The sequence below is a fragment of the Pelobates fuscus genome, chromosome 3 (assembly GCF_036172605.1).
Source record: "Pelobates fuscus isolate aPelFus1 chromosome 3, aPelFus1.pri, whole genome shotgun sequence".
NCBI classification, from domain to species: domain Eukaryota; kingdom Metazoa; phylum Chordata; class Amphibia; order Anura; family Pelobatidae; genus Pelobates; species Pelobates fuscus.
Genome location: NC_086319.1, coordinates 81,897,992 through 82,006,570, shown reverse-complemented (window position 1 = coordinate 82,006,570; position 108,579 = coordinate 81,897,992). Strand labels below are relative to the sequence as shown.

The window sequence follows — 108,579 nt, the reverse complement described above, 5'->3', positions numbered from 1 at the left end:
GGCCAGAGTAGCTGAATGGAAAGCATAAGCGAACTCAGAATTTTTCCAGTTTGGCTATTTTCATCATACACTTTAAATTCACACAATTGTATTCCTGGCACTAGGAATGCTATTCCTACCTCCCCTCGCTCGCACAATTATTAGGACAAACCCATGGGAAAGCATTGAATCATTAGGTGGCCAAAAGTTGCCTAATATACAAAGTTGCTTTAATTCCTAAGGAGCTCGCTAAAGTAGTAAGTAGCTTTAAATTTGACATCAGGGCCTGTCGCGTGAGGTCCATTCAGAGGCTTCTGATAAAGAAGCCTCTGATTTGACCTTTTTACCGTCTCAGAGCGCAGGGGAGTGGGAGGGATGATTGGGAAAACAATAATCAGAGGGTATAGGGAGGCGGAAGGGACTTAAAGAGGGAGGGGCTACACAAGCTTCACCCTGGCAGGCTCTGTTTGCAGGGGTCAAGCTAATTACATCAGTTGCCAGTGTGCAGTGCATACTGAAGATGGACGTTAATTATGTACAGATCAGCCTAATGCACTTATATTTTAAAGGTACTTTTTAAATCAATTCAGTTTAAGTTTAAACTAGCAGTTTTGGGTGGCACTGTGTGTAGAATATCTATGTTTCTTTTTTATAAGTAAATAATAATAAAGTTATTTTTAAGTTAGTCACTTTCCTTTTTTAATCTATAGCTGAGGCATAATCCTCTTTCAGTGACTTTACAATGTCAGCAGTTTGGAAATATTTCAAAGTTTCTGACAAAGACATCAAATTTGCAGTCTGCAGTCTTTGTTCAGCTGAAATTTTAAGAGGAGGTACAGTGCAAAGGCACTTTTCCACAACAGGCTTGATACACCACCTAAAAACACAACATCCAAATCAGCATGAAGAGTACAGAAAAGCGAAAAGCAATGTTCGTAGAGGGGCCGGACGGCTAAGGGGGATCACTGTTCTCTACCAACCGCTGCTCACCTCCACCCTGCGCACACACCCAAAATACATGTCCCGATGGGAACCAGCCACAGGATGCACGCTAACGGATCCACAATGGGACAAAATACACATCCTAGCGCACCAAGGCACCATTAGCAACAAAGTACAGGAGCTCAACTATAAACTTATTGTTGATTGGTACCGGACCCCTGTCCGACTGCATCACATGAACAGTGAACACTCCGAGGCATGCTGGAGATGCGGTACGGAGCTGCATATCTGGTGGTCAGGCTCAAAAATAGGGCCTTACTGGTAACTCCAAGATAACCGAAATACTGGACTTGGACCTGCCCTCTTCTTCTCTTACTCCCTTCCATTCTTGCTCTCTCTCCCGCTCCTTGCCCCTCCCCCCACGTGCCCGGGACTGTGCCTGAGCCTCTTCGACTGGACTAAAACGATAACCGGCGACCGCGTCGCTTGACCAGCCCACACAACCACGACAAACAGCGTGACAGAAGAAAGACCCACGTACAAACAACCTGACACACCCTAAGACTGACCCGCTCACTGGACGTTCCTGCTCTACACATGACACCCCGAGTGACTTAAGCTAAGGCATCGAGGCGGGAGGTCGGGCCCTCATACACGCCACGGTTTTCCCCGTGGCTATGTTATCCTATTCCGCACCCAAAATCGGGACAGTGCCTCTGGAGTAGACTCACGAGTAGATTTAGCGGGCAAGGCCACCGAGACATCACCGTCCAATAGCGGTCTTTCCACCGTAACCCCCATGTGGGGAGACTCACCGTACTCTAAGCTAGCTGGCACAGTATGTGGCCTTAACTGGCCCAGGGGGGTGGAGGGATGGGGCGGGATGCGGATCACACCTGACTCCCCCAACATACCTGTAACTATGAATTTCCGGGAGTTCCCTAACCAACTACATGACGAGACAGGAACTACCTACCATGGTGATATGTCACCGACAAATCAATTTGCAACATCAAGAGTATCTCTGCACACTGTAACAAACCTTAGGCTAAATAGTGGGCCCACTACATGGCTGTTAATTATAAACATGTTACCGTTGAAATACTGTTGCGAATCTACTTATTGTGAGCTTTTTTCATACTCAACTGTTAAAAACAAAAATAAAGATTGTCTATAAAAATAAAAATAAAAAAACGGTACAGAAAAGCAACAATGCTTAAAAGTACCCCAACTACTAGCACACCAACATCTGTCACCACAGTCTTTGAAAAGACAAAAAAAAAAATGCAAACTATAGTGCCAAAGCACAAGGCATTACAGAGGAAATAATGGAGTTTCTTGCCTTAGATGGCCAGCCATTCTCTGTTGTAGAAGACATTGGATTTCGTAAGCTTATACAACACATTGAGCCTCATTACACACTGCCAAGCAGATGTTATTTTGCAGAAACCGGTCTACCTGAAAAGTTTAACCGGGTTTTAAAACACATTCATGAGCTCATGACCACAGACATCCCAGCTCTAAGTTTTACCACTGACATTTGGAGCTCAGACGTAAGTCCAACTAGCATGCTCAGCTTAACAGACGCGGATTTTAAATTGCAAACAATTTTGCTTCAGGCACAAGAGTTTGTTGGGTCACATACTGCAGCAGCGATATCTGATGCTTTAGTTACCATGCTTGAAACTTGGCACATTGACAAAAGTGCATCCGATTGTCCGAGATAATGCATGGAACATGGTAAAGGCTATGGAGCACAGAGACCTAAATAGCATACCGTGCATGGCACACACGCTGCACTTGGCTGTGAATGAAGGAGTGCTGAGGCAGCAGAGCATATCGTATATGACTGCATCAGGGAGAAAAATTGTGGGTCACTTTAAGCATTCTCCGCTTGCTTAATCCCGATTACAAGCTTTGCAAGTACAGTTTGGAATGCCACCCAAACGAATGCAGTAAGATATAGCCACTCGCTGGAACAGCACGTACTATATGTTGGAAAGACTACTTGAACAAAAGCGAGTTTTAGCTGGGTACATGGCAGATTACGAACTGACAGCAATGTTCAGTGCACATCAGTGGATGCTAATTGAAAAGATTGTGTCTCTTCTTGCTCCATTTGAACAGTTAACCAAGGAAATAAACTCAACTGCCTTGATTGCAGCACTGAAGCGTCTACTAGGAAAAGAGGTGCAAACAGACCATGGCGTCAAAATAGCTAAAAGCACTCTATTGGAGGCTGTTAAACGCTTTCAAGACACCGAGTCCAACCCCCTGTACAGCAATGCAACAGTACTAGATCCTCGATTTAAAGAACATTACTTTAACGTGGAGAAAAAGCAGCGTGCATGGGAAATGATACAGGCACAGTTGAAAGTGATGGAAGCATCTGGTGAAGGAGACTTGATGAACAGCACAGAACAAAGTGTGCCAGAGAAACGGTCACGACGTACAAGTGATGAGGAGCACACTCCCTCGCTTTCTGACATGTTTGACGAGATTCAACAGGAAAGCAGCACCCCAATCCACAAGTGCAGCTACAAAACAGAGATTTATCTTGCTGAACTACCCATCGCCAGAAGCGACAATCCCCTTGACTACTGGCGCATGAACAAAGTTCACCTTCCATTGCTTGCACGCAGATAGTGAGAGACTATTCAGTGCAGCATCTCATGTTCTTGATGAGAAGAGGAACTGTCTCTCCTGTGAGAAAGCAGAGCAACTTTTGTTCTTGAAAAGAAACCTGCCACTTTTACTTAAATAGAAAGCAGTCCAAGTTGTCATGTATGTAGTTATTTTATTTACATTAAAATTGTGTAGCCCTGCAAACATTTATTCTTGACTTGAGGCTATGTCCGTTTACAGTTTGAGGTTGGTTTTACAGACGTTTCTTGCACTGTTTTGTACAACAGTTTTCAAATAAACTGGAAATACGTTTATTGATATTAAATTAGTATCAACAATATATTATTCTTCAGTTCAGATTTTTTTAAAAATAAATAAATAATAATAAAAAAAAGTTATTTTCTGTCCAATTTTGGTGTTACTTTCAATAAAAGTGTGGTTATTTTATTGGCTTGTAGTTTCTCAGATTAGAATTATTAAATTCATTAAAAAGATTTATTAAATTCTATAATAAAATTATAGAAAAAAAAACTATTTTAAAAGTATTTGGGCAATAAAGTCATCTTTGGTTTCCGGCCAAGGGCATCCAGAATTTTCGGTTCCGGACCAGAATTTTTTCTTCGGTGCATCCCTACACCTTGATTTTTATGTCTCTTACTTATCCATTGTTTGAAGGTTTGAAAGAAGCTGATCTGCTGCTGACTCTTAAATGTCTCCTTTTGACTGCAGTGACTTTAGGACTGCAATTCCAAAACCCGCTTTCCTGGTCTACAGAGGGACCTTATACAGTCTTCTAACCAATCAGGATAGATCTAGTAATGGTCTTGGATTTTAGACCATTCGGTTATTTTATCCTTCCACCAATCAAGAAATCATCTTGCCTAACATTTATCAATCCTGTCTTCTCTAGACAAACATTGGCAGACCTTGGATGTAGCCAGATTTTTGTTTAATTATCTCAAACTAAGGCATGGAAAATCTATGAGAGACTTCCCAAATATATATATATATATATATATATATATATATATATATATATATATATATATATATTTTTTTTTTATATCCATGGCAGTATAAACACATTTTTCCCTCCGTAATATACAACTTGATCCTGTCTCTAAAACAGAAGGGTATAGGATGGGGTTGTCCTAATTATATTTACTGTTCTAAGTGGGAGGGGCTTCACCCAGTAGTGATGTTGCCAAGGATATATCCAGGAAAAGAAAATAAGGCATCTATGAGTACATTTTCGTATTTTTAGGCGATTCGCTCATCACATCCTGCGCAAACTACCATCTCAATTTGGGCAAGATCATGGCCGGGTCATAAACTGAGAAAAATCTAAACTATAGCTAGTTTCTGGTCTTCATACATACAGAATCAATGCATTGGTTTCTTCCAGTAGAAAAATTTAGGGTTAGGAAAAGTAATGCGGTTTTAGGGATAGTATTGGGTTAAGGTAGGTATACAGTTAGTGTAAGCATAGGTTTATGGTTAGTATAATGTTAGGGTAAATGGGGAGGAAGTATAGAGTGTTATCTACAAAAAAAAAAAGGAATTTATAACTCAAACTCTTTATAATTTTTACATATCCAGTGAAACCAACTATAATTGTGAAAAAGTCCCCCCATATTTTAACAGGTTAATCACAATTAATGTTGTGTTAGGTATAAATATAGGATATTAGAAGAAAGCCCTTTAAAAAACAATATATAGTATATTTAGGATAAGAGAAACCCTTAAATTACAGTTGAATTACAATTGAAATTACACAAATTCTAGCTATTTTTCACCCCAAGAACGTGGAAAATTGCCTCCATCCAAGAGGTTAATAAACAAGCAGAGTGGTGTTACATTTTAAAACCCATGGCTGATAAAATGAGTAACTCACAAATGAGTTAAGCACATACACACCATCATGTGTAACATTGCAACATTGTAGTTGGACATTTTTAAATTTGTAAACACGGTAGTGGGTAGCATGTAAACCTGTGCATCTCCTCTGAAGGGTAGGCAACTTAATCAATGATGTCATAACTTTTTGTTTTGTTTACATAGCTTTTACCCCAAAGGCAAAACCGCTAGCATATTCTCCACATTCTTATGAATTTTAACCCCTTAAGGACCAAACTTCTGGAATAAAAGGGAATTATGACGTGTCAGACATGTCATGTGTCCTTAAGGGGTTAAAGGAATTCTAGACACACCAAAGCAACTTTAGCTTAATTATGCGGTTTTGATGCATGGATCACGTCCCTGCAGTCTCACTGGTCACTTCTGTCATTTAGGCGCTAAACCACTGTGTGTATGCAGCCCTAGTCACATCTCCCTGCATGTAAATCACACAGCCTTCCTAAACACTTCCTGTAAAGAGAGTTCTAATGTTTGAACTTTTTTATGGTACATTCTGTTTAATTTAGAATGTATCTCCTCTTATGTGTTAATAGCCTGCTCCACACTGCAGAGGTGATTGAAAATGAAACCATTTGTTTATGCAGTCTTTGTGAGTCACACCCAGGGGAGGTGTGGCTAGGGTTGCATAAGCACAAACAAAAATGATTTCCTAAATAGCAAATAACTGAACAGTAAGACTGCAGAGAAGTGACCTATACACCAAAATGGCTTAATTAAGCTAAAGTTGTATTGATGCATACAGTATCTCTTTAAGCTTTGCTAATAGAGTAATTGAGACACTTATATACACTTGAAATATTAGTATATCACTAATCATGAAAATACTTTCATGGGGTATATTATGTCACCTTACAGCAAGTGTTACATCATTATACAGTCTTCTATAAAAAAAAAAAAAAAAAAAAAAAATTCCTGGTGTTTAATGATTTCCACAGAAGGTAGGTTGAAGGTCCACATGTCTGAAAGTTCTGCCTTTTTTGTGCAATCTGGGGTTTATTTTAGTGATTAATGGTAATATTACTGACATTATATACAGTATTCTTACATAAAAATGTATGTGGAGAGAGCCTTTCTTCAATGCACCTGTGTTAAACAAAAATATACAACTGGATAAACCTGTCTAGACAGGCAGAGTCATGCTTTGAACCAGTGTGTCCCTTTCACGTTCAACATGAGTTGAACTGTGGCCAACTGTTTCTTTAATATTTTGATTACGTATGTAAAAATGTTGTCAGACCATTTTTTTCAAATCAACCACTTGTGCAAGAAGAGGAAAATCTGCATTGGGTAGAGCTAAGCAGTATGTGAAAAATAAAGTGACAAACAGGCTCTAATACCGCAACTCTATGTCAAATGTCCAAGGACAACTCTCCATATGGGGACTGACAGCTATTTTTATTTACAAAAGGACTTTTTCATGAAAAAAAATTAGCTTTTGATATCTGTCTTCATAAGCTATAGGTCAGTGGGCAAAGGCTTAATAGATATAGCTATTTAGTTTAAATGACACGAGTTTTGATGTTGGCTAAGTCTCCTCATCCCAATGCTGCTGGCGTTTTTGCCAGAAATACTTCGGACGGCATCTAGTCTGCTGTGTAGAGCAGTGGGAAAAGCATGTAATGCTGCAAACACAGAGGGTCAGTGACCACTGCAAAAAATTGTTTTTCAGCCAGTCACATAAAGAGGCTAGAGGAGAGACAACCCCACCCCCCATCTAAAAAAAACCCCCTAAAGTGTTAAAACCACCACAGCGTTGCAAATAGCATATAAACTATAAACATGTCAAAATATATATAACTTACAGTATTGCATGCTTGTATAGCCATCTGTAACTCCTCACATCACTCACAGACACAGACAGCATTTTAAGGAGCCAATACAAACAGGAGACCAGAGAAAAGTTAAACTTTACAGTATTGTTTTCTTCTATATACAAAGAATTACAGTACATAATCACAGAATGGGAAATATTCCCTTCCATTAGTGAGAAAATGCAAAAAATAAAAAATAACTACTTACACAGAGAAATAAAACCGTTAAAAAAACAAAAACAGTGAAAAATTAAAAAACAAAACACAAATCGAAAACTCAATGTGACATAAGAGTGTTTTTTACATCAATTGACGAACAATAGCTGCCCCATCATCCCCTTATCACACAGGCAGCAAGATGAAGAAACATTACAGAAAGCTTCACTGTTCCAGAGCCAGATATAGCACCATTGCATGTGGCGTTACAAACAAGATACTATACAGAGAATATGCATTTCCTCCCTGCTAAGGCCCTCTTGTCCGCATAACACATCAAATAGCACCAAATGATCTAATTCAGCTAATGTTTGTAAAAATCGAAAGACAAGACTTACTTTGAAGAATGAATTTTCTGTTGCTTTGCCAAGTACTATTTACCGAGCACAATCCAACAGATTACCAATACCTTCAATACTAGGATACACAATGCAGTTATTAGTGCATTTACTTTATGCTAGATTGTGATATATGTAATAATAATAATATTAGTTTTTGTGTACTGCACAATTTACTCCATTCCTGAAATCTAGGCTTCACAGTAATGTAAGTATAATGAATCACCAATTGTCCTGCCCTGGCATTTTCAAGCTAAATTCGGATTTTCAAATAAATATTTTGAGGGATAAAAAAAAACACCCAATAAACTTGGCAACTCATCAAATAAAGTGACAGTATACCTATAGGAAACCCAGGAGGTACAGCTTTCTTTGTAGAATGCCCTGTAATAATTATAATAAAACGTGATAAAGTTATTACACAGTCACACAGATAACTAGGTAAGAGGAAATTAAAGCATTACTTCCTCATCTAGAAACTCCAGCTGCCAGCCAATGAGGTGCCACGTCCAGACCTCACGTCAACCTTCCCAGTGAGTCCCCACATGTGGAGGTCAGCTTATAGGTAAGTGAGACCGTGAATAATCTACTGTAATGTAGTGGCTGCATGAGCGTAATAGGAGTGTGATTGTCATCAGCAGTCACTCTAATATCAGTAACAGTACTGTACATGCTGGGATCTCCGTAGTCCCAGCATTTATTGTCTGTGTGAGAGCAATAGGGGTGTGATTGCCGACAGCCAATAACCTGGATCTGTTTTGGCTTTGGAAAAATATCTGTCTATGTCGCGATGGTTGCCATTTGTTGGCTGAGAGCTGTCAGCCACTGACAGTCATCCACTGCACAGAACTGACATTAGCCACCTCGTAACTCGTTTCGTGCTGGCTGATGACACCCCTGTGACGATGCCAGAGGTAGAGTTATAACTCTGGTGGCAGAGTGGTTAGCCTCTGTATTTGCAAAGTCTAACACTGCACATAGAGACTCCAGGCACCATGACCACATCAATTATTTCTGATGACTTAAAGGTAGGCAGACAATGTAATAGAGCAGCAGGAAATGCTAGCAGAATGCTTGGTTGTATAGGGAGAGGTATTAGCAGTAGAAAGAGGGAAGTGCTCATGCCATTGTACAGAACACTGGTGAGACCTCACTTGGAGTATTGTACGCAGTACTGGAGACCATATCTTCAGAAGGATATTGATACTATAGAGAGAGTTCAGAGAAGGGCTACTAAACTGGTTCATGGATTGCAGGATAAAACTTACCAGGAAAGGTTAAAGGATCTTAACATGTATAGCTTGGAGGAAAGACGAGACAGGGGGGATATGATAGAAACATTTAAATACATAAAGGGAATCAACACAGTAAAGGAGGAGACTATATTTAAAAGAAGAAAAACTACCACAACAAGAGGACAGTCTTAAATTAGAGGGACAAAGGTTTAAAAATAATACCAGGAAGTATTACTTTACTGAGAGGGTAGTGGATGCATGGAATAGCCTTCCATCTGAAGTGGGAGAGGTTAACACAGTAAAGGAGTTTAAGCATGCGTGGGATAGGCATAAGGCTATCCTAACTATAAGATAAGGCCAGAGACTAATGAAAGTATTTAGAAAACTGGGCAGACTAGATGGGCCAAATGGTTCTTATCTGCCGTCACATTCTATGTTTCTAAATCAATGAAGTGGTCATTGTGGATAGGGTAAACTTTTAAAATTAAAAAATGAGCTACCTAGTTTATGTTGTGTACATAATTTGGGTCCGGATTATGAACTTTTGCCTTAAAAGGACACACCATATCAGACTTATGACTCAGATTTTTGAATGCATTATAGACACCATTCATATATAAAAAAAAAAAGAAAAAAAATACAGAGGTTCATTATGTTTCTATTCATTTCCCATACACCAATGCCGTGATCCTTTTTAAAGGAAAACACTGACCAGGGTAAATACATAGCTCTAGAGCTTATGTCTTTCCTGTTCGAAATGAGTAATTGGAGTAAAGCTATGGTCTAATGGAAGGATGGGGTTTAGACAAAGCAATACATATGTAATTATGAAAAAAAATTTTAAGAAATTACAATCGATATGAATCTTTCCACGGCACCCTGATGCATTCTAGCACATTTTGTGTCAGTGGCATCCCTTTTTTATCTAGATGTCCTACAAAAAAGAGAAATATACAAAGAATACCTTCAATCGTCCTAACACAGGCAGATACTAGATCTGAACCATTGGTGTGTCGCCCCCCCCACCCCCCTCCCCCACCATTTAGGTATACAATGTCACTCTATTTGATGTTAGAATATAACCTTTTATTTATGCACTTGTTTAAAAAAAACGGAATGGTTTTGCATCTGGCATTGCTTATTCTGTACCTGACTTTATCATGGGTTATCTCTGACTGTGATTAAAAGCTAGCGCTCAAATCGAAAAGCAGATGAGCTATTTGTTGGTGGGAAAAGCTGTAGCAAGAAAATTTAATTTTAAAAACTATTGAATTACATTTTAAATATAAAAAATTAAAAACGTTCTGGATCAGCACTATCTGTGGAAGCACGCACTGCGTATGTGTGTCAAGGCAATGAATCCAGTCATAATTTGCCCTTTATTCAATACACTTTCCCATGCAGTAAAGCTGTCACTGTGTAATTCTGATGCACAGCATTAAAGTGACTGTTAGTGCTTAGACTTTTTTGTGTGCTTTTCTATGTGCTTGCATCTGTGTATGTCCCAAGCTTCGACTTACTGTATGCAACTTTGTATAGCGCTACCTTTTTGTCTGTACACTTGCTTTATATAGTTATTCCGCAAAACTGAATTTGTAGTGAAATGTAAAGGGAATCCCAAATTAATTGCAGGCCCAATACAGAACATTTTGAAAAAGTTCCCTAATAGTTATTGGCAATGCTTAAAATTTCCACTTACCCATTAGCTTTTGGCTAATGAAGATTCAGCCCAGGCAAGAAAAACTGTGCCACGGACTCTCCTGACTTGCTGCGACACTTTCAGGCCAGTCTAGTAGCAAAGGATTTAAAATTTTAAACCCTGCTATTGGGCATAGAGTAACATTTTTTCAGAATTTCCAGTTGAGTGAATAACCTCACTTGTGTGTCTCTAGAATTCAGCTCAATAAAAGGAAAAAACTAAAGCAAAACAGGAAACAAAAATAAGTCTAATTGTGACTTATTTAGTGCTATGTCTATCAACATTCTTATTGACAACTTTTCAGTTAAAATACATAAAAATATTTATATAACCTCAGCTAAAGGCAATTGTATAGAGCGAATTCTTTGCCTCTTATTAAAACGTTCTTACATGTATATTATTTACTTTAACGTGGTGCGACTCAGAGTCTGAGGCCTGTCACCACTACATAAAACAGTTCCCTGGATACAAACACACATATCACATGTCATTTTTGTGACCAATGATCATAAGAACGCTGGACAGCACTTAAACCACGCTGTGAAGGAAATGAAAAATTATGCAGATTAAGGTAAAAACAAAGTTTTGTGTACTCAACTAAAGGGTTTGATTGGAAACTGAACAAAAACAAAATGTAAATAAAACGAAAAATACTCATCAAGGCTTCTAAAATGTTAAAAACAGGAAAAAACGTATAAAAACACTATTTTATTTTCCTTTAACAACCTACATTCTATCTTCTGATCCAAACTCATTTATTCATAGCTAAGATATAAAAAATGTGCAGAAGGCCAGGGGATAATAACATGATATCTCACATCAGCAAGGCATTGGTACAGTCACCAATAACAAGATTCAGGAGATTTTATTTCAAATAAAATAGTAGTAATAGAAAAACAAACATTAAAACAGCAAGCACAGCTGCTTTTAGCACCATAATCCCTCTAGGGATTGCTCAGATTCAGCAAAAGCAGGAGGGAGATTGCAGGTGGTAAGGGACTTGCGGAGGAATTTGGGACTAAAATTAAGAAAGGCCTGTAAATGCTGATCCAGAAACTCTATTCTCAATACGCAAACCATAATAGCTTGGTCGTATGCAACAAAACAAAGCAGACACCACATGCCAGGTAAAACCTCTCAAATCCATGAAATGCACTTCAAAGACTCAACACATTCAGATCACACTTATCTGCAACTCAGGTAAAAATTAATCACGGCTTAAAATCGGATATACCACTTAAAATCCTTTCCTTTTGCTTGACCTGAACACAAAAGTATGGAGCAACGGATGTATAAAATGGCAGACTTTTATTCCTCTTTATCCACATGAGGTATTGGGAGCTCTGCAGAAGCCAATGTTCTTCTGGAACTGTGCCGGCTGTGATGCGTACATTCTGTACACGTATAGTAAAACACCTACTAAGAAACATCTGTAGTTTAAAACAGTTTGTCAATGAAAGTGTTTTATGCTCCAATGTTAGACTCACACAGTGAGTCAGTCCTTGATTTCCTAAACACAAACACAGCTCACAGCCTTTTGGACAGAAGTCACCAAGCAGTGATGGTGGCAGAAAAGTCTGTGTTGTTGACAGGTTGTTTGATGCAATTCAGGAAGTCCTATCAGGGCCTAATACTGCAGACATTGTCCTCAACTGACTTAGGAATGAAAGTTTTAGTTTGGCATTGACAGGTAAGCTGTGGAGACATGATTTTTACTAGATGCCTCACTAGCTTTTTGTTTTTTTTTAGCAAGAATAAACAAAACAAACTAAAAACTAGTAGAATTAATTTTGTGTCATCTTCAATAAAAGTAGCTCGGCATCATCATTCTCTCACACGCCTTTCAAGATTCGTTGGAAAGCCATTTTAGTGACAGAACAGTGACCAATAGTGCTCACCCCCTGGCACTCAAGTTTAAAGCTCCCCAAAGCGTTCACATATTACTACACTTCATTGTAATAAGGCACCTCTCTATTATATTAGTCACTAAACCCAGTGTTACAAGAATCTGCTGACCATAATATGCTGACTGAAGTGCCTTATTGCTTCTGAATAGTGACTCCTTGTTAAGAGCATTGTCTTCCATCACTGAGTGAACAACCCCTGCATCCACATCAACACAGTTTACTAAAAACGCATTGGATGTTAGGGGCTCGGTGACAGCAAGCCTTGACTGCAAAAGGCTAGTGACATCTGAGGTGAGGGGGTGGGGGCAAGGGAGATAGTTTGCCCATATGCGATTTTGACATTTAGCTCTGCAGAGGATTTTCTTTATAGTGTAAAAATGTTACAGCCGTTCCCATACAATACTCGTGTATTCCAAATATAACATATCTCCCTTGGTTCAGCATAGTCTTTTCTCCTTCTGCTCCACACTCCATCCTTCATTTATTTTCTTCAAGAGTGGCAAAGCAGGCAGATTCCTGTAATGGTCTGGGAAGGGCTGAAGGCTGGCAACTAGAAGAAATGTTCTGTCCAAGTAAAATAGGTGGGTCTTTTTCTGAAACAGAGGGGACTGAATGTTCTACAGGGCTAGTAGGTATCTCTGTGGGGGTAGAAAGAGGAGACTCTTCTGCAGGACCTACAGGCTGGTCTTTTGCTTTGTGGGTGGAAGATGTTTCTGGCATGGACACAGACTCGTTAGGGATCTTAGGATGCTCTCTTTGGATTATATTTGAAGATTTCTGTATAGAATTTACAGGTTCCTCTAATGGGCTTACTGAGAGTAGCTTCTCCTTTGTGGTTGATCTTGCCTTGAGTGCTTTTGAAGGTTCTTGAGATGTTAGAGTGGATGATTTGTTGAGCAAGGTTTTAGGACAATCCCTTGCATCTATATTTGAAGGTTTACCTTTAGCATTTACTAGTCTTTCTTTTGAAGATGTGGAGCCTGGCCCTTGTTTCTGGCTTTTTTTTTTAGTCAATGATCTCAGTAAAGAAGGTTTATTTATATTATTTACTGGGGCAAGAGACCGTGGTGTTTTGGTTAACTGAAGAGTCGAGGAAGCAGCAGACTCACACTTGCTTTGGGTTTTGCTTTCATCAGATAGCAAGGTTTTTCCACCCAAAGTCTGCTGCTTTACAGTCGAGGTCAACATTACCTCCCCAGCTGTTGATTGGTGCTTTTCAGATGATGACAAAACAATTTTTCCATTTGACAAAAGCTGCTTTCCTGAAGAGGATAGAAGCACCCTACCAAAAGGTAAAGAGTTCTTACGAACAGGTGCCAACATTACCTTCCCAGCAGGCAGATGGTTTTTACCAAAAGAAGCTAACAAAACCTTTCCAGAAGATAGGGATTTTTTCCCCAGAGTAGTCAAGAGTACTTTCCCAGAAGGCAAAGACTTTTGACCAGTAGAGGCCAGAAATAACTTCTTACCAGCTACAGAATTCTGACCAGATCCAAGAATTATTTTTCCAGCTGGCACAGATTTCTGCTCAGAGGAGCCCAAAATCGCCTTCCCAGTAGTTTTAGCGTTTGTACCAAGAGCCAGGACAACTTTCCCAGACCCTGAGGTGCTGGACACTGTTGGAGGTAGCAGCACTTTTTTTAACGAAGGATTTGACTTGTGAGAATCTGTGTTTTCTTTTGCATTGTCCACAGTTTCTTTCTTTGGGGAAGGACCTGCAGAATCACACTGCTCACTAGAGGAGTTCTCATATTCTCGAATTTCTCCAGGTTCTAAGGGATGAGGCCCACATGGATCGTGCTCAGTGCAAGATAATCGTCCATCAAGTTTGGAGATGAAGAGCATGCCCTCGCGGTGCTGCTTACAGAAGGAACTTGGACACATCTCACAGAAAGAAGCTGCCTCCTTCCTACAGACGTCACACTGATGCCATGGGCACTCCCATTTACCTAGAATAAGAATAATAAAATAAATAAAAATACATGAAAACTATCATATAATGAACACAAACAAACAAAAATAAAAATATGAGTGCTATGTGCAACCTTTAAACTCTATACATTCATTTTACAAAACTGCTCCAAAGTCAAACTACTAATCAGATAAAAAAAACTTAGAAAAACATCTAGTGCCTAATCTAATGCTGGATCTAACATGTAGAATTAATCATGAGTGACTAATCTGATTCCAACAGCCATTCAAAGTCTTTCAATGTTCCTCTAAAAATACCAGCATTTTAACAGGAATTTTGTTTTCCACCATAATATTTTTTTTCCAAAACTTCAAGGTTCTAGTTCAGGCACTGATTATCTGAGCATATAATATTTGGGATTATTCACTTAACTACAAATTGTAGTGGATTGAAAACCAAAACTCAAAGTTCAGGCTCACTGAAATTCATGGTTATGTGAATAAACCTTATCTCTGTACGTTTCCTGCACAATTATTTTACTTTAAGTATCATGCTATATGTAGTAAACACCAGCAGGGTGACATACCAGCAGGCCTCCGAGTTAGACTTAAACAGTCTGCATGGAACACTTTTGGGCACCCTGGCCTTTTGCAAGACACAAGCTGACCCCCATCTCCACAACTGAAACATTCATCTTCGTGCTCTTTCACCAATTCGCGTGCCTTGCGTTTTCTATACTTCTTCTTTCTCGCTCTGTCCTCTGAAACGATTGGCTGATTCTGAATATGAATAGAAGATCTTTGTTACATAATGCAGGATTTTAATATGGAAGCTATAAAATGCAGATGTTAAACAAAAAATAACATTTTACCACTGGTGCATAAATCTGCAAATAGTTTAATAGAATTTTGCAGGGTTCTATAACCACAATGCAAACAAAGAGGCCTCTGGGATTACAAGGTTACCTAGAACATGTATCCTATTCCCATATTTACATGTTCACTGAGCATTCCAATGAGTAAAAATGTACCAGCACAGAGGCTGCAAAAAAAAAAAAAAAAAAACACACAAAAAAACATAAGCCTGTACCAGCAGAAATCAGAGCTGAGATTCCACTCCAAAGCAAAGCATAATGAGCTGGGCCACTAAAAGCAAGCCAAAAGAATAGCACTCCACCAGGTAAACTACAAGAAACGCTATTCAATTGTAAGAAATAGCCCTGACAGGCTTGTTAGTTTTTTCCCTGTGGACCGCTTCTATTTTTGGCTGGGTCAAGCTCAAAAGCTTGTTCTATCCTTCCAAGGAAACTATTTATGTTCAAGGACTACACCAATTAAATGCAATGTATCATTGCATACCAAGATATACCCATTATGTGCCAGACAGTGCCTTGAAAGACTCACAAATCATGTAGATTACTATAATAATAATAAGTTTGTTCTATAATAAGTTTAACAAACAAGACAGGCTCTATTTAACTTTTAAACATTATTGAGTTCTCTTAAATATGTGCAGTATATTACTTAAAATCCCACGAAAAGTGGTTTGTTAGTCCTGACAAACTAACAAAAGACATCACAACAGCTATTTGTTTTTTTGAAGTTTACCCACAAAAGGATAAAATAACCGGTTATCCTCCACTGACTGTTACAAATACAATAAAATAAATAAATAAATAAACAAAAGAGAAAAATATGCAGCATTCCACTGTTCCCCCCTTTTGTCAACCAATTGTTCAGGCAACACACCTTGGGTCTCACGCCGAGAAAGCCACTACAGTTAGGAGCACCACATTTACAAACGGTCTTCCCGTTGCCAAGACACTCCAAGTTGTAGTTGAATGTTAGTTCAGTGCCTGCCAACATAAATTATAGCATTTATATTCAAATGATTAAGGCGTATGTACAGACTTTAAATGCACTTGGGGAAATGGTAAACATGTAAGGTAACCAGTTAAAATAGGAGATAATGTATGGGGCGGGGGAGGAAAAAAATCATTAAGTTTGCAAAGTACATTCGTCAAGTAGGCCACATTACAGTCCGTGTCATCATTGTATCTCTATCCTACTCTAATACTATAAAAGCACTATCCAAAAGTAAACAATAAATAAGGCTTAATATGACAGTTTTTCAATCTATACCAAATCCATTTTTATATGAAGCCATAAAACCCAACCATAGTTAAGTGATGTTCCACTTACCAGCTTTGATGTCACAGAGGGCAAAGAGCCCAACACGAGTATCACCATTCACAGTCCATTTCTGAGTCTCACAGTTGGGCTGGCAACAGTGATTCATAAATCGTGCAAAATTACCTTTTGGCCCTGCATCAATTACCCGGTCCTGGAACAAAGTTACAGAATGTATTGTGTATATGTAGTTTAATGTTCTTTAATTTGGCTTTACATCAAATCAGTTAAGATTTTTGGATGGAGGAAGACAGCACAAACAAAACAAAAAAAAGGAAAAAACGTTATAGTTAAATACGGAGGAAACCACTGCGTATATCCAAATCTAATCTGTAACAAGATTAATCAAAATATTTAAATCTATATTAAGATTTCCAATTGTACACAGAAATTCAAATAATTACTAAAAGATTTGCTTTTTTTTCCCCCAGTTGCTTGTCTTTTATTTTTCCTCTTTAATTAATAGGATTGAATTTAACCAAGCAAACCTTTATACAGATGCATACACTACATATCCATTCAACAAGGAACACCCTATATAACTTACATACATTCCAACACATACACAATCTTTCTACATACCTTGTCCAGTGTAAGCATATAGAAATTTGTGATATCTTGTTCCTGGGCATAACGAATCCGAGCGCGACACTCTTCCTCATCAATCATTTCACCCACATACTCATTGACAAACTCACCCTGGAAGTACAAAAGTACATTTGCATTATGTAAGCATATGAAAGGATGCAGAGACACTGGGAAATACATACAGAACAACCATAAAGGTTAACACAGAGAATAAGGTACAAAAGGATTTCAAAAAAGAGCCACATATGCCTGGACAAAAAAACGAAATTAAAAACATTAATAGGATTGTCTCGCGGACAGCCACTGGAAGCGATTCCTGCATCCAAACGGACATTGGGTCCGGTATCTGACGCTGTACGTCTTTATGTTCTGCATGAGGACATCCAGCGTCAGATTTTTTTTCCCCATAGGAAAGCACTGATTCAGTGTTTTCCTATGGGGAGGTCTAACTAATGGTCAAATGATCATAGCACCGGGAACTGTGCCTCTCTTTCCCTTGCCAGCTCTGCAGGACCAGAGGGAAGATCAGAGGTCTCCCTCTCCGACCTACTAGCAGTGTAATGTCGACAGGGGAGGGTAGGTGATTGGGCCCAGGGGAGCTCTAACCTGCAGCTCTGCCGTGTTCTCCTCTCACAAGCTTGGAGCATTGCCGGGGTTACAGTGGCAACGCTCCAAATCTCGCGAGAGTGAACTCTAGCCTGAGCTGCAGCCCGCCAGGGATTGTCTTGCACTGTCCCCCCTCCCAGGCAAAGGTGAGCAGGGAGGGAGGATATGAAAAAAAACGATTTATAATTTAATTTTGTTTTTTAAAAATTATATATTTATTTGCCCTCCTACCCCCACAGTGACACAATAACCCACCCCACACACATATTGCCCCCCCATACACACTACAGCCCCACACACACTGTACCCCTCACACACGGTACCCTCACAAAACCTGCCCCCCCACACACTGTACCCCTCATACACAAACTGCCCAACATACATGCACACTGCTCCCCCTGTGGTCACATAAAGACAAAAATCTCAACACACCTTTTTAATGTCAGATTTGCAGCGTAACCCCCAGCCTCTGCTTAGTGTTCGGAAGATCTCCACCTCTGGGTACTGGCGTTTAGAAAAGGCCTGGTTCTGACAGCGCTCTCCAGCTGGACAGACTTGTGGATGGCATTCATACAGTAGCATACGGTTAATGCACTCAGAGTCCTGGCCACATGGGTTTTCATCAGATGCTTTGCAGTTGCAACGTGGGATTTCGGACAGGTCTGCTGTGAAGATCTGCACCTTACCAATAGGTCTGTTGACCTTCCAAAAAAAGTAGACAATTATTTTGTGTCATAGTTTCATAAAAAAACACATACAGTTATGCTCAAAAGTTTGCATACCTTGGCAGAAATTTTTAAAAATGTTGGCATTGATTTTGCAAAAAATTATTGATCATGCAAACAAAATGTAATTTATTAAAGGATAGTTAAGATATGAATTTATTATCACATATTTGTGTAGCTCCTTTTTAATAATGTGGGCGATCAATGAGAACAGAAATCAAACAAATGGCCCTGTTCAAAACTTTACATACCCTTGATTGCTTGGCCTTGTTACATACACACAAGGTGACACACACAAGTTAAAATGGTAATTAAAGGTTAATTTCCCATACCTGTGGCTTTTTAAATTGCATTTAGTATCAGTGTATAAATAGTCAATGAGTTTGTTAGTTCTCACTTGGATGCACTGAGCAGGTTAGATACTGAGTCAGATACTGAAATACTAGATACTGAGAAAAGAACTGTCAAAAGACCTGCGTAACAAGGTACCGTATATACTCGAGTATAAGCCGACCTGAATATAAGCCGAGGACCCTAATTTTACCCCAAAAAACTGGGAAAACTTATTGACTCGAGTAGAAGACTAGGGTGGGAAATGCAGCAGCTACTGGTAAATTTCTAAATAAAATTAGATCCTTAAAAAATTATATTAATTGAATACTTATTTACGGTGTGTGTATGAGTGCAGTGTGTGTGTGTGTGTGTGTATGAGTGCAGTGTGTGTGTGTGTGTGTGTGTGTGTATGAGTGCAGTGTGTGTGTGTGTGTGTGTGTATGAGTGCAGTGTGTGTGTGTGTGTGTGTGTATGAGTGCAGTGTGTGTGTGTGTGTGTGTATGAGTGCAGTGTGTGTGTGTGTGTGTGTATGAGTGCAGTGTGTGTGTGTGTGTGCATGAGTGCAGTGTGTGTGTGCATGAGTGCAGTGTGTGTGCATGAGTGCAGTGTGTGTGCATGAGTGCAGTGTGTGTGCATGAGTGCAGTGTGTGTGCATGAGTGCAGTGTGTGTGTGCATGAGTGCAGTGTGTGTGTGTGCATGAGTGCAGTGTGTGTGCATGAGTGCAGTGTGTGTGTGTGCATGAGTGCAGTGTGTGCAGTGTGTGTGTGCATGAGTGCAGTGTGTGTGTGTGTGTGTGCGCATGAGTGCAGTGTGTGTGTGTGTGTGTGCGCATGAGTGCAGTGTGTGTGTGTGTGTGTGTGCGCATGAGTGCAGTGTGTGTGTGCATGAGTGCAGTGTGTGTGTGTGCGCATGAGTGCAGTGTGTGTGTGCGCATGAGTGCAGTGTGTGTGTGCGCATGAGTGCAGTGTGTGTGCGCATGAGTGCAGTGTGTGTGTGCGCATGAGTGCAGTGTGTGTGTATGTATGAGTGCAGTGTGTGTGTGTGTGTGTATGTATGAGTGCAGTGTGTGTGTGCATGAGTGCAGTGTGTGTGTGCATGAGTGCAGTGTGTGTGTGCATGAGTGCAGTGTGTGTGTGCATGAGTGCAGTGTGTGTGTGTGCATGAGTGCAGTGTGTGGTGTGTGTGTGTGCATGAGTGCAGTGTGTGTGCGCATGAGTGCAGTGTGTGTGTGCATGAGTGCAGTGTGTGTGTGCGCATGAGTGCAGTGTGTGTGTGCGCATGAGTGCAGTGTGTGTGTGCGCATGAGTGCAGTGTGTGTGTGCGCATGAGTGCAGTGTGTGTGTGCGCATGAGTGCAGTGTGTGTGTGCGCATGAGTGCAGTGTGTGTGCGCATGAGTGCAGTGTGTGTGCGCATGAGTGCAGTGTGTGTGTGCGCATGAGTGCAGTGTGTGTGTGTGTGTATGTATGAGTGCAGTGTGTGTGTGTGTGTGTGTATGAGTGCAGTGTGTGTGTGTGTGTGTATGTATGAGTGCAGTGTGTGTGTGTGTGTGTGTGTATGTATGAGTGCAGTGTGTGTGTGTGTGTGTGTATGAGTGCAGTGTGTGTGTGTATGAGTGCAGTGTGTGTGTGTATGAGTGCAGTGCGTGTGTGTGTGTGTATGAGTGCAGTGTGTGTGTGTATGAGTGCAGTGTGTGTGTGTATGAGTGCAGTGTGTGTGTGTGTGTGTGTATGAGTGCAGTGTGTGTGTGTGTGTGTGTATGAGTGCAGTGTGTGTGTGTGTATGAGTGCAGTGTGTGTGTGTGTATGAGTGCAGTGTGTGTGTGTGTATGAGTGCAGTGTGTGTGTGTATGAGTGCAGTGTGTGTGTGTGTATGAGTGCAGTGTGTATGTGTATGAGTGCAGTGTGTATGTGTATGAGTGCAGTGTGTATGTGTATGAGTGCAGTGTGTGTGTGTGTGTGTGTGTGTGTGTGTGTATGTATGAGTGCAGTGTGTGTGTGTGTGTGTGTGTGTGTGTGTGTATGAGTGCAGTGTGTGTGTATGAGTGCAGTGTGTGTGTATGAGTGCAGTGTGTGTGTGTATGAGTGCAGTGTGTGTGTATGAGTGCAGTGTGTGTGTATGAGTGCAGTGTGTGTGTATGAGTGCAGTGAGTGTGTGTATGAGTGCAGTGTGTGTGTGTGTGAGTGCAGTGTGTGTGAGTGCAGTGTGTGTGTGTGAGTGCAGTGTGTGTGTGTGTGAGTGCAGTGTGAGTGCAGTGTGTGTGTGAGTGCAGTGTGTGTGTGTGTGAGTGCAGTGTGTGTGTGTGTGAGTGCAGTGTGTGTGTATGTGTTGGTGGGGAGTGGGCATTTTGATTATTGTTATTTTATTAATTATTATTTTAATCATTTTTTTTGTTCTATTATATATTTTAATTAATTATTATTTTAATTTTTTTTGTTATATTGTTATTCTTTTTAAATTATTTTTAATATTTTATTATTTATTTTTTTCGTCCCCCCTCCCTGCTTGATACATGGCAAGGAGGGGGGCTCTCCTTCCCTGGTGGTCCAGTGGCATTGGCAGTTCAGTGGGGGGGGAGGGGGCTGGCAGAGCTGTTACTTACCTCTCCTGCAGCTCCTGTCAGCTCCCTCCTCCTCCGCGCCGGTCCGGTCAGCTCCCCTGTCAGCTCACACTGTAAGTCTCGCGAGAGCCGCACTAAGATTCCGCGGCTCTCGCGAGACTTACACTGGGAGCTGACAAAGGTGCTGAACGGACCGGCGCGGAGGAGAAGGGAGCTGACAGGAGCTGCAGAAGAGGTAAGTAACAGCTCTGCAGCCCCCACACTGTATTATGGCAATGTAAGTTGCCATAATACAGACAGTGACTCGAGTATAAGCAGAGTTGGGGTTTTTCAGCACAAAAAATGCTTATACTCGAGTATATACGGTAATGGAACTTTATAAAGATGGAAAAGTTATCCAAAGCCTTGAAAATGCCAATCAGTACTGTTCAATCACTTATTGAGAAGTGGGAAATTCGGGGATCTCTTGAAACCAAGTCAAGGTCAGGTAGACCAAGAAAGATTTCAGGCACAACTGCCAGAAGAATTTCCACAGGTAACCTCAGGAGAAATACAAGCAGCTCTGGAAAAAGACGTTATGGTTGTTTCAAATAGCACAATCCGACGATACTTGAACAAAAAATGAACTGCATGGGCACGTTGCAAGAAAGAAGTCTTTATTGCTCCAATGCCACAAAAAAGCCCGGTTACAATATGTCCGACAACATCTTGACAAGCCTCACTGCTTCTGGCACACTCTAATTTGGCATGACGAGACCAAAATAGAGCTTTATGGTCACAACCATAAGTGGTATGTTTGGAGAGGGGTCAACAAGCCCTATAGTGAAAAGAATACCATCCCCACTGTGAAGCATGGTGGTGGCTCACTGATGTTTTGGGGTGTGTGAGCTCTACAGGTACGGGGAATCTTGTGAAAATTGATGGCAAAATGAATACAGCATACTATCAGAAAATACTGGCAGACAATTTGCATTTTTCAGCAGGAAGGTTGCGCATGGGACACTCTTGGACTTTCCAGTATGACAATTACCCTGCGCACAAGGCCAAGCTGACCCTCCAGTGGTTACAGCAGAAAAAGGTGAAGGTTCTGGTGTGGCCATCAGTTTCCTGACCTTAATACCATTGAGCCACTCTGGGGAGATCTCAAATGTGCAGTTCATGCAAGACAAACAAAGACTTTGCCTGACCTGGAGGCACTTTTCCAGAGACGAATGGGCAGCTATACCACCTGCAAGAATTAGTGGCCCCATAGACAACTTTTACAAAACTGACTGCACGCTGTCATTGATGCTGAAGGGGTATGCAGACTTTTGAACAGGGATCATTTCATGTTTTTTCTTCTTTGTTTGCAGGTTTTGTTTTATGATTGTGCCATTCTGTTATAATTCACAGCTGAATATGAATCCCATGAGAAAGAAAAGAAATGTGTTTTGCCTGCTCACTCATGTTTTCTTTAAAAATGGTACATATATTACCAAGTCTCCAAGGGTATGCAAACGTTTGAGCACAACTGTATGATATTGTGCAGCTTGTCTTTGATCTTGAATGCCCCATGATTTAAGCACTGTGGCAGAATATGTATGGTGGCAATATAAGGGTTAAGTTAGGAGTCAGGTCAAATCTAGGTAGTTTAGTGTGTTCCTTGGATCTTTTGGTAAATTAAATGGAGGTGGCTGGTCAGAATGAACAGAGTAGACAGGCAGAACTATTCTGTTGCTGTTGCTGTGGACTGGTTAATCGGGCAAGGGAGTCACAAGCTAAAATGGTCACAAAGCTTGGATTATATATATGCTCCCTTAGAGCAAACCAAGACTGCTGCTGCAGTTGTGAAGGAGCTCCGTTACTGTTCACCCAATTCCCCCGTTTGTATTTTTATTGTCTTGGTGCTAATTGTAATTTAGGGGCAAATTCAATTTTAGAAATAATAACAAAAGACAGACTTATTATTGGCGGTCATGCTACCTGTGACTGGCATTGAATTATACAAATTGTTAATAAATATGTTATATGTGATTAATATAGAATTTGTTTGTTTGTGCCCATTAGTTCAATTTGAACGACTACCACGGCTTAGCCCAATTAAAACTGTTGTCTGTGTTTCAGTGGTCTCTAATTTCTTTAGTTATAAATATTGCCTACCATACATATTTTCAAACTGAGATTATAGAAAGCTCAGAGGGATTATCTCCATGTACTGGAATAAGCCCAAATTTCCATCTTACCTTAATGTGTTTATATGGTGGAGGTTTCTTATCATTTTTCTTTTCTTCCTGCAGTTGTCTAATTTCTTTCTGCGCTTTGAGTTCTTCAAATCTGTCTGCTGCCTCCATTAGACCTAGCAAGAAATCAAAGCCAATGGATATGTTTAAATTCTCAAGCATTTATAAGAACAAAATAAATAAAAGCTTCACCTATAATCTATACCTTTCTTATATGTGGCATCCACTCCTTTACTCATTTTGTCTTTGTTTAGGGCATCTCCCTCCATATATGGGAAGACTCTTGCCTGATGGGTCCACAAATAGTCATTAGAGCCAAAAAATAGCACAGGGAACTCGCCGATGTCATGTTTCATCTTCTGAATGTTCACAGGAATGTTCTTGGGGTGACAGACCTCAGCTGGCCACCACCTGAAAATAAAAGGATATTGTCAACATCAAGGAGGAATTTATATAGATTAGGGACGTTAGCAGAAACAATGGATCTTATGCCAAACAGTATGAGAGCTCTTTACCTGTATCTCCCCACCTTCACCCACACAACCTCCTTGTAATGAGGCTTCTTCCCAGCTTTACAGTCGTTGCAGAACCAGCTGCCCTCGGGCATGTTAATGTTAAGACATTCACGGTGAAAAGCAGCAGGGCAGGATTCACAGCACAAAAGGCTTCCTCCTACCAATTAAAAAGAAACATTCAAGTTAAGTCCAATTAATACATTAATAAAAACTATAACATCTAGTGACATGCTGCTTACTCACTACAAAGCGGTAATAACTCAGGATATCTCCTTAAACGTAAAAAAAAGTTTTTATATCCAAACCATTCAACACAAAGAGAGCTAATTACTAGAATAATTTGCTGATTATATGCATAATTACTCACATTTCACTGGATCCAGTACAAACATCTTAACACAGAAATGTGTTGTAATTTTGGTAAAGCATGGAATATGGACTGCATATTGTAACAAACATTACTATGACATCTAAAAAGGCAATTAGCACATTTACAGGACAATATGCTATGGTGAGAATTGATGCAAATTCAAAGTGAAATGAAGGTGAATTTTACATTTAAGGCCATAACAAGCAAACTGAAAACATAACTAACATTTGGGCCCAATGAAATCAAGTGTCAGCATAAGTAAAAGTACTTGTCCTGTAAGAAGAGAATACATTCCTCCATGGTGCATATTCCCACCATCCCAGTCACCCATTCTAGCGTGGAAAATGGGGCAGGAAATTTAAAAGGGGGGTGTGATGGAATGGCCTGTCTGGCACCCCGACTGGGTGCCTCCGCCAATCGCTGTTTCCTAGTAATCGAGTACTCCAAGCACTCCACCAGACACCATCAGCACTGTAGTCCTCCACCTACCCTGGACCCAAGACCAGGATCCAGCCTACAGTGGGTAGACCTCTCCTCCAAGAGAGTGTAGCAATATGCTCTTAAAAGAGCAAGTGATTATAATCCCATGGGAATATAGTGACATAGCAATCCCCAGAGTGATACAGCTGTTTTCCCCCACACGAGATCAGACTATGTAGAGGCAAGCAGGAATCTGTTTAATGGCAGCCACAACTGGCCTTATTTGCAGGTCCCTGGACTGGAGAGTAGACTACAGTAAAAACACATATGATTACATTGGCTCTCAGGTCCAGGACACTCCCATACAAAACAGGTCAATCCCTCCCCTGTGCCTGGGAGATAATTGAGTCAGGAACTGAACTAACCCAATTATCTCCAGGCACAGAAAACATTTTAACAACCTCCCGAAAGCCCCCCTAAATCACTTGGAAACCCCACAAAAGTCATATCCCCTGATAGCCCCGATCTGGGGGACCAACATATCCAAAAATCACCCAGATCGCAGGGGTTCGGGAATTCCACGGAGGTCATAAATTTAACCGACCGCACACGAGGCTCCTGCCCAAAATAGTTCCATGAAATCAGGCTGTGCAGTCGGTCTCTTTCGAGAGTCGCCATGTGTTCGCATATACGAACGACAGCCACCCAGCCAACCACTTAGAACGTTGCGGTTAAACATAAGTCAGGGAGGTTAATAGGCTGTACATTCCTGTTCTGGGTAGTCCAACTGTTCGGTAACCGAACAGAATAAGTACAATCCGCTTGGTAAGCCGCATATACCGAACCATAACAGGGAAAAGGCACAAACAAAGCCTTTCCACAGTCCTGAACCAAGGACTAATACATGGGCCATAGTACAGGGACAAGAGGCTGGCAAGCAGGCCCCTCCAAGAACCAGTGGCGGGGGTTACTTTCGCCACAGGGGATATTTTACAGCAGTAATCACATGAACGGTTTAGCATTTTTCCTAGTAGAGGCCAGACCAATAATATGTAATATAATAATCAGGGAGTTTTATCACACTAGCAGCTAGTGATCTCTCAAATCACACTGTTATTCTCTCCAGCAAGCAGCATCAGCAACACACACAGTAACGCTCCCGTTCAAACCTGACTTGCTGCTGGTTGGTGAGATCAGGGACAAACGGAAAGGCAAGGGGACAGATTTAAAGCTTGTTTCAGCCTTACTGGGCACAGCACAATTAGAGAACCAATTCACAACAGACATTGTTCCGAGAAATGGCCAGCTTGCTGTAGAAGTGCTGTAGGCTGTGCTGTCGGGTAAAGAGTGCTATAATGTATTACTTTATAGTGCTATTTGCACTCTAACATGATTATTAGAACAGACTGTCAGGGTGAAGGTATGATCATCATAGGATCCATATAAATAACACAGGGAAAAGACTACTTCAAGCCCATTTTGGACAAGTGAGCCTTATGAGGTTATCAGTCAATGGATTCAATACAAGAGGAAAAATTAAGGCCAAAGTCAAAAGTTACAAAAGATTACAGTGATTCAAGAGAATATATTCAATGGTAAAGGTTATCAGCAACTACATGTGTGTAGTTTACCCATACCATTGCACTCTATGTGGCACACAGTCAGACCAGCTTACCTTCAGAGCACACAAAACACCAGCTGACGTTGACGTGTTCATGGTTCTTACAGCCACGACGAGGCGTGAAGTGGTTAGGGCAAATAATACTGTTAGATGCCAACGTAACGGTCCCTGCTGCCATGCAAAAATCATTGGCATGATATGCAACTGGACAGCGCACACATCTCATCAGGCGGCCTGTTACAAAGTGAGAGTTTAGTCAGCTTACCAACTTGGCTTCATACAAATGACACACATTCAAAGGCCAGTACAGAAATGTATTAAACTCATTTGTTTCTGGTCACCCAGTATTGAAGCTTGACCCATGTGCTAAAGCAACACTCCAGATACAAAACACTTAAGCTTTTCTAACACGGGACAGGTATTTTTTTTTTACCCATTTCCATTAACCCATAAGGTCCACAGACATTATGGAATGTGCAGGAACGTTGAGCTAGAGCATGCCTGCCTTCAACCCTTCTCAGTGAGCTGTGCTACAGCTCATTGGGAAGCACTGGAAAGCCGCATGAATGCTCAAAGCTCCAAAGTCTGTGAAAAGTCTGTGTCTTGAATACAGATGATGACTTGCAAAGGCTGCAGCTTTTGCAAGCTACTTTTTCATATACCTCACAGACAACATGCAGGAAAAAAAATACATGCATGTCTTCTTTGGGTGTACATCTACTAGATTAAAAAAAAAAGGACAAAAAAAAAAAGTGTGTGTTCCTTTAAGAACCACTGATCAAACTTAAATGAACACTATAGGGTCAGGAACACAAACATGTATTCCTGACCCTATAGTGTCAAACCCACAATTTAGGTGGCTTTACCCTCCTCAGTCCCCTTAAAAGGAATTAAAAAATAATTATGGTTTACCACACATGTTTTAGGTCTGCCTTTTCACTTGTGTGGATGGTGCATTATACCTATAATGGTAATATAAGTTCTGAAGTCTCAAAAAACTAACCTTTAGAGGCAGATGGGTTGCTGGGGTTGGTGGCATGGCAAGTCATGCAGATGTGCAGAGAGCAGCGGACACCTTTATTATGCTGAATTGTCGGAGGGTATTTAATAGCACATTTTTCATGATAATACTTTCCACACAGGGAGACCAGGCATCGTTTCACTGTCTGATCAGAGGCCTTGCACACAAAGCAGGTGTGGACGCCTGAATTGAGAGATAAAGACACTGACGCGCGAAGGTCTCCTAAATATTAGCATTCTTTTAAAAGCCGTATAAATAGGTATTTAGAAATCAAAAACAAAACATAAAGCAGTGTTTGTTAAAAAGGAATACTAAAGGCATTAAAAGAACTTTAAAGAAGCAGTTTTGGTGTATACATCATGTCCATGCACTCTCACTGCTCAGTTCTTCTTCCTGCATTGACTGAATGAGGTCCATAGAGATATTATCTCAGGCAGGAGCCGGGACCGACAGCACAGAGAGGCAGCAAGGGCTACAAGGTAAGTAAATCTTATTTTTTTACAGCTCATGGGGACGTGCCCACCTAAATAGTTCTACTATAGCTTTAGGAACACATTTGTATTCCTAACGCTAGTGTGTTACTTTAAGCAGTAATGTAACTTTTAAAAAGGTAACGTAGATAAAAAAAAAAAAAAGTATATAACTAATTTACTGTGTAAAAGAGGAAGTGGTCCGTTTGCTAAAATAAGAATTTTACAAAAAAATCCCAGTACACAGTTGATTCAGAGCTTATGTGATTTGAATTGCCTAAATATTTATGGCAGTAAATATTCTTAAAAACACATAATTCTTGACTCCTGCTGTTAGAATTACATTATCATGTGAAGCAGACTAGATGGGCTGAATGGTTCTTATCTGCCGTCACATTCTATGTTTCTCTCCTGCACGTTTAGAAGCCAAAGACACTATAATGGATTCTATATGAAAGGAATAGGAGTACATTTGACTCTTTAGAGTACAGAGATGAGACTTACTACAGTTTTGAGCAAGGAATTTAGTGAATTGCTGAATGCTAGTTCAGCTACAGTAACCCTTTGCAAAACAAATCCTACTTCATACCTGAAGAGCACTCTCGACAGATGAACTTTCCCTCCGGCATGGAGTCCATGCCAAGGCACTCCAAGTGAAATGCACCACAGCACTGTGACTCACAGAGCAGGAGCTCCCCTGGCTTCTCACATACCTAAACAGAAGGAGAGGAGTAAAGGAAAATGTAGCAAAGGGATCTGTTTCTCTCTCTCTCTCCCCACTCCATAAAAAAAAAAAACACAAAAGAAACAGTTCACTGTAGCCTAGAGTGAAGGTAAAAATAGGATTTGGGGTATTACCTGACACACATTCTCCTTCATAGCAGCTCCCCCGCCACGCTCAGATGAGATCTTCTTTGATAAGGGACCCCCATGCTCATGTTCTTGTCCATCATCTGCTGTGTCACTGGGGCTTGTCACACCATTCTCCTGCAGCTCCATCTGCACCAAAACCAGATCAGTACGGTTACATCTTATCTTAAGATACATAGCCGAGTTGGCTGAGCGATTGCCATTGTAAATAACGGAGAGTGTGTGTGCAGTGTGATACATTGTTCTTTTTCCAAAGTAAATCAGACAGACATTTTCATCTTTCCTCTATTTCAAATTAAACAAAACAGTATCAAATGATTAACATATTACTTACAGCAGTGTGGCCAAAAGGCATGTCCCTAGTTGAACTACATATTTCACTGCGCTTTGCCAACCTAAAAGAGATACTATGGGCACCCATACCACTTTATCTCATTGAAGGGGTCTGGGTGCAGTGTCCCTGTCCCCTTAACCATGCTGAAAACACTGAAGTTTATGAGTTACTGCAATGTTTTCATTGCAGGGTTAAGAATGTCTCTAGTGGTAGTCTCCCAGACAACCACTAGAGGCGCTTCCTGCTGTTTTACAGATTAATATTTTTTCTAACATGACTTTTTACTCTTAACATGAGGATATTCAGCATTTTCAAAACCCCCATAAGAAAGCATCAATGCAATGCTTTTCTACGGGGCAGATCTAATGCACGCGCTTCATTTGTCACACATACACATTAGGTTCCCATTAGCAAGGACGTCGGAGAAGGCGGAGCCAGTGACTACAATAACGTAAGTGAAAAATCATTGCTACAATAACGTAAGTGAAAAAAGGGTTTTTATCTGTACATGAAATTTCCTTATAATAACCACACTCATATCTCCAATAAAATGGACTGACTCTGTGGCATAGAATAGTGTGTATGTACCTTGGATTTTTCGTTTCCATGGTACCTTTGACTTTTGTCTTTAGTATCAATTAAATATATTGTAGAGGTTATGGAGAAAATAGTCTATATGTGTGTTTTTTTGACGGATGGTAAAACCAATGCACTATTGCCACCTAAACCGTAGTTATGATACTGCCCTCATTATGTGCAGCCTACCATTATTATCCAAGCATAAATGGATAATGCAGGAAAGCGAATCTTCCGCATTAAATCAAAGTAGCAGGCAGGGGAGCGGAGCAGACCAGTTTTACAGAAAGCTCCAAAGTGGTCATGATGCAGCCAGTACCCCCTTAAAAAAAAAAAAAAAAAAAAAAAATCTAAATAACTACACCACCATTTGAAACTATAGTCCCTGAAAATATATAAATTTAGAATAAACAAAGCTGAAAGAAAATAATTTCAGCGTCCCACACTATAACACGGGCAAAATAAGCATTGACTTACCTGTAATCCCCGTCTGATGTCACTGTCTCCCTCTCTATAGTCTAATTAGATTAGACCGTTCTCACCAGCTCAGAGCATATGCGGTCACTCTGAGCAAGGAAGGACAGGGAGGGAGTGAATTATAAAAAATTAAAATAAAATAGTTGACTGTTAAAGGAGGGAAGCACCAGGAGTTTGTGCTGACTGAACTCCACCCCCACCCACAAACCGGGGTGAAAAAAAAAATGTCTAGTTAGATTTTTTTTATTTTATTTTTTTAAGCATAAATACCATATGGGGATGTAAATGTTAAATCCTATAAATCTGTGTTTTTAAAACAAAAATGTTTTTTTACATACATGTGTGTGCGCAGGTACTTGTGATGTGAAAAAAACAAACCAAACATGAAACCCTCAAATCTGCAGGGTTTATAATTTCTATTCATATCGCTGTAATAATGGCCATGATCTGCAAACCAAATGGAGTCTTTGCTGCTGTAATCGAAACAGACACTGGGTGGTTTATTAAATAGAAAAGCTGCATAATAACACATGTATTCCATTGCTTTAAAAACAGTGCCAAAACATCCAAATCCAGCTCTTCGTTGTTTAAATCATCATCCATATAGTAATATTTGCACTAATATCTGTAACATTTAATTCTTAAATTGTTATTTATCTTAACAGATATGTGTATGAACATGTGCCGATTTTGATATAGCAACGTTAACTCAGTAAATTTAAATTGGTAATTGAAAAAAAAGCCAAATTGGAAAAATTGTTCCAAATGACCTAAAGTTTCATACTGGCTATGTGTGGCCTAAATTTAAATTAAACTTAATTTTTGGCAATACACTAAGAATGGGCAGGTCTACATGCGAGTGTTGGACATGCATTCTGAGAATTAAAAAAAAAAAAAAAAAAAAATTTGGTTCAGTGGGCACCAAACTGACCCGCGGACCGCTGCCACTGACATGAGCCGAAAATCTAAAAAGCCCAAGTCCGACAAACCGTGGCAAAACCTAAATATCGATGACCTCTGGAGACAAGCGCTCAGCGCCCAGGGCCCAAACATTGCTGCCTATAATGACGAATGCTCTGATGTCTCCGACGACTTTACAACAGAGGTGGAAGCGGAGCACTCCCCTGCCATGATGGCACTTCTCCAGACTCCTCCACGGCCAGACTCCTCTCCGGTGACCACTGCTGTCATGAAGAAACTACTAACAGGGCTGCAACTCACAATACAGACCGACATGGCCCAACTTCGTAAGGACCTGCAGGGTCTGACAGGCAGTCTGGGTACACGGGAGGCTGACTCTTGTCAAAACACACAACAAACACAACTCCTGCATGATCAACGCTTTGCGGCACTGGAGGATCAGAGGCGCAGTCAGGAACGTCAAGATCCAAGGTATCAGAGAAGAGATACCTGAGGGCGAGCTGCCACATGTGATACAGCGACTTCTGCAGGCCCCTCCTACCTCCCAAGGAAGCCAGGCAAGTGCCCATAGAGAGAATGTTTCGGTTACCACGAGCAGCCAAGGCCCCAACAAAGGCACGGGGACAAAGCAGCGGTGATACAAGCCACACGGAACCGCTCACCCTACCTGTTTGAGAACATGCAGCTCTCTTTTTATGCAGACCTGTCAGGGTCCACTCTGGCATGGCGACGTTTGCTCCAGCCCTTCACGGCTCTCGTGCTCCAGCACAATGTCCAATACTACTGGAGAGGGTCTCGAACACTGCCTCCAACATCCGGGACACGCAAGGGGCAAAAGAACTGCTGCCTAACCTGGGACTTCAAATGGACTCCATGCACCTCACGGAGAAAAACATTACACCAGCACAATCCTCCACCTGGAAAAGTGGCCCTGTTCGTTCCCAGAAGGGCAGAGACAGCGGCTCACGCAGCGGCCACAACCTGATGCAGCCTACCTGCTTCCAGACCTCCGGTTCTTAGCAGAGCCAGTCCTCTCACTGTTTAAACTTGAATGCATGTTAAGATGTTTTTGAGGTTTCTTCTCTTAAGGCACCCTCATTACTGCTAGCCACCAACACCACCACTACGCCAAACACTTTATAGCTCCCTTAAACTCCCCCCAACCACCCGGGGTAACAGGATAAACTTAAGCAGCGCTAGATTGGGGTACTAGAGTATCAACCTCTGACCAAACCCAGGAAGACCTTGTACATTACCTACCAGCTTACCCAACAAATATGCTTCGCCCCAACGGCAGTTGTTTATGTTATTGTATTTTATCACATATTTTATTTCAAAGGTTCAATGTCCTTGCATTAGGCTCCGAACTACAGAGCAACGCAAGTTTCAGTTTAGCCTACTTTGCATCATAGTTCAGTTCCTACCTAACCATGACTGACCTAGTGCATGTCTTAATAGATCAATATTAAGCAATGTGTCCAAGATCAATCTATGAGTTTCAAATGTCTTAGCCTGTCACACAGTCTTGTCCACTATGCAGTATCGACTTAATATGATGTCATCAATTATATGCATAGATGCTGATTGCACTGGTAAACTATGCTATTAGGCTATAGCTGGATATGCACGCTCAGCATGTACTCTTTATCAGTTAATAGATTTGTCTACATATGTTCACACAAAAAAAAAAAAAAATATTGTGCAGTTCTCATATAGCCATGACACTGTATTTACCTATGTTTTTGCAATACGCCTGTTCATGCCGACGTGGCATCATAGGCCTGTATGTTATAACTTGCACTAAGTAAATAAAGAATATTTTTTTTTAAAAATACCGCTCATCCCAAAGTCCTTGACGGAAAGCATTATGTCCGCTTCGGAATAAGCAAAGCCACCTTTCAGGCATAAGAGAATAAGCAAAGGCCGCACATTTTCAACATGAAATGTGTTGCTTATTGGCGAAAGTGTGACTGAGGATCTAGGACTCTGATGGTGCAATAAATAGTAACAATAACCTGTCAGAGTAGATCAATGTATTTATTGCTAATTACGACAAATAGGAAACAGGATCTAAATGGGTGCACTGCTCAGGCAACTTACGGAGTCCACGAATGTCACATACCAGGTCCACTAAAGATTAATACAAATAAAATCTACTAAGATTTTCTAATATTAAATTTCAATGCATTTTTTACAAGGTGTCTCAACTTGTTTTGCAAACGGTCACCTACTTGCACTGATGATGAGAGAAGAGGATGTTGATGGATCATATTATTACCTCGGAACACAGAGCTTCACGGGAAACCACACGTTTCTTCTGGAATTTGCCCGGCAGCCTCAAACGCTTACGTTTCCTGCGATTCTCGGACAACCTTTTGGATCCTGAAGCAAAGGACGGATGCTTAGAACCATTCACAAAACAGCCCATGGCATTAATGTCAATAAGTCACTTTATGCAATTAAAGTCAATATTTATTTTTTCTTGCGTGTTTATGAAATAGGCCAAATGAATTAGGGATTGCTTTTAACTGAATTGTGGTATCTGCAACTCCCAGCAGTTTAAAGTGACACTATATGCATCAAAACATCTTTAGCTTCATGAAGCAGTTTTGGTGTATGTATCCTTCCCCTGCAGTCTCACTGCTCTATTCTCTACCTTTTAGGAGTTAAATCACTGTTTATCAAGCCCTAGTCAGACCTCCCTGCATGTGACTTGAATAGCCTTCATAAACACTTTGTGTAAAGAGATCTAATGTTAAATTAAACAGTGCAAGAATGCAAGTTTTAACATTTCTACTTTGTTAATAACCTTATAGACCATGCTGTGTATGATTAAAGTTTAATTTACAGAGCAGGGGATAAAAATGTCTAAAGCAAATTAACATCTGATTGAAAAAGAAAACCATTCTGTTTTAATGCAGGCTGTGTGCCTAGGGCTGCATAAACAGAAACAAACGTGATTCAACTCCTAAAAGGCAGAGAACTGAGCAGTGAAACTGCAGGGGCGTGATCTATACAGTAAAACTGCTTCATTAAGCTAAAGTTGTTTTAGTGCCCCTAATAACCGTTTAAGTCTAGTCAAATTGCTTGTCAATAATGTCATGACAGCTACCATAGGCTTATATGGGATATTGTGCTTGCTGTTCTAAGCAATCACAACATTGAACGTAGAAATGTACTTGCAAGTTTTTCCCAAACACGGAGGACAAATTGTAAGAAATAGATTCTGTTCCTTTGCACATGGGAATGTCAGATCTATTTCAGATCAATACCTACCTCCTCTGAACCTGAAACGCTTCAGGGGATTTTTCTTGTAAGGAACAGGATCTGAAATCTGCAAAATAAAAGGATTAGTGGGTAACCTTAAAACCTTATATCACTTTATTATAAACATGTTTTTTTTTTATTGACACTAACATGCAGCAACAACATTGTAATATTGGTCAATACAACAGAGGTCATAGATTTATATATACCCAATCAAAAGCCTCACATTAACAGTCTGAACATTCCTACTCCTATGGCATGGTATTAGAGTGACGACTAAATAATACTAGGTTGTTTGCCCCATGGTATTTTGAGATAGTGTGGATTTGACTTTAAAAACAAGCAAGGCGGGGGCGTGGCTAACCGCCGAGCAAGATGGCCGCCAAGGATTTTGCTCCGGCACATGGGATCCGCATCCAGACAACATAATTGAGCAGAAACGCCACAGAACGAAGGCCAAAATATGTCACAGGCTAAGGGGAAGAAAACTGCACCCAAAGCTGATAAAAAGATTTTTTTTTGGACACAAACCACCTGCCGCAACGAAGACTGTGCAGGCCATGCTTACCGCCACACAAGATGGCGCCGAAAGCCCGGACGCGGGCTCTCCCTCGATACCGCGGGACGAGACACCGCTGACTGAACGCCTCACAATAACCCACTTTGAACGGGCGATGGAAGCGATGTCAGCAAAACTGATACGAACCTGGCAGTCAACGGCCGATCAAATCAAAAACGAGGTCAGAGAGCTCTCCAACAGAACATCCTCGGTGGAAATTGAATGTCAGGATCTAAAGACCGCACAAACGGAACTCTCAGAAAACTTGCAAACCTTACAGCAAAAAGTGGAGGACATGGAAAACAAAATGGCAGACTATGAATACAGGGCGCAGAGGAACAACCTAAGGCTGAGGGGGGTCCCAGAATCTGTCCAACCAGAAGACCTACAGCTGTATGTAAGGGGCCTGATGCATGCCTATGCTCCGGACATCCCTTCAGACATGCTGCTGGTCGATAGAGTCCACAGGGTCACCAAACCGAAGCACCTACCGGACACCGTGCCCCGTGACTTCCTATTCAGAGCACACTACTTTCACATTAAGGAACTTGTGCTCCGAGCCCACCGCAACAAACAAGAGCCGCATGAGGAATACCAGTCAGTGCGAATCATGGCGGATTTATCGGCCGCAACGCTGAGGAGGAAAAGGGACTTTCAGCAAGTCACAACAGAATTGAGGGACCGAGGCATCCGCTACAGATGAGGCTTCCGCACAAAGCTCATACTGACGAGAAATGGAGAAGCGAAATTCTTCTCAAGGCCAGAAGAAGCCATGAATGAGCTGGTGAGATGGAGCCCGCGCAATAAACAGAGTGCCCCGTCTGCATCCTCAGCCCAAAGCCGCAAAACCACACGAACTGACCGAATGAACTAACTGCTAGAGATTTGTATTATGGCGCAAGTATATTACTACTACTACTGTTATTTAATATTTTAATTTTTGTTGTTTCACACGATTGCTTATGATGTTAGGTATGCACACATACTTCAGATGCAGCCACCACCACTAATCGCAGCCAGGCTACAGCGCACCGTGCCCGAGTAGTGACATGTCTAGCAGGTAATAACCAGCTGACCCGACTGGCAGGGGCGACGGATCTGTGCCCAGACACACACCTGTTCCCCCACAACATGCAGAAGATACGAGACCGGCCCACACGCCAGACCCCACCATCAATGGTACACTAGGAGGGGGCGTCCCCCCTGACGATAACACACAGTCTGACGAGACCCCCTACACAGTGGGACATGCAGAGCTGGAGAGGCAAATGCCCACCCGCATATAGACAACCGACCTCGCACCGCAACATGACGGCACAAACGCAATGCTTCACAACATACAGCACAGTGCACCCACAGCAACACGACTTTACTCATGGCTCAACATACCTCACGCTTATTGAAATTTGGGCCGACTTATTGCACGAGAGGACCCGCACTATACCGCAGAGACGTTGCTGCTCTGTACGACCCACAGATACTTACCACGGCGCTGCTGCATTCGAGCAAAGCATAGCGATATAGTAGACAATATATCTGAAGCAACACAAACAGTTACATGTTAAATGTTTAAAATGTTTAAAATTTATTGATGTATCGAACATTGAATTGCTAAAAGTCATACTGAAATGTCATTCCTTGAATTGCATAACTGTCTGATACATTGATGTTCCCCCACCCCATGCGACTATTGCTCATGACAACATGATCATCTGCTCTACCCTAGTTCACAAGCGGATCCCGTAAGCCACCCATTTGGATTTCTACTACTCCAATCCCCCACGGTACGACTAGTGTACCAGACCCAAACAGGTCTTTGCACATACCACCACTCCACTTCCCGCAAACCCTCCATTTACAACCCACACCACCCTACCCTCCCCCAAACCCTCCATCCCCAGTGACGACTAGCTCACACACGAAACCAACTAAGTCCACTGAATCCACAGGCATACCACAAAATGAAACTTTACTCCCACAATACCAAGGGGCTGAACACGCCACACAAACGGAGAATACTACTACAAGACTTGAAAAGCCACAAAGCAGACATAGTATGTCTCCAAGAGACACACTTTGCCAGCAACAGAATCCCCACATTCGCTCTCCAAAACTACCCCACACAATACCACGCTACCCACTCCTCAAAATCGCGAGGAGTCTCTATTCTCTTACATAAGTCCTTAACTACGGAAACGCTCCACATCAAAAAAGATAGCCAATGTCGGTTCCTGATCCTGCACTGCATACTAAACAATCTACTATTCTTACTGGTGTGTCTATACAGCCCAAACGACCAACAAAGAAACTTCTTACATAAAATCCTCCTGATAAGCCAAGCATCCTTCCTTAAAAGAAAACAAGAACGAGAACACACGGATCTTCTAAGAAAACTACGTGACACGACCAACGAACACCTCCTGAAACCGTCTGACGAACTAGCCAAGTCAATAGCCCTCATCACCAACCAAATTAACACACCGACTCTCAACAAGACAACACATATTCAAACAAAACTGAAGATGAAAACATACACACAAGGTAATAGAGCGGGGAAACACCTAGCAACAATCCTCCGACAGAAACAAGCAAACTCTAAAATCCCATACCTGCTCGCTAAAGATGGAGGAAAAATGCACAACCCACAAGACATAAACGATGAAATGGCAGACTATTACCAATCCCTATATAACTTAAAAAATGACCCAGCACTACACCACCCCTCTAACGAAGACATAGACGACTTCCTCCAAAAAACGACACTGCCCACACTATCCATAACACACAAACAAATTCTTCAAGCCCCAGTATCGACCCAAGGAATGGTACCAAAACCAGGGAAAGCCCCCAACAGAAGTCAAAACCTAAGGCCAATCTCTCTATTAAATACTGATGTCAAACTCATCGCAAAAATCTTCACAAACAGACTATCTTCCATCATCCCCACACTAATTGGCAAGGACCAAGTGGGATTCGTGAGCGGTAGACAGGGAGCAGACGGCACACGAAAAGTACTAGACCTCCCTGTATGGCTTGCGGGAGAGAAGGGCCACAAGCATACTACTTTCCCTAGATGCTGAGAAAGCATTTGACAGACTCCACTGGCCGTTCCTAGTAGCGGTCCTACAAAAATTTGACTTCCCTCCCCAATTCCTTGCACTCATCAGGGCACTCTACACCTCCCCAACGGCGCGAGTGACGAATGGGGGTTTTATCTCCAAAACCTTCAATATATCAAATGGCTCCCGCCAAGGCTGTCCACTTTCCCCAATACTTTACATTCTGGCGCTCGAACCCCTGACCCAAAATGATAAGAGACGACCCCAATATCCGCAGAATGCACATAAAAGGGAAGGACTATAAACTAACGCTGTTTGCGGATGATATTCTGTTATCGTTAGAAAACCCGCACATATCTCTGCCGCAATTCCATAAAATACTAGCTCACTACAGTAGATGCTCCTACTACAAATTAAACATAGCAAAAACACAGGCCCTAAGAATTAACATCCCAAGCCACGACCTGAACACCCTGAAAATACAATTTAACTATTAACATAAAATTCCTAGGGATTAACTTTACGCCCACACCCGCCACCTTATTTAAAGCAAACTACACAAAACTTTTAGGGGAAATCAAATCCATCACACAAGGATGGAAGGTCAAATATGTATCATGGATGGGACAAATAGCATCAGTAAAAATGGTACTTCTGCCTAAGATTCAATACCTCTTCAGAACACTTCCCCTTCAGCTCCCCACAAAACATCTCCTGGAAATACAAGAACAAATTAACACATACGTATGGGAAAACACAAAACCCAGGGTAGCGCGTACTACTATGTTCCGACCACTCTCCCAGGGTGGAATGGGCTTACCTGAAATAAGAGGATACTACCGAGCAGCGCACATAGCCCCGCACATAGCTCCTCTCAGCATTTCAACACAAAGAAGCGATGGCCTGGGTCGAAATTGAAAAGAGCTATGCTAATGGACTTTCCATACCAACAATGGCCTGGATACCGAAACACCAACGACCCAGCAACAAATCACTACTACCAACAACTCAACTAACCCCAACAATTTGGGATGACTATCGTAAAAAGATGGGCAATACTGACGAAAATATCCCCAGCCCTCCCACTAGAAGCATTGAGTGTAATCATCACGAACTTCAATTACAAAATATGGAACAAACACGGCGTGCGAACCCTATCCCAACTTATAACAGATACTCACCTTAAACATCTGCCTGACCTCCAACGAGAGTTCAACTTACCCGCAACAGCCACCTTCTCCTACAGGCAACTGCAAGCCTGGTTCGCCCTACAAACGAAAAAAATTAGCAATAACCTCCCCAGAACCACCCCTACTGGAAGTTGAAAAGATATGCCTAACAACCAAACCAGCTAAGAAGCTGATCTCGCTGATCTACGCCTCGAACATAACCAGCCCTCAAAACACCCCCCCTCCTTTAAAACAGCATGGGAAAAAGACACCAAACACCCACGGCAGAATATATATAAAGCACATAAACAAATGACACTCTGCATGAACCATGTGGAACTCTCCCGAAAAGTACTCTACAGGTGGTACCTGGTGCCCTCACACCTCAAGCTAAGCTTCCCCAGCGTGTCGGACACATGCTGGAGATGCCAGGCGGACAAAGGCACTATATGATCCACACCTGGTGGCATTGCCCACAACTCACGACATACTGGCTAGAAGTGGCGAAATTAGCAGCAAGATGTACCAAAACGCACCTACCACTCTTGCCTGAAATATTTCTCCTTCTACTACTTCCGAGCAAACTACGAAAAAGCCACAGATATCTCCTATACCACATCATCATCTCAGCACTAGCAACCATAAGCAGAAGATGGAAACAAACAATCCCACCGACAATAGACCAATGTATCAAAGCGATAGACGACTCCAAACACTACGAACTGATGGCAAGGAAAATGAGACCAAAAGCAACATACCACTCTACAGCTTGGAAAATATGGGACGAGAATAAGCTGAGACCTCCATAAAAGAGCTCCCACCCAAAACACCACATATGGACATCTAACCACTCTCTGATCATAAGCTCCACGATGGTAGCACTTACCTCTCCTTGGCACCACCCCAAAAAAGAAAACAAGATAAATCTAAACCTCAAGCTACGTCACTACACCTCACCCCCCCCCCCCCTCCCACAGGAACAATACAAACATAGGCATACTAGCTCAAGATGCCCTCATACGACGACCCACACTCCTAAAGATAAGCTAATGAACCCAAGCAAGTGGTGTACGGCCCCAAAAGCAGCAGGGACGAGACACAAAGACAGCACCACGCAGGCACACCCTAACAGGGCAAACGTGTCCCCCCCCCGACTCTGGGACACCCTAAAAAAACCACACAACCTCTGCAACCACACACCAAAAGCAGAAACCCAACACGAGGTACAAACGAACAAGGGGCTAGCAACACACCACTGCAAATGTGCTTATATGTTGAACCTTGCATACCTGAATCAAAATGTTGGATGTAAAAGTGACTACGTGTACAATGTACTAAGCTTGAATACTGTATGACTATGTCCCCCCTCTACTCTCTTCTGTACCCCATCACTCCAAACCCGACAAAATAAAAATTGTCAAATTAAAAAAAAAAAAAAAAAAAACACAAGCAAGGCACCATCCCACTGCTTTCTGTCAAAGCACGAGAGAAGTTTGACAAAACAAACAAACAAACAAAAAAAATGGTCTTTCCTTGCACCCAAAGCCCTGACTCTCACATTATCCACCGAGCACTGAATGGAAGTGACAGGCTTTAAACACCAGACAAACCCACCAACCAGCACTCTAAGCCGATCACTGCCAGCCAAGGCTTTGAATAAACAATACGGAAGTGAATGTTTGCATTATTGGGATGGTATGCAAGAGGCTGGGCTTTAAATCCAGGCAAATCAGGTTTTTATCTTGTCAAATTGACCAAATGGTTTCACAGGAACTATGCTGCATCATAATCACAATTATAATTATGATAGACTGTTGCATGCACTGCAAAGATCCCAAAGAACAAGTCTACTTTTATCATTCTGTAAATTAATATGCAGACCCGGTCATATTACTTTCCTAAGAAAAAAAGAAAAGAAAAATATATATATATATTCAATTATTAACCCCTTAAGAACACATGACATATGTGACATGTCATGATTCCCTTTTATTCCAGAAGTTTGGTCCTTAAGGGGTTAAAGCAGGGGTTAATTTGGTTTTATTTAAATGAGGACACATAAAACCACTTACAGTTCTTCATAGATTACTACTTCCACTATTGCCCCTTATAAAAAAAAAAAAAAATAAATTATTACCTTAGCTACTGGTGGCAAGGATTCCTCCTCATCAAAACCAAGTTGAGATTCAAGGTCATCAAACTCACAAACTCTTGGAATAAGTTTGCTTTTACGTCTATTTCCACCTGATATTTTACAGAGAACGTATGATGATCAGATTACATGTTGTATTTTCAAGCAAATAAATTAAGGCATTCGAGCATTATCAAATTAAAAAGTGTGCTGTACGTAATGACAGTTTGCTTTTCTGAATGATGATCTGCACATTGAAAGTTCAATTCCTCATGCAGTAAGTGAGGATGTTGTACATCAAGGACAGAGTCTAAAGGAAGCACCATTTAGAGGATTTTAATTTATCAGCCACTAGAAGTGTGTTGATCCCCTGTAATATAAAACTTGCAGTATCTCTAAAAACTGCAATGTTTTACACTGCACAAGCAAAATACCAAAAAGCACTGCACACGAACCACTTCATTGAGATAAAGAGGTCTGGGTGCCTACAGTGCCCCTTCAAACACAGATATATACTAGAGTGCCTTGCAGACTGCAATGCCGGCGCAATAACGATTATAAGTTACAAAATAACATACTATTAAATAAAGATTGTAATTTAGCATGTTTTTACATTCATTTTGGAACAATGCAAAAGTATATATAAAAACAAACTATTTTAGGATAACCCTAAACGGTTTTCAAGCTCCTATATTAGCAAGACACGATAGGGCAAAGATAATCATTCTTTCTAATTTCAACGATCAAAATCATTTAAACATGAATGCTGCCATCGGTGGGTAACTGCTGATCCTAACAGCTTGGGTCATTAATCTAACAATGTGTGTACAAAGCAGCAGTAAATATTTGTCTAAATTAGTGCAAATAAAATGCCAAGTTATTTTTCTAAATGCTTTTAACAAATTTGCACAATATCAAGGTAAACATTTCTCATCACCCTTTTCTCCTAGAATCTTATCTAAGGACACTCACCGAAACAGTAAAGCCTCCTGCACGTGGCCATTTTAAAATATAGGGGGTATACACAATATAAATTATGAAGCAATAGCAAATCTAAATTGCGGATCCTAAATAGTGATTTTAACACTATACAGTCAGGAATATGATTGCATTCCTGACCCTATAGTGTTCCTTTAAGTTCGGAACACCAATATGTCTGCACTTCATGCAAAAAAAAAAAAAAAAAACTTTAATAACTAAAAACTCTGCTACATAAAATTGAAGTATGCTGCTAGAACAATAACACAAAATAATGACGTGTACCTGGTTTGGGCTCTGGAGATTCTTCTGTTACATTATTTGACTCGGATTTACCCAAATTAGTACTGGAGGGAGGATTATTCTTCACATCAGACGGATCATTGGCTGCTGGTTTCTGAGAGGTAATTTTACCTGAACATGGTTCAGACAGTACCACAGATGAAGATGAAGCAATAGCCCCGTCCTCATACTCAAATTGTTGATCTGTCTTTGCTTTTTTCTGCTCACAGACATCAGACTGATTGAAGAAAAAGAAAAAAAAAAGTGTGAGGGGAACAATCGCTACTATGAGCCGGGGGCTCTGTTCGTGCGTTTATTTGTTTTTATGCCTTTTCAAAATAGACCGACCGCACAGCCTAAACTCATGGAACGGTTTCTGGAGAGGAGCCTTGTGTGTGGTTGGTCAAATGGGACTTTCATAAAATTTGAAAACCCCTGAACTGATCTGGGTGATTTTTGGATATGTTGGTCACCCAGATCAAGGCTATCAGGGGATGTGACTTATGGGGGATTCTATGTGTTTTAGGGTGCTTTCCAAGTTTTGGGGAAAATATGTTTTTACTGCCTGGATATAATTGAGTTATTAAGTTAGCTGACTCCATTTTCTCACAGCAGAGAGGAGGAGATTGTCTGTTTGCATTGGGAGTGTTCATCTTTGTCACTGCAATATTATTGGCTGTAAGCTTTGTGTCCCTGTCCCCCACAAGGTCCATATGGAAGTGCACCTTGCATGGGGACTTGCATAAAAGCCAGTGTGGCACCATTAAAATTCATTCCTGTTGTAACCTCATGAAGTCTAGGCTCATGTTTGGGTAACGGTCTACGTGCTGGGGAGAAACTACTTGGAAGCTGCATTCGTCTGAAACTATTCGTATCTACACCCGAACTGCAGCTATAATCACTCTGGCTCAGCAGTTCGGGAGGAATAGGCGAACAGGGTATCTACTATACCAATGTTCGTAACAACTTGTTTCTATACTTTCTGTTCCTCCCAAGAGAGTTTTGCTATCAGTCTAGCTGTATAGGAGGGCACCTGAACCCAGCACACCTGCAGAGAGTCACCCATCTGCTTGCGAGGTCGTTTTCTGGGGCCTCTGGATTTCACACGATCATTGGCATGCTTCCCAAATCTCTGCCTTGGCTTCCTTCGGCATTTCTTGCCCAAATTTGTTCCTAAGAAAGAAGAGCAAAAATGCACGATTGCACCGTGAATTCTACTAATAAAACAAGTTAACTGTCAAAACAGTTTGCAAAGCCATAGGATAAACAATCCTAATTAATTTCCCAAGACATTCCATAAAGAGAATTCTATAAATGAGTCTGGGCAAAAATAATCAAATGATTTATTATTCAGAATAGCAGGGTAGAGTAGTTATAGGGGAGTTCACTTGGAAATATAGATTTTCTTTATTTTGTAACACATTAAATAAATATAATAGCAAGAGCAGTAAGTGAAAGAAAATAAACAAAACACACACGTAATCTTGATTTACAGATAAAGGAGCACAGACATGTTACAAGCATCACAGACATTTACCCAAAATTAACAATGCATAACATACAATGCACTAATCTACAACGCTTTATTAGTGTGTATGTGATGGATAGGCAAGTACAAATAGTTCATGTACAAAAGCATTCCAATATTTATTCACTAAACAATTAAAAAAACTAATTGCAAAAACTTATGCAAATCGAACAAATTAGGAAAAAGGCTCCAAACAGCTATAGTGACAGCTTGACTTGGGATCCCACTAGACAAGAGAAAACCAACACTGGGTAAAACAGTGCTATATCAACCTAAACCGGGAAATAACAGCACCTGAGACACCAACTACAGTTTTACTACTGTACTCTTAACATTAAAGCACAATATTTTTTTTATGTGGATTTCAATTTGAAATGCAGCTACCAGTATAAAAAGGAGGAAAGAATAAATGAGAAGCAACATCCTAAAAATCACCTCCTTAAAAGAGCACTAAAGACACCCAGACTGTTTCATCTCAAGAGCTCTGGGTGCAGCGACCATTTAGTTCTGCATGCTGCTAGACTCAGGAAAAACAAGCAGTCTGCTGACATGTGATAGCCTGATCCAATCACAGAGCTTAACCATAGGATTGGCTGAGACTGACAAGGTGGCAGATCAGGGGCAGAGCCAGCATGATTCAAACACAGCCCTGGGCAATCAGCATCCAGCATTACAAATAATTCCAGTATTTCCTGGGCCCACTTTACTTACCCCAAATTCTGTAAATAAAGAGTAAGCTTGCTTGTAATCTAAAAGGGAGATATTCCCTAGGGGCAGGTCTGCTCTGCCCACAAAAGATCATCAGCACTAATGAACACCTGGCCAATCCAATGTTTCTCAGAGAGACACAAGGTGTATGCTCAGCAACTAAAATTGTATGCCCCGTTTTTGGGATGTATTTCAATAAACATGTAGACAACACTGTGCATACCACAGGGAGCATGCAGCAGCATGACAGTTTGAAATGACATGACACTATGGGATTTATTCACTGGTAAATTGCAATATGGCGACCAAACCATAATGAGAATCTCAGTTCAGCACAGTTAAGAGACTGTTCTTTCTTTACTTTGTTGCTACATTCATTTTTTATATATATCTATCTATCTAGGTTTGACTAGGGCAGGGATAGGCAACCTTTGGCTCTGCAGATGTTTTGGACTACACCTCCCATGATGCTTTGCCAGCATTATGTGTGTAAGAGCATTATGGGGGATGTAGTCCACAACATCTGTAGAGCCGAAGGTTGCCTACCCCTGGACTAGGGCTATATAAATGGCAGAGAATAGAGCAGTGAGAGTGCAGGAACATTATCAAAACACCAAACAGCCTCATTAAATGGTTTGGGTGCCTTTAGTATCCCTTTAATTTTGCCTCTAATTTTTTTCCTTAGTTTGAGTGCCAATTCTGGAGGATATTAATAAAATGCTCGTGACATTCACACATACATTAAAACATGAAATGCATACTTTTCTCATCCCTCACAAGATGCCCACAATTATTCTTTTTTTTTTTTTTTTAGGGGGGCAGGGGGAAACAAGGTGCGAATAATAACAAATTCTTACCTCTCCTTGGAGGCTTTGCCTGCACTGCTGAGCATTCAGTTTCTGGAGGTGTCACATTGATCTCCCCTTGTTCAGACACTTCCACTCCCTGAGCAGAGGTGTTAAATTTAGCCACTTGACAGACTTTGCTAGATGAACTATTTAAGCTATTTTCTGGTTCTTGTTGATTAAATTTTTTCCAACGCTTTTTGGGTGCAACACAATTCATATCTTCTGATTCATCCCACACAGACAACTCATTGCTTAATTCTGATTCTTGCACACAATCTTCATTGTAGCTTGCAAGCATGTCACTGCTACTGTGCTGCTGAAACAGTGCTTTGCGCGCCTCAGGTGACTCAGCAGGTGAGTATGCAACAGTATCACATGATGGATTCCCTAAATGATCTTTTATTAGTTTGTCTTCATGAGGCGGTGGACTAACATCCACCGGCTTCCTGTTTATGCACCCTGGAGAAATCACAGTGCCCTTATGTGGAGAAGAAAGGCTCTCACTAGTATTTACGTTTTCTGTCTCTGAAATTCGCCTCTTCTGTAAAATGCTGGGTTTTACAAATTTTGTGCTCTTACGAGTAGGTGTTTGAGTTTCATCTTTTAGGTCAGCATTATTAGGAATATTGGTTTCTTTTGAAACGTTTGTGGAGCAATTGGACTTTTGTGTTCCCATCTGACAGAAGGAAACTTCATTCTTAATGGCACTGACATGGTAATCTTCTTCATTTTCAGATGTCTGCAGACCACCACTAGAGGGTGAATGCTTGCTGGTAGCATTTGGTGTGCATTCAGAGGAGTCTTCGTGTGTTGGGCTACTGAACGATGATGTACTTTGGCCTGTCATCAGGTGATTTTCCTTTGTCTTCGTATCATGCATGTCTTTCAACATCATCAATAAACTGCTGAATTTATAATCTGGTGCCATTTTTATTCTACTCTGTTCTGGAGGAGATTGAAACTGATCGGACACGTCTGAAGACTTGCTTTCGTTTTTTTTCTTACTGGATGCCCTACTAGTAAGTTCTTTGAGTCCACAAATAACATTTTTTACTGCAGATGATTCCATCTCTCTAGACTTACGGGGCTTTTCATGTGCATTATTTAACAATTTCTTTTTTTCAATTTTACTGGGAAGTAGCTTTGGAGACCTATGAATGGTTTTGGAATCAATAACGCAGTTTTTGAATTTATGACTTTCAGAAGAATGTTCACTCTTTATAGAAGCTTTGTCTTCAATGTGCAATGAAATGGTCTCATTATCTACATATTTTTGACCAGGGCTAGAAGCATTTTGAAGCTTGCCACATGAACCGGATAGGGAGAAACTTTGTTCTTCTGAACTGCGTTCATTACATAGTGCATTGTCACTACTATGTACACTTGAAATGTCTCTAATGTTGCTATCGGAACAAAGTACATCCTCACTAGGCAATGCCACATCTTTGCTGCTACCTTGAGAAGTTGCTTCAGATTTAGCACGTCTCTTGCTAGAGCTTAAGGGACGGGATTTGGTGAGATTTCTTGACCGTTTCTTTTTCTTACATACACTCATAGATACATTTCCTTGAGAACTGCCACATTGTTTTCTAGGCTTTTTTGGAAGCCTTTCTTTAACAAAGGACAAAACAGACTTTAAAGGACCAGTTTGAGAATCCATCTGCTCATTATCACATTGAGTTTTTCTCTGCTCTAAAGTCACATGATAATCCTCATCACCAGCATTTTTGTCCCATTCTTCAGAAGAAAGACTGGAAAGCAAATCTGCAATAGGTGTGCTGTGGGATGACTCCTTATTAATGCCAAAAGGCTCATTCAGTTCTTCACTTATGGCATCATGTTCCCTCTGGGATGGTGCCATTGCAGTGTTGACATCCTTTATTTCATTGCTCCAAAATTCAGGAGAGACAGAGCCCCGAGATACAACTTCGTCGTCTGAAACACGAACACTCTTAGACGTACGTTTTTTACTTGGCCTAGAATGCTTGCTTGCCTTTTTACTCACAGATTTTAATTTAGTAAAAGATGGCAGATCAGAGTTATGCAGAGAATTCACACAACCATTCAAGACACTGCTTGCTGTTCCATTGGATTCCTTCACACCATATTTTGAATGTTGGTTTATTTGGACTTCATTCTGTCCAAAGTTTCCACACTGAGCAGATCTCCAACAGCCCTTGGAAATATATTCTTGGGCACGAGCTATACCTGTCTGCCAGAGTGGTAACAGCTTTGAAGGTACCTATTAAAAATGAAAAAAAGGAGAAGGAACATGGAAGTAAAAATGGTGCAAAATCAGGTTGACAAAGGTTATTTTTGCTACACTAACATTTCTTTTATATTTTTACATTGGATCTTAAAAAGGACACTATAGTCACCAAAACAACTATAGCTTAATCAAACAGTTTTTGTGTATGGGTCATGCCTCTGATGCTTCACACTGCTCAATTCACAACTATGTAGAAGGTAAATAACTTTTGTTTCTATTTATGCAGCCCTAGCCACACCTCCCCTCGGCTGTGACTGACACAGCCTGCATGAAAACAGAATGGTTTCATTTTCAAACATGTGTAAGTAGGTTTTTAGCTCCTATTCTGCATGGTGATCTTTAATTACATACAGGAGGCATTTGTAACGTCTAACAAGCTATTAACAGAGCAAGAGATAAGAAATTCAAATTAAAGGACCACTCTAGTGCCAGGAAAGCATACTCGTTTTCCTGGCACTAGAGTGCCCTGAGGGTGCCCCCACCCTCAGGGACCCACTCCCGCCCGGCTCTGGAAAGGGGTAAAAACTTACCTTTTTCCAGCGCTGGGCGGGGAGCTCTCCTCCTCCTCTCCGCCTCCGATCCTCCCTGGCGGCTGAATGCGCACGCGCGGCAAGAGCTGCGCGCGCATTCAGCCGGTCACATAGGAAAGCATTCATAATGCTTTCCTATGGACGCTTGCGTGCTCTCACTGTGATTTTCACAGTGAGAATCACGCAAGCGCCTCTAGCGGCTGTCAGTGAGACAGCCACTAGAGGATTAGGGGGAAGGCTTAACTAATTGATAAACATAGCAGTTTCTCTGAAACTGCTATGTTTATAAAACAATTAGTTAACCCTAGCTGGACCTGGCACCCAGACCACTTCATTAAGCTGAAGTGGTCTGGGTGCCTAGAGTGGTCCTTTAAACATAATTTGCAATAAAGGAAGTCTAAACATTAGAGGACTCTTAACAGGAAGTGTTTAAGAAAGCTGTGCAAGCCACATGCCGGCATGTGAGAGTAGTGCTGAGTTAGTGCTGAGTAAACAAAGTGATTTAACTCTTAAATGGCAGATCATTTAAGAATGAGACTGCATGGGCATGATCTATGCACCAAAACTGCTTCATCAAGCTAAAGTTGTTTTGGTGACTACTGTGTCCCTTTAAAGGGGCAACATAACACTATTACACCATCGCTCGGGATTGAGAAGTAATCTGACACTCTATTACATATCCACAACCAAGTTCTCTTTATTTGTATGAAAGAATTACTAAGCATGGAGCATGAATTATCACACACTCTCGGTAATTCTCACACAGAAAGCAATGTGACCAGGATTTGGATCAGCTCCTTTATCTTTCATGTCAACATCACTGGAGGAAAGTCATCTGCAAGAGTACTGCATTCATATGTAGATTCTCCTATGATTTTTTTGAATGCATTACCTTTAAATAAACCCCAATAAAAATTAAATTGGGAGCTAGTTCTTATTTCAAATTGATGGCATTTACTTGCCTCTTTTTTGACAGGCCTTTCCCTTTGTTTTTGAGGTCGACGCAAGTCTGGCAATTCTGCAAACTGTTGTACACCTATAAACTGCACAACGGCTCTTGCAGGCACCCATATCTTTTCTGTTAGTTCCCCCAAAGTCTCCACGTAATACTGTCGAGGAGCCTTCTTGCCACTTGCATCTGGTAAGTGTAGAGAGGGAAAAAAAAAAAAAAAAAGTTCATTTCAAATACATTACTGGTAAATGCATTATTGGATAACTATTTACAGTGCTGTCATCAGTGTAGAATCTGAATAAAAAAAAATAAACACTAATAGAGAAACATGATGCTCAGATTGAATATGACATGAGCAGTTCAATTTGCTGGTATCCTTTTTAACATTCCTTTATATACAAGTATGATGCAGGGTTCTATTCCCAGTTCGATACAGTGCTGATACTGTTAACTGAGCGGGACATTCGGTTGTGATATAGCATCTTTACATGCTGGTTTGTTATGAATGAATTAGCTAGTCAGTGGTCCACAGGGGGGTTAAAAAAGCAACAACATTTTCTTTGAGGTAAGTGCTTGTCTGATATATATACCCCTGTCAACTGTTTGTTGATGACATGACATGATGACATGACATGATTTAATTTGAGGGAAAAAATAAATAAAAATACTTAAAAGAATGGAAATTGGAGAGCATATTAAAGGTAAATATGGTCCATGGCCTACCTGTAATGTAATGCAATAGCAACATTATACTGCTTCCGCTTACCATTTTTGGGGGGCTGCCCTTCCTGAACCGGACTGGCACAGATCCTGCATGGCCACCATGGACGACGGTTGAATTTGGCCCAGACAACATCTCCTTCCTCATGCCTTACTGGAGGAGTTTTCTTTTTCCGTTTCTGCTGCAGAGAAAGAGAGCAAATGAGCATTCTACAGAGCACCACCTTTTACGCAGACATCCTCTAGAGGGAGGTGATGAGTAGGTTAAACAAGGACACAGGAAGAAGGATAACAAAATAAAAACACTCACTGCACAAAGAGTAAAAATATGACAGCAGAATGCTCGTTAAATGTTCTCAGGACGCCAGTTTTAAACAAGGATTGCAATGTAATGCATTCATATAAGTAAAATATATCTTTTTTTTTTTTGTTAAACATATCATAGCGTACCATGGCTTCATGAAATCTGCAATGGGAAGCACCTATTATTACCCAACCACAGATCATGCAAGTAGTCGAGAGTGATTGTGAATTCAGAAATCCTGACATTGTGTGCAAGCTGCAGGCATCTCAAAAACATACACAGATTTAAATATTCAAAATGCACATATTCTTTGGCCATCTAAGTGGCGTTTCTGACCAAAGATAACCACCCTAAGTTCAATTTACTTTAATCAAAGAACATTCAAAATGCATTCAGTGGGTGTCTATATAGACATTACACAAGGAGAAAAAATAACTGATCAATTTCTAACATGCAGTAGTGCTGTAACCTTGTAAAGAGGGTCTGTAGCTTATACCATTAAGTAAGGTTTGAGTCTAGCTAACATTTCTGAATCATAAGCAGACCTCCATATCAACAACTAGACAACTATAGGAGTGTAATACATAGGAATACCATTGCTAAATAATGTGTGAAATGAATGCATGTGTTATTCTTATTGATATCACTAAATTTACAAAAAAACAAACAAAACTAAAAACACAAACTGTTGAAGGATTCTGATGGCAAAAATAATAAATCTATTGTTCTCGTCATCATGTTCTCTTTATCTTTTCTTATATATTGAAGTGAAAACATAGCGGACTGGACAGTTTTGCCAATTCACCTACTCTGACCATAAATTTGAAACAATTCACACTTAAGCACGGTATACATTTTCTCCAAATGCATTATTTGCTGCCAAAAGATCAGGAAGGTATTGTACATGCTAAACTTTGCAAATGCTAGTTAAATGTGACATGTTTACAAATTGAATATAAGGGTGTCATATGGATGCTGACAAACTAATAAGTGCTACATGCGTGGAATGGGGGTGCTGTATATTTTGTCATAAGAGTATTGTCAGGGGAAGGCGGCACAAGCTTCAACTTTTTGTGCTGGCTCTTAGAAAAAGACTTAAAGGAACACTATAGTCACCTGAACAACTACAGCTTATTGTAGTGGTTCTGGTGTCTATAGCCTGTCACTGCAGGCATTTGATGTAAACACTGCCTAGGGACACCTCCAGTGGCAGTCACTCACACTGCCACTAGAGGTGCATCCTGGGTTGTGCAGCACTGACATTCAGCGTCTCCATGCTCTTCATGATGCGCATGCCCTATATCGTTGGTTGGGGCCAGTCCTGACCTGACCCATGCGCCGCTGGCAAAAGGTGAGTAAATCATCTTTTTAACCTGAGGTAAAGGGAGGGGGGGGGGGGGGGGGGAGGCTGGGGACCTAAACAGCTATTTAGTCCTATAGTGTCAGGTATACACATTGTATTCCAGACACTATAGTCTTCCTTTAATTTGTCAAGGACCTAGGTTATAGATCAACAAAACCTAGATAGGCAGAAAACAAAAAAAGTACAACATGCTTTGACAGCCCTTACAGTAAGCTTATAATACAACAATAATAAAAAGTTGCATCAGTTTGGAATAATTAAAATTCAGTTTGTCATAATAGACATCTTAGCAAGATCCCATTAGACTTAGTGGCTGACTTTGCCATGGTTTCTATGAAAATGGTAATAATGTCAACTATTAACGGGACACTATAGTCACCATAACAACAACAGCTCTGTGTATTTGTTCTGGTTGTGTATAATTTTTCCCTGCAGACCTTTTGCACTAAACACTGTCTTTCCAGAGAAAATGCAGTGGTTACATTACAGCCTAGGGCAGCGCTGGCGAATCTATGGCATGCGTGCCACAGCTGGCATGCACAGCCCTCTCTGTGGGCACGCAGTCATGTATTCACCGTCAGGCTAGCAAGGCATTGTCCTGGCGGACCCAAGAGCTGGCCGGCTGACCACCTTTGGGCACCACCCGATGCAGACGGCAGTTTGATTTGCGGTCGAGCAGCGAGGGAGTGCTGTAGTCTGAGCTCTTACTGCTCAGCTCCCTCGCGTGCCACTTAGTGATGCCGGGAGCCAGACTGACGTGCCGCCTACTCTGCCAGACTGACTCGCCGCCTACTCTGCCAGTTCGCCCCCTGCCTGCCTGTCCAACAGCCCCACTGGACACCAGGTAAGGAATCCACTCCAGTTCTCCCACGGAGGCTGGGTGGAGTTAAATAAAAAAAATAATAGTAATTTGTGAGTGTTGGGGGAAATGTCCGCTATGTTTTCACTTCAATATATAAGAAAAGATAAAAAGAACATGATGACGAGAACAATAGATTTATGCTCTCCACCCATAGCTACAACAGCACATGGATGTGGTTGCTATGGAAACGCCATAGCCGGCGCTTTTACCTAGATAGTATAGGAACACAGTGATGTGACATCATGCCACTCTGAAGCTAGCGCGCCGACGTCACAGAGGATGTTTGCCCTGCTCGGGGAAGCACCCACTAGGAGAGCAAATCAAAAAGAAACCAGGAGGAGCAGAGGACGGCCCAGACGGGGGTGTTACACAAAGAGCAACACTAAGGAAGCGGCACTGGAAGGGAGTAAAGGTGAGCAAGTCAATATATTTTACATTGAATACACAATGTATAATTGTGATATATGGTGTGTTCACAGCGATTTAAGTCAAGTGATTTTTTTCACAACAGGCTTCCTGAAAAGCATAACGTAGATGGCATTAGCAGGCATGCTGACATCTTCTAAGGCAGAGACAGCAAATGCTGCAGAGGAGAATCCCTGCGTTGATAACAAGGTTACAAATAATCTCTTTTAACCCCTTAAGGACCAAACTTCTGGAATAAAAGGGAATCATAACATGTCACACATGTCATGTGTCCTTAAGGGGTTAAAACACTTTTTTTTAACTAAAGGGAGGTGGACAGAAGGGAACCTATAGTTCTGAAAAAAATTAATGTTATTATCGTGGCTATAGGGCCTTTTTGACCAAGTGAGCTATTTTTTAATAAATCACCTCTAGGATGAACTCTGAAAACAGCTTGCTTTATAAAAAAAAAACAAAAAAACTGTTATCTGATACAGCTGTTAGAATGCTATTTATTTCACCAAAAACATTTAAAAAAAAAACAAAAACAAAAACAAAATGACTATGCCTTGACGTTATATGAAGTATATCTACATATGACCTATAACTACATGAAGTTATATGCCTAGTGAAATAAAGCAGGATACCACAGAGGCTATGATGTATCTCAGTGACAGATGGCTGACTGGAAGAACTAAGTCCCACAAGGTAACAGTCATGAGATGGTGGCATTGTGGTGATATTTTACCTGAATTTATTTGGTTTGATTTCATTGCCTAAAAAGAAATAATTTAAAAATAAATGTAAATTTAAAAAAAAAAAAAAAAAAAGGAAACTACTACTTAAAGGGGCACCCTAGTATAAATATGACACCTCAACTCACTTTAAAAGTGCATGATTTACTATTTAGTTAGCTTTATTTTATTTGTTTTAATATAGTTTTTTTTTCTAAATACTGTATAAAATTAGATCTATAGACAAGCAGCTTCTTCTATCCAGTCACCCTGAAGCCACTACTCCTCCATAACGTGTTGTCATCCTCAGGTGACCAGCATATGACTGCCAATTGGTGTATGTGTTCGACCAGCTGAAGTGCAGGCCATAATTACGAATGGCTCTGCCCTGCCCCACCTCCTTGGCTGAGATCATCAGAATTGGCAATCTCTGCCAATCCAATGCTTTCCTATGGAAAAGGAGGCAAGGCAGGGGGTGGAGCCAAACACTGTCCTAGCCAATCAGCATCACCTCATAGAGATGCACCTATATGGTGAAAGTTCAGCATCTCCATGCAGAGTGTATGCAGTACTGACCCAGGGAGCACCTCTAGTGGTCATCTAAGTGACTGCCACTGTAGGTGTCCCTAAGTACCAATGTAAACATTGCCTTTTCTATGAAAAGGCAGAGTTAACTGCAAAATACCTGCAGGGACAGGCTATACTAACCAGAACAACTACATTAAGCCACTGTTGTCCAGGTGACTATAGTGTCCCTTTAACTATATAGGGCTCGGTAGGCAAACATGAATTCCTAACACTATAGCCCTGGAGTGGCTGTTTAGGCTCTCCTCAGATTGCAGTAAAAAGGTACGTTTACTCACTTTTTCTTCCTCAACGTATTGTCTTGCCACGGATAAACCTGTGTTTATGGCAGAGATCAAATGCTGATCTCAGCCAATCCAATGTTTTCCATAAGAAAACATTGGGAAGCTATTGCGCATGCTTGGAAACACACTGCGCCAATCAGCATCTATTCTTACAGATGCTTTGAATCAATGCATCTCTATGGAGAGCATTTAGACTTCTCCATGCAAAGCGTGGAAAAGCTAAACATAGGTGCTGCACACAGTGCAGCACGGACATAGGAAGCACCTCTAGTGGACATCTTAGTAACTGCACCTATAGGTGTTACTAGCAAGCAATGTGAACACTGACTTTTTTCCTGAAAAGGCAGCTTTAACAATGAAAGGCATGCAGGGATAAGCTATAGACACCAGAACCACTACATTAAGCTGTAGTGGTTCTTGTGACTATAGTGTCCCTTTAATACCCACTGTAGCACACTGGCCCATATGTTGGTGTTATATAAATAAAAATATGTTGTTTTTAGTCTTTACAGACATTGCTATTGCAGTAATAGATTAATATTTTTTTTTCCTACATCAATAAAGTGTTTTCTAAGAATTCCTTTTTAATGCAAATTAAAGTCATTCCAGCTTTTCATTTAAAACTACAGATCAATACATTTGAATTTTAAAACGACACATGCCCCACAGTAAACATCCAATAAACTGCACAATGGCTACCACCAACTTCAATCTTAACAACATTACCAGAATTGCAACTGAAAAGCTACCAGGGTACCATTTAAATCATCTTTTTGTAAACAAATCATTGACCATATTTGCTGAAAATGATAAACTGAAGCATGTATATTTTACTTATTTTTTTTTTTTTTTTTTATATATATATACACAATCATTAAAATCCATGTGGTCATACAGTGAAATCTGGTAAACTGGCTCTTGGTATACCAGAGTGAGCGGCCATTCATGGCCATTTGACCTGTTTTGTTATAAAAGGGCAACAGGAGTAATAAATAGAAAGCATGTAGCTAAATATATACATTGATGTAGTGTGCATTGGTCAATAAAAAGAACAGGAAATGGCTCTAAGCCCTGGGCTAAAACTTCAGTCGATATTAAAGGGACACTAAGCATGACTACCACTACAACTTAACATCGTGGTTTTGGTGCACAGATGCTGTCCTTTTTCTCTCGCAATGTAAAACATTGCAGTTTCTAAAAAAACCAGTAGTGTTTACATTTGGGCAAAAATACACACTTCTAGTGGTATTTCTTCCTTAAAGGGCCACTCCAGGCAACAATACAACTTTAATGACTTGATAGATTTTGGCCTCATTAACATGCTGTAATTGTTTTATATTTGTTTTCATGCTCAAACAGGGGCGTACCTGGAGCATTTGGCACCCCCTCCCCCAATTTTAAAATGTAAAAAACACATTTTAAAATGTATTTAGAATTGAGCAGTGATTGCATTGTTTTATGTATTTAGCACTGAGTAGAGTTTGTGTGTTTGCATGTAAGCAAGTTTTTGTATGAAGTATGTGTGAGTGAATGTAGGGGTGTGTTTGCATGTAGTGTTGCCATTTGAATGCAGGCGTGCATTTTTGTGTAGTGTGTTTTTTGAATATGTGGTATGTTTTTATGTAGTGTTGATATTTGGATGCAGGGGTGTATTTGTGTGTAGTGTTGGCAAAATGCTGAGATGTATGCACATGTACACGTACTCAAATATACATACACTGGCACACACAGATGCACACACGCATATACATAGAAACAGTCATGTACAGACAAACACTGTCACACAGATACAAACACACTTACAGATACACACGCTAAGACATAAGTGTGTGTGTGTGTGTGTGTGTGTAGTGTGAATGCAGTGTGTGTATAGTGAGCAGTATGTATTGTTTGTGTGTGTGTCCTCCCTCCCTGACTCTTACCGGTGTCCAGGGAGGGGGGGGGGGGGGGGAACTACATTCCCTGGTGGTCCAGTGGCACAGTATGGTTGCCCAGTGAAGAGGGGCCCAGAAGTCTCCACATCCAGCAGCAGCATGTCCTCTGTTCTCGTGATCTGTGAGAGCGCTGCTGCGGGTTACCATAGCAACGCACTCGCAGATCACGAGAACAGAGGACATGCTGCTGGTAGATGTGGAGACTCCTGCAAGCGGCATGAAAATGCGCCCCGGGCACCCCCCTAGTGAGTGGCATCTGGGGCGGACCCCTCCCCTTGCCCCCTTTAGTATGCCACTGAATCTTTATAGTTTTTACAGAATGCTGCAACATAAGCCTGATTCTTTAGCCATTTGTACAAGGTATAATAGGTGAATATTAACAAAGGACTTGAGTTACAGCACACCTGGAAGGCTTTCTGTCCCTTGTAGGAGTACTATATCTCCAGTTTTTTATATTTGGTCAGTAATTAACAGGATTGGAAAGTTATGGGACAAAAACCTATTGCTACTGCTAAGTATTACTTTAATTTTATTATATTTTACTTGTTCCGTGTTAAATGTTTAAGTATTTTAACATTACTTTATAAATATTTTTTAAATTCTTTGTTTTATTGAGGTATGACATTCATAATACAGGTTTGCAAGAGATGTAGCATAAGAAACTTACATTGAATTGTACATAGGCGAGACGAATACAACTTACCAGTTTATCAGACCTCATTTTTTGTTTGGTTGCATTGTTACAACAGGGTATAGTATAATATTAAAAATACAAAGTAATGTTTGTCGGCCCAGGACATACAAAAACGTGATAAATCTCAATGTATCCATCCTGGTAAAATATTTTATAAATAAATGTTTGCGTTGATATGGGAGTGGAACTATTTTTGCTGTATATTTCTAAGGTGTTGTAGGTACCCAACGTGCAGAGACTGACCCAGTACTATCCAGGGACACATAATAAAGATCAGATGCGTATTACTGGTCCTTAGCGTGGCTGAACTTTATGTTATGCCTAGAAAACGTGAAAGGATTGTAAAATATCTAGCCAAGGTTACAGTAGTATAAAAGGTATTCTGAGTGGGCAAACCAGGCCAGGCATGTCAGAGGGCAAGAACAAGTCAAGTTAAACCCCAGAACATGCACACAGATGATGAACATGCTATTGCAATCACAACCCACAACAGAGGCTATATCCGAGCATGGGAGGGGTTTACATACTTGTGATCCCCTGCTAGTAGCCCAGCATTATCCTGGCACACCGAAAACATGTGCGTGCACATTGGTAATGTGCAGCATGGGCGTTTCACAAAGAACTGACGCAGAATGACAGTGTTCTGCTTCAAAATTGACACCAGAATGATGCACGGATTGCGATTGAGAAAGCCATAGGTACCCTTACAGGGTCTCAAAGCAATATAATTGTAATCCATTTAAATACAGAAATAAGTAAACCAAAAGTATTGGCAGATACACATTGGTACCACCATTGACATCTAATCTATGAAAATCTCAAACCTCTCTCAAAGACCAGAAATTAGCGAGTGGAAAGGTAGACCTGAGAGGGTGTCATGGGCTTCTTATTGGACCTATTGCAGTTTCTGATATCAGCAGCTGTATGACATGGGGTTAAACCAGGGTCGTACTATATAATTACAACTTTTAAGGGGGTAGAAATCTGACAGCCAACTACCTGCCTTCTCATGGCACATTCCAGTTCAGCTAGTACTTCAAAACCGGTGTTCTATCATTCTGCTATACCTGTCAGATTTCTATACCTAGCACTCCTGCTACCCCTCCACAGCCAGGTCCTGGAAGGTAAGTTTTACACTTTCATTATAGTTAGTGCATTCACTAAGCTTAGGTACACGGGACATTTAGGGTTAAGTGAGGGTTCAAATTAGGGTTAGGTAAGTGCTTCTAACCTCTCTCACTCTCTATTCTTACCCTAACCCTTGGGGTAAGGGTTAAAATAAAGTGTGAGAAATCACTATTTAGTGATATTCCCGTATTGTGAAATATCACTAAATATGAACAAGTCCCTAATCCTAACCCTAATTTGAACCCTAACATTAACCCTAAATGTCCCATGTCCTGAGCTTAGTGAATGCACTAACTATAATGAAAGTGTAAAACTAGTTTTACTTCCCTTCCAGGACCTTGCTGTGGAGGAGTAGCAGGAGTGCTAGCACGCATGTGCAGCCCAGGATCCAGCTGATTCCCCTCCCCGGAAGTGACGAGGGTATAGAAATCTGACAGGTATAGCAGAATGATAGAACACCGGCATGCCTCCATGACAGGTTGAGGAATTTATAAGGGAGAGGGATCACAAATCTTTAATAAGGTGATGCACTCAGCATTAATGTGCAGAGTGTTGAGTACCGTCTGCCAAAGTTTGCAAACCATTAACGTACAGTTTAAAGGACCACTATAGTGCCCGGAAAACACTCGTTTTCTTGGCACTATAGTGCCCTGAGGGTGCCCCCACCCTCAGGGACCCCCTCCCGCCCGGCTCTAGGGAGAGGAAAGGGTTAAAACTTACCTTTATTCCAGCGCCGGGCGGGGAGCTCTCCTCCTCCTCTCTTTCGGCTGAATGCGCATGCGCGGCAAGAGCTGCGCACGCATTCAGCCGGTCGCATATGGACGCTTGCGTGCTCTCACTGTGATTTTCACATTGAGAATCACGCAGGCGCCTCTAGCGGCTGTCAGTGAGACAGCCACTAGAGGATTTAGAGGCTGGCTTAACCCTTATATAAACATAGCAGTTTCTCTGAAACTGCTATGTTTATATAAAAAAGGGTTAAACCTAGCTGGACCTGGCACCCAGACCACTTCATTAAGCTGAAGTGGTCTGGGTGCCTAGAGTGGTCCTTTAACCCCTTAAAAGGTATGACAGTACCTGGAACCTTTTTGCACCATGACTCCTTTGTGATGAAATGGTTTAGGTGCACACAACATGTTCATCCTTTAACTTCGTACTAACATACTAATACCCAAATTAAAACAATCAACCATCCCCATTTCTTATGGCAGTGGTTTTCAACCAGTGTACTGTTGCAAGCTGGTATGCATCAAGCCACTTCATAATGTGTCACAAACATTGTTTCAGAGATGTTATAGATTGAATGTAGTCCTTAAAATTTGTGTTTTGTTTTTTTAATACAGTTTCAGTATTAAAACGTGTAATTCCCAACAATTAAAACAGTCAGTTTGGCTAAAAATGCACATATCTTTAAAGCCTTCACATGAATGTGACCGTTACAAGCTTCAAATGAATGTAAAGTGTGCTTTTGTCCAACAAAAAGTTGGTAAAAGCCGACTTGTGGAAGAAAGTGGCAGACACATTGAAGCTCCAATATGGCAACAATGAATCGGTCATCCTAAATAAACAAAGAAATAGGATGCCTGTTTGCAGTTGCGGATTTGTATATTTACAGGTAAAAGGAATTTTACTTTGCTCATGCTCACAGATGAGGCAAGGGGTGGGAGATGACATCAACATCTAGCCAGTAAGAGACCTTGTTTTGTTATGATATCAGAGGAGGGGACTACACTATCAAGTTTCATTGAGTGACTATAGTCCTCCTCGATGGCCCTACATGTATCATCCTGAAACAGGTTTTCAAGATCAGAGACAACATAAATTTAAAGGGACACTCCAGGCACCCAGACCACTTCTGCTCATTGGAGTGGTCTGGGTGCCAACTCCCACTACCCTTAACCCTGCAAGTGTAATTATTGCAGTTTTTCATAAACTGCAATATTTACATTGCAGGGTTAACTCCACCTCTAGTGGCTGTCTATTAGACAGCCACTAGAGGTCACTTCCTGGGTTCTAGCACAGGTTTCCTGTGCTAGAGCGTCGCTGGACGTCCTCACGCTGTGTGAGGACCTCCAGCGTCGCTCAAAACCCCATAGGAAAGCATTGAAATGATTTTTCAATGCTTTCGCATGGGGAGACGTAATGCGCATGCGCGGAATTTCCGCGCATGCGCATTAGGTCTCCTCGGCCGGTGAGCGAGATTAGTCTCGCCCACCGGCCGACGTAATCACTAGGAGGAGAGTCGCGGAGGCGGAGACAGCGGCGAGGGACATCGCCGCTGTCCCAGGTAAGTCACTGAAGGGGTTTTCACCCCTTCAGTAACCGGGGATTGGTGGGTGGGAGGGAGAGGGACCCTCCAGTGCCAGAAAAACGAATTGTTTTTCTGGCACTGGAGTTTCCCTTTAAAGATCAGAGACAACATGGGTTTTACTTCAGGGAGATCATGCCAAACTAATCGTATTGATTTTTTTGATTAGTAACTAAAATAATAGATCAGGGTGGAGCAGTAGACATTGCTTACCTAGATTTCAGTAAGACTTTTGACACTGTTGCACATAGAAGGCTTATATATAAACTGCAATCTTTAAGTTTGGATTCCAATATTGTTGAATGGGTAAGGCAGTGGCTGAGTAACAGGCAACAGAGGGTTGTAGTCAATGGAGTATATTCGAAGCATGGGCTTGTCGCCAATGGGGTACTTGGACCCATTCTCTTTAATATTTTTATTAGTGATAATGCAGAAGGTCTTGATGGTAAGGTATGTATTTTTGCTGATGATACTAAGATATGTAACAGGGTTGATGTTCCAGGAGGGATAAGCCAAATGGCAAATGATTTAGGTAAACTAGAAAAATGGTCAGATTTGTGACAGCTAACATTTAATGTGGATAAGTGCAAGATAATGCATCTTGGACGTAAAAACCCAAGGGCAGAGTAAAGAATATTTGATGGACTCCTAACCTCAACATCTGAGGAAAGGGATTTAGGGTGATTATTTCTAATGACTTAAAGGTAGGCAGACAATGTAATAGAGCAGCAAGAAATGCTAACAGAATTATTGGCTGTATAGGGAGAGGTATTAGCAGTAGAAAGAGGGAAGTGCTCATGCCATTGTACAGAACACTGGTGAAACCTCACTTGGAGTACTAGAGACTGTATCTCCAGAAGGATATGGATACCTTAGAGAGAGCTCAGAGAAGGGATACTAAACTGGTTCATGGATTGCAGGATAAAAAAAACTTACAAGGAAAGTTTAAAAGGAACTTAATATGTATAGGTTGGAGGAAAGACGAGACAGGGAATATGATAGAAACATTTAAATACATAAAGGGAATCAATACAGTAAAGGAGGAGACTATATTTAAAAGAAGAAAAATAAAATAAAAAAATTTGAATTAATCAACAGTATTTAGAAACACTGCAGAAAATGGCACTAATTGCAACATATCTCAGGTCTGTGTAAAAAATAAAAACATTTAAATTAATCAAAAAATAAAAGAAGTAAAACTACCACAACAAGAGGACATAGTCTTAAATTAGAGGGGCAAATGTTTAAAAATAATATTAGGAAGTATAACTTTACCGAGAGGGTAGTGGATGCATGGAATAGCCTTCCAGCTGAAGTGGTAGAGGTTAACACAACAGTGAAGGAGTTTAAGCATGCGTGGGAAAGGCATAAGGCTATCCTAACTATAAGATAAGGCCAGGGACTAATGAAAGTATTTAGAAAATTGGGCAGACTAGATGGGCCGAATGGTTCTTATCTGACGTCACATTCTATGTTTCCAGGTCAAAGGCCAGCATATGGATCTGGAATAATTACATTCCTCAAACAGTCCATATCATTTTATCCACTGAGAGCTTTTAACCTTGGGAGCGGGGAGGGGTCTTATTTTAAAGTCTTGTCAAACAGCAGGTTAGATGTTCAAGCAAGGAGGCAAATACCTATCTGTGAGCACTGCAGATCAATGCCAGGAAAAATTCAATGCTTCCAAAATAGAACAAACAAAAAAAAGGAATTGTAAGGTACATCCAGAATACGCATGTCTTAATAATGGTTCCGCTGCAAGGAGCAAAATATATACAAATACGTATTAAGTTTTAAAGAGACATTAAAGACACCAAGACTACTTATTTTAATGAAATGATATGGGTGCAGTGCCTCTGGAGTATCAGCTATGCAATCTAAAACACTGACGTTAAATACAGCAATGTTTTAAATGCAGGGCTAAGCATGCTTCTAATGGCTGCCTGGAAGGCACACTCCGAAAATAGATCACAAAAAGGATTTGATTGGACGCATGCAGAGCACTGACATGCATTGGGTTGTAACAAAAGGCAAAGAAGCGATGCCTGCCAGAAATAGTACCAAGTGTTAAATTTTTGAGCTAGGAAAAGGTAAATACATTTTTAGCTTTTATGCTATTTACGTTATGGGTGGGGCCAACTAATCTAAATAGAGAGGAGACACTATAGAGTTACGAATACTTTTGCAATTACAGTTAGTGTTTCTGTAAACAAGGTATGACCATATGGTGTGACTAAATTCCCAAATTTGTTTGCCAACATATCCATGAAAAAAATTGTATGCTCTATTTTTGTGTGTGCAGTAAATATGTACTTCTCAAACAGTAGGTGACATTTTATCCACATTGAGCTTTTAACCTTCGTTTCTATTAAAGTAAAAACATACAATAATTTAGTGGCGTTTAAAAATAAAATGCATAAGTAATATATAAAGTGTCGCGCCAGCCATCCTCCCATTTCGCACAGCAGCCTTTGTAAGTCAAATTTCTGCATTGTGGTAGACTTTCAGGTGCTCTGAGCATACTACTGGGATACTTTGCTGGCTTTAATAGCATCCTGGAATGCCTTGTTTTGTACACATGCTTGCCGTTAGCCCTGTAATTGGTCCTACTGTATGTGAACATTTCTATATTCTGCATTCCCAAAATTGCAAGCAAAATCTATGTAAAGCAGGGTGTTTTGCATTTTATATATTGACATACTTAAAGGGACACTCTAGGCACCCAGACCACTTCTGCCCATTGCAGTGGTCTGGGTGCCAACTCCCACTACCCTTAACCCTGCAAGTGTAATTATTGCAGTTTTTATAAACTGCAATAATTACCTTGCAGGGTTAACTCCTCCTCTAGTGGCCGTCTACCAGACAGCCACTAGAGGGCACTTCCATGTCTATAGCACAGGTTTTCTGTGCAAGACCGTCACTGGACGTCCTCACGCTGTGTGAGGACCTCCAGCGTTGCTCAATTCCCCATAGGAAAGCATTGAAAAGCATTTTCAATGCATTCCTATTGAGAGCTCTAATGCGCATTAGGTCTCCCCGGCCGGCGGGATCAGTCTCGGCCACCGGCTGACGCAAGGAAGGGGGAGGAGCGGCAGCGACCCGAAACCACCGCCGAGGGACATCGGCAGGGGTCTCAGGTAAGTGACTGAAGGGGTTTTCACACCTTCAGCAACCGGGGTGAGGGGACCTGCAGTGCCAGGAAAACGGATTGGTTTCCTGGCACTGGAGTGTCCCTTTAAAAAGAACACTGTAGGGACAGGAACACAAACATGAACTACTGACCCTATAGTGTTAAAACCAACATTTTGGCGGCTTGTCCCCCCTTGCTCTCCTTAAAAGGCAAGAAAACTTCCCTTATTTCCAGAGCCGTGCGTGTCAGCCTCCAATCCGCCTCCTTGGCTGACAAAATCAGAATTGATGATTTCGGCCAATCCAATGCTTTCCCAAAGGAAAAGCATTGGACTGGCTGAGATTATCCAGGGTGGCGTTTGGCCCCACCCCGCCTCCTTGATAATCAGCATCTCATCAGAGATGCATTGACTCAATGCATCTATAAGGGGAAAGTTCAGCGTCTCCATGCAGAGCCTAGAGACGCTGAAAGTCAGTGCTGCACACGTTGAAGTACTGCCCCAGGAAGCACCTGTAGAGGTCATTTGAAGAGTGGCCACTGAAGATTTCCCTTGGGAGCAATGTAAACACTGTCTTTTGTCTTTGTTTACAGCACAAAGCTTGCAGGGTCTGACTATAGTTACCAGAACAACCACGTTAAGCTGTAGTTGCTCTGGTGACTATAATGTCCCTTTAATGTATACCAACGGGTTATATTTCAATTTAGAGTATCATATTGATTTTTCCAACTTAAAATTTCTCTAAAGTATGAATTATAATAATAATGTGTAGGAGGAGGAAAAAATGTATATCTCCCTTTAGCTTCTGCTTGGACTTATATGCATCAAGTAGTCATGTCATTTTGCAGGGTGTTTTTTTTTTTGCAAAATATGCCAATACCCCAAAAGTGATAGGACGCTAAAGACATTGATTTGATGCTGCAATTTGACAAGATATCACATGGCAACCAGTACAAGTCATCCTAATGTGGTACATTACATAATTAAGAAATCCTTTAGCTAGGGATTAAAACACCAACCACATTCTAATAAAAAACCTTTAAATACGATGCATGCGAATTTGCACATTGGACATAAGTATTAAAGCTGCCCTGTCACCCTCTGGGGGCAGGTAAAGATAAGGTTACTTACCTGAACCTGTCTCTCTAAGAAAGTCAGGCGGAGGTGAAATACAGAAACTAAGTAGTCCCTACTTTGACACTATATTTCTTCATTGGGTTGGAATATCAGTGAAATTTCAAGAGTCAAAATTAGTATTTCATAAAGACTCTACCTTTATGAAACTGATTTTATTTTTTCAGGGGGAGCGACAGTACCACTTTAAAGGACCTCAAACGTCACCCAGACCATTCCATCTGAATGAAGTGGTCTCGTCATGTTAACCATTCAATGTTCACACTGAAGGGCTAAATAGACATCTAATGGACATCTTCAAGACAGCTAATAGAGACACATCCTTCCCCAGAATAGAGTCAAACTCAGTCCTGCAATCAAATACTGCTCATAGCAGAATTTGATTGGAGGAGCACTGCATTTCGCCTTGTATGGTGTCTCCAATCCAATATTTCTCAAGATTGCAGAAGAAATCAGCAGGCATGCTGACTACTTCAGAGGAAGAGCAGGCTACTGCTGTGGAGGAACCTCCGCACCGAAAATTAAATGAGCAATCTTAAATTAAAAGGACTCTGTAGGAACCCTGACCACTTAATCTCATTGAAGCTGCCTGGGTTACTGTCCCTGTAACTTTAGAGAAACTGCAATGTATTCATGCTTATTCTTCTGTTTCACAGAGTTTAAATGTGAAAAGACACTGGACGGACACCCAGCTTCTTGCACAACCCTATAGGAAAGCATTTATCTAATGCTTTCCTATGGTGAAGGCCTGTTATGGCCTGTAAAGTGTAATGTTTACATTTGTCCACAACCACACTCTAATGAATGTCAGCCTGACAACCACCAGAGGCTCATCCTCATTGAAGACTTGAAAAATCAAAAGGTCTGTGGCATCATGCCTCCAGTGCTTCCTTATGAATCTAATGCATTACATTTTTTTTTTTTTTAAATAGTCATCATGACTGATAACTTCATTGGTGAAGGAGCAGCAGTACAGATAACATATATTCTAAACACAGACAGGGGGGGGGGAGGGGGGTTGCAGTAGACCAAACAATAGAAACACTCTAATGCTAAAAATAATTGCCATTATTTTTAATGGTAGAGTGTTTCTTTAATGTATCTCTATGACAGAATCCCTTAAGGTCTGTTGGCAATTCAGAAATAGAGAACCACTCATTCAATGGGATAACACCCAAATTCATCTATTAAACCAGAACGTAAACCAGCTTTGAAAGTAAATAAGTGAAACATTTCTCTTTCCCCATGTACCCAATATTTGCTTTGCTTACACGAGGTAATTGTGATGCATCAGGAGGCCCTCCAGCATTTGCTTCCATATTAACCAGATCCTCATCCACCGACACTGATTCTTCCTCTTTGTGTACCAAGTTGAGAGTACGATGACCACTTAATCTGTTATCCACTTGTGAAACACCACTGAGTGATGGAGCTCTTTCCAGAATGCTAATAGAAGAGTTGTGAATGTGCGAGCTATTCGGTATTTCTGGATCCTGGATCATTGCTAAAAAAGATGTTTTTGTTTCCATACTTCTGTTGCCTACTGTACTGTCACCATCATCACCCCAATTCAGAGGAACCAAATTGCCTAAGTCTGACACAAAGTCAGATGCAGTGTTAAGTTTGGATCTTGTTTCCCCTATATGCATATTATCTGCCACAGAGGGTTGTTGTCCATAAACAGGCAAGTCCATCCCAAAACCAGGTCCATCTAGCTCATAGTTTAAATGTTCCATACCATATTCTACCTCCTCCATTCCTAGGTGGCAAAACTGATCAAAAGAGTGCATTCCATTTCTTACATTTTTAGGCAACTTTACAGGAGGTTCTGGAAGATAGCGATGTGCAGATTGTTGTCCGGTGAGATGCATTGCTGGCTCACCTTGACTATAATAAAAAGGTGGAGGATTTCCTTCTGATCTGTTTCCCTCTGAGTCTTGGGATCCATTAATACCATCCATGCTTATCATAGAGGCAAGATCCTGTAATTTTCGAAGAGGAATGTAGTGGGAGGAGGGATCTTGCCCATAACCTGATGTGCAGCTCTGCAAGGGTGAGGCTAGTGGCACACTGCACCCATTTGGTGGATCCAAGACACTCCTGTCACCCACTGGACATTTGTTCTGGACATTCAGGTCCAATGAGTTGAAATACACTGGGGCATTAGACAGCCTGTCTAGCTCACAGGCTTCATCCATCCTGTGGAGGCATTAACCTGGCAAAATGAACACAAGAATAAATTTAAAACCAATGAAAAAATAAGTTAAATATTTTGACCATGACATTAGGGACATTACTCTGATTTGTTAACCCTTGTAATAAAAACAATGACATATTTAAGCACTAGACAGAATGCCGAGAAAGAATCAAAACAAACAAGATCTGCTTCTGCCAGTCCACAAAGGAATTCTGCATATCTCATAGTTTAGTTCAAAACAAATAAAAATAAGCATGATTAAATGGCCACAAAACACGGACTTGAGTGAAATCATGTTCCCTGGCCAAAATGGCAGCCTCTTGCAGCAGGCAGAGGCCTACACTGTAGGCAATGTCTGGCTTTTCCGGTGTAGAGACAGTGGTGCTCAATCCTTCCCCGGCAGTGGAGCACACAGTGGGAAAGAAGTATTTGTTAATTAACCGGGGACTCAAAGCAAAAAAGGAAAAAAAAAAAAAAAAAAACGTCTGGGATCCCTCCCCCAAATCATACCATGGAGGGGGGGGGGGGAGCAATATAGAACACAGCATAATATAGTCTGATCTACTTGTACCCCAACATCTCCAATTCTGCAGGGTATTAATATTAAGTTTGCTAAATCCTTGGTCCAGCAGAAAAAGAGTTAAACAGATCTGCCGGCTTTGTCCCTGAATGTGCACCCCCTTCCAGGAAACTCCATACAAACACAGCAATAATAATATTAATGCACATGCGTCTCCTAGCAGTACATGCAATGAAAAGGCTGCTCAGTCCATGGAATGTAACCGTGCAATGGATACAAAACAACAATAATGAGAATGGAATAGAACATAGAACCCTGGGCTGGCTGCAGCCGTAACGTGGAGGTCAGCAGCGGGGAGCACAGCGTGCAGAACGATCCCCTCTAGCATGCAGAGCACAGTGCAGCCAAGCCGGCCGGGTAATGATCTAGTGATGGATTAGCAAGGTCCCCCTCCCTCCCCGGCCATCCCGAGTGCAGCCCCCCTAATACCGTGCAGGGTGCCCCCATTGCAGGGCAGCGAGGAGGTATCGTGCCCCGGCCTTACCTGCCACTCATCACACAGCGCTAGGCCCGGAGCCCGCGGCGGTCTGCATTACCTCCAGCGGCCGCACGGCACGCACTGGGGAGGGAGGGCCGCCTTGCCCTGCTCTAGGAGGCGTGCGGAGCCTGCGTGGGGGAGGGGTGCCTGCTGGAGGTGGGCGCTGGGGGGCAGTGGTGAGGGGGGTCGGTTATAGCGTCAGATTGGCCGCTGATGCGATGCCAGTCAGTTCCCCTGTTTGCAGTGAGAGGTCGGGACGGCAGCCAGTGCTGCCACACGCACCCTAGTTGCTTGAACATGGGACTCAGCTGCATGCACATGGAGCTGTGCTGCCACTCACCCTGGCTGCATGCACATGGAGCTGTGCTGCCACTCACCCTGGCTGCTTGCACATGGAGCTGTGCTGACACTCACCCTGGCTGCTTGCACATGGAGCTGTGCTGACACTCATCCTGGCTGCATGCACATGGGGCTCTGCTGCCACTCACTCTGGCTGCATGCACCTATACATCATGGTGGGCAGCACATGAAAAGTGCTGCCCTGAAGTAGGCAGAACCCTTAGGTTACACCATAATGGTTTGAGTTCTACCTGCTGCAGGGAAGTGCCAACCTGTAGGATGACAGCATTGTGTACCCAGGATAAATGGTGACTTATGGCTGCACTAGATACATGTTTACACTCAGCAATGACTGGGCTACCATTACATTACTCCCAGCCTGGGACATGTCACCCTTCCTGATGGAGGGATTTTACTTCCCTTCGTGTGACAGAAACATCAGTCCCCAGCATGAAGGAAGGGGGTTATTGTGTGTCCAAACAGACATGGTGGAGCTGGCTGGCATCCCTAGCGTCAGTCTCCATCACTGGTACTTACTGCTCAGGGGCCCCAGAGGGATTTACATGGGGTGTCCCCCGCCATACAGGCATGGGGCATGTTGGGAAAGTGACAGTATGGCGCTGTGCCCACTGCCAGCAACTTTCCTTTCTAGTAACCCAGCTCAGCCCGTGCTGGGGGGAGGGGGGGCTATTATTATTAATGGGGGGTGTGAGCAAGGCCCAGCTGTGGCCCTGGGGGACAGCCTGTGTAGATGGTGGCCTGCATGCACAGTGCTGTCTCACACCTCAGGCAGGTTTATTAATGGCCGTCTCCATCAGCCCCCCTCCCTCTCCGTCATGACATCGGCCCTGTCACAGCCCTGCTCTCACAGCCTCCATCTTAGCTGTCTCCAGCCTCCCCCCTCCCCCCACAGTCAGCTCTCCCTCGCACGGCCATGATATAACACCACACCGAGACCCCCACCGCCCCCCCCAGGGTGATGTGTACCGTCACCTGCCAATGAGAGCCTCACCTGGGAGACAGGCCGAAGCTGAGCAAGACCTGAGACAATATCAAAATGGCGGCCCCGGGCGCGGCCTGGGCACCCCCACAGCCTGCACACACTGACCCCCATCACACAGGGTAACTGGCAGCCAGTGAAACCAGACAGGGGGAGAAAAACCTCCCCCTGTATTATATCACCTTCTGTATCATACACAGACACACTGACTGGAGCATTCAGCCTGCTGCTCAGTATTAAAATGTTGAAATCCGTATAATAAGTCTGCCAAGAAAGGCTGAGGGAGCAGCATTGGTAGGGGGCCCAGGGTGTGCTGTGACAATGACTGTGATATGGCCAATAATATGCTGGGAGCGGACTAAAAATGCATAAACATGAACCAATGTGTGCCTGTGGTTTCTAATGTCAGTCTGCAGCTCAGAGAGCCCAAGCTGAGGTTTCTCTCTTTTTTTTTTTTTCTCTTTCCCATGTATTTAGCCACCTAGAGGAGGATCTGTCACACTTCCAGCAGCTAGGTCTGCTGTTTGAATATATTTAGCAAGAAGAAACTTGCTTGTAGTTTAAATGCTTCTGCACAGCTAAAGCAAAATGGAAAACAAATATTCTGACAAAAAAAAAAATGTATATACATCATAATATATATATTTTTTTCCCCTCAAGAATGCGGTTATTTATGAGAAGGAAGCACACAGTGAGGGGGAAAAAAGTATTTGATCCCCTGCTGATTTTGATTGTTTGCCCACTGACAAAGAAAAATCAGTCTATAATTTTAATAGTAGGTATATTTTAACAGTGAGAGACAGAATAACAACAACCCCCCCCCCAAAAAAAATCCAGAAAAACGCATGTCAATAAATTGATTTGCACGTCAATGAGTGAAAGAAGTATTTGACCCCTTCGACTTGTTGGCAATCACAGAGGTCAAACGTTTCTTGTAGTTGTATACCAGGTTTGCACACATCTCAAGAGCGATTTTGTCCCAGATCCTATTCAAGTCATTTAGGTTTCGAAGCTGATGTTTGGCAACTTGAACATTCAGCTCCCTCCACCGATTTTCTAAGGAATTAAGGTTTGGAACCTGGCTAGGCCACTCCAGGACCTTAATGTGCTTCTTCTTGAGCCACTCCTTTGTTGCCTTAACTGTGTGTTTTTGGGTCATTGTCATGCTGGAATAGCCATCCACGACCCGTTTTTAATGCCCTGGCTGAGGTAAGGAGGTTCTCACCCAAGATTTGACGGTACACGGCCCCGTTCATCGTCCCTTTGATGCAGTGCAGTTGTCCTGTCTCCTTAGCAGAACAATACACCCAAAGCATAATGTTTCCACCTCCTTGTTTGATGGTGGGAAGGTGTTCTTGGGGTGATGGGCAGCATTCCTCCTCCTCCAAACATGGCGAGTTGAGTTGATACCAAAGAGTTTTATTTTGGCCTCATCTGACCACAACACTTAAACCCAGTTCTCCTCTGAATTATTCAGATGTTCATTGGCAAACTTCAGATGGGCTGCACCTTGCGGGTGCTGCAGGATTTCAGTCCTTCACGGCGTAGTGTGTTACCTATTGTTTTCTTGGTGACTTTGGTCCCATCTGCCTTGAGATCATTAACAAGATCCTCCCGTGTAGTTCTGGACTGATTCCTCACCAAGGGAGACTGACAGTTATTTTGTGTTTCTTCCATTTGCAAATAATCACACCAACTGTTGTCACCTTCTCACCAAGCTGCTTGGCAATGGTCTTGTAGCCCAATTCCAGCCTTGTGTAGGTCTTCAATCTTGTCCCTTCAATCTTGTCATCCTTGGAGAACTCTTTGGTCTAGGTCATCGTGGAGAGTTTGGAATCTGATTGATGGATTGCTTCTGCGGACAGGTGTCTTTTATACAGGTAACGAGCTGAGATTAGGAGGACTCCCTTTAAGTGAGTGCTCCTTATCTCAGCTCGGTACCTATATAAAGGGAGCCAGAAATCTTGCTGATTGATAGGGGATCAAATACTTATTTCACTCATTGACATGCAAATCAGTTTATAACTTTTTAGAATTTTTTATTTCTATTTTAATTCTTTATTTTGGTTGTGCATATAGGAAAGAGTACATGCAAACTTACTATGCCACAGCACCATGATCAAGCAACAATAAACATGTTTAAAGCTTTAAGTGACATATGAGGAACATGCACATTTTTATAGTAATATGGAAGAGATATGTGAGGGTCAATTCAAACAGTAAAAAAAAAAAAAAAAGTTAACTATGATTGGTGCTCCAACAGGTTTATACTAAGTTTAGATTTATGATTAAGCAACAGCAGCTGTATTTTGTGAGTATAGAAAACATGTCCGAATTACATGTCTGTCGCTGAGTGGCTGAATACATAAGATACAATAAACTAATACATAGATCTGTGTGTATGGAGCAAGATATAGTAACCATTGGAGATATAGACTGAGATGGGTACCTAATGGGGTATTATGGTAAACTGGGTATATATAGTGACAGCTGAAACAGTGTGTAAGGCATGCCAGCTGTGAGTAAGAGTAGTGGGTGCTTCAGCCTATGCCCATTATGGGAATGTCCCTTTTTCTGTCATTATCGGCCCCTCTGATGGAGCCCCTTGGATCAGCCCCAGCTTTATCACTCGTCGGCAAGATGTTCTTCTGTTCATCAGGGCGGATCCATAAAGCCACCGTTCTTACAGCAAGATCATAGGTCAGTCCGCGAGTGCAGAGCTTAGACCAGAAATTCACACAGAGACGGTCAAAGGCCACTAGAGGATGCATGGGTGGCTGGATGCAGGTGCTCTTTGTCATTGGCCCCAACAGTGCAGCCATCTTGATTGGGCCTTGGCTGTCCAATACAGCTGCAGACTGTGTCGCTGGTAAGCCCATCAGCAGTCTAGTGGGGACCGTAATATCCCCCGCTGGCCGGGGGGTAATGGGGGAAGTATAGGGCCCTAAACCAGCCGGCAAGCTACACTTCAAGGCTGAGGATCGGCCGACACCTTGAGTGTAGCAGCAGGCCGCGGGTAGGTCAAGTGCCGACAGTTGCAGGCTTACACTGCTAGGGAGGTCAGTAAGGGTGCTCCCCAGGATGAGATGCAGGATTTGGACCAAATAAGAAGCACTTATGTCCCGTTAGGTCGATAGAGTAATTTCTCCTGGTGAGCTCCGGTTCTATGCCCTGTCTCTCATTATTAAAATATACCTACCATTAAAATTTTAGACTGATCATTTCTTTGTCAGTGGGCAAACTTTCAAAATCAGCAGAGGATCAAATACTTTTTTCCCTCACTGTAGCCTTTTGTGCGGTTAAGCAGATTAAACCTTTGCTATTAATCTATATGTTAATATGTTGGTTTCTCAGATTGTTTGATTAGCATGCCTTAACTTCAGCAAGTTAATTTTTCAGCTATCCTGTGTGTGATCAACAAACTAGGAACCAAATGTACACACCATGGCCACTATATTGGTACATCTTTCTAATAAATGGGTAGGACAAACAAAGGAATACTAGTGCAAAGTGAAAATTGCCACTATACTATAAAATTAATACTATAGGCACCAATACAACTTCAGCTTAAAGGACCACTATAGGCACCCAGACCACTTCAGCTTAATGAAGTGGTCTGGGTGCCTGGTCCAGCTAGGTTTAACCCTTTTTTCTATAAACATAGCAGTTTCAGAGATACTGCTATGTTTATAATAGGGTTAATCCAGCCTCTAGTGGCTGTCTCATTGACAGCCGCTAGAGGCGCTTGCGTGCTTCTCACTGTGAAAATCACAGTGAGAAGACGCCAGCGTCCATAGGAAAGCATTGTAAATGCTTTCCTATGAGACTGGCTGAATGTGCGCGCGGCTCTTGCCGCGCATGCGCATTCAGCCGAGGAGGAGGAGAGCTCCCCGCCCGGCGCTGGAGGAAGAGGTAAGTTTAACCCCTTCCTCCCCCTAGAGCCCGGCGGGAGGGGGACCCTGAGGGTGGGGGCACCATAGTGCCAGGAAAACGAGTATTATATTAGTATTATAGTGGTCCTTTAATGAAGCAGTTTTAGTGTATAGATCATGCCCCTGCAGTATCACTGCTCAATACTCTACCATTTAGGAGTTAGCTCACTTTAACGTCTGTCCATGCAGCCCTAGCCACACCTCCCCTGACTGTGACTGACACAGCCTGCATGACAACATAATGGTTTCACTTTCAATCAGATGTTAAACGGACAATATAGTAACCAGAACAACTACAGCTTGGTGCAGGCATTTTCATGTAAACACTGCATTTTCAGGGAAAGCATTGGACTGGCTGAGATCATCATTTTTGATGATGTCAGCCATGGAGGCAGATCTGTGTGGCACTGGAACAAACATAGGTTAACTACATTTTTAACCCCTTAGTGACCAGGCCACTTTTCCATTTTCTTACCGTTTGGGACCAGGGCTCTTTTTACATTTCTGCTGTGTTTTTGTTTAGCTGTAATTTTCATCTTACTCATTTACTGTACCCACACATATTATATACTGTTTTTCTTACCATTAAATGGTCTTTCTAATTATTTTCATCATATATAATTCACTATAACAAAATTATAAAATATGATGAAAATTGTTTTAAAAAACACACTTTTTCGAACTTTGACCCCCAAAATCTGTTACGCATCTACAACCGCCAAAAAACACCCGTGCTAAATAGTTTCTAAATTTTGTCCTGAGTTTAGAAATGCCCAATGTTAACATGTTCTTAGCTTTTTTTTGGAAAGTTATAGGAATATAAGTACATGTAGCACTTTGCTATTTCCAAACTATTATTTTTCAAAATTAACGCAAGTTACATTGTAACACTATCTGTCAGGGATCCCTGAATAACCCTTCACATTTATATATTTTTTAAAAGAAGACAATCTAAGGTATTAAACTTGGGGTATTTTGACTCTTTTCATGCAACCATTTTACCACCAATCTATACCAAATTTAAAAATAAATGAAAAATTATTGGTGATTCTTTTGACACAAATAGCAATTTAAGAATACATGTATGGAGAATTTAAGGGTTACTGCCAAAGAACACCCCAATATGTGTTCATCAACATCTCCTGAGTACAGTGATACCACCCATGTACATGTGTGTCGGGTTCTAAGGGGGCTAAAATACCTTAATTGGAGGGTGCGTATTCCAGTTTTCCAACTTGGAATTTTCACAGCTGGTCATCATGCACCCATGTCCTATTTGGGACATTTTTGAAGCTGGCCAATGTAATTTACCCCCATCAAACCATATATTTTTAAAAAAGTAGACACCCTAGGGTATTTCAAATGGTGGTATTTTAACACTTTCCATGCACTAATTCTACCACCAGTCTTTGTCAAATTTTTGGGTAGTCGTTTTTTGTTTTATTTTTCTCTCACATTGTACTTTAGGCATGGATTCTCAGTTCCTGTTATGTGTTACTGACAAAGAAACCCCCAATATGTGTTTAGCAACATCTCCCGAGTACAACAGTGCCACTCAAGCGCATTCAGCGGATGACGTCGGAAGAGGGAGGAGAGTCCCCAGGAGGGAGCCCGGTGCTACTTGTACGAATTTGTTTTCCTGGCACTATAGTGGTCCTTTAACTGCATTGTTTAATTGTGGCTTCCATTTTACCCATTTTAAAGGAACCCTATAGGAAACCAGACCACTTCAGCTCATTGAAGTGGTCTGGGTTCAGTGTCACTATTGCACTTAGTGCTGCAATGTTAAACAGTGGAGTTCCAGGGAAACGCAAGGGAGCTTACCAGTGCCATCTTTGTGCCTAGCTGCCCAGTGCCATCTCTGTCCCTATACAGCTACCCAAAGCCACCTGTGTACCTAAATAGCTAATGAGTGCCATCTTTGTGCCCAAGTAGCTTATTAGTACTATCTTTGTGCCCATATAACTTATCAGTGCTGGGGCAGATCCAGAACCTTGTCTCAAGAGGGGCACTGGTAGTGGGCTGGTACGGACTGTTATTAAGGAGTTAGTGGCTGTAGTGGGTGGCTAGGGGCTAATTGGGGATTGAAAATCTATTGGGGGCATATGGACTAGTAGGGGGGAGAGAAGCTGTAGTGGGGAGTAGGGGTGTAAAAAGGGGAACAGGGTCTGTAGTGTGGGGAAACGGGCTGTAGTGGGAGGGTTAGAGGCTGGAGTGAATTGGCTTTTCCTGATGTCCATTGGGGCTGCTGTCATGTTCCTGCTCTGCTCCCTCTTGTGCACTGATTAGTATTCCGGGGCCAAAATGACATCATATTCCATCTCCCGGCACCACTGCAGCGTGCATGAGGGAGCATAGCCAGAACTGGACAGTTACCTCCCTCGCCGTCTGGCTTCATTGTGCACCGCTGGCTGCCTCCGCTCTCCCACAGACGGCCGGCCTCCTCTATTCTCCTTTGCCGCCTGTACTAAACAGGCGGACAAATCCCAGGACCAAGGGATTTTTCTAGCCCTTGGTTAGGGGCTGTAGTGGGGTATAGGGGCAGCAAGTGGAGGGTTAGGGTCTATAGTAGGTTATAGGGGCAGCTATTGGAGGGGGGATAGGGCTGTAGTAGGGTATAAGGGCAGCAATTGGGGAGTTAGGGTCTATAGCAGGGTATAGGGGCAACAAATGGGGGCATTATTAGAGTCTGTATTAGGGTATAGGGGCAGCAATTGGGGGTAAGGGGCTATAGCAGAGTATAGGAGCAGCAATTGGGGCGTTAAGGTCTGTTGTAGGGTATAGGAGCAGCGATTGGGGTTAAGGGGCTATAGCAGGGTATGGACGCAGCAATTGGGCGATTAGGTGCTGTAGTAGGGTATATGGGCAGCAATTGGGGGCCTAGGGGCAGAAATTGGTTGGTTAAAGGGTGTAGTAGAGGGTAAGGGCCTGTGATATGGGTGGGTTTAGGGGCTGTAGTGTTAAGGGGCTGTAGTAGGGGGGTTAGGGGCTGTAGTAGTAAGGGCTGTAATAATGGGTTTAGGGGCTGTAGGGGGTTAGGGGCTGTAGTAGTAAGGTTAGAGGCTGTAATAGTGGGTTTAGTGGCCTTAAGTAGGGCATTTAGGGGCTGTAGTAAGGGGTTAAGGGGCTATATTAGGACTAAGGTGCTGCAATTTTCCCCTCCCTGAGACTTACCTTTGAGGAAGCGATCCAGGAATGGGGGAGGGATCCTGTTCCTTGGTGATCCCAGGTGCCTTGTGTTCAGGGGCGGAGCCATTAGCGAGGGGGTGGAGCCTGACACCACAATGCGCCTGCAGCTATAGAGCGCCTGGGCGCTGTGCACCCCATGCACCCACCCAGGATCAGTTATCTACTCAACACCATGTCATCTGTCGCCAGTACCAATAATAATCTACTAGTGTAAACCTGGAGCATTATTCTGAGTCGTTGGCGTAATACATGAAGGAAAAATAACCAACCTGACAAAAGAGGCCTACAGGTTCTGTCAGATTCCTAATGTGTCCTACCATATTCTTGCTTACTCATAGACAATGTGGTGCTTGAACTATTCACCCTAATGCATATAGATCAGATTCCAGTTTCCATTAGTCATCTGGCACCATCAAGTTCAACATCATTTTCGGTCCATAAGTAAACAAACTACACAGTGTAAACGATACAGTATTGTATAGTGTTGTTAGTAATTTAGCGTACCTCCATGTTTGATAACACTTGTTTTGGAAAAGTTCATTCACATATCATGCATAATGTCTCTGCTATGCTATTAGTTTTAAATATGTAGCAGCCGCTATGGAAATCGATGCCATGGCAACAACGTGTATCAGAAGTATAAATTGCTCTCATTTACTATTTTATTCCTGTTTTCCTGTAAAAAAAAAAAAAAAGTTCAACATCATATTTATGAAATGTTTTAGTCATCTCCACCACATCCAAATTACATTTATTAGTTTGTCATATTATATTTGAGGTATAACTTGATCTATTCTTCACCATTTGAATTAAAATTGAGTGAATTAGTCATAGCACATCTAATAATTTATTTTTTATTTTTTTTTTTTTTTTTTTTTAAAGCACGTTTTACAGAAACCTGTTTTCCTATTGTTAGTCAGCATTAGGAAACCCTACTTTGACAGCATTGTAATTATTACCGGTATTTTATTATTTATATAGCGACAGCAAATTCCATAGCTTAGGCAGTAATTGTTACATGCTAAGTGTTTCTGAGGTGAATACAATCCTATTGTTCTCTCACAGCCTTCAAAGGAATTGATTTAAAGGACCACTCTAGGCACCCGGACCACTTCAGCTTAATGAGGTGGTCTGGGTACCAGGTCCTTCTAGGGTTAACCCATTTTTTCATGAACATAGCAGTTTCAGAGAAACTGCTATGTTTATGAATGGATTAAGCCTTCCCCCTATGTCCTCTAGTGGCTGTCTCATTGACAGCCACTAGAGGCGCTTGCGTGCTTCTCACTGTGATTTTCACAGTGAGAGCACGCCAGCGTCCATAGGAAAGCATTATGAATGCTTTCCTATGTGACCGGCTGAATGCGCGCGCAGCTCTTGCCGCGCGTGCGCAAGGTATTAAACCAACACTCCAGACTGGCTTTAACCTATGTTGTTTGTTTATTTAATTTTTACTGCATCATAGATAAATCATTTAAAAAAATATACCGTATGTGCAATATTGATGTGGTAACCTTGTGTAATATTGTTAGTATTATTAAAGAAACATTCCAAACACCATTAACACAGCTCTGTGTAGTGGTTATGCTGCTCCCCCACTGTAAGGAATTAAATAATTTTAGAACAGTTTGACTTCTTACTTGGTGTCAGACGGTTGGCCATTTCCTGCCTACACTACCTCACTCAGACAGCCGGTAGCTCCTACTTTGATGCTTCCATTAGCCAACACGATCCAGTTATATGAATATGCACTTGAACAAATTCCATAGGAAACCTTTCACCCTAACAAGCATAAAGGCAAAGAAAAGAAAAAGTCAATATCGCCATGACAGTCGCCTAACCCACTTCATGCCGCATTAAGAAATAAAATAGAACGGAAGTAAAATACAACATGTACAAAAAGCAAATCAAACTTTGTACATATCTAGCTAAGTGAATATAAAGAGAACAAGACATATAGATAGAAAGGTTTGTTTGTTTCAACATTGTTGTAATATGAACATTGCTTTCATATAGTTGTTACATTTAATCCACTGTTTAATGCTTTATCTACTTCTGATTAATTTTAAAGGGACACTCCAGGTACCAAAACCAACTTAATCTAAATGAAGTTGTTATGGTGCAAGGAGGCCCCCGGTGGCACTCTTACCTCATGGAAAAGAAAAAAAAATCTCCCAAATTAATAGGGAGTCACTGATTAGCTGAGAGAGTCAGCTGACCGCTCTGAGCCAATCAGCGCCCCCCCTGCCCGGAAGGCACTCTGTGCTTCTTAAATCTAAAAATTCTGAAGCTGCATGTCGCGAGGGGAGAGTGGACATCGCTGGAGGCAACTTTGGGGTTAAATATTTTGAGAACAGTTTAACACTTTGAGGTTAACAACTTAATTTAGATGAAGCTGTTTTGGTGTCTAGAGTGCCCCTTTAACCCCTTAAAGGGACACTCTAGGCACCCACACCACTTCTGCTCATTGGAGTGGTCTGGGTGCCAACTCCCACTACTCTTAACCCTGCAAGTGTAATTATTGCAGTTTTTTATAAACTGCAATAATTACCTTGCAGGGTTAACTCCACCTCTAGTGGCAGTCTATTAGACAGCCACTAGAGGGAACTTCCTGGTTTCTAGCACAGGAAACCTGTGCTAGAGCATCGCTGGACGTCCTCACGCTGTGTGAGGACCTCCAGCGTCGCTCAAAACCCCATAGGAAAGCATTGAAATGATTTTTCAATGCTTTCCTATGGGGACACGTAATGCGCATGCATGGCATTGCCGCGCATGCGCATTAGGTCCCCTCGGCCGGTGGGCAAGATCAGTCTCGCCCACCGGCCGATGCAATGGATAGGAGGAGCGTCGCGGAGGCGGAGACAGCGGCGAGGGGCATCGCCGCTGCCTCAGGTAAGTGACTGAAGGGGTTTGCACCCCTTCAGTAACCGGGGATTGGGGGGTGGGAGGGAGAGGGACCCTCGAGGGCCAGGAAAACGAATTGTTTTCCTGGCACTGGAGATTCCCTTTAAGGACCAAACTTCTGGAATAAAAGGGAATCATGACATGTCACACATGTCATGTGTCCTTAAGGGGTTAAAGCGGTTCTGTCACCGTCTGGGATCTTTGCATAATTTGCCGCCATCATATTCCTGCTGCTGTTCTTTAGCTCCTGGCGCTTCCGCTCCCAGGAGCCCAAGTCAGTGCTGTACTTTTGCGCATTCTTAATTTCCTCACAGCTGTCACTAGTGATGGCTGAGGGTTCTGATAAGGCTTGACGACTAGCTCTGCCTTCTGTCAAGCATAGTAAAAATATTGAGACAAAGCAGTCTTACTTTCTCTTACTATATGTTTTGATGGGCTATTCCAACACAATCTGAATATTTCATAAACATTTTATCTTTATACATACTCATTTTGTATTGAGAATGCTGCTTTAAACATGAAAGTGTCCACTTCCACAGACAAGCCTTTTCTAAAGCTTATATTTGGTTTTATTTCATTTACAACAATTGCTAATGTTTTTAATATTATTTGTAAAGCGCCACCAAATTCAGTAGCGCTGTACAATAGGTGGACTAACAGACATGTAATTGCAACGAGAGGAGCTGGACGCACAGGAACAGAGGGTATTGGGGGCCCTGCTCAAACGAGCTTACATTCTAGAGGGAGTGGGGAATATGTTTCTTTTACTGGGTTGATGTTGTAATTTTGAGCAGGCGCGTCTTGCTGTTAAAGGGACACTAAAGGCACCCAGACCACTTCAGCTCATTGAAGTGATCTGGATGCACTGTCCCAAATTCCTTAACCCTGAGCAGGTAATTATTGCAGTTTTTAAGAAACTACAATATTTAACAGACAGCCAGCAGAGGGACTTCTGGGCTTTTAGGTGATGTTTGGTCGCCTAACTGACTCTGAATGTCCTCACACTATGACGTCCTGCGTCACCCAAAACCCCACAGAAAGCATGTTAGGGTTACCATCCTTAACGCCGTTACGGCGTTCTATGCCGTCCCGGCTTTAAAGGGCTTTAAAGCCGTTGCGGCAGCATAGAACGCCGTAACGGCTTAAGCCCCCAGGAAGTCCGGCATACTCACCTCCGCCGCGATCCTCTTCTGGAGGGCTGCCTCACAGCCTAGGCAGCCCTCCCCGGCAAATGAGGCCCACGGGGGCCATGTGATCGCTCTCAAAGAGCGATCACATGGCCCTCTTTAGCTGGCTGTGGATCTGCCAGCAGGGGGACTGTCTAAAATATCAGACTGTCCCCCTGCTGGTAGGTAATGTAAAAAAAAAAAAATTAAACATGTTTAGAATTAAATTAAAAGTATTTTTATATATATAATAATATATATATACATATTATATATATGTAACATCATACAAAGTGTATATTAATATTAGTATATATATTAATATTAAAATACACTTAGAATGACGTTACATATATATAATATGTATATATATTATATATATAATAGATATATACACATATATTATATATGTATACGTATAATTACAATAATAAATAAATAAAATATTGAAACAAAATGTAATATAAATTATATATTCATATGTAATTTCATTCTAACTGTATTTTGTTAATATATATATATATATATATATATATGAGTAACAAAATACACTTAGAATGACATTCTATATATATCTATCTATATATAAAATACAAATAACCGCAAATATATATATATATATATATATATATATATATATATATATATATATATATATATATATATATATATATATATATATATATATATAAAAATACATAATTACATAAAAGATTACATTAGTATACACGTAGAATTGAAATACCTATAAATGCATATATATTAAAATTCTACGTGTATATTTAAATCATCTTTTAACATAATTATGTGATTTTGTTAATTAAAATTTGATTTGACATGCCTGACAACACAGGGAGAAAGTGCAGAGAATTTAATTCGCAAGCACTATATTTGACCCTGTAACTCTCCAAGACACCATAAAACCTGTACATAGGGGGTACTGTTTTACCCGGGAGACTTTGCTGAACTCAAATATTAGTGTTTCAAACTGGTAAATTGTATTACAACGATGATATTTTAAGTAAAAGTGACGTTTTTTGCATTTTTTTTTACAAACGAACTGCACTTTTAAGGACTATATTATTGTTGTAATATGTTTTACTGTTTTAAAACACTAATATTTGTGTTTAGTGAAGTCTCCCAAGAATAACTGTACCCCCCATGTACAGGTTTTATGGTGTTTTGGAAAGTTAGAGAGTCACATATAAGGCTTGCATTTCATTTTTTTGACATTGAAATTTGCCAGATTAGTTATGTTGCCTTTGAGACCGTATGGTAGCCCAGGAATAAGAATTACCCCCATGATGGCATACCATTTGCAAAAGTAGAAAACCCGAGGTATTGCAAGTCTTTCTTAGTAGCCACTTAGTCACAAACACTGGCCAAATATTAGTTTTTTGCTTTTTTCACACAAAAACAAATATGAACGCTAACTTTGGCCAGTGTTTGTGACTAAGTGGCTACTAAAAAAGACTAAACATACCCCTTTCAATACCTTGGCTTGTCTACTTTTTCAAATGGTATGCCATTATGGGGGTAATTCTCATTCCTGGGCTACCACACCGTCTCAAAGGTAACATTACTAATCTGGCAAATTTAAATTTGAAAATGGAACGTTCTATATTTAACCCTGTAACTTTCCAAAACACCATAAAACCTGTTAATGAGGGGTACTGTCTTACTCGTGAGGCATCGCTTATTACAAATATGTGCATTTTCTTGCAGTAAAACCTAACAGTATTATGACATTTACAGCTAAAATGTGAGGCGGAACTACACATTTAAAAAAAAAAAAAATTATCACAGTTTTTTTATTTTATTCATAATAAATTATGTTTCATATATAAATATTTGATATTAAATGAAAGCCCTGTTTCTCCTGAACAAAATGATATATAATAAGTGTGGGTGCATATAATATGAAAGAGGTGAATTACGGTTGAACAGACATATAGAGCAAATTCCAGTTTTTGTTTACGTTTTGTTTTGATCAGAACATGTACTATTGACTCCGTCCTGAAGGGGTTAATTGAACTATAATTCTTATCGTCAAGTCACATGTGTGTCGGGGATTGTATGGTGTGCTCTATAGAAAATGAATAACAGAGCTTTGTTTTGTTTTCCCTTTGTAATCTTGAAATGCAGCTGCATACCTTCTAGTGTGTTTCTAATATAGGAATGCTATGATTACGCCCTTAATTTAATGATACTATTGCTTGTGAAACAACATTTAAACAAAACCAAAAAAAGTTTAAAAAAAAAAAGAATGCATACTAATATCTTGGTTTGTTGCACCACCTACTGGTAAAAATGTATTATTGCAGTTATATTGTATTACACTTGTGCACCGCCAAATAATTTTGTTTCGTCTGAATTACTTTGTCCCAAAAAAATGTTGGGGGGAGGTTTAGGCTTGGTCCATGTGGCATTTTGGTTCAGATGAATTTTGGGCATGCAATCATTTCATGGAAAAAAAATTCAGGTGAATCAAATGGGCTTGGAAATCGTCCAGTCAGTCTACTGCAAACAATATATATAATAGATATATATATATATATATATATATATATATATATATATATATATATATATTGGTATACACTAATAGGTGCATATTTGTGCCACTTGGTTCGCGACTCAAGTCAGAAGAATTAACCACAAGAGCGAAAAATGGGACGGTAAAAAAAAATCTATATTTTGATAGATTTGATAGATCAGGATTTGTCAAGTTTCTATGACCAAGAATGATTTCTCAAAGTTCAGCTTGAGAAATGCTGGTCATGCATAACGGTCATTTTTATGACTGTTATGCATGACCAGCATCATGCATAACCCCCCACCCCTTCACCCCTCTATTTCGTCACTTGATCTGTGAAGGAAATCAACATGTAGTAGCTGTCCCCTAATTATCAATGATTTTTTTTTGTTTTTTTGGCATTAAGGAAGAATCTTCGAATCACAAGCCAAACAAAATGGTTTTGTTTCATAACTCATCCACACGGCATGTCTAGATTTCAGATGAATTGCCGAAAATGTGGACGAATTACAATTGTTATAAACCGAATGTACAACTACAAGTGTAATAATTTCTTGATTTAATATGATGCTATCTTTTACTTTGAAATGTCAGGCTCATGAAGTAAGAGGTATTGGATTTAAAGGGCTGTCTTTAAGAGTATTTTTTTTTCTTTTCTTTATTTGATTGTCTATTTTTAATCTTAAAAAGTATCAAAAATCCACTCACCCCCGGGGGAAAGGAGGTGGGTGGACTTGGAGTCCTCTATGATGGGCCAGGACCTGCCTCAATTCCTTATGTGGACACCTAAAGTACATAGACCGATTGATCAAGTGGTTTGCCCGGCAATACACAGTTCACTTAAGATTTGGGACACTGCCGCCGTCAAATATGGCCTGACCTCTGCCCTATCGCCCATGACCCCCTTCTTGAGGAACAAGGCATTTTCGCCAGGATTGTATCCCCGAGATTTCAAGGGTATTGAGAACGCGGGGTTGCAAAGATTGTGTGAATTGTTTGAAAATGTCTCATTTATTACATTCGATACGTTGCAAGCAGAGCTCCGCTACGTCCCTTTGACTATTTTCGGTATCTCCAGCTCCGGGATTTTGCCAGAGATCCCCGGATCAAAACGGCTGCGCTGGCTTTGTTTACTTTCTTTTAAAAGATGTGTGACGGGGAACAGTTCCCGACAGGCATCATATCCTGTTTGTACGCTCATTTAAGCTCGCGCACTCTGGAATGGGGGGAGCTTGTGTATACGGACCAGTGGGAGGCGGACCTTAAGGAGATATTGGAGGGTGTAGAATGGCAGGATATATGGGAGACGGCTGCAAAGTCCTCGGTGTGTGTTGCTTCGCAGGAACAATCTTACAAGACGATGTTTCGGTGGTACACCACCCCAGTGAAACTGTGCCGTATGGGTGTAAACCCTATGGACTTATGCTGGAGGGGCTGCGGTCTCAAGGGCACTTATATACACATGTGGTGGGACTGCGTGGAGGCACAAGCCTATTGGGAATGGATTGCGGCTCTGCAGCGAGAAGTTTGGGGTAGAGAGGTAAAGTTAGACCCATGGGTGTACCTGCTGTCCCGATCCATGGATGGTTGGACGAGAGCGGAACAAGCTCTCGTCCATAAAATAAACCTAGCTGCTAGGAGAGCGCTGGCGCAGGTATGGCTGCAGAGGAGATCGCCTACTATTGCGATGGTCAAACAGAAAATTAGAGATACTTTCCTGATGGATAAGCTGACGGCTCAGGTTAGGGGGACGCAGAAGAAATTTGATAAAATATGGGACCCCTGGATCAATAGCACAGTAAACGCTTGAGTTGGGTCGGGAGACTTAAGGATCCCACCTGCACATATGAGGCAGTACATGGAGGGCAGCGGGATATAGCACCTTGATTTGGCCACAGGGAAAGCTCCTGTGGCCTCCTGCGAGAGACAGCGGGGACACAATAGGGGAAAAATTTCAGACACCTTTTTCCTGGGCACTGTTCCTCGGCCTACCCCCCCCATATGAAGAATTCTTGCAATGCAAATAACACAGGTAAACTCATGACATGTGCATAGTCGCCTCTGTGGCTAATGCTTAACCCCAACACTTAAACCCCATAAAAACACCGACACCATATTTTTTGGTAAAAAATGATCACAGCTTTTATTGATAATAAGTTTTAACATGTAAAAATGAAGGTCATTGTCAACACAATGCCAACATTGACATGTAAATCCACCATCCTGCCTTTATAGAAATAAAACCTCCCCGACATTGACCCAGTCTTACATAAACCATAAATCCCAACAAAATTATAACACCATATAATTAACGTTGAACACATAACCATTGCCACCAAGGGCATCCATTTTCACAGTTCCACAAACGTAGGGGTATAATGAGATACCCCTTATACCACTACACACCCAGGTACTGAGCTACCAACGAGCCCGAACCTACCAAACCAGTCCAAAGGTCTAACTATTTTACCTCATATTAATCCAACCTACCCCCCAACTTTTCTCTCCATGCCCCATCGCCGTGACCAAAACAGGGAAAAAATAAAGGGAGTGAGGGTGGGACAACAACAGGTAAGTGCAGATGAATTAAAATGGCCCCTTAACCTAAAATGGCCCCTTTATATATAGCCTGTAAGCTCCACCCACAATGCTATTTTAAATTAATCCCACACACCAACATCACTATATGCCTGTCTCCTAGCAATGTCAGGGCCAACTCCCCTTAGCTACGCTGTTACATGGGCTACAAACAGTGCTTTAACACATAACCTCAGAGATAGTGCCTGAACTAATGTAGAAAGGGTCCTGGTGCAAGTAAATTATTTTGAGTGTAGTGTTAGTGTGAATGAAGGGATGTTCATATATCATTTTAGAGTTTTAATACAGGGTTGTGCTTGAATGTTATTTTTGCATTTGATTGCAGGGATGTTTGTGTATTAAGTGCTTGCTTTTAAATGCAGTTGTACATTTGTGTGTAGTATTGGCGTTGAAACGAAGGAGTGTACTGTATTTGTATGTAATGTTTTTGTTTGATTGCAGAGTGTGTTTTCATGTTGTGTTGGTGTTTGTTGGGATCTTTGCACAGAAGCACATACATAGCCACATACATACATAAATACTTTTTTTTTTTTTATAAATTCTTTATTTTCATTGTGCAGGTAGGTGGTACATGACAGTATCCAGCGCCACAACCGCGTACTTATATATATCCATAGAAGCTTAACAGTGGCAAGAGTATGTGCACATTTTTTCTTTTTTAAACAAAGAAGCAAGATCGGTAAACAGGCTAAACAATGGTGAAATGTTACTGCAATGTAGGTTTGCGTGTGTGGATTAAGTTGCTTTGCTGTATACTACTGCAGTGTTTTGAGTGCTGGGACAACAAGTCTGCTTGAGAAACTAGGCCGGTGCTTCAATCATAAGGATCAGCAGATCTGAAGAGTAGTAGTTAAGTAAATTAAGTAAATAAGTGGGTGATCTGGCTATACTGAATGGTTATTTCAGTTAACCCCCTTGATCTTAACTGCAACACAGGACTCCTAGCTTCATCAGCAGTAGAATCATTATGGATTAAAGTAGTACAAGTAGATTGAGTAACAAACATAACATCTAACATGTCCCCTTACTGACATAAGGAGCTTATAAGAAACATATGTATGGTAAGCAAGAATTCCGGTTCGGCTCGCTTACCCCTATCTGGATAGGCGCTGGGGCCCAGGGGCCATCCTGTTGATCATCCTATCCCCATTAAAGGTAATTTAATGTCCCAGCTTGCTTGACTTCTCAGGCTCGACGGGGCTCTCTGCAAATTGTCTTGCCGCTGTCGCTTTCCAGTCTTCTCTCCAACCCTGTGTGCTTCCTTCAGCGTGGTGTTGGTGTTTTTAGGCTTCGAGGTTTGCAGGTTGGCTAATGTTACCGCCTTGCGCCGCTTAGGCTGCCTCCGGTATGTCAGGCTCGTGGTGTGTGCAGCAGGACGCTTCGTGGAGTAGCAGGATGATTCTGGAGGTGCCTTGGTGGGCTCATTGGGTTTCAGCCTGCTCTCCAGCTTCCTCCAAAAGGCTTCAAAGATTGCCTCTAGGCGCCGGTTTGTATTTCGACTCCAGGAGTCTGGAGACTTGTGTTGTACGCCATCTTTGGTGTTATTTCACCTCGCATGCCGGTGTTTGCGGCACTGCTGTGGCTCCCCGCTGGAGTTTGGGAGCTATCAGGGTGGGGACCGGGATGACCCCCGCCGGTCCAGGACGGGGGGGGGGGGTAGCAGGGCTCCGGGTTCGCGCCATTCAGGGAGAGCGGCCGCCTCTCCTCAGCGCTTACAAGGCCGCAGTGGAGCTCGGCGTCTGGAGTACTTGGGAGGACTGTTGAAGGCATTCCAGGTCGGGTCTTCGGTTTGTGTAGCTGGAGGTAAGTCGCTTTTTGCCCAGTCTCTGGTATTTCAGCCAAAACAGTAGATTTGCTTAGTGCGTCCCTGGGAGCTCACCAGGTCACACAACCAGTCACCATGATTGTCAGGCCCTGCCCCCCATACATACATACTACACAGATATACATACACATTAACACACAGTTACACATATAAACACACTGACACACACATTCAGATGCACGCTGACACGTATACACACTAAAACACATATCAACACAGATATACACACACACACACACACACTCAGATACATCTATTGACATAAACACACACCCTGACACATACAATCACGTTCAGATACACACACTGACATATACACACACCTTCCTCAAACCACTACTGAACAGTTTTTGCAGTGTTCAGGAATATCCTGCTGAAAGAGGCCACTGCCATCGGGAACACCATTGCCATGAAGGGGTGTACGTGGTCTGCAGCAATCTTTAGGTCGAAATAACATCCACATGAATGCTAGGAACCAAGGTTTCCCAGCAGAGCATTACACAGAGCGTAACACCTCCTATGGCCTGCCTTCTTCCCATAGTGCATCCTGCTGTCATCTGTTCCTCAGGTAACAACAACACGCACCTGTCCATCCACCTGATCTAAAAGAAAATGTAATTTATCAGACCAGGCAACCTTCTTTCATTGATCCATGATCCAGTTCTGAGGCTCACATCCTCTTTGAAGGTGCTTTCGGCAGTGGAAAGCGGCCATCATGGGCACTCTGCCTGGTCTGCGCAGTCACATACACAGAAAATGGAAATGATGGAAATGCACTGTGTGTTCTGACACAATTCTATTATGGCCAGCATTATGTCAGTGAACAGGATGGGGATGGGGGGGGGGGCCGTATGGGTGTGCCGTATGGGTGAAACTGTGCCGTATGGGTGTAAACCCTATGGACTTATGCTGGAGGGGCTGCGGTCTCAAGGGCACTTATATACACATGTGGTGGGACTGCGTGGAGGCACAAGCCTATTGGGAATGGATTGCGGCTCTGCAGCGAGAAGTTTGGGGTAGAGAGGTAAAGTTAGACCCATGGGTGTACCTGCTGACCCGATCCATGGATGGTTGGACGAGAGCGGAACAAGCTCTCGTCCATAAAATAAACCTAGCTGCTAGGAGAGCGCTGGCGCAGGTATGGCTGCAGAGGAGATCGCCTACTATTGCGATGGTCAAACAGAAAATTAGAGATACTTTCCTGATGGATAAGCTGACGGCTCAGGTTAGGGGGACGCAGAAGAAATTTGATAAAATATGGGACCCCTGGATCAATAGCACAGTAAACGCTTGAGTTGGGTCGGGAGACTTAAGGATCCCACCTGCACATATGAGGCAGTACATGGAGGGCAGCGGGATATAGCACCTTGATTTGGCCACAGGGAAAGCTCACGTGGCCTCCTGCGAGAGACAGCGGGGACACAATAGGGGAAAAATTTCAGACACCTTTTTCCTGGGCACTGTTCCTCGGCCTACCCCCCCCATATGAAGAATTCTTGCAATGCAAATAACACAGGTAAACTCATGACATGTGCATAGTCGCCTCTGTGGCTAATGCTTAACCCCAACACTTAAACCCCATAAAAACACCGACACCATATTTTTTGGTAAAAAATGATCACAGCTTTTATTGATAATAAGTTTTAACATGTAAAAATGAAGGTCATTGTCAACACAATGCCAACATTGACATGTAAATCCACCATCCTGCCTTTATAGAAATAAAACCTCCCCGACATTGACCCAGTCTTACATAAACCATAAATCCCAACAAAATTATAACACCATATAATTAACGTTGAACACATAACCATTGCCACCAAGGGCATCCATTTTCACAGTTCCACAAACGTAGGGGTATAATGAGATACCCCTTATACCACTACACACCCAGGTACTGAGCTACCAACGAGCCCGAACCTACCAAACCAGTCCAAAGGTCTAACTATTTTACCTCATATTAATCCAACCTACCCCCCAACTTTTCTCTCCATGCCCCATCGCCGTGACCAAAACAGGGAAAAAATAAAGGGAGTGAGGGTGGGACAACAACAGGTAAGTGCAGATGAATTAAAATGGCCCCTTAACCTAAAATGGCCCCTTTATATATAGCCTGTAAGCTCCACCCACAATGCTATTTTAAATTAATCCCACACACCAACATCACTATATGCCTGTCTCCTAGCAATGTCAGGGCCAACTCCCCTTAGCTACGCTGTTACATGGGCTACAAACAGTGCTTTAACACATAACCTCAGAGATAGTGCCTGAACTAATGTAGAAAGGGTCCTGGTGCAAGTAAATTATTTTGAGTGTAGTGTTAGTGTGAATGAAGGGATGTTCATATATCATTTTAGAGTTTTAATACAGGGTTGTGCTTGAATGTTATTTTTGCATTTGATTGCAGGGATGTTTGTGTATTAAGTGCTTGCTTTTAAATGCAGTTGTACATTTGTGTGTAGTATTGGCGTTGAAACGAAGGAGTGTACTGTATTTGTATGTAATGTTTTTGTTTGATTGCAGAGTGTGTTTTCATGTTGTGTTGGTGTTTGTTGGGATCTTTGCACAGAAGCACATACATAGCCACATACATACATAAATACTTTTTTTTTTTTTATAAATTCTTTATTTTCATTGTGCAGGTAGGTGGTACATGACAGTATCCAGCGCCACAACCGCGTACTTATATATATCCATAGAAGCTTAACAGTGGCAAGAGTATGTGCACATTTTTTCTTTTTTAAACAAAGAAGCAAGATCGGTAAACAGGCTAAACAATGGTGAAATGTTACTGCAATGTAGGTTTGCGTGTGTGGATTAAGTTGCTTTGCTGTATACTACTGCAGTGTTTCGAGTGCTGGGACAACAAGTCTGCTTGAGAAACTAGGCCGGTGCTTCAATCATAAGGATCAGCAGATCTGAAGAGTAGTAGTTAAGTAAATTAAGTAAATAAGTGGGTGATCTGGCTATACTGAATGGTTATTTCAGTTAACCCCCTTGATCTTAACTGCAACACAGGACTCCTAGCTTCATCAGCAGTAGAATCATTATGGATTAAAGTAGTACAAGTAGATTGAGTAACAAACATAACATCTAACATGTCCCCTTACTGACATAAGGAGCTTATAAGAAACATATGTATGGTAAGCAAGAATTCCGGTTCGGCTCGCTTACCCCTATCTGGATAGGCGCTGGGGCCCAGGGGCCATCCTGTTGATCATCCTATCCCCATTAAAGGTAATTTAATGTCCCAGCTTGCTTGACTTCTCAGGCTCGACGGGGCTCTCTGCAAATTGTCTTGCCGCTGTCGCTTTCCAGTCTTCTCTCCAACCCTGTGTGCTTCCTTCAGCGTGGTGTTGGTGTTTTTAGGCTTCGAGGTTTGCAGGTTGGCTAATGTTACCGCCTTGCGCCGCTTAGGCTGCCTCCGGTATGTCAGGCTCGTGGTGTGTGCAGCAGGACGCTTCGTGGAGTAGCAGGATGATTCTGGAGGTGCCTTGGTGGGCTCATTGGGTTTCAGCCTGCTCTCCAGCTTCCTCCAAAAGGCTTCAAAGATTGCCTCTAGGCGCCGGTTTGTATTTCGACTCCAGGAGTCTGGAGACTTGTGTTGTACGCCATCTTTGGTGTTATTTCACCTCGCATGCCGGTGTTTGCGGCACTGCTGTGGCTCCCCGCTGGAGTTTGGGAGCTATCAGGGTGGGGACCGGGATGACCCCCGCCGGTCCAGGACGGGGGGGGGGGGGGTAGCAGGGCTCCGGGTTCGCGCCATTCAGGGAGAGCGGCCGCCTCTCCTCAGCGCTTACAAGGCCGCAGTGGAGCTCGGCGTCTGGAGTACTTGGGAGGACTGTTGAAGGCATTCCAGGTCGGGTCTTCGGTTTGTGTAGCTGGAGGTAAGTCGCTTTTTGCCCAGTCTCTGGTATTTCAGCCAAAACAGTAGATTTGCTTAGTGCGTCCCTGGGAGCTCACCAGGTCACACAACCAGTCACCATGATTGTCAGGCCCTGCCCCCCATACATACATACTACACAGATATACATACACATTAACACACAGTTACACATATAAACACACTGACACACACATTCAGATGCACGCTGACACGTATACACACTAAAACACATATCAACACAGATATACACACACACACACACACACTCAGATACATCTATTGACATAAACACACACCCTGACACATACAATCACGTTCAGATACACACACTGACATATACACACACCTTCCTCAAACCACTACTGAACAGTTTTTGCAGTGTTCAGGAATATCCTGCTGAAAGAGGCCACTGCCATCGGGAACACCATTGCCATGAAGGGGTGTACGTGGTCTGCAGCAATCTTTAGGTCGAAATAACATCCACATGAATGCTAGGAACCAAGGTTTCCCAGCAGAGCATTACACAGAGCGTAACACCTCCTATGGCCTGCCTTCTTCCCATAGTGCATCCTGCTGTCATCTGTTCCTCAGGTAACAACAACACGCACCTGTCCATCCACCTGATCTAAAAGAAAATGTAATTTATCAGACCAGGCAACCTTCTTTCATTGATCCATGATCCAGTTCTGAGGCTCACATCCTCTTTGAAGGTGCTTTCGGCAGTGGAAAGCGGCCATCATGGGCACTCTGCCTGGTCTGCGCAGTCACATACACAGAAAATGGAAATGATGGAAATGCACTGTGTGTTCTGACACAATTCTATTATGGCCAGCATTATGTCAGTGAACAGGATGGGGATGGGGGGGGGGGGGGGGGGTATAATTTCCACCACTAAATCATATTAGTAGTAGTCAAACAGTGGATAAAGGCTATAGTGGGTTTTGAGGAGGGATAGTGGCTGTAGTGGGTGGAGGAGGGACAGGGGTTGTAATGGGTACAATGGAGGAATAGGGTCTGTAGTGGGTGCAGGGGAAATAGGGACTGTACTGGATGTGAGGGAAGGTTATTGACTAGTCGGTGCAGGAGGTAATAGAGGCTGTAGTGGGTGCAGGGGGTATTAGGTGCTTTAGTGGGATGCAAGGGAGGGATAGGGGCAGAGGCGTAACTAGAAAACACAGGGCCCAGGTGCGAAAAGTGCCCTGGGGCCCCCCATGCATCTTCCCCCGACCCTCCATTTGTATAACACATACACATACAGATAGATACACGGACACACATGCTAATACAGAGAATGACACACATTCAGATACACAAAATTACACTTCTACAGATACACAGACACACACTGATACACATGCGGATTCACAGACACACATACAGAAAGACACATGCAGATGCACATACACAGAATGACACTCATACAGATATAAACAGTGACACACATACAGATACATAGGGGCGACCTGACACAAATGCAGACAAACAGATACACACACAGACGCACTTAATGACAAACATTCAGATACACACACAGACAAACAGATACCCATGCAGACAAAGACATACACATACAGACTTACATACAGACACAGACACACACACATAGACACACACACAAACACAGATATACTGATACAGACATTCTCTCTCACACACACAAACTGTTACAAAAAAATAGTCACCCTCCTGTTTCCTACCTTTTAGGTGACTTTCCTGGGGTCCAGTGGTTGCCTCATGCTGGTGGGAGTCAGAGTGTATATCTTTTAACCCTCCTTTGTGTGTCTTATTCCCCCCCAGACCCTTTGTGTGCTTCCTTCTCTCCCAGCCACTTTGTGTCTTTTACTCTTACAAGCTCCTTTATGTGTTTCTCTTTCACCACCAGCCTGTATATCTCCCCCCAGCCCCTCTGTGTCTCGTTTTCCTCTTCTCCAGCCCCTCTGTGTCTCCACCCCCAGGCCCTTCTGTGTGTTGCTTTCATCCCCAGCCCGTCCGTGAACTTTCTCACCTCCAGGCCCATCTGTGTGTCTTTCTCCCCCCTCATGTCCCTCTGTGTGGCTTTCTCCCCACTCAGGCGCCCCTGTGTGGCTTTCTCCCCACTCAGGTACCCCTGTGTGCCACTCTCCCCTCCATATCCTTTAGTGTTCCTCTCTCCTCCCCTCCATGTCCATTAGTGCTCCTCTCCCCTCTCCGTGCCTTAATGGTCCCCTTCCTGTACATTATTGGTACTCTTCCCTGTCCCCTAGTGTTCCTTTCCCCTCTCTGTCCCTTAGTGTTCCTCTCCCCTCTCTCCCCTGTCCCTTTGTATTCTTCTCCCCTCCCTTCCCTGTGCCTCAGTGCTACTCTCCCCTCCGTCCCATTTCCCTTAGTGTTACACCCACCCCTACCCCCTCTTAGTGTTCCTCTACCTACTCTTTTAGTGGTTCCCCCTACCCCAGTGTTCCTTTTCCCTTCCCTCTCCTGTACACTCTCCCCCAAGTGTTCCTCTGCCCTCCCACTTTTTTGTGTTCTTCCCCCCTCCCCTGTCCCATAGGGTTCTCCCCCCTCCCCATCCCATAGTGTTCTCCCCTATCCCATAGTGTTCTTTTCCCCCTCCCCTGTAACATAGTGATCTCCCCACCACCCCTGTCCTATAGTGTTCTTTTCCCCCTTCCACTGTACCATAGTATTCTTTCCCCCTTCCCCCTGTTCCATAGTGTTCTTCCCCCCCTTTCCCCTGTACCCATAGTATTCTCCCCCCCCTCCCCTAGAGTGTTCTCTCCCCCATTCCTTAGTGCTCCTCTCTCTCCCCCAACCCTCCCCCCTTGGTCCCTGGTGTGTCTCCTACCTTTCTGGTAGCGTGGCTGAGCGGAGCAGTGCGCACCGCGGTACAGGAGCTTCAGTTTCCTATATCCAGCCTGACTGACAGCAAGTACCCTCTCAGTGAGCACTTCCTTTCAGTCTGGCAGGATACAGGAAACAGAAGTTACTGTATCGCAGTGCGCACTGCTCCGCTCGGCCACGCTACACTGAATGACTGGCAGGAGGGAGCGCTAATCTAGCTCCCCCCGGGACGGTGGCCGATTATCCTGCCTTATGGACGCGCCGTCCCTGTGGATAAGGGCTGTAGTGGGTGTATTGGAGGGTTAGAGGCTGTAGTGAGGGCAGGGGGAATAGGGGCTGTAGTGGGTGCAGGGGGAAGGGGCTGTTGTGGGTGCAGGGGGTAATAAGGGCTGTAGTAGGTGCATTGGGCAATAAGAGCTGTGGTGGCTGCTGTGAATGGAAAGGAAGGAACTGTAATGGGCCAGTAATAAGGGGATAATTTAGTTAAAGGGACACTCTAGTCACCTGAACAATTTTAGCTTAATTAAGCAGTTTTGGTGTATAGAACATGCCCCTGCAGCCTCACTGCTCAATCCTCTGCCATTTAGCAGTTAAATCCCTTTGTTTATGAACCCTAGTCACACCTCCCTGCATGTGACTTGCACAGTCTTCCAAAAAACATTTCCTGTAAAGAGAGCCCTAATTAGGCTTTCTTTATTGCAAGTTCTGTTTAATTAAGATTTTCTTATCCCCTGCAATGTTAATAGCTTGCTAGACCCTGCAAGAGCCTCCTGTTTGTGATTAAAGTTCAATTTAGAGATTGAGATACAATTATTTAAGGTAAATAACATCTGTTTGAAAGTGAAACCAGTTTTTTTTCATGCAGGCTCTGTCAATCATAGCCAGGGGAGGTGTGGCTAGGGCTGCATAAACAGAAACAAAGTGATTTAACTCCTAAATGACAGTGAGTTGAGCAGTGAAATTGCAGGGGAATGATCTATACACTAAAACTGCTTTATTTAGCTAAAGTAATTTAGGTGACTATAGTGTTCCTTTAATTGAAAAAAAATATTAAACAAAACATGAAAAAACTTTATCCTTCCCCCATCCCAGAGCATTACCTTTGAACAGGGAGATGAGAATCCTTATCCCTGTTGATCTGGTGGGAGAATATGTTTGTCTACACCCCCAGTGTGTGCAGACAAGTCCTTCCAGTCCACGCAGTGACGTGTATCAGAGCGTTACAGCAGTAATGCGTGGCAAGTCTGAAATACAGTTGTAGCAGGTAGACCAAATTAATACTACCATGTCTTACTGAGTACACTTTAAATACTACACATCATTCACAAAAATTCACTTTTTTCTCCCCTATGAAACATTCAATGCAAAAAAAAAAGAAAATGTAGTAATTATATATAAAAAAAAAAATTCTCTTAAAAAACAACAACTTGATAATCATTTAATTAGTTGTGTATGTACAGCATATTACAGTTATTTTTCTCAGTTTTTAACCTTTTCTAAAAGGGAGCCAACATTGTACTTTAGCTTCGTAATCTGTTCTGCAGTTGTAAAATTAGCATTAAAATGAATATCGCAAAACACCTTTATTTGACTACAGGTGGTCCTCACTTTGCGACCTACCTGTTTTGCGACAGCTCGCACTTACAACCAGCTCTCTAGAGTGGGGATTCAAGGGATTCCCCACGTTAGAGAGCTGGTCTATGTTGGGTGAAATTTCTATGTTCGGGGTAATTTCAGCGAACATAGACAAGCGCACCAGAGCAAATAATCCCTCTAATCTATGTTCGGGGAATGTATATATATTTAATGCAATGTTAAACAAAAATCTACGTTGAGGAGGAGAAAAAGGACCTAAGTCCCTATTGGGAGAGTAATGAAATGAGGGGGTCCCTACCTTTAATAAACCTAAGATAATAAGTAAAAAAGACAGGAGGGGACCAAACAGGGATAATGGGAACCAGTCTAAACCATTATTATATGGTGAGAAAAATCCACACCAACCCACGGGCAACCTTCCCGTTAGCCCCTGGTTAGGTGTTTTTCTAATTATTTTCTTTAACAATTTAGGTGTTATTCACCATTTCAAGCCCTTCATACATCGTATATTGGAGCAAGTCACTAAGTGCAATTGGTCTCACTTCCCTAATATTATGGCTGGATTTCTTACCAACAAAATAGATCCCAAACAATGGTGCTCAGATGCTGAAACTATTTTTTCCACCAGTACTCCACCTCAAAGTCTTCCCCCAGTTGATATACAGAGTGGCTTTAACAAACTAACAAAGGTGTTCAAACAGCAAATTAAAACTAGTTGGGAGGTCTCAACCTTAGAAACATATATTGCTAAGAAAATTATCCCGAGGGGCTTGAGAGTTTTGGTCCCACCCTCTAGAAACATTTAATTAGAGGGATTTAATCAAGAATGGGAGGATGCAGCATCCAAATGCTCAATGACTTTCATGTCCATTATATGTAAATATGAGACTTTGCATTTATCAAATATTCAAAAGGATCTTGACAATGAAATAGAAAATATTCAAAAGTTTAAAGAGGAACCTCAGTTCCAAACCTTGGAAGTTAAGCTAAAGTCTAACCTTGATAAATTTTCTTATCAAATAAAAATTAAAAAGCATCATAAATTTGTGCGAGACACCTCAGATTTTGAGACTGGCAGAGTTTACCGTCAGACTAAAAGGAGAATTAGAGTAGACTCTGACCACTTTAGTACGTCAGAATACGAATCAACCGACAACGAGGGGGAGAGTGGAAATAGCAACCGAACACCCATAGCACCACCAAAAAGCATTCTAAGGAAAGGGGTTGATTTTTTAGGACTAAGACAGGCAGACGAAGTTCAACGCCCAAAAACAAGACAATCACAGAGAGGCAGAGGTCAGAAACAATATCGACGCTAACAACAGGTGACTTAAGAGTCATCAATCTGTCCTCATTTAGACCAAGTGTGATACAAATTAAAACTTTGTCCAAAGGCCTATCTTTTGTCCCTACACCACCCTTTAATAAGTTTGTATGGACTAAAGACTTGCATCTATTTGCTCGCAAGCTAGCCCTACATAAATACCACACACATAAAAAAGAAGTGAAAGCTTTGAATTTGGGACTCACGGTCACAGATATGGACTATCTAGATACTCTGATAGAACTCCTTGATTGTAATGACCCCAGTGACCACATTCCAAAAACGAATCTTGCACCTAAGAGCCGTTTCACTCCTCACTTCAAAGACTACAAAAATAGCGAGGTATTTTTAGAAATGGTATGTAGAGACATTGATAAGGCAGACTTGGGCCAATTGAATGTAACATCCTGTAGCAACTTAACAAGAATGGAGCAACTAGCATTAAAACAACTGAATGAAAATGATGAAATAATAATCAAATCATCAGACAAGGGGGGGAATATAGTGATCATGAATCGCCCAGACTATATTCAAATGGTACAGCGGCTACTGAACGATAGTGAAACCTATCAGACTCTTGGTCACGATCCCACCCCACAGTACCTTACAGAAATAAAGACACTATTGGATCAAGCACTAACTGATAAACTCATCACTAAAAATGAGTTGGACTTTATGCTGATCAAGAAACCTGTATTCGCTACATTCTATGGGTTACCCAAAGTCCATAAGTCTTTAATCAATCCATCAGCTAGACCTATCGTCTCGGGCTGTGGCAACCTTACACAGAACCTAAGTATATATTTAGACAAAATTCTGTCCCCAATTGTGTCAAAACTACCTTCACACATAAGGGACACTAAACAAATGTTAAGCTTTCTGGAAGATCTATTGATACCAGAACACGCAATATTATGTAGTCTGGACGTTGAATCGCTGTATAGCTCCATACCACACTCAAATGGCATTGAGAACATCAGGGCCATTTTAACACAGGAGCTTCAGTCACCTGACACATACATTGATTTTGTCTCAAACATACTTAGGATAGTACTGACCAAAAACATTTTCCTATTCAATGGGACTATATACCAACAAATAAGAGGGACGGCCATGGGTACATCTTGCGCCCCCTCCTATGCCAATCTCTACTTGGGCACGTGGGAAAAGGAAATCCAAAATGTACCACACCTTAAAAAATATTCAGAACTAATAATATGCTGGAAAAGGTACATTGATGATGTACTAATTGTCTGGAGAGGTTCCAGTAGTGAGTTTGAAGACTTCGTTAAAATTCTTAATATCAATGATCTTAATTTAAAATTTACTAGCGAGGTCGGTGGGAAACAGATCAACTTCCTAGACATCACAATCTCAATCGAAAAAAGAGGTACAGCACAGACCACCCTTTTCAAAAAACAAACAGCTACAAATAGCCTCCTAAACTGGACCAGTAACCATCCACAATCTCTTAAGGCTGGTATACCAATAGGCCAGTACCTAAGACTAAGACGTAACTGCTCGTCCATAGAGGACTTTAAGATTAAAGCCTGGGACTTAAGGAAGGCCTTTAAAGACAAAGGATATCCCAATAGGGTCTTACGCAGGGCATATACTAGAGCCATCAAGACCGATAGAGATACGCTTCTCACCGATAAGATTGCACAATCAGAAGATCAAAAACTGATCAGATGTATCGCCACATACGACGCGGGTTGGGACTACATGATGGCAACACTTAAACGGTACTGGCCGATTTTGAAGTCCGATCCACACCTTAAACATGTAATTATCCCTTCACCCTCCGTGACAGCAAGGAGGGGTCGTAATTTCCGCGACACCCTGGTACAGAGCCATCTGGCACCTAAGAAGAAAAAAGATCTATCAAACTATCTACCTAAGGGCACCTTTAAATGTGGCCACTGCAGTGCATGCGACTTTATAGACAAAAATTCCAAGGCATTTACTGACAGTAACAATATGGACACATCTAAAGTTCGGTCATTTTTCAACTGCAGTACAGAAGGTGTCATTTATCTATTAACTTGTTCCTGCGGCATAAAATACGTAGGGAAAACGTTCAGACCCTTTAGAAAACGTATTAGGGAACATGTCAATTCTGTCAGGAGACCTTTAGAAACTCCGATATCCCGCCATCTGAAAATACACCTCAATTCCTCTAAAAAGTTGAAATTTATGGGTATTGAACATATCCCACGGACTCAGAGAAGAGGTGATTGGGATACTAAATTGAGACAACGTGAGTCCTATTGGATTCACAGACTTAAAACCCTCTCGCCCATAGGGCTTAATGAGGGGTTTTCATTCACCGCATTTTTGTGACCTCTCCATCTTTAGATGTTACACAATCTAAGGGAACTCCCACCCAATCTTTGTATATAAGTTGTATATATTTTATTTATTGTATGTTCTTCTGTCATTAGGGATCTGGGTTATGGGATAAAGGTTCACCATTGTATCCATAGGTGGTAACATCCCTTTATATAATTAGGGTGACTGTTCTGTTCACCTATTACTTATACGGAATCAAAACCATCATATTGTATTATAGGTGCACCTTATGCCATAGCTATATCAGGGTCTTTATGTTATGAGATAAGAAGGTTCACCATTTGAATTCATAAGTGGTAATATCCGTTTATACAATTAGGGTGACTGTACTGTGCACCTACTAGTTATCATACGGATTTAAAACCATCATATTGAATTTTGATGCACCTTAAATCCACAATTACATCAAGACTTCTATCCCTTTAAATTCGGCCCATAGTGCCATCCTCCTTCCCTTCATCACTAAATGAGAATAGGATTGACCTAAGAAGTCAATCGGTGTATGTCTCTTTGATCAGCTGGGGCGAGAATGCACTATGGGGTAGTTATATGTTGGCAACCTCTTCGTTTTACCGCATGGGTTAATGTGGACAGTGACAGTGATGTCACGAAACCACTCCCCCTAATCGCGGCAAACTTTCTCTCGTTCCCCACGTGGATGCTGAGTGCTGGTGACTGGTCGCCACGCCCCCTGTCCAATCGGATTAAGGGAGAGCTCCTGACCAATCGCAGAACTCATATTCCGTCACATGTGACGAACCACACCGGCTAACGATTTATAGACGGATTGCCACATAACATATAAAAGGATACTGTGTCACATTGAAGCTCATTACTCCTGACGACGGCGTGTTAGAACGCCGAAACGCGCGTCGAGATAGAATTTTCCTTTTCCACTTTAGGTAGCACTATTGATTTAGGTAGCACTATGGAGTGATTTCACTAAGTGTGTGTTCGTTGCTACTAAGACAGGAAGGGCATCAGGGTTGAAGGTAGGCACTTTTGGATTATCCAGAGTGCTGAGGTATACAGGGCAAGCTTCAGTGTGCTCTTTAGGTGTGGACAATTGGGATACTTTGGATTCTGGGCGAACTACTGGGGATCCTTTTACTCCTCCAAGGAGGGTTACTTCTCCTATTCCTCTGGTTTCCTTCCCTCTCCCCCCACCTCTGTCTAACCCCCCCCCCCCCCCCCTTCATATGGGACCAGGTCACGAGATCCTGATCTTCTGCTGTGTAGCCAGATAGGATATTGAGTTATAGGTAGGCACTTATGGTTTTTCTACAGTGCTGAGGTATACAGGGCAAGTATTGTGCCCCCTTTAGGTGTGGGGATTTGGGACTCAAGGTGAGCCATTGGGGTATTGGTTATTCCAAGGAGATTTGTTTCCCCTATTCCTCTGGCTTCCACCCTCCCTCCTCCCCCCCCCCCTTCTTATTACCACCTACCTATTTTTCTCACCATATAATAATGGTTTAGACTGGTTCCCATTATCCCTGTTTGGTCCCCTCCTGTCTCTTTTTTACTTATTATCTTAGGTTTATTAAAGGTAGGGACCCCTCATTTCATTACTCTCCCAATAGGGACTTAGGTCCTTTTTCTCCTCCTCAACGTTTATTATTTGTGGGTTATTCCCCGCCTTGGAGAGTTTTTTAGGGCATATCCACACCAACCCACGGGCAACCTTCCCGTTAGCCCCTGGTTAGGTGTTTTTCTAATTATTTTCTTAAACAAAAATCTACACACCAGTAGCCATAAGACTTGCTTTTCCCACAGGAATCACACATTTGCAGTGATGTTACTACCGCAAAGGATTGTGGGTGGGCATATGCAAATTAGTTCAACATAGAGTCGAGTTTTTGCCTCATTCCATTTTAAACATGGATTCCTTTGAGTCTGTGTTTGCTGTATATAACAGCTTTGAAACACAAAGCCAGTGAGATGCAAAGCCAGTGAACCACTTATGGACAGCTGTTTCATTGTTAATGCAATACATATATATACGCTATAATATTTGTGTTTGTTGTGCCACCTAGTGGTGATATTTAATTATTGCGGTTTTATCATATTAAGACTTGTGCATAATAAAAAAAAAAAATAGTTTCAGGCAATTCGAGATTCATCCATTTGGCTTTTTGGTTCCAGTGAATTTTGGCCATTTGATCATTTTAGGATAAACAATATTGATAGACCAAAAGGGTGCACAAATGGCTCAATCAGTGAACTGCAAAACATATTCATAATGCAAAAAATATTTAAAAAAAATAAAAATCTATGTTTATATCTTAAATAATTATTTAATAAAGGTAGTTTTATTTATTTTATAATTTTAACTGCTCCACCGTTCCTACCTCTAATGGCTCACCAACCTTTAAATTTGTTTTTTGTTTTTTAATCAATATTTGTTTTGAAACTCCCAATCACAAAACAATCAAAATTATTTTGTCCATTGCTCATTTCATTTGCTTTGTTATTCCATCATATAGCATTTCATAAAATTTAGACGGATCTCAATTCTTTTGAAGCAATTCAATTCACAAGTCTAGTATTTATAAATTTTTCGCGCAAAATGTTTTTGTTTTTATTTAATGCTAATGCTATCTTTTACTTTAAAATGCAGAGCTCGTGAGGAAAAATGTATTTGTTTGCATAATTATTGTCTTAAATGACCACTATAGTGCCAGGAAAACATACTCGTTTTCCTGGCACTATAGTGCCCTGGGATTCCACTCCCGTGGCGCAGAGGGGGGAGGAAGGGGTTAATCCCTTACCTTTTTTCCAGCGCTGGGCTCCCTCGGTGCTGGGACTCTCCTCCTTCTTCTTCCGTCAACGGCTTGAGCCGCGCGCGCATTCAGCCAGTCCATAGGAAAGCATTCTTAATGCTTTCCTATGGATGCTGGCGTCTTCTCACTGTGAAAATCACAGTGAGAAGCGCGGAAGCGCCTCTAGTGGCTGTCAATGAGATAGCCACTAGAGGCTGGATTAACCCATTTGTAAACATAGCAGTTTCTCTGAAACTGCTATGTGTACAGCAAAAAGGGTTAAACCTAGCTGGACCTGGCACCCAGACCACTTCATTAAGCTGAAGTGGTCTGGATGCCTATAGTGGTCCTTTAATTATAAAAAATGTATGAAAAGTCACCTAGAGGAGAGTCTCTTTCTCCTTCTCTTCTCTCTCTTCCCCATGTTACTATCTTTTCTCTCTTCTTTTTGTCTCGGTGATTACTGCCCTGTCTTGTTATATTTTCTTTACATATCTGTATCTCTCTCTCTGATACAACAAAAGGGGATGCAGAGGGAAAATAACAGGGATGCACAGCATCCTTAAAATTGTAGCATCTTCTGTGTCATCGAGTCGAAGGCTTTGTTGACGTAACACCATGTTTCATGTTCTTCTGATTGTACCTATTGCTCTGTGTATTCCACATTGTTTTTCTTGTGCATATCTCCTGTGCTTTACAGCCTTGGTTGTTGCCTGTTCCTGTTGACCTGCTTTGCTCCTGTGTCTTATGCTGACTTTCTCCTTCAGAGTTATTATCCTGACTATGCTTCTCAGATCTTCCATGTGACCCACCACTACCACATACAGCTTTCAAAACTAGACTCTGTCCAAGCTAAATACCATCTGTACTGATCCCTCCATTTCGGACTTATTCGATTAACCTCACTTCAACTCACAGTTATACTAGCACCTCATTTATTTCTGCTGCCATGTGTCTCCACTTTCAACTGGATAAATCCTCTCTCATGCTCTCAATGTGTTACCCTTTCAAACCAGACATTGTTCACCATTCACCTCTAAGTCTCCACTCTGGATTTCCCAGGTAATGCTGCTCCATCCCAACAGGGCCACGTATATTGTTTGCCATTGCAGATGACTCAGTATTGGCAAATCTCTACTTTATTAAGCAATGCACTTGCCTGGTCTCTGCAATAATATGAATGACTATTATTAATAGGTTTTAGGAGGATTCCTGTGCAAATATGGTATATAGCTCTGTGTTCTGTTTTCCTTACATTAAGCAGATTTATAATCTTTGGTTTTGTGCTACTTACGCCATCCATTATCTATGGGCTCAAATGTCGCAGGATATGCCAAATATTACAAAGTAAAGGAACAATAAATTAACGCTAAACAGGCCACAACAGACAAAAAACAGGCAGCTCACATAGGTCAGTGGGACTCCCTCGCAATCCCCACAGGTAAATAGATAGAAGAAAGAGAAAAGGTAGCGACAATGGTACCATGCTAAAGAGGTGATACTCGGAGCCAACAGATCCACGAAAGACCTACTAGACAAGTAAAAGGCTGTACAATTATTTGCTGACATCTCTACCTCGACACCCGAGCGGAGAAGAGCTTTCAACCCGATCACGGCGCATCTCAGGGAACACCACGTGACAAACCACTGGGGATACCCTGTCAGTCTACTGATCCACAGAGACAGAAAAATCTCTTCCATCAACAACCCTGCAGAAGGTGAACGAGCCCTCCAATTTTGGTGCATACCACTACCTATGGCCTCCAAAGGATCTCCTGAAGCAGTGCGGCTCGCCCAGGAGTGGAAGAAAACCAAGAGACATTGAACTCTCACGCTTAGCTCATCACATCCTGGCAACCACAAGTACCCTGGGTCTCCCACCCATGTGCCCCCCTACGTTTAGCAACTAAGATTTATGTACTGGGAGGGATGTATAGGGTGATCAAAGATTTAACCTCACTGGGTGCCACCAATTTCCCAAATCCACCAGCTCTTGCAAGAGGTATGAGTCAGCTGTACAGTGGGCTACTTTGAGTAGGCCAAATAGAGAGGCCCACGTTGGGTTCCCCCCGGGCCCACCCTCCCTCCGCACTAAGCTTTCCAGGGTATATATTGTATCGCCAAGGTATACAGGGGGAGATAGATAACAAAAAAACCTGTTACTTTAATTCTAAATGATTTTTTTTATTACCCCCGTGGACGCATGAGCATCCTTGTGCCCAGCAAGGCTGCTGTTTTCTCTTTAGCGTCAGCAATACTACTGGGTCAACGATATACCGTCATATGTTCTAGGTTCCCTAACTCAAATCCACTTCAGGAAAAAGACTAGTGCTTCAACCCCACTGGCACTTAGATATGTGCCTAGCCATATGTTTGGCACCCTTGATTCTATTACTGTTATGTGTACCCCCTATTTACTTTACAATGTAATTATGTACCACATGGGTACGTGCTGTTCTGTTTCCGGTCCCGTACACTCTACGGTACCAAATTTAGGAGCCTAGTGGGTGGCTTACCTCCAATAGGGCCAGGAGATGTATGTGACATAAACCTACTGTTCCACTGCATCCATTTCCCCCTTCTTAAATGGAAGCGATCAAGATATGTAGTATTGCTATGGGATAGGACGCCTAGCTTGATAATGCTGAGAATGGCACCCTTTCCCCCCACTATAAATTTCCACAACCTGATTGATAAATTTGTATTGTATAAACCACCATGAAAATCTGCACCTTTAATGTAAGAGGTTTGAAACTCCCTGTTAAGAGGCCCTTACTACACAGAGAACTCAAAGCACTAGGAACAGAAACACACTTTCGGAACAATGATTATCCCCAACTTTTCATGACTACCCCATGCAATTTCATGCCACCACCCCCACAAAATCCAAAGGCGCATTGATACTATTTAGCAAACATGTGTCTGTATCCATACAAACACAGGTAACAGATGACCAGGGTAGATGTGGTGGGGACCATCAATAACAATTTCTATACCATAGCTAACATCTATGCACCCAATGCCAACCAGCGCAACTTTCTTCACCATATACTTAACAAACTGTCCAAAATCCAACTTATAGATGTCATAGAATCGATGCCAATGGGGAAGGCGCCTGGCCCAGACACATATGATAACTCCTACTATAAAATATTCAGAGAAACTCTTGCACCACGACTGGTGCGGGCATACTCGGAGGCGCTGTGCGCGCAAGGACTACACAAAGATATGCTGCTTGCGCACATAGTGACCTTGTCAAAGCCTGGCAAACCCCCTTGTGTCCCACAGAATTTTAGACCAATATCCCTACTCAGCGCTGATGCAAAATTTTTCGCAAAACTATATGCAAGACGCTTTGGATCAATACTACCACAACTGATACAGGACAAACAGGTGAGCTTCATTATGGGATGTCAGGTTTTGGATAATACCCGCAAGGTTGTTGGCCTATTGAATAGCATAAAACGACTGTACCTGAGAGGGGGATTGGTGGTATCCATGGATGCCGAAAAGGCCTTCGACCGTCTCCACTGGGGGGTTCCTGGAGGCGGTCCTGGCTTAATATGCCTACTAAGGGAAATACGGGAATATGGCCAAAACTCATACTATAAGCGAAATGTCACAAAAACCCAAGCAATGGGAATGGACACTGACAAAGCAACAATGCAAATACTGATGTCCTCTTGTTCCTTGGATTGGAGGACCACCTATCTGACATTTTTATGGCTTAAGATCCCAAGGAATTTAGACAACCTTTTTAAACTAAACTATGTGAGAGTTAGTGATGTCCCGAACGGTTCGCTGGCGAATAGTTCCTTGCAAACATAGCGTGTTCGCGAACAGCGAACATATGCAATGTTCGGTCCGCCCCCTATTCGTCATCATTGAGTAAACTTTAACCCTGTACCTCACAGTCAGCAGACACATTCCAGCCAATCAGCAGCAGACCCTCCCTCCCAGACCCTCCCACCTCCTAGACAGCATACAATTTAGATTCATTCTGAAGCTGCATTCATTTTTTTTATTGTATTATTCCCATAGCCAGTAACCTGTGTTTATTATACATTATCCTCCCATAGCCAGTAAGCTGTGTTTATTATACATTATCCCCCCACAACGAGTAACCTGTGTTTATTATACATTATCCCCCCACAACCAGTAACCTGTGTTTATTATACATTATCCCCCCACAACCAGTAACCTGTGTTTATTATACATTATCCCCCCATAGCCAGTAACCTGTGTTTATTATACATTATCCTCCCCATAGCCAGTAACCTGTGTTTATTATACATTATCCCCCATAGCCAGTAACCTGTGTTTATTATACATTATCCTCCCATAGCCAGTAACCTGTGTTTATTATTCATTATCCCTCCATAGCCAGTAACCTGTATTTATTATACATTATCCCCCCATAGCCAATAACCTGTGTTTATTATACATTATCCTCCCATAGCCAGTAACCTGTGTTTATTATACATTATCCTCCCATAGCCAGTAACCTGTGTTTATTATGCATTATCCCCCACAACCAGTAACCTGTGTTTATTATACATTATCCCCCATAGCCAGTAACCTGTGTTTATTATACATTATCCTCTCCATAGCCAGTAACCTGTGTTTATTATACATTATCCCCCCATAGCCAGTAACCTGTGTTTATTATACATTATCCTCCCATAGCCAGTAACCTGTGTTTATTATACATTATCCCTCCATAGCCAGTAACCTGTGTTTATTATACATTATCCCCCCATAGCCAGTAACCTGTGTTTATTATACATTATCCTCCCATAGCCAGTAACCTGTGTTTATTATGCATTATCCCCCACAACCAGTAACCTGTGTTTATTATACATTATCCCCCCATAGCCAGTAACCTGTGTTTATTATACATTATCCTCCCCATAGCCAGTAACCTGTGTTTATTATACATTATCCTCCCATAGCCAGTAACCTGTGTTTATTATACATTATCCCTCCATAGCCAGTAACCTGTATTTATTATACATTATCCCCCATAGCCAATAACCTGTGTTTATTATACATTATCCTCCCATAGCCAGTAACCTGTGTTTATTATACATTATCCTCCCATAGCCAGTAACCTGTGTTTATTATACATTATCCTCCCCATAGCCAGTAACCTGTGTTTATTATACATTATCCTCCCATAGCCAGTAACCTGTGTTTATTATACATTATCCCTCCATAGCCAGTAACCTGTATTTATTATACATTATCCCCCATAGCCAATAACCTGTGTTTATTATACATTATCCTCCCATAGCCAGTAACCTGTGTTTATTATACATTATCCTCCCATAGCCAGTAACTTGTGTTTATTATGCATTATCCCCCCACAACCAGTAACCTGTGTTTATTATACATTATCCCCCATAGCCAGTAACCTGTGTTTATTACGCATTATCCCCCACAACCAGTAACCTGTGTTTATTATACATTATCCTCCCATAGCCAGTAACCTGTGTTTATTATACATTATCCTCCCATAGCCAGTAACCTGTGTTTATTATACATTATCCTCCCATAGCCAGTAACCTGTGTTTATTATGCATTATCCCCCCACAACCAGTAACCTGTGTTTATTATACATTATCCCTCCATAGCCAGTAACCTGTGTTTATTATACATTATCCCCCCATAGCCAGTAACCTGTGTTTATTATACATTATCCCTCCATAGCCAGTAACCTGTGTTTATTATGCATTATCCCCCCACAACCAGTAACCTGTCTTTATTATACATTATTCCCCCCATAGCCAGTAACCTGTGCTCATTATACATTATCTCCCCCATAGCCAGTAACCTGTGTT

General features: G+C 41.9%; 1 protein-coding gene across 4 annotated transcripts; it reads right to left on the bottom strand.

Annotated features, from left to right (window-relative positions):
- Positions 1 to 12,051: 12,051 nt before the first annotated feature.
- NSD1 (nuclear receptor binding SET domain protein 1) lies at positions 12,052 to 69,883 on the bottom strand. 4 transcript variants are annotated; one of them, XM_063447304.1, is made up of 23 exons: positions 69,865 to 69,883; positions 66,530 to 67,473; positions 50,442 to 50,577; positions 49,686 to 49,861; positions 45,934 to 48,166; positions 43,889 to 44,013; positions 42,844 to 43,078; positions 41,587 to 41,693; positions 34,672 to 34,729; positions 33,674 to 33,777; positions 29,076 to 29,216; positions 28,807 to 28,930; positions 27,730 to 27,951; positions 26,781 to 26,960; positions 24,316 to 24,472; positions 24,006 to 24,211; positions 23,804 to 23,916; positions 18,397 to 18,666; positions 17,353 to 17,469; positions 16,783 to 16,924; positions 16,330 to 16,436; positions 15,168 to 15,360; positions 12,052 to 14,618 (listed from the first exon to the last, which is right to left on the bottom strand). In XM_063447304.1, exons 2-23 carry the CDS (start codon positions 67,454 to 67,456, stop codon positions 13,147 to 13,149), a joined length of 7,545 nt encoding a protein of 2,514 aa, XP_063303374.1. In that variant the 5' UTR covers positions 67,457 to 67,473; positions 69,865 to 69,883; the 3' UTR covers positions 12,052 to 13,146. The 4 variants fall into 4 exon arrangements, with proteins under 4 accessions (XP_063303374.1, XP_063303376.1, XP_063303373.1 ...); XM_063447306.1 differs by lacking the exon at positions 69,865 to 69,883 and adding an exon at positions 68,520 to 68,645 and having other exon boundaries at positions 50,442 to 50,574; XM_063447303.1 differs by lacking the exon at positions 69,865 to 69,883 and adding an exon at positions 68,520 to 68,644.
- Between the last annotated feature and the right edge of the window lie 38,696 nt (positions 69,884 to 108,579).

Coding starts and splice junctions, on each gene's coding strand:
- NSD1 (XM_063447304.1), bottom strand. CDS start 67,456: ATGGATGAAGCCTGTGAGCTAGACAGGCTGTCTAATGCCCCAGTGTAT. Junction 29,217..33,673: donor GTGAAGCTCTGTGTTCCGAG/GTAATAATATGA, acceptor GTTTTGGTGCAG/ATGGAGCTGCAGGAGAATGG. Junction 18,667..23,803: donor CACCATATAAACACATTAAG/GTAAGATGGAAA, acceptor TTTTTTTGGAAG/GTCAACAGACCTATTGGTAA.